The following is a 144,179-nucleotide window of genomic DNA, read 5'->3' as shown; positions in this document are numbered from 1 at the left end:
AGACCTATCACGACCTGATGTAAAGTTTCAATATAAACTTAACAAAAAAAAAAATCAATATAAAATACTGTGTTGTAGGACTTGCAAATTTGCGATTGTGACATCCCACATCGCCTGGGTATGGGAATGGAGATGTGCTTATATGTATATTCGTACCCTTCTTGACACAACGTGTTTTAAAGCCATGATGGTCATGAACCTATTAGAACTCCGCAGTTAAGTGTGCTTCTGCAAGAGTAGTACTAGGATGGGTGACCTCTTGGGAAGTCTTGTTTGGGGAACCAAAAATAGACAATATTGTGTCGTTGAGGGTGGGTCGTTACAAATGTTTGTCCGCTTTAGGCTCCCCAAACTAGACTTCCCAGGAGGTCACCCATCCCGGTACTACTTTAGCAGAAGCATGCTTAACTGCGGAGTTCTGATATGTTCATGGCCATCACGGCTTTTAAAACGCATTGTGTTAAGAAGCGTGTGAATATACATATAAGCACATCTCCATTCCCATACACATGCAATGTGGAACGTCACAATCACTCCTTCTTGGGACCCAGCGTCCCCGCTGGCGACCCTCATGGGATCAACCCATTCTTGGCATCCCAGCGAGTGCCCATTAGCGGCCCTCATAAGCTTGTGCACGCTCCCCCCATCTCAAGCTGGGCAATGACTTTGATAAAATTTGTAACGACTTACTCCCAACAACACAATATTGTCCACTTTTGGCTCCCCAAGCTAGACTTCTGAAGAGGTCACCCATCTTAGTACTACTCTTGCAGAAGTACGCTTAACTACGGAGTTTTAATAGGTTCATGGCCACCACGACTTTTAAAACACGTTGTATTAAGAATGGTGCATTTATACATATAAGTACATTCTCATTCTCATACTCAGGAGATGTGGGACGTCCAAACGATTCTAACGTTTCAATAAAAACCTGGACTTGCGAGTTGCTATATGACGAAGTTGTGAATTGCGATACTATGTTGCATACTTGAATTTCATATTTGATAAAGATTATTTCAACAAAATACCATGGTCCACGACGATTTGCGAATATTTTTCGAGTCAGACAAATCTTTCTTCTTCAAGTTGAACGGTTTAACAATATAGAGGTGTATAGTAAAAAAACTGCTTAAAATATAGCAAAAAGTCAACCATTTTTTTTGACAATTTCTATTTCTTGCAAAGTTTTAGTATGTAATCAAATTTTTACAATGATTAATATTAAAAATTTCTACATAAACTTTTATATTTAGATTGCTCTTTTAAATTAATTGTTTATGATTATATATTTTGATTGCTCTTTTCAGGAAGAAATATTGTTAAAACCATTTACGTAACCGAATGAGAAATTAATTGATGAATGATTGTCTTGTTACGTACATTGAAAATGATATATTTGAGACTATCAGCAATGAAGAAATCATGTAGCAATTTCAAAATATGAATACTCGTCAAGCACAACTGAATAAATAATTAACACTAGGTGTGACAAAATAAATTGTAAGTTACATTTCTATGTTTTAAACAATAATTAATTTTTGATGAATTTTTTATTTACTTCATTAGTAATATTTGTTAGCTTTTGTGTTGGCTGCATTTTGTTTGACAAAATCACTATTATGTAATGTTGCTGTTTTCACAGGGATGCCGTATATTTCAGAATCTTCACAGTAATTAGAGTTTATGTCTCTAATACAGAAATAACCTTATTATGACAAGTTGCAAGTGTCACAAGCTTCAAGAAGGTTATTTCAAGTGTTCAAGGAAGATTCTGTGCAAATTTCAACTCAAAGAAGTCGGATCCCATGTTTCCGTTCGAACGACGTGATATTCCGTTAGGACGCTCATCTGTCAAGCATCATCTGTCTGGACGACAAGAACTTTTCGTCCGGACTCCAATCTGCGTCTAGAAGCTTCAAACTACTCTCAGTTGTATCCATTTAGATGTCTCAACAACACATCCGGACGCCTTTTAGTGTTCGACAAGTAAAAGGATTTACTTCGCAAACACAGATATGGGAAGACAGCTGCAACTGTCCAGACGACATGGTATTCCGTCCGAACACTATCCTTCATAAGGCAACTCGTGCAGAAAACGTTCAACAGTTCGGGCGTTAGTCTTTATTGTCTGGACGCTCAATCCTTATTATGAAAATTGCGTGCAGTAGAAGTGCAACCGTCCGGACGATAGGGCAACACTGTCCGGACGTGGCTCTATTCAGGAAAGAATTTCAGCGGATTTGGAAAGCCGGTTGCACAGTTGACCGTCTAGATACTCTCAGCTACCGTCTGGACGCCACCTAGAGAAAATCGATTCAGACTCGATTTAGGTCTTCTATAGCCTATAAATAGAGGCCTCTAGGCATGTACAATTTACAGAATTCGGTATTTAATTCTCTATAGCTTAGAAATGGTGTTTAGGAAGATATTGAAGATCTGCTAGCTCTCTAACTGTTGCTAGTGTGTGATTTGATCAGCTGTGAAGTCTATCTTAGGGAGGAGCCCTAAGGTAAAGGATTCCATTGAAGACCCCTTCAAGTAGGAGACTTGGTTGGAAGTCGTTCGTGTTGGGTTACACGTCAGAGTTCAAGGTACAACCACTGCATCAGGGGTATGTGAGTGCTACTGTTTTGTAACTTTGTCTTCTGAATAGTGGATATCTTGGGTTTGGCTGCCCCGGAGTAATTTTTCTCTAAATTGAGTTTCCACTTCGTCAACAAAATCTTTGTCTCCTTTAAATTCCGCATTTAATATTTTGTTGCACACTGTTCACACACACACACACACATAGTTAATTAAAAGTCATCTTTATTTTTTTTCAATATTATTTCAAATCTTTAATCAATTTTTGTTCAAAATTATTTTTTAAAGGAACACACACACACACACACCTTCTCTCTCTCTCTCTACGGTTTGGTGGTTGAAGAGAGGCAAAATGGGGTTTATGGTTCTTCCTAGACCCTTGAATAGACCTCCTTCTATGAGCTCTTGTTGAAAGGCCTAATTTCATTCGTATGCATACTGTTACCGTTCAAACGTTTGGCTGAGCCATACTGTTGAAACTGTATAAAGAACATTCGATCAGTTGTCCTTTTTCACCAATACCAGCCGTTTGATCGATTTGTGCATAAATTACCTAAAGTGTCCAACTTATTACTATCATATATGTTATGGGGATTTAAGACTAACCCAACCCTACCAAACACACTTGATTTTGGACTTGTAGTATGCAGGAAATCATTTAGGTTTGTTTATAAACTCTATAAATACTCCCCTAAGTTCTCAAAAAAAAAAAAAAAAAAACACAAGCTTTGGGAGAGGAATCAGTGGCCAAATCAAGAAGGGTTTTGGTTTTTCTTTCTTCCTTTCTTTATTTTTTGTATGTATAAACTTTTAGTCCGAATTAGTTGTAGTTAATTACTCTAGTTGGGGCTCCATTGAAACTCTAATCATGTTACTTTAAGGTTTTGATTTGCTTTGCTACAACTATTTGTGATTCTTAATTGATTATTTTTTATTTTCTTGAATTCTTCACATGTTTGTGTTTGATCATCATATGCATATAGTATGGATTTGTTATTTATGTCAATTTGGATGGCCGAGTCTTGTGCATAATAAGAGTAACAAAAGAATCCCATAACAAGTTCTTGGATTAATCAATATGAAGACAACTGGAATAGATGCCATATTCTAACGAAAGAATCCCATAACAAGTTCTTGGATTAATCAACATGAAGACAATTGGAATAGATGCCATGTTCCAACCTGAGTGTGTTTGTCGATTTCCATAGTTTTATGCTTTCTTGAAGAACAACTTAGTAGATGCCATGCTAAATCCCTCTAGAAAGAAAAGAGTTAGAGTAGATGGCATGTCTAACTCGTTACTTAGGTAGATCAATAACTTTAGGAGTAGATACCATGCCCTTGTGGTTGGCAAACATTAAACATCGCAATGTGGTTTGTAGCATTGTGACTATCGTTTCCAAAAAAAAGTATGATTAGTGGTAAATATTGCAGCCCTACCCTTGTATTTATTGTTTTCAATTATGTTGTTTACTTTATTCCATTGTAATCATATTTTACTTCATTCAAAATATCTATCTTAGGAAATTATTTTTAAACACAATTTACTAATCCTCGTGGGAATAATCTTGTACTTGCTCTCTATACTATCTTTTGATCTTGTACACTTGCGGGTAAAACGTACATTTATTCGCCTATTATTTAGGTGGATATTTGCATAAAAGTACTACAACTCCATCCTCAATGCTACAAAAATTAAGGAAAAAGAATGAATGAAATTGCTCCACCCCAATTATGAGGGATTCCTTTTCCAATAGTCATGTAAGAGAATACCTTGCATTTCACCAAAAATACCCAAACTTGTTGCATAGGCAATCGCACTTTTGTGTGTGTGTGGATATATTAATAAACAAATAAATAATGACAAATCTCACATGTTAATAAAAGCAAGAGTTTAGGCAAAAATACATATGATATGCCCTATGCTTCATCTATAACATTCAATGTTTTAACCAAACCCAGCTACTCTCAATGAGGTTTCTGTTAGGGGTTTTCTCTATTGTTTGTTCCCAATAAATCAAGCAATTTTTTGGGAAGTAAATAACACTTGAAGCAATTTGGTTGTGAGTAGAGTAGATCATAATTTAAATCAGTGGAAATGATGTATAAGAAAGAGGAAACGGAGAAAAGGGCTCTCTTTGGTAACCACCCTCCCCTTCCCTGAGTGACGGATCTATTTAGTGGGGACCGTGGCCCCCACAACATTTTTAGAAAACAATATTTTGTAAGGCAATTTTTTTACTAATTGAAAGATGGCCCCCATTGTGCAATAAAAAAAAAAAAAAAAAAAAAAAAAAAAAAAAAAAAAAATTAATGCCCCCCACACTTGAAAGTCAAAAATTTCATAACAATCAACTGTCAAGGTGCGGTTACTTTTTTGTACTTATTTGTTTATATTTATATATATATATTTTTTGTTAGACACCTAGGCATTGGCCGCAGCAGGCTAGTATGTAGTGTTAGGGTTTTCTAAATTAATAGGCTGGTATGTAGAATGTAGCGGAGCTGATATACAAAATATCTCTAGACTCTAGCAGGCTACAACAAGACTCTTACTCTAGCCCAATTGGCAATTGCCAAGCTGCAACACACTAACCACACATCAGCCAAATATTGTATTTTGTAGGTAAAAGAGATTGCATCTTTGCCTTTTTCAAGCTTTTTGTCTATTATTGTTCTCATTCCATGGACCAAGGTTTTTGGTTTTTTTCTTTTTAATGGACTTATAGTTTTTTTTTTATATATATATAGTGTTTTGTGGACTGTGGCACCTTGGTTACTGGTTGTGGCATATAAAACATTGTTATGAATGATTTGTAATTTAAAAGTATTACCCATGATTCAAAACAGATCATGAAAAAACATTAAAAAATTCTAAAAAATTCTAAAATTATTTGAGTTACTAATGTGTTGCACCATAAATTAGTTAGTTTGTCCATTTTGAATATGTTTCTCGTAAAAAATTGAAAAATCAAAATATGTCTGGAGGTCTAATGGTTGTTTGTGCATAGATTGCCCTTTAGTTCATCTTCTTCTTGAGATTTGGACGGAGCTTCACACATAGGAAATACTAGGTGACGCTTTTACTAGTATTTTTTTTTTTTCTCTACTCTATAGTATTTAGTTATTCCTAATTTCTTTGTGAGCCTATATTTTCTAAGATAAACAATAAAGTGATCATAAATTAAGCAAAAAATTGAGTTTTCAGCCATTTTATGATTTATTGTATGATTATTTATGTTCAAACTATTATATATGTGCTTGCTTATTTTTTGTTTATCAATTTTGAAAGGTTCATGAATCATGTCAAAGTTTAAAACTATCGATTTATTCTTCAAAAGAAAAGAAGCTGACATTTCAAAAAGTAATGCGACAATGGATTTTAGTGCCGAAACTTCAAATCTCAAAGAGCATACTTTTAAATCTCCAAGAGTTGAAGATGAAGAACATCCTTCTGAATCTCTAGTTGTGGAGACCCAAGAGATTCCTTTTAAATCTTCCGCACTTAATGTTAATGAAGTTGATATTTCTTCTATAGAATGAGATCCAAGATTACATCCTCCGATTTGGGATTATCCAGTCAATCAACGTGATGAAATAAGACGAGCTTATTTGAAATATGATTCATATCAAATTCTTCTTAAAAAAGAAAAATCGACTTTCTGGACCAAAAAAGCATCCCCGTTGCTTTCAAGCCTATTGGTTCACACAATTTTCAACTTGGCTTAAGTATTTTGATTCTAAGGATGTTGCATATTGTCTACCATATTATCTTTTTACTATGAAAACAGTTGGACATCCTGGATGGGATGTGTTTACTACCAAGGGATTTACAAATTGGAGAAATGTTCATGATGGAAAGAATTATGCATTTTTGAATCATATTAGAGAGGATCCTTGTTCACCCCATAATAATGCTGTGAAATCTTGTGTGAATTTACGAAAACAATCTTGACATATCGATAAAGTATTGAATACACAAAGTACCGAACAAATTCTAAATAATCAACTATGTGTGAAAACTTCTATTGATGTTGTTCGGTGGCTTGCATTTTAAGGATGTGCTTTTAGAGGTCATGACAAGACTCTTGATTCAAAAAATCAAGGTAATTTTATTGAGATGACTCAAATTTTGGAATTATATAATGATAAGGTTGCAAAGGTTGTTTTGGAAAATGCTCATAAATATGCAAAGTATAATTCACATACAATTCAAAAGGAGATTTTGCAAGTCATTACAAGTAAAGTGCGAGAAAAATTCATGTAGATATTGGGGACTCTAAATTCTACATTATTGTTGATGAGATACGAGATGAATCTAAGAGAGAGAAAATGGCTATTGTTTTGAGACTTGTTGACAAAGATGGTTTTATACAAGAATGCCTCTTTGATATTGTTCATGTTAAAAATACATCGGCATTAACTCTTTCTCGTTATTGCCTTGATATTCAAAATATTCGTGGACAAGGTTATGATGGTGCTAGCAATATGCGTGGTGAATGGAAAGGTTGCAAGTATTATTTGTTAATGATTGTCCATGTGCATATTATATTCATTGTTTCGCTCATCAATTACAATTAGCATTAATTGTCGCATCCAGAGGGGTTGTTTCTGTTCATGAGTTCTTCACAAATTTGAATTTCATTATCAATGTAGTTGGTGCTTCATGTAAACGTCATGAGGAACCACAAGCCGCTCAAGCAACACAAATTGCATATATGAGAGCTATTGGTAAACTTGAATTTGGAAAAATGAGCTAACCAAATTGACACTTTGAAACGAGCTGGTGATTCTCGTTGGGGTTCTCATTTTAATTCTATTTGTAGCCTAATAAGGATGTTTGATCCTACTTGTTCAGTGCTTGAAAATATTATAAGAGAATGAGGCACTTATTCTTAACGTGGAGATGCTAATGTATAAAATGGTTAGATTATTCTAATTTATATTTATTTTACATTTAATGAAGGAAACCATGAGAATTTTTGGATGCAGGAAACCATGGGTATTACTGATGTTCTTTGTTAAGTTTTGTAACAAAAATCTCAAAACATTTTGAATGCTATTCATTCATTCAGTCTCTACTGAAAAGAACTTATCCAAAAGTTGAGAGATGATGATTGTGATAATTTGCTTAAGAATGTTGTCTCTTTCTCTAAGAAATTTGAAATTGACATTCCAGATTTGAGTGCTCGTTATATTGAAGGTCGAGATTGTAATCAACAGAATCACATTATAGTGGAGCATCATTAACATTTTGACATATTCAATGCTACTATAAACTTTCAATTGCAAGAGCTCGATAGTAGGTTTGGTGAAAGGGCAATTGAACTCTTGACACTTAGCTCAGCTTTGGATCCAAATGATGCTTATAAATCCTTTAAAATTGATGATACATGTAGCCTTGAAGAAAAATATTATCCTCTTGATTTTTCTGAGCAGGAGAAAATTAGTTTGAGATATTACTTGAAGCATTTTGAATTTGATGTGCTTAATGATCCGAAATTACAAAATTTGTCTTCCATTATAGAATTATGTCAAGGATTGGCAAAGACAAAAAAAAAAAAAAAAAAAATCAAAGACATGCTATCTTATTGATAGATTAATTCGTCTTGTTTTGACTCTTCTAGTGTTGCGACTACCGAACGAGCATTTTCAACTATGAAAGTTGTTAAAACAGGACTTCGCAACAAAATGGATGATGATTTTTTTTGCAAATAGTTTAGTACTATATATTGAAAGGGAAATTGCTGGAAGCTTTAATTTAAATTTGATATTTGAGGATTTTGTTTCTCTAAGACACTATAAATTGCAGTTTTAGACTCTTTTTGTTTTTGTCTTTTTGTACTAGTGTCATCATGTTATGTTGTTAATGTATCAATTTTGAAACATATTTATGAACTTTTATAGATATACTTAAATTGTGTTTATCAATTTTTATTTTAAATTGTGTTTATCATATTTTAAGTTAGGTCCCTGCGATAATGATTATCTGGCTCTGCCACTACCTCCCCTTATTTTTATTTCTCCTAAGAAAAGTCAACTTCAAAACATTCTAATTTTTATTTTTATTTTTTTACTTTTTATATTACATCAATAATTTTTATTACTATTTAAATTAAAAAAAAAACCCACTACTAAACAAAACTTTTTCATTTTTTCATACAATTTTTTTTTCTTTTATTTTTTATATCATATCAATTATTTTTTGTTATTATTCAAAAAAAAAAAAAAAAAAAAAAAAAAAAAAAAAAAACTCAACTAAAAAAACCTTTGCCAAACACACTTACAAGTTACATCTCCAAATATTCTTGTGGAGCGTACTACATGGGACAACATTAGGTAAGATCATAAATAATGCTACTTTTTGTTTCTGACAGACTTTAACAGCTCAGCCAGATCATCTATGCAGAGCGATAAATCTGACGAATGGTAAGACATATGAACAACAAAAGGATTTTTTTTTTTGTTTTTTTTGTTTTTGTTTTTTTTTTCATTTGATAACACGAGAGGGGAGAAGGTATGTGAAGGTAGTTTAAGAGGAGAAGTCGGCTCTAGACTTCATCCCTCAAAAAATAAATTTGAGAGGAGGAAGGAGCATATTTGCTTGTTCATACTCTCTATTTCCCTTTCTACTGATCGCTCGTTCCATCCCTCTCTCATTCTGGTTTTTTTTTCTTTTGCTTGTAGGTGTTTTTCGACCAGATCAACAATTTTAGCATCTCCGCTATGCATCCGTTCATCTACTTCTATGTTGTGTCGTTCATCTTCTCCTTGTCGCTGCTGCTGTTTGCTGGTTGGGTTTTTGCTTTGAATAAGAGTTTTCTTTTCTTTAGATCTGTCTTTATGGGCGATCTATGTGATGAAGGTTAGTTAGGTGTAAAAGGTTATTTCTCACAGCCGGTTTAAATAAATTTTTTTATGAAATTTGGCTACCATTGTCTTAGATCTAATCTGTTCAGAGCAGATCTGCTCTTTAACTATTTTTGTACATGGGTTAGCAGAAGATGAAAGTCATAAATAACACTTTATTATAAGAATTTTGTTTGTATCTATAGCGCGACAATTTTGTAGAACTTTATACTTTATAATGTAAGATCTTTGTACTCGTGATCTTTGAGTACAACAATAACAAAGTGACGTAACATGTGTCACAGACCAACACAACCAATAAGGAAATATATATATATATATATATATATATATATATATATAATAGATGGTATACATTAGAAAAAAAAAAAATATAAAAGCATCGTCGCCTGAGAGATTCGAACTCTCGCGGGGAAACCCCATGTACTTAGCAGGCACACGCCTTAACCACTCGGCCAAAGCGACCATTTGGTATGTGAGTGGAAGAAACGTAATAGGAATGAAGTGAAGCTTTGGTTAACGTACGTTTTGTTTTTCTTTGAATTGGAACGTACGTTTTGTTACTTTTGTATCACGATTTTCTTGGATTTTTATATTCAAGTTTGGTATATTAACTTTAGGAACGAACTTGGCTTTTAAGTTTGTTACGTAGTAGTATTTTTTTTTTCCCTCTCTCTTCGTCTTCCTGTGAGAGAAAAAAGAGAGAAAGAGTCTTGTAGTGTGAACTGTTTTGCTGGAGGAGGGAGGCTCCTCTCCTTCCTCCCGGCAATGTTTTTTGTTTTCCTCTCAGCCTTTGAGCTGTAGAGTTCTTTGGTTTCCCTCCGGTAAAACCGGTGGAGGCTGGTCTTCCCCTAGCTCTTTTGAGCTATGGTGGTTTTTTTGTTGTTTTTCTTGTTTTATTTCTTCTGGTTTCTGGCAGGGAGATCCAACTAAAGAAGTCCAGTGGGGGAGTGGTCGGCTTCCTGTGTCATCGACGGTGTGTTTTTGGCCGAATTTTAAGTGTTTTTTTTTTAGCTGATTTGAAGCCAGATCTACGCACATCCGTCGATTTCTGCTTGACACGCGCCACTTAACCGCGTTCCCCGTCGCTTTCCGCCCTTACCGCCAGAAGTATTGGTCGCGTGCTTCACCGGAGCTCAGCGCGTGGTCCTCACGCGCCAGGGAGTCTTTGCTCTCTGATTGCGCGTGAAGGCCACGCTCCGCCTTTTCAGGTCGTGCTTGGCGTCGCCTGGGGTCTTCGGCGTTGGAGCTGCTGCTTGGTGCTCCCGGTGTCGGCGCGTGTTCTACACGCGCCGCCACTCCGGCAAAGTCTGCCTTTTCTCCACTGTTTGGCGCCTTGTTTTTGGGTTTTTTCTGCCTTTGTGTTGTGCATTTCCTTTGTTTTCCCGGTACAGACTGTCTTTGTATTGCATAAATTTTATTGGAATTTGTGTTGGCTAATTTCTAGATTAGCCTTCTTTTATTTTTGAGAATGTGCGTTAATGTAAAGAGAGGCTCAAATGTAATTCTTGTAATGTTTATGTTTCTGCTTTGACAGCTGTTTTTAAGTTAGATCCTTCTGACTTAGAGTTGTAGGGGTCTTGGACCTCATTCTCATGTAAGCCTTCGGGCCTCTTCAGTTAATACACTGGCTATCATGTTCGAAATAAAAAAAAAAGTTTGTTATTGAGTTCTCTTAACTTGGTGCATAAACTTAGCTAAGTTTTAACTAAAAATACGGCTAGTTATAATTATTTTGTATAATGTTGATGTGGTAATTCTAATCAATTATTAGTTTAGTCTTTATTTTTTTAAAATAAAAATAATCAATTAATTGAGATTGTTATATCAACATTGTAAGATAATCGTAAAATAAAAAATATAATTTATCATTTCTCTTAACTAAATTTTTAGTTGCTCAGAAAGAAAACAGAGTTCACTTGCGCCACAGTAAAAAAACAATGTCACATTCTTAAGTAGCAAATTTGATAGGCCCAACTGTGTTATTTGGCATCAAATCTATTAAGATTTTTATTTTGAATAATGCCTTTCTTCAAACTTATTTATTATAAAAATTTCATATCCGCTTGTGTCCACGTATTTTAAATAGCTTATCTTATTAACCAAATTATTCATGTGGTCCCATTTTGTCTTAGGCTTAGTTTTGATTTTAGTATTAGGATATCCAACAATTTGAGTAGTAGATTATGAGATAGTTCATATATATAAAACTCTTACCTACCTATTTAAATAAATTTTGAATTGTTCAACTATTTATTCGGATAAAAAGGTTTCACATGGACTTTCTCACACGTGTTGCGTAAACTGCTTAATAATTTGGATAACAAATTGTTGGTAATCGTTATTCCCGATTCCAAACCTTGGCCTCCGCATAAGAACAATTTAAACAGTAAATTGCCGGTGATCCTTCTCTAGTGTCACCCTCCACAATTATAGGAATAGGATTTCTTCCGTGAAATGGGAAAGCCTGTCACCATCAATATTTTATTTTTTTTGATTCAATCAATATTTTATTTTATATAAATATGTTGTATTTTTTAAATGAGGTAGCCGTAACAAAATAAAATATTGGGAATAAAAAATGGATCATTATCCATGTCACAGCCAATAGGCATCGATTGCAGAGCCGACGTTAATAACGATAACGCCACTTGGTCAATCAAAATGACCGACACTATCCCACTTTTTACGAAACTGCCATTCCTTGCACCGTTTTCCGTCTGAATCACATGAAAAACAAAACCAGACTTTGAAACCCGTTGCACACTGTTAGTCTTCTCTAAGTCCTCTCTCTCTCTCTCTCTCTTGCTCTCCCTTTCTTTACCAAAATTTTCGTGCATTTTCCGGGAAAATTTGGGACCAGGTAAGCCTCTCATTCTCTTTCTTCTTACTTCCTTGTTCTCATTTACCAACTCCATGAAGATAAAGTTTGAATGTATTGTGAGTGTGCCCCCGTTTGGTTGCTAGGAAAATGTAGGAAAAGAAAAGGAAGTCATGCTCAAAATATTTAATTCTTCGTTGCTTGGAAGAACCGGGAACTTTTCGTAACTGTGTTTTATGAGTGGATTTGGGTAAAACCAAGTTGTTTTTTGAATTTCATGATAAGAAAAATCGACTTAGAGATTAGGATTGGGATTTTTTTTAATCTTTCTTTCTTTTCCTCCATTTTCTCTGCTGCCAAAAGGAGGGATAGGATTGGAAAGGATAAGGAAATAGGAAAACGGATTTCTGATGTTTCTGTTTTCGTGTTCTTGGAGGAAATATGAACTTACAATAGGACATAAAATCGCATATTGGTTTCAATTTATGACTTGTTGCATTTGCTTCTCGCTTTCTCTGCAGCCGAACCAAGATTGTGCTATTTCTTGGGTGGAACTTTTTTTTTTTTTTTTTTTTCTTGCGTGTGTGAGTGTGTTTTGAGATGATATATCTGGGAAAGAAGTTGAGGAGATGACTTAAGCTTGGCTTATTGATGTGCACACGCTCTATTAGGTTATTATTTTCAAAATTAGGATTTATTTGGATTCTTATCAAGTCTTCAAATAGTAGGTGATATCATATTAGACTCATAAGCGGCAATTTTATGAAACACTTAGTTAGGTTTTTGTTTCTTGTATATCTTAGATTTTTCACTTCGCAAAAAAATTGCATTGTAGTGTCTTTCAATATCTCTCATATGCATACAGTACGTATATTAGGCGAAACTTTGCTTATAAGGTCAATAGATCTAGAAAGTGAGACCTCCTTAAATGCCTTTGTGATGCTCAGCAGCGTGTAGGCAATTCTAATAAATATACTATCCATATTAAACTTAATTTTTATCTTGCAGTATACCAACTATAGTCACAGCAATAGTTGAATAATTGCCAACAGCTGCAAGGCAGCTTCTAAGCCTGTTGCAACCACCACTCTGTCTGAGCCCCAATGTTGGTTGGCACTGCTTTCCCCAGAAATGCAAAGTTAATTAGTGACATTTTGGCTAAAATAGAAATTTACTTAACCATTAATGTAATGATAAAAACAAAAATAATGAACTTAAGCTTCTTGCCTCCATGCTCTCTCCAACCTTAAGAATTAAGTCTTCCTCTTCAAACTTATCTGCGTACATGGCGATTTTGTTCTGTGGAAATAGAAAAGCGACCAAGAGATCGGTCAAATGAAAACAAAAAAGAAAGAAAAACATAGTAATCATTTGTATATGACAACTCAAGACTACATCAATCAATTATAAAAAAGAAAAAAAAAAAAAAAGCCACATAATATCTTTAACCACAATCATCTTGCATATCCTAAAAATATGTATATACATAAGCACAAACTTCTTAAAGTGAAAATTGCTTGACTTAAATTCCCAAAATATCTTTAATGAAGTAGAAGAAATCAGAATTTTAAGGAGGAATATTGTTGTTTTTTAACTGAAAAAGGGACCATCTAAAAGACAAAACAGAAAGGAGTTTGGTTTAATTTTAACTACAATTTCATACTAATGATTGAAAAATAATAAAAATAATAATAACTATAACTATCTAAAAGAACAAAAATAAAAGACTTTAAAAGAGTTGGCATTCATATCATCCTTTTTTTATTAGTCCATCAACTTTTTTTCTGCTTATTGGTAAGCAGAAAAAAGTTAATGAACTCATAAAAAGGATGACATCTACAAATTTTCTGCTTCATATATAGTATATTTTTGTACATATAAATTCTGTTATGGCCTGATGTTTATTGTTAATGTGATGGTGGTATAGTTTTTCTGTTGCTTTCTTGGTGGTCTTGTATTATAATTGGCAATGGAACTCAACCTAGCATTACTAGTTTATGCTGTTTTCATTTCTACTCTCTCTCTCTCTCTCTCTCTCTCTCTCTCACACACACACACACACACACACACACACACACACACACCCACCCATCCACCTAGGGCATATGTATTTTAAAAGGTTTTATGTTAAAGCAATAAGTGTATTACTAATCAAAAATAGAAAAGAAAGAAAGTGGTGTATTGAATTTAATGAAAGAGTAGCGACAAGATACCGCATTTACAACCGATCCACAAACTACAGAAACAAGCCACCAATTCTTTTGAGCTTCTTTGTCTTAAATATTTTTGCTCTTTATTTTCCCAAAACCCAGTATAAGGCTTAGAGACCGTACTTCAAAACTTTGATCCCCTAGAAGGCCAAACTTGTGCTTATAAGAAACTAGCTAATGTCTTGGTTATTTAGATAAGCACTGGATTATAATATGGTAAACCGGCTCTAGTTGACTATACTACTGAGGCACCCATTAGGGACCTCTTACCATGAAATTAGATGGGCTAGTCAGAATTTTGGCTGAGCCATCTTTCTAAATATCATGTTGATCAGGTAGGGTTAAGCATGCCTAACATGCAAGCTGAAATCATATTCTTGGATATTGGCAGCCATATGATGCATATTCTCAAGCTTCTTTGATGTTTGATTAAAAGCAAATGGATGGGACAACACTTAATCTTTATTGAGCTTGAATTTTGGCAAGCATGACAGTTCGGGCGTAATACTTGATCTACTATTGGGTAACATGGATCTCACAACAGGTTATGAAGAAGTGTATTGGTTGTGTCGAGTATAATTTGGTCTTCTCTCTCTCTCTCTCTCTCTCTCTCTCTCTCTCTTGTTTGTGTTTATGTGGGCATGGATTGTCCAGGTGATTACATAGCAACCATCAGGTTCAAAATCTTTGACCTCCTTATTCAAACACTTGACATGATTTAATGCATAGTTGGAAGTTGATGCTTAGGGGTCATTTATGAGAAAAATTTAGTAAAATCAAGAACAGGATGTGTTTTGTTAATGAAAAACAAAATAATCATTAGCAGCTGATATATTTGGTACCACCATTTTCCATTGGTTTTTAATTCTCTAGAGACACGATCCATCATTCTAAAATTTTCAATTTAAGGTCTCAATGGATTTGTAATAATGATTAGCATCATTGTGATATTTTGACTTGGTGCCCTTCTAAAATGTGTATAGAAGTGGAATTACCTTTTAGGCCAATTTGATAATTTTATTCGTGTAGAAATGGACATAGTCACATTTCCGAAAATGACATGCTCCTTTGGTCATTGACTACTGCTTCTATATATTTACATGTGCAAATCCTTTTTTTTTTTTTTGATAGGTAATAATATCAATCTCATTAAAAGCGTAAGGCGCCCCTAAGTATACAGGAAGTATTCAAAAGGAATAACCCAACCAGAAAGAGTAAAGCGAAAAATAAAATTGCACATGTGCAAATCCTGAGGTTATTTTAACTTGACTATCACATAAATTGATAAGGCTGTTAAATAACTATTATCACAACACATGTCTATAGGGGCAGTAGTTTAAATGAAGGAATGCATGAAGTATAAATGTGTGGGCATTAGAAAAAATAGAAGTTATTGTGAGACTTACAAGTAACACGGCATTGATTCTGATAATTCCTGATGTGTAACAGTTCAACCATGGGTTTTACTTGATTTTTTTTTTTTCCTTCTCCAATAAAGTTTGGCAAGAAGACAAATCTTACATTTTCTTAAATTAATGAGTCAATGATATTGACCCTTGTTCTTTCATGTTGACTCTTTGACTCCACAGGTTGATGGCAAATAAGACAAATGAGGATTTTTATTACAACCTCTCAAGGAAAGAACTTCAAAGTCTGTGCAAAAAGTATGGATTGCCTGCTAATAGATCACATTCCGTATTGGCAACATTGCTGATATCATACTTAGAGGTGCTTTTTTCAAGTTGCTTGTTTTTGTTTGACCACAATAAATCACATATGAAGGGAAGCCAGAACCTTTGTCCCCCTTTATCAGCTGCTACATGTTTATCTTTATTCCTGTTTTGTTATTTTCACCATATTCCATATTTGAGCTGATAGTTATAAACTATTAGTGTGCATGTGCTTTATACTACATGTTTATCCCACTTCCCTTCAGCATAAGCTTTTAGGATTGATTATATCCCCTAACATGTTATTAAAAGATGGTTGCTTATGATGTCTTCCGTTTAATTCTGGTGAACTCTTGTTTCTAGTATTCTTTTTCTTTTTGCATGTGCAAGGCCCACATTTGGTTCATGGTTATTGGGTGAGTTTGCATGTGAGGAGTTGGCGAGTTGACGTGTGATAGTGTTTGATTTTGTTGTTGACCCACTGCCTAATAGCTCAAGCTTTTGGTGTTGATAGATGTCCAACATAAATTTGCCTACTTTGTAATCATTTTGATTGTTATTTTAGGAGCTATGATTTGGAGATTCACTTGAGTTAGGAAGGGAAAAAAAAGATATGTTTTGGGCGAACTTTAGGGTTGGTTCTCTCATCTTTGCTTAGGTTTAATACTTCTTTCATATGCTTATGCTAGGTTAATTGTTGAGAGATATAACAAGAATGATGGGTTTGGGATGTTTGGCGCTTTTTGTCTTTAATGCAAAACTGATCATGCCAAAAAATTTGACCCGTACAAGTTTCTTGGTGTTAATTTTCACTCCCTAGAGCTGCACCTCTGGAATGTGATTGCAACAGTTGTGAAGCATTAGAGAAGAAAAAAGAAAGAATTGTTGTAGTTGTATAAGAAAGAGCTCCATATTTATACTTGAGAGAGAACAATGTTCTTCATTACCTTTTCCTCCTCTCCCTCCTTTAGGGCTTATATGACACCCCTTTGCATATGTCTGAACTATCTTAAGTATTGGGCCTTTATATTAAGGACTTTCAACCTATTAGCTTGGTGGGTGGAGTTCAAAATAGTTGCCAAAGTCCTAGCTAACAGATTAAAAATGGTAGCGGAGAAGATTATCTGCAAGCATCAAAATTTTCATTAGGGGTAAGCAAATTCTAGACTTTGTTCTTATTGCCAATGATTGCCTTGATAGTAGGATTTGATCCAGGGAGCCAAGCGTACTGCGCAAGCTGGGTATTGAAAAGGCTTATGATCATGTTAATTGAGAATTTTTGTTGTATATGCTAAGGAGATGCAGTTTTGGAAAGAAATGGTGTAAGTGGATAGTGCATTTCTTTGGTTCACTTTTCTAATTTGGTGAATGACACTCCAACGGGTTTCTTTAGTAGCTCCTATGGTTTGAGATTGGGAGATCCATTGTCCCCCTTACTATTCGTTAATGTTATGGAGGTGTTAAGTAGAATGATTTTTGCTTTAGTGAACAAGGGTTTATTCTCAGGTTTTTCTGTGGGTTCTAGGCATGATGGTGTTTTTGACATTTCCCACCTTTTCTTTGCGGATGATACTTCGATTTTTTGTGGGGCTAACCCAAATCACCTTTGTAACTTGTGGTGTTTGTTCTTATGCTTTGAAGCGGTTTCAAGTTGGAGGATTAATTTGGCTAAATAAGAGTTTGTCCCCATTGGCAATGTCATTAATGTGTAAGTCCTGGCCAACATCTTGGGTTGCAGGATTTCTTCTCTTTCTATGACGTACCTAGGCCTTGCGTTTGGAGCTCCGTTTAAAGCCAAATCTATAAGGGATGGCATTATTGAGAAGATAGAACGTTGTTTGGTTGGTTGGAAGAGGATGTATTTTTCTAAGGATGAGAGGGTTACCTTGATTAAAAGTACTTTATCTAATCTGCCTACTTCATGTCTCTTTTTCCCCTCCCGGTTGGTGTTTCCAACTGCATGGAGAAGTTGCAGCAAGAGCGAGACTTTTTGTGGGGTGGTATCGGTGAAGAGTTCAAATTCCATTTGGTTAGCTGGTCTAAAAAGAGGGTTGGGAGTCTGTAATTTACTTTTGTTCAACCTAGCTCTTTTGGAGAAGTTGCTTTGGCGTTATGTTCACGAGGGAGAAGCTTTGTGGAGGGTGGTAGTAGACTCTAAATTTTGTAGCACGTGGGGTGGGTGGTGTTCTAATGAGGTTCACGGGTTTTATGTGGTGGGGCTGAGAATATCAGGAGGGGCAAGGGGGAGTTCTCTATACACACTAGATTCGAGGTTGATGATGGCTCTAAAATTAGATTTTGGCATGATGTGTGATGTGAGGATCAGGCCCTTGCGGCAGTTTTTTTGAACTTGTTTAGTTTGGCTTGTTGCAAGGATGCCATTGTAGCTGACCATTTGGTGCTTTCGAGGGACTCATTAGTGGAATATTAACTTTCTCAGAGCGGCTCATGATTGGGAGGTGGATCTCTTTACCTTGTTCTTTAATTTGTTGTACTCCCCCAGGTCAAGATGGGACGACGAAGACTGGCTTTGTTGGGTACCTTCCAAGAGAAGGTTGTTCGATTTCAGATCTTACTACAATGTCATTCATCACAAAAAGATCTTACTACAATGTCCGTGTTCTCCATGATAGCACTCCTTTCTCTTGGAGGAGTATTTGGCAGAATAAAGCCTCTTTGAAAGTGATGTTCTTTGCTTGGACGGCTGCTTCAGTGAAGATTCTAATTATGGATAATCTTAGAAAGCGGCATCTTATTGTGGTTGATTGGTAATGTATGTGCAAGAAGAGTAGGGAGTCAGTGGACTACCTTTTACTCCATTGTGAGGCGGCTAGTGCCCTAGGGAATACAATTTTTAGCCTTGTAGGGTTGGCTTGGGTTATGCCTGCCTTATGTGGTGTCTTTGAAGGGAAAGAAATAATCAATGTTTTGAAGACCGTGAACAGATGATTGGTGATCTTAAGGATTTTTTCGTTTTAGACTCTTTACCTTTGGACATCTGCCTTTGACTCTAATATATCTAGTTTTCTTTAGCTTTTTTCTTCTTCTAGCTTTATGTATCTCTTGTATACATTATGTATATGTGGGTTGCGCCTTCTGACACTTTTTAATAAATTTCAATTTTTTTTTTTTTGATAAGTAAGTGCAATTTTATTAAAAAAATAGCGTAAGACGCCCCTAGTGCACACAGAGTATACAAGAGGCAATAGCCTCACCACCGACCCGACAAGGAAAAACCCCCAAAACAACCCATCCTTAAGCCCCTAGAACTCTCAATCCTCAAACTTATCCCACCGCCTATGTTCCTCATCAAGAGCAGAGAGGAAAGCAACAGTTTTATCCTCTTGCCCCTCATCTAGAGCATAATTTCAAAATATTATGCTCTGCATGTTCTTTAATTTTATTGATTTGACTTATATTTCTCATTTAACAAGGTTATTGACACAGATCTTATTGTTTCAAGTTCTATACAAACATATATATATATATATATATATATATATATATATATATATATATATATATAAAGAAAAAAAGAAGAAAAAGTTCTTTACAAACATTCTTTAATTATCGAGCCGTTATCCTAATTATTTTAAGGCAATAATGCAGTTAAAAAGAGGGCTTATGTTCTCACAAAATTGGATGGCAGGTTATCCCTGTACTACCTAGGTATCCTAATTCCCTACCCAGAAAATCCACCTCCTAGGTATGACTGATGATGTTGGTGTTTTCACTTATCTGTCATGACATCTGGTATTCACTTTTGTTGTAAAGAGGCCATCTTCTGGCTGCTTAAATTTGTTATTTATTGTAAAGAATACTAGAGGTTACTGTAAAGTTTTTATCTAGTTTGATCGGAATGCTTCTAGAAAAAGACCTGAGAGTACATTTCCTCTGCCACTATCTTGTTTTATTATAGACATCCTCTGGCCATTCCATTGTGGATAATCAAGCCAGCTTACTTTTTTGTTTTGTTTGGGTTGTTGACAGATTTCATCTTCAATTGCTTATATGCTTCACAATATTTTAACATAATCTTAAATATTTATCCTCTAGAAGTCCCTTTGCTGGAGTCATTGTATTATAATATATATTTGAGGTACTCTTTATTTACAGCAACATGATCAGTGTGGAAAAAGCATACATGCTCGAGGGTAAAAAGGAATCCATCTGAGCCATGATGTGGTCTCTGAGCTAAGCTCTATAGACATAAAAGCTTATTCCTGATTGGTTTGAGCTAGGGCCAAGTGGGGGCACTCAGGCCCAAGCTTTGGGTTATTAAAAGCTCTGGCCATCTGGGTTTGTCTTGTTTGATTGGCATATAGTCGTGGGTTCCAAAGAATGTAATGAGCATTTATAATGGGGGACTTCCAATCACCAGTTTTTTAGGGGCGTCACTCATGTTCAATGTTAGTAGTTGGCTTGTGTGTGTGCACGCTCTTTCAATAACATGCTTTGAGTTCACATTTGTTTAAGATGAAGTTGAAACTCTTTTATTTGAGTCAAATTATACACTCGTTATTAATAGCTGAGTAATTTGCAGAACAAGAATTTAAATTCAATATCATCAGTTGAAAGTTTAGGTGGGATCAATGAAACTTCGCCTCCTACTTCGTCAATACCACAACTGAAGCCTGGAGCAGAGTTAAACCCTGCAGTGGATGCTAAAAAAGGTTTCAGTTTTACTGATTGCCTAATTAGTTTGAGCTCCCAATTTGTAAAATTAACTAGTATTTTAAAATGGATGAAAAATAATTGGGTGCTTTTGTCACAGATGGCCATGGATTTATCTTGTGTCTTAGAGAGGAAGAGAAAAAGGGAAATTACTCTCAAACTACTAAATTCAATGATTGGGCTTGTTGCTTCGGAGCTAAATACCATGATAAGGTTTGGTTCTTTATGGTTGTATACCTTTGAGGTAGATTACACTTGGCATACTAAAGATATTCCTTTCCTTTCCATGTATTTCATCCCTTTTGGGCTTATTGTGTCGGTTTGTGTATGACTGTTTGGGAAAGATTTCTTGACTTAAATACAGCTCCTAGGCCCTAGATTACTTCTCTATTTCCATTTCTAGTCAATTGGAATGGGGTCTAAATAGCTGCTTGTGTTTCACAACCTCTCCTCATAAGCCATCTTTAATCCCAATGACCCTATACTGCACGAAAGGTGTTATAAAATTGTCAGACAAGAGAGAAGGCCAAGGAGAATAAGAGCCTAGTGTCTGGCTCCTCTGTAGATACATCATACTTAATACATGGAAGTTCCAATTATCCCTTACTAACACAAACTCTCCTGACACCCTCTGTCAAGTTGGAGCATAGGTGTCCATCATGGTCCATCGTGCCGTGCATGTTTAAGATATTTGAAAATGATTCTTACTCAACGCCTTTGTAAAAGCATCTCCCAATAGATCCTCAACATATATAATATGCATCCTTACAACCATGTCTTGCAAAAATTGGAATTAGACTTGCGTGTTTGGTTCACTCATGAAATACTAGGTTACTAGCTATATAAGTTACAATTTGATTTAGAGAGTCTTGTGTGGGCTTGTTTTTTGAAAAACTTCTATCCCAAGAAACATCTCACCATTACATCTTACATGTTGTACGAGGCATAGCCACTAACTCTGAACAGAATGTGACTCTTGCTCATGCAGAATAAAAGAATTTACCAGAAAAAAAAAGGGGGTTAGCAAGAACCAGAGTCAGGTACCATGTTATGAAATTCTCAGATAAGGGAGAAAGATAAAGAGAATAAGAGAGTCTGACACAGATAGTGCCTCCTCTTTATACTTGGCATTTGTTCAAATCCTGGGTACAAAATTAACCCCACGTTGGTGTCCTAACAAAAGGATTGCACCTTCTTGCCATTTTTCTTTAAAGGGAGAACCGAGTATCAGACATGGTGAAGTTTTGTTTGTCTGCAAGTTTTTACATAAGTGAGCAAGATAACGAAACAATTTTATGTCAATGAGCTCTAGCTCAAATGGAACCTCATCTCCCTGTAAGAACAAGGTGAAAGGTGAGGTTGTAGGTTCAAGACCCACTGGACGCATGTATAACTTATAGATAAAAAGGAAAAGGAAAAAAAAATGATGAAATGATTTACTGATTCAACTTTTCAAACAGGTGCAAGCAGATGTCAGCTCTTTCTTTTTATCTTTTTTCCCTTTTACAGGTGGTCTGAGAAAATGGAAATACCTTTTCTTGGGTCCTTGTTTCATGTTTGTAAAAGAGTTTGTTATCGAGTAGATTACTAATCTTACATTGCTAGTATCATTTGTATCTTCCTGTGCAGGATTGCTTAGGTGGTTCAATATGTAATCTTCCGGAGATGTCCCGTTCTAACATTGTTTTCCAATGTGACAAAAGTGGTTTAAAGCACAAAGAGCCCCTAAGAGAAAGCTCTGGTAACACTTATTTGAGTTTTGCAAGAGATGGCATAGAGGAAAATATGCCCCAAATAAAAGGTAGAAATATAGATGCCAGTGCATGTCCTGTAGAAAATGCCATTGCTTCCTCTATGAAAAGTTCTAGAGTCCCTTCCACTTCTTTTGAGTTTCATGTCATGTCAGAAGAGGGGATTAATCTTCATGTTGATTTGAATTCAAGCCCATCAGATTGGGCTAAAAGATTCAAGAATGAGGTTTATATATGCAAGGGTGTTCACGGGAACAAGTCGCATAGTTTCCATCAGGGCTTTGGGCACTTTGTAGAGACTGATAAACAAGTAAAAGATTCCTTTATATGGAATATGGATTCTTGCCAAATCAACAACGATCATGTACTGACAACATTTTCCCCTAGTTCTAAAATGACAGAAAATGATCATATGGGTTTTGAACAACCAGATAAAGGTGATGCTTCTTTACTATCCTGTGCAATAATGCCTTGCAGCATGGTCATAGATGTGTCTGAGAATTCGAATAAAGAGCAAGTGCTTATCCCATCTGAACCAAATTCTAATAAACCAGACCAAATAAATTCTGTTGCTGAATCCTGTGCTAAAGATCGGTGTACTGTAACCCTTGATTCAAATGCAACTGACACTCCACCGTTAAAGTCAGCATGTAATTCTGTTGTCAACTCAATGTCTGATGGTCCACTAAGTCCTCTCCAGTTGAAGGATCAAAATTCAAAGTGTGTTGATGATATTTTTGAGAACTCAACTCTGCAGAACAGTTGTAGTCTTGTAAATCCCGGTTTGGTATATCCTGGATACTCGGCTAGTGGCTCTATGGAGATGCCAACATCAGAAGTTGCAAGTTGCCATAAAGATGCATCATGTTCACCTAGTGGAAATGGTGAGTTCCTGGATTTGGTTGATCCAAAGCTTAATACAGACACAGAACAAGGAGGATTAGCCAATTCAAGCGAGCTTGATCATGACACTTGCAGGAATCTTTTGCCAACATGTGTTGAAGAGTGGGTATGGCTGATAGAACTGCTGCTATTCTATTTGTGTAATCTGATGTGTTTTTTTGTCTATAATATTATTGGAAAAATATTACATATTTTCTGAAGATCAAGATAAATTATGAGTTAATGCATAATACGTGGTGTACCACATACAATTCATCATATACTACCAGTTTGAGGTTTAATAAAATTGATAGTCAAGCTCTCTTAGAAATAAGATAAATATTAGATTACACAAATAGGTTTCATTCATTAACTTCATTTGTGTTGTAGGCAGTTGTTCTATTATTCTTTCTTTATATTATAGCAGAAGCAGTAGAAAGTCAATGTTTGAGAAGTATACGCGTATTATTTAGTTACTAACTGTAAATTTTTTTTGAAACTGTTCAAACCCAATCATATTTCTATCAGTTTAAATGATCATAAAATGCCTTCTCTCTGCCTCTTTCTAGCTTGTTTGCCAAGCATATGCTGGTTAGCGACTGATGGATTCTGTTATTGCATGCTTGGTTTAATATTATTGCTTTTAACTACTTATTTTGTCTATGCTTGTTGGTAATGGATATTTGAAATTTTTTATGTTTCATGTTGTAAACGTTCTTTAGTTCTTTCATTTAACCAAGGAAGATTCTCTTTGTTTCTTTATTTTTACTTAGAAAAGTGGCTTAAAAATATATGTTTTATTTATGAATTAGCAAATTTCAATCGAGATTCATTGTAAAACACATATATACACTAAGAGACTATCTAGGAATATGCTATTTCTGTTTCGGCCTTATTTTTTTTCCTTTTAATATCTCTCCCCTATTTTAGTTCCAACAAACACACTCACACTTATACACAGACATGCACAGTGGAAACATAGATATATGTTTCAAGACAATGAAATGAGATATTTTTAGATATTCATCACATTTTTTGCAAACATAGATATATGTTTTCTGCTTGGTAAATTCGATAACATTGAATTTTTTTTGGCAATTTCCTATTGTTTACAGGAGAGAAGCAACATCATCAACGGAAAGGAGAGTTCAGAGTAATCTCTCTTGTCGATCAAAGATCTTATTACAGTATTTCTAAGCTTACGTGGTAATTTAAGCATATATCTCTTTTGCTTCTTTCAGATGCTCACAAATCGATAACTCAGTTGGGAGGACTTGTTTAAGCTCTAATGATATGGAATCTAAGGAACTCCACAAAAAGAGGAAACATGTTGATGGAGAAGATAAAATCTCCTATTTTAAACCTGATGCCAAGATTTTAAGAAGCTCGAAGCATACTGCTCGGAAAGTACTTCCTAGAAGATCCATGCGGCTGATAACTAAGGTTTTTTTGACCTTTTACTCTTTAACTTCGCAACTGATATGGTTTTTGGTTACTGCAATAAATTAAATTACACATACTATTTCACATAAGTTTAAATGTGCCTAATTTGTTTTTCTTACCACTTCAATGTGTACTTTTGTTCCATGTATAGCTTTCCCCCCTCCCTTTTTTTTGAGTATAGAAGAAATAGTGCATTTGCTTTTTTTGTCATTGTTCTTTAGGCAGGAAATATTCCTTTTTTTTTTTTTTTTTTTTAATAAATGTGGTAGTAATTTTTTGTTTTTAAGTTTTTCCATGATGATTTATTATTATTATTATTATTTATTTATTTATTTATTCTAAAGGTTTACATGTCGTCTTCAAATATTTTGGCGACAAACTGCAATGAGCTCATCCCACCTGCTGTCATATGCTCAGTTCTTTTTTTTTTTTCTTTTTTTTTTTGTTAACTAGGTTACTGGACAACTGCTAGAAATAAATAAGAGCATAAAAAGTAAAATAACATTGAATGTGCAAAAAAACCTTGCATTATGTATGGTTCCATTTGCAAATATTTGCCTTATGGACATCATGTGATTATTATCCTTTGCATCTTGGAATCTGTTATATAATTCCTAAATGGAGCAAGGAAACTAGTCAGTTGTTCATACTGTGGACAAAATTACAAAACTTATATGTGCATAGAAGTATCAAGCTTTCCCTTCCCCGTGCCCTTTCTTCAAAAAAAAAAAAAAAAGTTATCATGCCTGAACATTTCTGTGAAAACCAGGAAATAATAGGCAAGTTGAGGACGTGCACATGGTTTTGTATGTCAGGTTTCTAGATTAAAGAGCTTAAAATGTGTTCTAGTGTGGTGTGCATATAATGACCTTCACAACTTTCCAAAAAACAAAAATATAATGACCTTCACATATTGCCTTGCATAAATAATTGGAAGTAGGCAACTCATATCCTGCTTTTCAATACCTCATCATAGCCGTGTCCATTTTCAACCTTTCCTTTTCCTTTTCAGAGGCTTCAGCTTTGCCAAGGTACTTCTAACTAGGTTCATCATCTTTGCCAACATTGCTATTTTACCCACACAATAGTGAAATTTTGCAAATAAAGAAACCCTTGGTTACAAAAATGAATCTATCCAGATCTATGGATCTCCCCCAGCATCATAGTGAGAGACTCCATTAAAATCTGCCACTCATTGGGTGACGCCTTCTTTTCTATGAATAGCCCACCACTAAATGATGAACTTTGCCAATCTTCTCCTCTGATCTGACCAGAAGAGAACTCAAGGTGAAGCCTATAGTTGTGTCCTAGCTCTTCTGAGAACTAGATTCACCTCAATTGCTTGTCTCTTGCCCTTCATTCATAGCTTCTCTTTGCTCCCTATCCATTATCAGTCTTTTCCTTCATTCTGAGTCAAGGGAACTGGGGGAAGCTTCCCTATTGGTTATACTCTTCTAGTTTTCTTTCTGGGCGGCTCCTAGAATAGATGATACAGATGCTCAGTTACCGGCTTAAGACCATGGATCTGTGTTTTTATTTTTCAGAGTTGGTGAGCCTGGAATTAGTAGCGAATTATTATTATTATTTTTTATGACGGGAAACCCTTCCAAGGTAAGGTCACTTTGTGTACTCACCCTTGTCGGGCAAATTCCGGACCTGTGCAAAGCACCCCTTCCATACAAATCGGGTAAGACTCTGGCTTCAGCGGCGGGCATGGTCCCAAGGAATTGCTTGCACCCAATGAGATTCGAATTTTAGACTTGATGGGGATGCCACCAAGACCAAGACCAAGACCCTTACCACTTGAGCCAACCCCTTGGAGTTTAAGTAGTGAATTATGATTTTGTTGTATTGCAATTGCTGCATTGGTCTTTGCAGCCTTAATGATTTTTGCTGGTGGGTTATGTTACCAAAAAGCTGCTCCAAAATTGGCTTGGTTCCAAGATGTAGAATCTATGTTTCAATCACCATTTAGCAGGGCTAGTTAGACTTGGTTATCTGTACTAATAACTATGTAGGTCTATGAAGGAATCTACATAGCTATTTGCATGTCTGCTAGTTTGCTTGCTTACCATTATCCATATCGTCTGATGGTTATATATGTAAAATATATCCATTCATTATGAAGGTATTCTACCTTAGGATTGGTGGTGGTGGTTATATAGGTTGTGAAACTCAATCATACAACTTCTCATCACTTTGAGTGGGTTCTTGCCATGCACTCTAGCCTTGAAGTCAAAATGACCATCCATCCTCTCCTTACGTGAACCTAGATTTCATCCATCCTCTCATAGACCACAGTTGTAGAAGCTGGTGAATCAGGCATATGCTACTGAACATTGCCTCTGAACTATGCCGTTATATATATTCTTTTTTTCTTTTTTCTAGCAACTCAATCTAAGTCAGTTATGACAAAAGTGATAACCATATCTCCAAATGAACTAAGTGGTACAAGATTTTGTTATTTCACATACAAACTCATACATGAAAATACGCACAAATGTTGCTTGCGTCTTTGCATTGCATCAATTTGTTTAGGCAACCCATGTCCTGCTTCATAAATTACAAAGAGAAATGCTTCACACGCTCTTACTCCCACTCTCATACTCTTAAATGCACACTCCCTGATTTGATAGTGAAAATCACCATTAGATCTAAAATCCAATAGTGTTCAATCCAAAATTTAATGGTGATTTTCACTGCCACGTTAGGGAGTGAGGGAGTAGGAGTGTGTATAGCATTTCTTAATTATAAAACATTTCTAAATCTATTCATGTCCTTTTTCCCTTCTGCCTTTTGGAGCCCAGCTTTTCCTAAGGCACTTGTGATGTGAACCCGCAGGATGAAATCCCCTTTGAACCCACAAACAAATTGAAATCTACCCAAGAAAGCCAAGAATCAAGTCCAAAGAATCTAGACCCGTTGAAATCTTGTTTCAAGAACCTAGATTTGGTGAGAACGCCACAAAGGGTTTTGCCTTTGATAAGTTCTTAGTTCAATCAAGAACAAGTAGAGAAAACTGAAAAAGTTTTCTATGAAGAACAAAACTTCATTCACAATCAACTTGTCTAGCATATGCGGCTACAAGTCTTTTTAAAATCTCTCCATAAAACCCTAACCCTACTAAGGCCTACATCAATTAAAAGACATGGGCTGAACATCTTCAAGCCCAAAATATCCTAAACTACACTTCTATAGCTAATAAAAGAAGTCCACTTAATAAAACAAATAGGCCTAAAGGCCTATAACCATAGAAATATAAAAATAGGCCCATATGCCTATACTTAGTGAAATAAAGAGTTTGCAAGAATCCACTAGGCTATGCCGCCCCCATCTGTTGCTTGTATCACATGAATTAAAGTTGGTTCTTCTTCTTTCAAGCCCATCTTGAATGTTGGAGTCTTGCTCGATAAATTTGCAAACTCGGCCCAAGTGGATTGCACCAATCCTTGCATTGCCTTCTTGATCTTCTTCGCCCTTGACTTTGTGATTGGCCCATTTGGAACTTGTAAGAGATCTTTAAGATTCGGCCTACCATGGGGCCCATCAACTTGTTACTGGGATCATTATTTTTATTTATTTTTTATCCAAGGAACAATATTGATAATAAGTGAAGTACTTAGAAGACATGCTTTAGTTTGTTTCCACCACTATTTAGAGACAGCCTTGTTGGAAAATCTGCATGTTCTTGTATAATATATATGTTAGCTTATTTACTTCATGGTTTTTCTTATATATTTGGTTTTCTTTTACAGTGAGTTCATGAAGTTCATGCGGGCCACAAAAGAATCATTGGCTTAAGTGAAAACATATTTCATTTTCCCTAATTGGAGTACAGTTTATAGTAAGTTTGAAATGTTCCTCCGCCTCTGTTTTGAAATCAATAGGTCGTGTTTTGATGTCAAATTCAATTGAACCTTGCCATTGTATTTTTTATAGCATATGAAACAACTGTATCATTCTCAGTGGATTCATTCTTTACCTTAGCAAAGCCTTAATCTCAATTTCATATGTTGGATATGTAGGAGAAGATTTTTGAGATAAAATATACTAAAAATAATTATTCTCATATCCACTTGTGTATGGAATATAGGACAATAATTAAAAATACTCTTAATGTCTTTTGTTGACCTGATTCTTGCTGAGTTTTTGTATATTTTGAGATGATGATCTCCTACTTTTGGACTAATAATGTTAATAATATGTTGCAGGTCTCTACATTCTTTGGGGAAACATTATACCGACTGAACAAACTACAAGGTAGTCTTTAAACTTATTTTCTTGTCTTCCCCTTACAGTTGTCACAAAGCCAATCATAACTCTTTTTTCCAATACAAAGCCAATCTGGTGTATCAGGTTTTTGAAACTTGGACTCTGTAATACTATATTCATCTGGGATTCGTAGTTGCTTCTATTCATTAATGTATTGACATGACACGCCTTTCTTCTACATGAATATAGAGAAACAAGTGAACTTGGGTTCAGTGTCTTGACCCTAGATTTATTTTGTGTTTGACAGAGGTGAGTGTCAAGTATTTCAGGTCAGCTGGAAGCATAGACTGACCAACCTTGACTGGTCTTTCTTATCTAAAAATTTCTCTCATGATATTCCTTTATATAAAACCATCTTACAAAAGACATGAGAGTATCTGAACTCTGAGCAATATAGAGGCGCAAAAAGTTTCATGTGTCACGAGGCCTATTGATTTGTTTTATTGTCTTTTTAGCATGTAGAGATTTGAGATAGGAAGCAAGTGAAGAGAAGATGGAGAAATAAAGAACACAAAAATTAAGGTGGTTCAGTCTTAAAGGCCTACGTCCACCATACACGGCCGGAGTGATTTACATTTTTAGAATGGAATTTTCACAATTTGAATTAGAAAGCTGACTATCAATTTGTGATATTAGGATATCATGTCAATCTAGTTGATTTTTATAATCTCATAATTTACTCTTTAACAACCACACTCTTGATTTTGGGCATATTCTGATATGATAAGTGAATCGTCATACTTCAAACACTCCCTCAAGTTTGAAGTTGTCTTTCAAAATAGCTTTTGGTTTGCAATAAAATACAGCTTAAGAAATCCAAAATTTGACTTACTACGAATCTAATTGGATGTGCTTAAAAGGCATACAAAAATGAGAGAAAATACAAGGATTTTAAATGGGAAGTGAGCGAGCCATCTCCCTTCTCACATATTATGATTTGAACTCAATGTCCCTCTATAATGATTGTCACTATTACCCTCCACTTTGAATGATAAAATAATCTAGAGAATAGAAATTTGGAACTGGCTTATTTGTAGTTAAATAAGACCCTATTAGAATAGGAACTACAATAAGAGAATTATGCTCAGTTTGTTTCGGCGTAAAATGATTTCTGGAAAATGATTTCGGCATTTTCCGGTGTTTGGTAGGGGCGAAAATAATAGTCAACCGGAAAATGATTTCTGTTTGACCAAAAATGCTTAGTAAATTTCGAAAAATGATTTACGCTTTTTAAAAGCGTAAATCATTTTCCGAAGACGCCAGACGCAGTCGATCTATTTTAAACGGCACAGTCGACCTTCACGTTCAAGCAACTGACCACCATCGAAATATTGCCGGTATCGGAATCCAACATCCGTTAATGTCGCCGGAATCTGGCGACGGAATCCGGTCAGCCAGATTCCGGCGACCAATCTGACCGGAATCCGGCCATCTGACCGGATCTGGCCAGAAAGGCCGGATTCCGGCCGGCCCTGGCCAGGGAGGCCGATTCCCGACCGGCTCTGGCCAGAACGGCCAGATCCGGCCAGCCCGCCGGGATCCGGCCTCTCTGGTCAGATCCGGCCAAATGGCCGGAATCCGGCCTCTCTGGCCAGATCCGGCCAGATGGCCGGAATCCGGCCTTTTGTGCCGGAATCCGGCCACTTTCGCCGAAATCCGGCTATCTCATATTTCGACGAAACTGTCCGGATTTCGGCCTTTATCTCGAATTCTAGTTATATTAGCCGGAATCAGGTGAAAATAGTCAGAATCTAGTCGGTCAGTGACGAAATCTCGTCATCGATGATTTTTATATTATTTTACATTAATATTTTTATGTTGTAAATAAAAATTGATTTTTATAACTTAATATGATTGAATAAAAATATAAAAAAATATTTGCGATTTTCCGTACGCGCCAAACACCGGAAAATGCTTTCGACGGAAAATGGTTTCCTGAAAAATGACTTCCCTGAAACCATTTTACGACGGAAACCATTTTACGTCGAAACAAACGGAGCATTAATGGAAAATATTATACAAGGAAATAGATCAGTATGTGAGATATCAGGCCAAATATTCAGAATAAAATTAGTGCCCCAATTTCCCAAACTTGTTCGAATAGAAGATAATATCTCATTTCTTAAATGGGTAAGCGATTAAGCGAAGATCTCTCGTGATTTATCATTAAAACCATGCACACGAGATATGTATGGTGATCGTGCAGTGTTCTTCTCAAACACACCCTATGTGAAAGAGGAGAAATGCTCTCCTTCTCGATTATTATTATTATTATTTTTCAAAAGTGGTTTGCAAATGACGTGTTACCATTTCATAAGATGGCAACACATTTTTTAAAATAGTAGATTTCATCTATGATTGACACGTCATTTGTGAATTAACTTTTGAGGAAAAAAATTGGTAGAGTATTCTCAACAGCTTCCCTAAAAGAGGTCTGTTTCCTAAATTTTAGGACAAATTTAAAAAAAGTCACAAAAACTCATTTACAGCAGTTTCCCTAAAATTTTATATTCCCAGGAAATGAACAGTGCTTCTCAATGCATTGGGAAGCACCGTTCCTTTCCCAACACATTTTTTTATTCACAAAATTCCTTCTCTCTCTTCCTTCATCGTCTCTCCCATCTTCCCTCTCGTTCTCAACTCTGAATGTCAAGCTCTGAAAATGTGTCTGCATCTTGTGATTCTTGTGGGAGAGGGGATGACTTGACCTAGACCTTCGACACGATGAGCCCACGCTCAACCCAGCATTCTCAACAACAGCCATTGATTCATTCACATAGTTCTTTGATCAGACCCAAAATACAAAATTACAAAAGTAACTCAGTAATGTGTTCGGAAAAAAATAAAAAAAATAAAATAAAATTCAAAGCTTAAATCCTTCAAAAGCTCAAATCTTACTCTGGGTTTTTTGTTTTTGTATATTTTGTTGAGGTTTTGTTTTGGGTTTCAGAGTGATTCTGTGAGGGAGAGAGAGGAAGAGGGCAGCACTACGCCTTTTTGTGAACTAGGTGTGTGTTGTTGTTGCAGAGAGTTTGGTGACGGAGAAGACGAGAGAGCGAGAGAGAAGAAAAGAAATGAATAAAAAACCAAAAGGATAAAGTAAAAATTAATATTTTAATGATATAGGAAAAAATGAAGGGAAGCTGCTGAGAATGCTCTAAATATACTTCTTTGTTCCTTTAGGCCCAAATGGTGTAGAGTCTTCTCAAGCATCCCCTACAAAACAATCTAGTTTTCTAAATTATGGGATCAAGAGGCAGGTTTCTTCGGGTCCAAATGCTACCGAGTCTTCACAAGCAGGATGAAAAATAAATAATTAGGCATTTTTATTTAATATAATGTTTTATTTATATTTTAGAATTCAATAATGTGCTTGACCCAAAATCAATCAAATTCTATTTAAGTGAATTATTGTTGTCCAATTCAGACTATTAGAATTGATGAAAAAATGTGTAGAATAATGCTTGAATTGTTTATTGGGGGCATTACAAAAGAAAATTGTCCTGAAGCTTATTAATCATTGCTAAGGATTTTGTCATCTACTTTGTTTTTTTTTTTTTTCTAGGAAATTAGAGAACAACACTGGCCAAAATAAAATAATAGTGCTCCCCAGTATTAAAAATTTAAACAAATTTTACATCACCTGATTTTTTATTCTTTCTCTTTCTTTTTTTCCGCCCTCAATTACGGACAGCATAGCACATCTTTGTCACTCAGTCACCCTTAGGGCACTTCATATCAAGATTTTTAAATTATTTTATTGATTTATATAGAGCAAAAGGAAAATGACTTAATAATAATAATAATAATAATAATAAAAAGCTTCAAAATGTTCACCCTTGTGGGAAACAAAATCCTTCAATTTTATTTTTCTTTGTTTGAATAAAATAGAAAATAAATAAATAAAGGTCAAAACTTCGAAATAATATGGAGCAAAATTGATTCTTGAAGAAATGAGTTAGAACAATCAAACTGGTTGAGATTAAATTTCCTGAAAATAATTTACTGCCTATGTTAGTGCACTACTTGCAAAGGGTAAATCTAGTAATACGTGTAAAACGAGGGTTGTTCGATATACCACATTTTAAGCGAATTAGTTATTGTTTGTTTTGCAGCCCACATCAAATGCACGTACGATCTCACGAACTAGAGCTCTTCTTCATTACCTAGGAGGCTACTAGACCACAGTTCAAATTCTAAGACTTTTGATGTTTACCCTAGAGATTATGGGTGTAGAGAGGGACACGATATTTTTTATTTTTTTCTCAATTTTCTGAGTTTATTCATGAAATGTATTGTGGTCAATTCTTTTTAAAATAGGAGAATTTAGGATAGAGAGAGATTTCTCAACTCATGATAGTGAATTTTATTCCAATTCAAATTGGTGGCCCACACACTCTTTGATCTCAATTAAGATTCTATAACTCATGCGGACTTTCCATGGATTTAATTAATTTCCAACTGTATGTAATTCGAAAAATTTGAAATTCAGTTTAATTTCACAAAAATATCCATAAAAGTTGGTGTCTTTATTTTTATTATTTTTTCAATTTTTAATTGTCCCACATGGAGGCACCCTCCCTCCTATAGTGCCCAAATTCATGACTTGGACAAAGTCTCTCTTTCAATAAGTGCCAAAAGTTCAAAATCAAAGACTTTGTATGGCCAAAAAAGGAACGATAAAGATGACAATGAAAACCAAGTTTGTGGCACCAAACATTTGGTTCATATGGTATTTTGTTACTCCTTTTTAAATCAAAACTTATAACCTCATGCCGTAATTCTCATTATCGTTGTGAAAAATTAACATTTCTCATTAATTATAGGAAATATGGTTAATTAAGGATAGAGTTTTCCTCTAAATTAGATTGAAAGAACTTCTTCCAACCTAATTTATAAAATTATAATGTGTCATTTAAGTATGTAAGAAGCACATAAAACATGTGTTTTTTTACATGTTAAAACACATACGATAATTTTATAAATTGAGTTGGAAGAACTTCTTCCGATCAAATTTTTTTTTTTTTTTTTTTTTTTTTTAAAAAAAAAAAAACTTTATCCCTTAATTAAATGAAAGTTAAAAAGTGAGTTAGTAGAAAGTTCCACCCTTTCTAGTGTTTCGTGATGAAAATGCAGTCTTTTTATCCTTTGAAATAGTTTTTAACAGAAAATTGACCATTTTACTTAACTTTCCTTCTTTTTTTTTCTTTTTTTTTTTTGTGGGGGGGGGGGGGGGGGGGGGGGTAATAAATTTCTTTATTTTATATAGCATCCTTCGAAGTTTATTTCAAACCCTCTCATTTAAAGACAACATTGCCCCTCTCCAATCTCAGATTATGGCCATGTTGTATAGGGTGATATGGGAATTTTCCAACCCCCAAGCTCACGGGCCGGGGAAGATCCATATTACCTACCGAAATCTACGCTGGTATCACCGACCCTTCACATTTATTAATTCATATCTTTGTTCTAAGAGCAGTGCTACGGAGAAGGAAAAATTCCGGATTTCATCCGGAATTTTGGCTGTGCAGTGGCATTTTTGTAATTATTAAATAATTACAAAAATGCCACTGCACAGCCAAAATTCCGGATGAAATCCGGAATTTTTCCTTCTCCTCAGTATTACCCTTGTTCTAATTCTTGTCTTGTTTTAGATGGTGTTATATATACGGACTCAATAATTTTGTATTCTCTAAGCATTCTTTCAGCATACTCAACTGTTTTGGCATACTCAATCCACCATTATTTTTTTTATTTAAAGATGGATTAAGCATGTCATAGTCAGATCAGAATGCTGCGAGAATGTAAAAAAAAAAAAAACATTTCTCATATTTTATAGTTTGAAGGCTTTTTTTTAGGGTTTTCAAAAAGGGATTTGATTCTTGTACAACACCAATACAACAACTGTACAACAACCCTTCACATGAGGGTGGGCCCCAGTATGTGGGACCCACCCTCATATGAGGAATTGTTGTACAGTTGTTGTATTGGTGTTGTAAATCTAACATTTTCCTTTCAAAAATGTATTCCCTCACAATGAAGACCTCTCTTTGAAAACGTTCTTCCCTCTCTCCTCTGAAGACATTTCCTTTGCTACCCCTGGTTGCTGAGGTGGAGGTAGTGAAATCCACTACCTCCTCATCCCCTTTCCCCTCCTCCTCCCTCCTCCTCCACTTCCTCCTCCTTCCTTTCTCGCCTCTTCTGAGGCTCAACCAACCTCCTCGGAGGTCTTATCCATCGCCTCAGGTGATTTATCTTGGTTCAACATCTCCTCTGACTTCTCCTCCACCATGAATGGTCCGATTGCAACCTCCACATGCCGCCTTCAACCCCAGATCCACCATCTTCTTGTAGTTCTTAGATTTGATTTTTTCAAAATTAGATCTGTCCACTTCAAGAAGCTCCACCACCACACGCGCCCCTCCATTATGATTTGGTCTTCCTTTGCTCCGCTTTACCTCCAACCGTTTCCCCGTTCGGCCAACACGCGCCAGGCCATGTTTAACACCGCCTGCGAGTAGATCTTACTTGCGGTTGCGTATCTCACACACGCTGACATGTGGACAACGCAAAGCCGCGAGTGATGGCTTGCTCTGCCTTCCATAGCCGTTGGACTCCAGTGGTGTCTTTGGTCGCCCCGCTAGCTGCCAATGTTTTGTTCCTTAATTTTGTTTTTCTTGTGTTTTTTTTGGGCTTTTTGTTTTATCAATGTTCTTAGTGTTCTTCTCAGTTTCCCATACACATCTTTAACCACCTTTATTGTGGCTTGGGTTCTTTGCATTCGTGCCAAAAATCAATAGGCTCGCGATATTTATTTGATGCATTGCCTCCGCGTAATTGCTTTCTTAGGTATTTATTGTTGGGTTACCCAATCCTAGTTTATTGTAATTTTCTTTTCTTTAACCCTAAAGCTTAGCTTTGGCCTTAAATTGTAGTTCATTTTCAAATATCTAAAAATAAATAAAAAAATGTATTCCCACTTAAGACCAACAAAAAGACAAAAATTACCATAATTTTTTTTTAATAAGACAAAAATGTCCTTATAAATTAAAAAAAATAACTAAAAAAAAATAACTTTTTTAAAAAACAAATTAAAAAAAATTAAGGAAAAAATGAACAAAAAAAAAAAGAAAATTAAAAAAAGAAAGAAGAACGAAAAAAAAAAACTGAAAATTAAAAAAACAAATGAAAAAAATAAAAACCCTTTTTTTTTGTATAACTTTTTGTTATTTTAGATTATTTTAAATAATTAATTTTAGTTTTTTTTTAAAAAAATTTAATAATTTTATGAATGATATTTTTGTCATTAGGGGGGACATTGACATTTTTCGGTAATTTAAGGGGGAAGATTAACACAATTGGTAGTTTTGGGGACCTTGACAATAAGGTGGTAGTTTAAGGGAGTTATGTGTACCTTTTTTTTTAAAAAAAATAAATAAATAAAAAAAAATTAATGATTGATTTTTACACCTACATCATCCCGGCAAATCAATGACAATCGCATAACAGTCTGGTAAATAACATTAGTGAATGGTTAATGATGATGATAATAATTAAAGTGCAAATGGTTCACATATTCTATGATCGTCTTCTCCAATTACATTCTCCCGTGGTCCAGTTTCAATTTTAATTGTTTTAGCCATTCAATATAGGAGACTAAATTCCCAACCAAGCCATTCAATATATTATTAAGAGACTAAATTCCCAACCAAATTTGGCTGAGGACCACACCCACCTATTTCTCAGTTATTACAGAGTTTTAGGAGCTATCTATGAATAACAACAATTTGCTAACACTAACCATATATTCTCCTTTTTTATTTATTTATTTTATTAATGTTATACCCAAGTTCATAGGCTGGGGATCCCTATATCCTCTCCCCCTCAATATTTGAACCTAATAATCCTACTACAAGGATGTTGGACTTGTCATTAATTAGATCAATGTCATTATAAATTTGCACAATTTTTTTACAACTTGCTAATACGTGTTAATATGTAATTAGAGATGGTTAAAATTGTTTTAGTAATTGTTCATAAAAAAAAAAAAAAAAAAAAATTGTTTTAGTAATTGGCGATCATATGCCGGCACATATTAATAAGTTGTAAGAGAATTATAAATCGGGTGTAGGTCTAGCATTAATCAACGAGGATAGTTCAGTCACATTTAAAACATAGCTACAACGATAAAATAAAATAAAATAAAATAAAAAAGAAAAAAAAAAAAAGAAAAAGAAAAAAAGAAAACATTGCTACACCAAGCATATCACTAATTATTATGCGTTGGGGATTTTTCCCATTGTTTGCCTAAATAGTAAGGCTAATAAATAGCATTGAGCCCCACAAACATAGAAAATAATAAAATAAAAAAACTGTAATTTTCCATACAAATCTCGAATGCATGCAAGAAGGCGTTGACAATGAACACTAGAATTACACACAAAACTAGAAGCAAAGGCATGGGAGAATTTGAATTTGCATGATGGAGTAGGAAAGAGCATTTTATGGAACAAAAATTGCACTAAACCAATTAACCAAACCAAAGAAAGAAAAAATAAAATTGAGATTGGTTCCCAAGTGAGCAGCGATCCTGGCATGAAAAGATCAAATGGCATTAACTTTTCATTTAATGCCTTCACCAACACTTTGCCCATATTCAGAAGTTGCAGTTTTATGGCATTTAATGCAGCCTCTCTCTCAGTCTCTCTCTACACATTCAGCAATACCCTTCAACCATCCATCCTTCTTCTTTTTCATGCAATTTACCTCTTCACTAACACTCCCAAAAGCAATAGCTATGCAATGCAATGGAGAGAGAATCACGAGGCTTTGTCATACATGGGTGTTGTTGATGAACCTGAGAGAATTTAAAAAACTCCATGGCTCCTAGCTAAGGTGCTCTGTGGAGTGTTTGTTGGGTCTAAAGTTGCTGGAATCTATCATGCATCTTGACTGGTAGTCTGGTAAGTATTTCTGTCAGCAGAAAGAGAAGAAAATTTGATATTTTTCTCTCATTGGTCTTGAAGAAGAACAGAAAAAGTAGCAGGGTTTCTCTTTATGTTGTTGCTTTCACGGTTGGTATTTGTCAATTTTCTGTCTGTAGAAAGTCCTGATCTAGGTGTTGGTAAATTTTGGCTGATCAGTAGCTTCTGAGTTCTGATGTGTGTTTTTTTGTCACATTCACTTCAAAATTACTGTTTTATTTGTGGAAACTCAACTTATATGCTGTTTCTTCTTCTCCTTAACTGTGGAGCAAGGAAGTAGGATGGTGTTTCAGTCCAGTAGATAAACGTCAGAAGGACTGATTTTCCTTATAGACGGCATTTTCTGCTAGTTTTCTATTAGGTGGGCAGCAGTCTGTTATCTTGGAAAACTTAGGTTGGCTTTTTGTGATGGGGTTTTTGATAGGAGTAGGAGATATCCTCATTCGGGTCACGAATATGAAGACTTGGAGAGCTGGGTTTCTCGTTGAGCTTATGGTTCTATCTGATTTATGGTGGTTAGTTTCAGGTCTAGGTTCCATGTCTTCCATTGCCATTTCTTATGGTGAGAAAGGTCCTGTTTTCTGTGGTTTAAAATCAGATGGGTCTCATCTTGTAACATGTTATGGATCAAACTCGGCTATAATATATGGAACACCAGCTCATTTCCCCTTTGTTGGTCTAACTGCTGGCGACGGCTTTGTTTGTGGGCTTCTAATGGATTCTAATCAACCTTATTGTTGGGGTAGCAGTGGTTATATTCAAATGGGTGTTCCTCAGCCCATGACAAAAGGAGCTGAATACTTAGAAATCAGTGCTGGCGATTATCACTTATGCGGTTTAAGGAAACCCTTAACAGGAAGACGCAGAAACACTTCTTTGGTTGATTGTTGGGGCTATAACATGACAAAAAACTATGATTTTGATGGTCAGCTTCAGTCAATATCAGCGGGTTCTGAATTCAATTGTGGTTTGTTTTCTCAGAATAGGACTGTTTTCTGCTGGGGCGATGAGACTAGTAGCCGAGTCATCAGCTTCATTCCTAAAGACCTGAGGTTTCAGAAGATTGCAGCTGGTGGATATCATGTTTGTGGGATTTTAGAGGGGATAAATTGTAGAGCCTTTTGTTGGGGAAGGAGCTTGGACATTGAGGAAGAAATTTCTGTGGACAAAGCGGATCAAGGAAATGTAGACTTAGCTCCAAATGTTCCAATGCTTTCTGTTGTTGGGGGAAAGTTTCATGCTTGCGGAATTAAGAGCTCTGACCGTGGGGTCGTTTGCTGGGGTTTTATCATCAAACCGAGCACCCCGGCTCCTAGTGGCATTAAGGTTTATGAAATTGCTGCTGGAAATTACTTCACTTGTGGAATTCTTGCTGAGAAATCTCTTTCACCCATTTGTTGGGGTCTTGGATTTCCTTCCTCTCTTCCTTTAGCTGTCTCCCCAGGAGTCTGCAAGTCTACTCCATGTAATCCCGGTTTCTATGAAGTCAGCCCTGAGAATGCCCCTTGCAAGTCTCCTGACTCTCGTGTTTGCATGCCCTGCAGCAATGGCTGCCCTGTCGAAATGTACCAAAGTTCTGAATGCACTTTGAAATTTGATAGGCAGTGTGCATATAATTGTTCAAGTTGTTTCTCAGCTGAATGCTACTCAAATTGTACTTCTTCATATTCCAATGCCATTAATGGAAAGAAGACTGAAAAGTTTTGGTCACTGCAATTGCCAGTCATCATTGCTGAGATTGCCTTTGCTGTTTTCTTGGTTAGTATTGTGTCTTTAACTGCAGTATTGTATGTACGCTACAAGTTACAGAACTGTCAGTGCTCAGCAAAGGAATCGAAGTCCAAGAAGATTAATAGGACTGGTTCTGCGTTCCAGAAAGATACTGGGAAGATCCGTCCTGACTTGGAGGAGCTGAAGATAAGGAGGGCTCAGATGTTCGCTTATGAGGAACTTGAAAGAGCCACTGGTGGGTTTAAAGAGGAATCCCTTGTGGGAAAGGGAAGTTTTTCCTGCGTTTTCAAAGGGGTTTTGAAGGATGGGACTGTAGTAGCGGTTAAAAGGGCGATAACATCTCCCAACAAGCAGAAGAATTCGAAAGAGTTTCATACGGAACTTGATCTACTCTCGAGATTGAACCATGCACATTTGCTCAATTTACTTGGATATTGTGAAGAAGGTGGAGAAAGGCTCCTTGTTTACGAGTTCATGGCTCATGGATCCTTGCATCAACATCTTCATGGGAAGAACAACGCCCTGCAAGAGCAACTGGATTGGGTTCGAAGGGTCACGATTGCAGTCCAAGCGGCACGAGGAATTGAATACTTGCATGGCTACGCTTGCCCGCCTGTAATTCACCGAGACATTAAGTCCTCAAACATCCTCATTGATGAAGAACACAATGCCCGAGTGGCTGATTTTGGTTTGTCATTATTGGGACCTGCAGATAGTGGCTCCCCACTGGCTGAGCTACCTGCGGGAACTCTTGGGTATCTTGATCCTGAGTACTACAGGCTTCACTACCTTACAACCAAATCTGATGTATATAGCTTCGGTGTTTTACTACTAGAGATTCTTAGTGGCAGGAAAGCCATTGACATGCAATATGAAGAAGGAAATATAGTTGAGTGGGCAGTTCCTTTGATTAAATCTGGGGACATAAATGCAATTCTGGATCCAGTTCTGAAACCTCCATCTGATCTTGATGCCCTGAAGAGGATTTCAAATGTAGCTTGTAAATGTGTGAGAATGAGAGGGAAGGAGAGGCCATCAATGGATAAAGTGACAACAGCTTTGGAGCGAGCGCTTGCGCAGTTAATGGGTAGCCCATGCAATGAGCAACCAATTTTGCCTACTGAGGTAGTTTTGGGAAGTAGTAGGTTGCACAAGAAATCCTCTCAAAGGTCTTCTAATCGGTCAGTCTCAGAAACTGATGTGGTAGAAGCTGAGGATCAAAGGTTTGAGTTCAGAGCACCTTCATGGATAACTTTTCCTAGTGTTACTTCTTCCCAGAGGAGGAAGTCGTCGGTCTCGGATGCAGATGTCGATGGGAAAAACTCAGAAGCAAAAAATCAGGGAAATGCAGCGAGTGTTGTTGGTGATGGGTTGAGGAGTTTGGAGGAAGAGATTGGTCCTGCTTCTCCTCAAGAGAAGTTGTTCTTGCAGCACAATTTCTGAAATGTTCCAAAAAGCTTCTGAAGCAGAATTTAGGTTTTAAATTTTTGATTGGTCTTGGTGGGTTTGGATTCAGTTTCTTGGAGGCTGAAATGTTAGAAAAGAAGAATTGGAGGTTGAAATTTCCTTGAATACTAGTGCCACGATAATTGACCACCACATGACTTTATTTAGTTTCTTATGTATTCATTTCTGACAATTTGGTAGTTTCCAAATATCCAGGAGACAAGATTTTAGCAGTTTGCATTCTTTTGTGTCTTGTAACTCCTTTCTGTTTCTTTGTTGGCTAATTGGTTGTATAGCTGAATTGCCTGTTTGTAGCTTCTACTTCTGACTAATTGGAAGTTGTTGGTTTTTCTTTTGTGATGGATATGATTGTGTAATGAAAAAGTTGTGGGAAAACTGTACCTTTTTATTGCTAGGTATTCCAATTTTTACAGTGGAATTGAAAACTTTGGAAGAATAATTTTGGCTTTGTTAGCATGGTTTAAAGCTGCTCCATTGGAATTGCGTTTGAAGTTTAAAAATTACTTTTTTAATCTAAAAAGTTGATTTGGTTAAAAAAAAAGGGGCTTAAAAGTGAAGCTATTTTTAAAAAGTCATATTTTTCAACGCAATCTCAAACATGCTCTTGATCAGTCCGGGTAGTACTCGTCCATATAATACTTTGAAATATGAGGTGCGCCACAATGTTTGAAAAACATGCTCTTGATCAGTCCGGGTAGTACTCGTCCATATAATACTTTGAAATATGAGGTGCGCCACAATGTTTGAAAAGCACTTAGATTGACGTATAACATTAGAATTTAGTAATAGAAATGAAATTAGGAGATAATATAATTAAAAGAGGTTGAAGTAGAGTTTTTTCGTTGTCAATGAAGAAAAATGAGATCCAATATGAAAAATGTACTGTAGATAGAGACATGCCCCCACGCAGGATCGAACTACGGACCTTCAGTTTACAAGACTGACGCTCTACCACTGAGCTATAGGGGCTCGCGGTAATAGACGTACCAAATTAATTTTATATAATTCTAATACGATTAATGCGTAATTAATATGACAAAAAAAGCGTTGATTAATTAATTAAATAGCTACATAATTTTCATTATATATAAAACACAAATCTAATTATCCCCAAGAACACCCATTCGGCCATAGCAATTTTTCTACTCCAAAGCAGTTTTTGCAAAAAGGAAACAGCTTAATCTTCTTTCTTGCATCAAATCCCTAGGCTAGTATCTCTTGATTCTTTTCTTTGTGTTCTAAGCTTTATGATTTCTTGTATTGATCGATGGGTATGTTTTAAAGTCATAGAAAATATGATTTCAAAAAGATATAACATGATGTTTTTCTTGGTTAGCCCATTTGATGAAGTAGTATTTTTCTTGACATGTTCATATGATCACATGATGTTTTTATGGCTTAACCAATTTTTAAACATCTTAATTAGAATATGAAAATGAGATCTGAATGATAAACATGATATTTTATAGGATGGCCGAATGCATACAAATCATGTTTTCTCTTTTCGATCACATGGTTTTAATATTTGAAGAGTTCTTCAAATAGGTTTTCACTTCGTTACTAAAATCTACGTGTTGATTAATTTATTGCTTTCTTAGATTTTGATTTTGATATGTGGTGGCTGAAATGACAATTGAATTGAGAATATTGTGTTTAAACAACTTGGGGTCTAAACTAGAAATTTTCAATTGCAAAGCATTTTTCTTTGATATGACTGAATCATATAGCATGAATATCCTGAACTCATTCAATATGATTTTTATGATTTGATTATGACTGAATGCCTCATTTGGATTTCATAAAATCATCAAAACATGTAGAAACTGAATTCATGTTACATGTAGAGTTGGTTGTGTTAAATGAGTTTTATGAAAGCATTGATTTTGATTTTATGTTTTAATTACAAAATTTATAAAAACATTATGTTTTAACAGCATATGAATCGGCCAAGGAAGAATAAACCCTAGCTGAATCATGGTAGCTTAATCTAAGTGCTAGTTTTATAAAATTAATCTACGGTTTTTAGTACAAAGCCTATAACTCATAAAATGCTATAAAAATTGTTTTTTCAAATGGATCATAAACATGCAATTAAGGTTACGTCAGAAATTTTCATGGCCTAAAACTTCATGTAAAACTGTTTAAATGTAATTCCAGTTGAATTACCATTATAACACCCGAGAAAAAAGAAAATTGGAATATTTTTTTTTTTATATATATAATATTCGGTATTATTAGAAGAGATTAAAAGAGATTTTTGTATAAAATTTTATAAATTCTGCACAATACTTTCTGTAAAATAAAACAAATAAAATTTAGGGCTCCTTAAACGGTGTCGTGGCATTAAGCTACTCTAGAACAAGAAATCTGAATTTTTTTTTTTTTTTAAAACAATAGATATGTCTCCCTTTCATCTTCCACGTTTCAGCCCTCCTCCTACACATTGTAGTTTCATTAGAACATGTTGAAGCCATGCATGAAACCATCGCCACTTTGCAAAACTCACGCCACATTGCAGTTCCCCTAGAACCACGTTGAAGACATGCAGCTATCCCTTCTACCTCCATCTTCCTATATAAAACCCAAACGATGGTCTTCTTCTCCTCACCTCATCTGAAACAAAAAAATTGTGAAGAATCAAGAGTCAAGAATCAAGCTCAGCAGGAATTTTCTAGACAGAAACTGTTTTCTTTTCTTTTTCAGATTTATTATTTTAAGTTCTTTAGAGAAAATATGACATTTTTTTTAACGCACGCCCATCTTCTTTTTTCTTCTTTTCTCTTTTCCCCTTTTTTCCTTTCCTTTTTCCTTCTTGTTCTTTTTCTTTCTTTTTCAATCACTGAGAAAGAAAGACCGAGAATGCAAAAGAAAGAAAAGAGAAGAAGAAAGGGGAGAGATCAAAAGGGAGAGAGACCTAGCCGGTGGGCTAGCTACCAGTTGGAGCGGGCGGTGACGCCTGGCCGGTAGGCCATGGCTTGGTGCCGACGAAGTCATAGGGAGCCTGAATTTCAGCTTTTTCTCGATACTCAAACAAAATCCTCGACCCTTTGCCTTTGAAACCCTATAGTGAGAAAGAGAGAAGAAGGAGAGAGAAAGAGATGACTTCTCTTGGAGGATTTTGTTCCTCAAAGCTTAGAGAGCTTCTACCTTAAGGTATTAATCTTAACTCAAATCTCTAATGCTTCGTTTTCATGCATTCATTACTATTGAACTTTGTAGCTAATTATGCTTAGACATATTTTTTTCAATGTTAATAGATAAGGTTGACATTTTTATTATAAGAAAGTAGATCCGTGCATGAGGACTATAAATCTTGAGATTTGATTTGATATATATATATAAAATTGAAAAATAAATGGACTTCTAATTTATACAAGTGTGTGTGAACAGTGTACAACAAAATATTAAATGCGGAATTTAAAGGAGACAAATATTTTGTTGACGAAGTGGAAACTCAATCAAGAGAAAAACCACTCTGGGGCAGCCAAACCCAGGAATTCCACTATTCAGAAGACAAAGCTAGATACAAGGTAGTAACACTCACATTAACCTGATGCAGTTGTCTTACCTTGCTCTCTGACGTGTAACCCAACACGAACGCTTCCCAACCAGGACTCCTACCTGAAGGGGTCTTCAATGAAATCCTTTACCTTAGGGCCAACCCCTAAGATAGACTTCAGATGTAGCGCAGCACACTTATAAGGCTTCATAGGGATCTTGAACTTCTCTGAGCTCTTGTGGAATTCAATACTGAATTCTTGTAGTTCTTAATGCCCAGGGCCTCTATTTATAGGCTGGGGTGCAGAATGGGTGACTGCTGTAATATGTATGGACGCCGTCCGGACGGTGAACCTGGGCCGTCCGGACGGACAACTGTGCGACAGGATTTTTCAAAAATTATGCTGAAAATCTTTCCTGTTTAAGAGACGTGTCCGGACGATGAGACACTGACGTCCAGACGGTCACACGTCCGCTGCAAGTAATTTCCATATAAGGCTTCGCGCGTCCGGACCAAGGGGGATGAAAGTCCGGACGGTAATTCTTCAACACAATTTCCATATCTGCTATGCGTGCGTCCGGACCATGAGATGCCAGACGTCCGGACGGTTGAAGTCGAATCGGCAATTTCCTTAACTGATGAGCGCGCGTCCGGACCAATGCTGACTGACGTCCGGACGGTGATATTTGAATTGAGATTCTTGCCTTATTTATGAGCGCGTCCGGACGGGAAACCACATCGTCCGGATGGTGTATCAATCTTCCCATATTCTGAACTTGGAAAGAATCTGAAGTTGATCGATCACTGATGGACGTCCGGACGGGCTGCTGAGATGTCCAGACAGATGGAACAGTGGACAGATGGGCGTCCGGACGGGATGACACTTCGTCCGGACGGCTGACAATGAATCTGAAATCTTCTATCTTCAGTGCAGAGTCTTCTGAAAATGCTCTGACAAGTGGAAACCATGTTTACAGCATCTTTACATATACAAGTGATTTTGTCCAAACACAGAATGAGGCCAAAATATTAACAAACTCCCCATTTGGCCATTCTGGGCGGAGCCGCTGGATATCATATTATTGAATCAAAACCAACCAGAAATACTTCCAAAAATACCATTAGATCCTGTTAGTTCCAAAAATAATGTGGTATTTAAGACGGCTTTCAAATGGATGCCAAAGAGAAATATAAGCAATGTAGCTACTCATAATGCATAAATAGATCAAGATCTGCCCAACACACAGACAAATAAGGATTTTCATGCACAATATCTCAGGAAAATATCTCAATCAACAAATATTCCAATATTCTAAAAGCACAAAAACTTAAAAGAATAACGGAAGACACAATGAAGATCATGGGATGAGAAGAGATGTGCAAAGAATGCCAAAATCTCGGGAGAAATCAACGAGAAAAACACACAACATGAAAAATCAATATAAAATGCAAAGATGTGTGTATGGCAGAGAAAGAGAAGCAAGTCTTAAACCTATAGAGATCCTGTCCGGATGTGCAACTGCTAGGTCAACATATGGCAAGACTGCTCTCGTCTGGATGAAGAATAGGTTTGTCCGAATGCTTCACACTTTAAAATCTGAAACTTGAGGAAAATATGCAGAAAAATATTTTTCCCAAAAGTTAGCTTCAGAACACGCATGTATAATCAACTGATAAAGCAGTCAAATAGCATTGCAAAAATATGCAAAGATATAAATGAGAGTTAAGTATTCAACAAGAACAAATTTCCCTGCAGATATAAATTTTAAATAGATTACTCAACTCATGCAATGCGCGCGTGTGTGTGAAGACTTTCTCAATAAGGTATGAAATTCACTGATATGACAAAAAACAACTAAATTTTCCAAACAAGAGAGAAAATCAATGAAAGATCAGCCAAAAGTCAAACCTTATCTTACTAGGGCCTAGCCACCCTCATCTGATACACTCCCCCTAAGATGCAGCACCTAATTGTTTTACTTGTACCACGAAGGACAAAGTAAAATTTTTACTTGCACGTAGAGGGCAAGGCATATAGCAAATTCAGCACATAAGCAATGAATATACAATTTAAAAGCGCATAATGCATATGATTTACTGCTTGATTCTTATGGTGCTGCAACTTAGAGAGTGCCAGAATTTTTAGGCTCTAGGTTCAACTAGCATGTGGTCAATTTGACCATCTTAATCAAAGACCTCTTCTCTTATCTAGAATTTTTAGAAGCAAAAAGTCAGAGAAGGAAAAGATGTACCTTAGGGGAGTCTTAGATAGTGGACATTTTCATCGCATGAGAAAAGTAACTATCTGTCATTAAGATGCAACACGAAAACTTAGCAGATATCATGCATAAACTCTCAATCATATATAAGCATATTTAATCAATGCATAATGAACTGAGATATCAGGCAAAAGCACATGCAATATCTGAAAAGCTATCAAAAGAAAGAAATAAAGTTCCACATCTTCTCCCCAATTTTTTTTTTTTTTTTTTTTTTTTTTTTTTTTTTTTTTTTTAAAAATGAGACAAAAAAAAAAACAACAAAGACATGCTTATGGAAAAGGAAATGACATCTAATCCCAGCATGTAAGGTAAAACCAAACCTGTCCTCATGGAGAGAGGTTTAGAAATACCAAGACAGAAAAGCAGCCTCCTGACGTGCTTTAACTGTCATCCCAAAAAAAAAATATCTGCAGATGTTTCTCAAGAAAACTAGAGAAAATATAGGGATAGAATAAAAGGTTCCTCAAATAGAATGCAAGGCATGAATAAGATATGACATGATAAACGATGCAATGCAAACATACCTGACATGCAATAGGATTTAGGAACCAAAATCCTAGGCATGGGAAGACTTCACATTTACTAGGTGAGTCCACTCCCCCTCAAGTGGTGAATGGTCTCATCCTTCTTGACCCATACCTGCTTGACTCGTGGCGGTAGCTTGCAGGTCTTGCCCATGTTGTCCATTCTCTTTAGCATACCTTGCATCAGGCTTAGAAACCCTTCATAGTCATGGTAGCTAATGGGCTTTTGCGGCTTTCTCTTGTAGCGCCTTGATTTATTCTTCTTTGATTTGCCACTCTGATAGGCAGGAACAAACTACTGCTGATGCCGTGGAGCCTGAAGCGCCGTAGGAGGTAGAGTGCTTGATGTAGCTCTGGTTGGCAGCTTCCTCTGAACCTTCAACTTCTGGAGTTGTGGGCATTTGGATCGGATGTGATCGGTGATGCCGTAGTGACGACAGGTAGGCAAGCTTATTTTGTTTGAATGCTTCTTTGTATTCTCTGCAAAATTATGATTATCATTCTTACAAATAACATTGCCTTTACCTTTTATATGTCTCCTATGCAGAGGGACATATTTTGCTGAGGAAGAATCATCAACTTTACTTTTCCTCATAGCATCCTGCTTAATCCAAGGCCTGTGGAATTTCAAAAAATAACAATTTGGCCTCATATGACCAATTTTCCCACAATTATGACAAGTATGAACAAACTTATCTCGTGTTCCTGATTCCTTGGGCTTGGGCATCACACAATTATTCAAGCAAGAATTATCCAAACAAGCAGTGTCTACTATCACAGGCTTAATAATAATGGAATCTAATTCAGAATCAGAAGCATGTGAAGTAGAAACACTCAAATCATTAACAATTAAACCAGGCTTGTTAGGAACATCTGAATGAATACAAAACATGCTCTTCAAATTATTACTAGAGAATTTTTTCAAGAGATCTTCAGATTCTTTTAATTTATTCTCAAGTTTATCAATAATGTCAAAGAGCATGGTATTCTCAGATTTCAAAGAGTCAATCAAAGAATGTGATTCAGACAACTGAACAATCAAAGACTCTTTTTCTTGCTTCACCTTTTTAAGCTCTTTATGTGAAATTTTAGAATGTTGAGCATTCTTCAATTTATTAAAAACCTTAAAGAGCTTAATATCAGAATCCTCATTAGATAACTGAGAAGAATTCATGATAAAAGGTGTAATTAAAAAAATAGAAGCCACAAAGAGGTGAGGATCACACTCAGGAAATATATCCTAAACAGAGTGTACTCGTTCTGATACCAATTGAAAAATAAATGGACTTCTAATTTATAACAGTGTGTGTGAACAGTGTGCAACAAAATATTAAATGCGGAATTTAAAGGAGATAAATATTTTGTTGACGAAGTGGAAACTCAATCAAGAAAAAAATCACTCTGGGCAGCCAAACCCAGGAATTCCACTATTCAGAAGACAAAGCTAGATACAAGGTAGTAACACTCACATTAACTTGATGCAGTGGTCGTACCTTGCTCTCTGACGTGTAACCCAACACGAACACTTCCCAACCAGGTCTCCTACCTGAAGGGGTCTTCAATGGAATCCTTTACCTTAGGGCCAACCCCTAAGATAGACTTCAGATGTAGCGCATCACACTTGTAACAGCTTCAGAGGGATCTTGAACTTCTTTGAGCTCTTGTGGAATTCAATACCGAATTCTTGCAGTTCTCAATGCCAGGGGCCTCTATTTATAGGCTGGGGTGCAGAATGGGCCACTGCTGTAATATGTACGAACACCGTCTGGACGGTGAACCTGGGCCGTCCGGACGGACAACTGTATGACAGGAATTTTCAAAAATTATGCTGAAAATCTTTCCTGTTTAAGAGGCGCGTCCGGACGGTGAGACACTGACGTCTGGTCGGTCGCACGTCCACTGCAAGTAATTTCCATATAAGGCTTCGCAGGTCCAGACCAAGGGGGATGAACGTCCGGACGACAATTATTCAACACGCAATTTCCATATCTGCTATGCGTGCATCCGGACCATGAGATGCAGACGTCCGGACGGTTGAAGTCGAATCGACAATTTCCTTAACTGATGAGCGCACGTCTGGACCAATGTTGACTGACGTCCGGACGGTGATATTTGAATTGCGATTTTTTCCTTATTTATGAGTGTGTCCGGATGGGAAACCACATCGTCCGGACGGTGTATCAATCTTCCCATATTCTGAACTTGGAAAGAATCTGAAGCTGATCGATCACTGATGGACGTCCGGATGGGCTGCTGAGATGTCCAGACGGATGCAAGCTGGAACAGAAGCTTCTCGACATTGGGTAGGGTCTTGACGGAAAAGATACGTCGTCCGGACGGATGATGCTGGTCGGTCTGGCGTCCGGACGGGATAACACGTCATCCGGACGGATGGAACAATGGACAGATGGACGTCCGGACGGGATGACACTTCATCCGGACGGCTGACAGGGAATCTAAAATCTTCTATCTTCAGTGCAGAGTCTTCTGAAAATGCTCTGACAAATGGAAACCCTGTTTACAACATCTTTACATATACAAATGATTTTGTCGAAACACAGAATGAGGCCAAAATACTAACACACACACACACACACACACACACACACACACACATATATATATATATATATAAAACACATATTAATCCACGTTTTAATGCCTCTATCTTGTATAAATAGCAAAAGAGTTTTCAACTATGATAATAATAATATCTTAATAATTTTGACTTATAAGTTGACGTATGAAGTTTGGGATATTGGTAATGATTGTGATTGGTGGATTTTGTGTATTGGGGCTTTTGTGACGATTAGAAGTTTTGTTATTGCATGAGATTAGGATTTCCGTAGTTAATCTTAAGTTTTAGTTGCTATTATAGAGGATTGAATGTTCGATCCTCGAGAACCAAACATTTAATGGTGATAGTAAGGCATAAACTAGGGTTTTAACCGCATGATTAGGGTTCCACGTGTAAGATTATGATTTTTAGGGTGGTATATGTCTAATATTAGAGTATGTATTGTAATGACGTGTGGATTAAGATGTTTGGATATGTGGATAAGTGACCGAGGTAAGTAAATGCTTACGGAATGGATAAACTCTTTAATATGCAACTGTGGTATTTTCCGTTATAAATGACTTGATGTTTCACACATGATGTTTACTTAAATGGTTTATGTTATGAGCCTAATATTTTGAGAATTGATTATATACTGTGAAATTTAGGGGTGTACAACCGGTTGCGGTTATTTCCTCATAACCGCAACCGCAACAACAACCGGGGTACTCGGTTATTCACTTTTAAATAACTGCAACTACAGTCGACGATTATCCAGTTATTAAAAACCGATTTTTAACCGATAACCGTTTTTTTAAATTGTTGATTTTTTTTTTCTTTTGAAATCTATACAAAATCTATAGTACGATACATGAGTGATAAAGTTGTGCCTAAAGTGATACTATGCTTGGTATTGGTAGCTTTCAGTCGATTTTAGGCTCCTTCATTAGGAAAATGTGGATTCGTTTCATGTCTTAGAGGAGTTGAATTAAGAAAAGATAATGCTGTATTGGTTGTTCACATACCAACGACTCACTAAAATAATCAAGGCATTTCTTATTTTGACGTCGTCCAGTGGAAAGAACTTGATTGTTGAGTTTTTTTTTAGATCTATGGTCAAAATCACTGGAAGTTTGGGAGAAATTATTATGATCACATGAACATCCAAAACAATGAATTCTCAACTTAAGGTTTTAAATAAACTTAAGAAGTGAAAATGAGGAGCAGTGTGAATTGCTTTATATATATATTAAAAACCGGTTACCCGGTTATTAACTGCTTTTCTAAATACCTATAACTGGTAACTGCAACCGGCCTAGGCAGTTGTCCGGTTATTCGGTTGTCATTATTTCCTGTTATTTGGTTATACAGTTATCTGATTAATGGTTGTTGTCAGTTATTAGTGGTTAGCGGTTAATAACCACCTCGCTTGTACACCCTTACTGTGGATCGTCATGTATGGATGGCAACACAGGTACAATATATAGACTTGACCCTATGGTCCATAGTTTATAGTTTACAGTTGTCTTGGCACTAATGGTTTATAGCGTGACCAGTGGATCCATATTTGACTGGTGTTAACTACAAACATACGTCATTAGCAGTGTAGGTCACCCGGGGTCGAACCCGGTAGGGCTACTAATGATGGACGGTATACGACAACATTTGGGGTACCGGTGTTATACTACAGGTCCCTAGAGACAGTGCCAACCCTACTAAGAAGTGGTTAATATCTCGGACATACCATATGGATAAAAGTTATTACTAATGTATAATTATGTATATGATTTCCCACCAGCATGATTTCTGCATTAAATGTTAATTATCCTTGAAAGAGGCTTACTATACCTTAAAGTTAAACCCATTTTCTTATTGGCGTAATAGCAAGGGAAACACCTATCAATTTTGTGAAACCCGTGATATTCTCGATTATCAAAGGTTTAAGGAAATTGTTTGGTACTTAATGCTCATCACATAACAAGTTCCATTATAATTTACTTACTAAGTTGTGGACTTATGCAGTTAATTTTTCATTTGTGAAATACCTTTGTGTTTTGCAGATTAGCAAGTTTGATGATCCGCAGGGTTGAGCATTTCGCTGGGATGAAGATGTTGAGCAAATGGCTCATATAGTTAGGTTTGCATAGAATAGTTAGAAGATGTTAATGTTGTAGTTATAATTATTTGGGAGCTTTGTGTTTGTATTGATGCTAGTCAAGGATATTATTAAAAATATTTAATTTTGCCTTAGATCATTCTTTTCTGCTATATTTTATTATGATAGTGTTTAGAATAGTAAATCCTAATAATTACAAGCTATTAGAGTGGAGGAATTACGAGTAACACTCTCCAAGTTAATTATTTTAATAAACTAATTTTAGGGCGTTACAACAATGAACTTAATTAGAAAACTAAAAAAATGACAAACAATTAAATAAGCTTAACTCATCACATTTGCAATATTATAAAGGGTTAAATACCCTTGACCTCCCTATGGTTTAAAGATTTTATTTTTTGCTCTTTGTGCTTCATTTCGTATCACAGATATTACATTGTTTATGGCTAAAGAAAAGCACAGGGGACAAAAAATAAAGTCTTTAAGTCACAGGTGGCAAAAATGTATCTAACCTTATTATAAATCGGATTTGACTTGGGGGAAATTTCAGTTGAAATTAAACTCAAACCAAACTCAAATTGGATTTGGTTTGGGTCCTGTTCCAGTTGAAACTGGATCCATTTGGATTGGAGCACATGTGCTTCATTTTGCCTTTGTTTTTCAATATGTGCTTAAATCCACCCTAGTAATTCATTGAAGAAAGTCAAAACAATTATGTTTATTAACCCACCCCAGGGGAAGGGGCAACCTAACAAGAAGAGGCCACACTTTTGTGAGGGGGTACCTCCACCCTCTCAAAGGGTAGGGATGGCCCCCGCTTCTTCCTTTTGGCCTTTTTGAAAAAAAATTCTTTGCTTTTTGTATTTTTTTTTTTTTTTTTCAAGAGTATAATAAAAATTTCACATGGAAAGCTCGTTGGCGGGTCTAAATTGTAAAATTGTACAGGTGGCAGAACTCACATTAACAGTAGGATAGAAATTTCAACAAAATGGCTCATTTGCCGTATAGTTTAACTCAAGGGTTAATTGATAAAATTAGATGTTCATGGAGTAAGCTGTCACATTGAAAAAACTCAAGGTAGAACTTGGTGATTTCTCTTACAATTTTATTAATCTTGAACCTAAAAAGTCCCAATATTTGATCTAATTTTAAGGGTTTTTAACACGTAATTAAGAGCTAATAGAAAAAGAAATAATTCATTATGTAGTGAATTTTATTCATTAATATAGGATTCGGAGAAGAAATCAATCTAATTAGGCTCGATTTGTTTAAGCATAATTTCTTCTTTTTTTTCTTTTTCTTATTTTCTTATTTTCTTATTTTATTTTTTTTGGTGTTTAGCGCAACTGAAAATGATGGTCAATGAAAATTAATTTTAGTTTGACAGAAAAAAACCTATTTAATTTTTAAAAAATGATTTGCGATTTTTAAAACATAAATCATTTTTTGAATTTAAACTTCTCGTTGTTACATGCACGTTTCTCTCCAAATTTTGGGATCCGGTAGCCGGAATCTGGCAGCACTGGCCGGATTCCGATCAGTGTCGCTAGACTAGATTTCGACGATACTAACTGAAATCTAACTACTATGCCAGATTCAAGCTAGTTGGCCGGATTCCGGCGACAGTTACCAGAATCTAGCACAGTGGCTAGATTTCAGCAACATAGGCCAGTGGCCGAAATTCGGCCACTGTGCTAGATTCCGACCACTGTTGCTGGAATCCAGCCGGCCATGCCAAAATATGGCTAGTTTGGCCAGAATGCCATCGCCGGTCGTTTTTCGCCATCGATATTTTTTTGTACAAGCCAAACACCGAAAAAAATAATTTCATCAAGGGAAAACTACATTTCATTCCCCCAATGTTTCACCCAAATTGCAATCTTACCTCCAAAGTGAAATAAACTTGCAATGCATTCCAACAAAGTTTTAAAAATTTGCAATGTAGTCAATTCTTCCGAAAATATCCCTAAAAAAAATAATTTATCCATAAAAAAAAATATCAATTTTTATTATTATTATTATTATTATTATTTAAAAAAACGACTTAAAAAATAAAATATAATAATAATAATAATAATTTTGAGGGCGGCTTCACATTTGGGGGTGGCTCCGGCCACCCTCATGGCCTCCAAATGCTCCATGGGTGGCTTCGACCACCCTTAGGAGCATAACGTAGCAAATCATATGAGTAAAGAGAAGAAAGAACCTGGAGATGCAAAAAGGTTAAATTCTGGTATAGTCATGATTACAACCAGTAGATTTAAATTTTCAATCAAAATAAGGGAGAATTTTGTTTATTGTGCTGTGCAAATTAATCATATACACATCTACTTACAAAAAACTAAGAATAAAAAAGAAAAAAAAAAGAAAAAAAGAAAAAGAAAAAAGAAATTGATGGCCCTATTCACTAGTTACTACTTATATCCCACTGAATGAGTTGGTTAACATTTCGTATATTTACATATTCACACCATTAAAATGTGGGAAAGATGTGGTGGGGTTAGACTATAAGGTGGAAGAAACCTCAATGGTATTCAGGGAAAAACAAAAAACACTAAACTTGCAAAACTTCTCGCATAGCCTTTCAGGAATGTGACCGATGATTTCTGGTGATAGTATAGCTCTCACTGAAATGAAAGGGGTTGCCGAAGAACATAATCTGTAAGGTATTATGAAAGAAGAAGACAAGCATCACGATTTATGAACCTGAAAAAGTATTGCCTTGAGGAAGACGCCTAATTCCAAATTGATGGGTTTCTAAATTGTGTTGTCATTGCATCGAACAAAAATCTGACCAGGTTTTCTCTCTCAACTTTCTTCTCCTTCTTGAGTTCAAGATGACGGACCTGGAGGGAGATGGAATTAAGCAGTATTACATCATCACAGGATTGATTGCATGCATGTGCGTGTGCATGGGTGTGTATGTGTTTACTTCAAGAAGCATATTTAAGTTAAGGTCAAGCAAATGTGAATTTTTTTTCTTCCAATAAACAGGGATATCTGGGGCTTCACCCTGCCTAGATCCCCGGGACCCCGTCCACATGCATCGGGTAAAGCTTGGGGCGTGGCCCCAAGAAATTGTTTGTACTCAAGGAGACTCGAACCTTACATATATGCTTCATGAGGCACCAAGGCCAAGTGACTTACCACTCGAGGCAATCCTTGGGGTTACAATTGTGATGAAAAGTTTGAAAGACCAACTCAACCAAAAACAGACTCAGGTCAAGAGCCAAACTCCATAATTGAAAAGTATGATTACTGAATAGGCCCGAAGGGGAACAATGAACATTTAGGGAGAAATGAGTCTCTAAAGAAACCCCAAGTTTCTGTATCAATATTTTTCTGCTATTTCCCTAAAAAATTAGTTAATGTTGCCTTGAAGTTTAGGCTTCACTTATCTCCAACTGGATCAAGTGAAATCTCTGAAAATTATTATTGCATATTTTCCTTGAAAAGGATATAGAGCTCAAAAGGCCATTTTAAAATTGATAAAAGTTTGGAAACATGGAGTTAATTGCCTAAGGACAACAAGGGTCCAAATTCATGACGTAGCGAGTCCTTCTGGATCTAGGGGTGAAAGTTGGTGTTTAGAGTGAAATGTAAGGGGTTTGGCACTTATTCAGGGGAATTGGATGAGTTGGTTCCTTGCAAGGTCCTTATGCGCACAAATTTCTTAATTTTGTGTTTATATATATATATATCCTCCTTCCCCACTCCCCCACTCCCCTCTTCCCATGGGCCTACCCCATATCGCACTCAAACAAGCCTCACCATCGCCACCATCATCCTCACCTTTTTTCAGCTCTTACAAGAGAACATGCAAACAATAGCATCACCTTATCATTTCCAGATTTGAATTGATCATGAGATGACGAGATTTCTTTCTATTTGGTTGTGAGATCTCTGATGATATGATGTTAGCTTGAGTGGTTTGGAAGTGACTCAATTGTAATGTGATTGATGGACATTTGAGCCGTGGGGATCTGAAATAGATGGGATCCATGGGTCAGAGGCATGTCACCATGACATCACACGGCCACTTCCTTGGGATAATGATCTCCTCTCAGATTTAGGTAGGGCGCTGGCTTTTCGGGAGGGTATGGAGTTGCAGAGGGCTTGGGCTGGGGTGTTGGGCTTTTGTGGAGGGTTGAGAGTTGTAGAGGAAGGGCTTGCATGGATTGGGGTTGGGGTTTGAAAGGGGGGGGGGGGGGGGGGGGGGGGGTGAGAGGGATTTTGTTTTTGTTATTATTTAATTAATAAACAAAAATTTTCAAAAATCTTCTAGTTGACATGCTCTATGCCACATAGACAATTATCCAACTGGCATATGCCTATCAACTAGAAGTGTTCTATCAGCAATTACATCTGATTACAAAAAGACTAAATTTTTGCAACTTTTTAAGTTCTAATAACTGAATTGGAATCTAATACAAAAACCAAAGACCAAAATGGATTTTTCCTTATATTTTTCCAATAGAACGAGTTCGTAACACCATCCCAATTGAACCGGCTACCACCCTAACACTCACCTTCACTGCAGCCCCTAGCACCCATGGGAAAAAATAAAATAAAATAAAAGGAGCCATCAGATGGAATGGTAACACTGAAGGACTCTACGTATCTTTATGGCCCCTTGAGTAACATGAAGGTCAGTAGGTTTGCAGTCTAGCCATCTAGGTACTTTTTAGTAAGCCATACATTTTGATGTTCATCTATGTGATTTAAGTTACAAGATTCACTCCTGAACTAAATTGACATGCTACCTTGTTACATTCCTTTCAGGAGATATCAATAGCAGAAAAGTAGTAGATTCAGAAATGGACTTTCAGACAGTAGAAGTGTTACCTTGACCGAACCAGTTTGAGTCACACCTGTCTCTGTTAGGATGATCAAAGTTTTTATGTCATGCTCATTTGCATATTCATACTGCTCTGTAAGGCTTGGATCAGGTGTGGGGACAAACTCAGCCTGATGGACGTCAGCAACCAGTAAGCAGAGAGCAACAGTTAAGCAACTTAGTAAAGCAGCCTATTTGCATACAATTTTATGCTCAAACCTTGATGTTCTCCTCCCATAATTCAGCAACAAGTTCCATGCGCTCTACCAACAGACCACCTCCTCCTCTCGAACAAACAAGAATAATGGTGCTCGCTTCATTTCTGTGAATGTAAATATATCTAGTGTGAGAAAAACTTAAATGGAAAGATGATGATCCAAGGTTTAAGGGTTAGAAGAAAGTTAATAGAGTCAAAAAAAAAGGAAAAAAGAGGTAAAGGACATAGCACCTAGTTGGTTTAAAGTCGATCGAAGAGTGCTGAATTATCGTCTCTAATGCAAGGCTAGTCCCAACAGCTCCTGGAGGACTTGTTTTCTGGAACATAAAAAAAAAAAAAAAAAAGTAACTAATGGTACAAAGTTTATAACTTTATATGGATCACGTCTAAAAATAATAATTATCTATATAATAGGTATAACTGTAACGATATCCAAAAGAAAAATATACAAACACATTTTTATTGTCCATGTCCATTCACGTTATGTGAAGCCATGTGCTTACACATGCATACAAGTCATAGAAAAAATACAAAGTAGGCAAAATATACTAGTGGCAACAACTTACATACTCATGACCCCACATTCGGTGAAGCAGATAGTCATAGCGGCCACCAGTAGCAAGCAATGCACCTTCGATAAGTGATCCAGGATTGTTCTCCTTTATTAAATATACCTTGGGAAGAAAAGTGCAACATGGTTGAACCCGTATAAACAAAAACATATTCAAATTTTTATCAACACATGGTAAGCAATTTTCGAGGGACAAAATGTAAATGTTTCATTTGTAAGCATGAAACAGAATATAATCGAGTATATGATGAAGAAATTCATAATGAAATGGAGAGATGAAAGAAAAGAGAGAAATACACAATAATTACATAATTCGGTCTATGACCTACATCCACAAGTTAAAAAGCCTTGGAGGCTACATCTTTGCTCTTATTTTTTATGATCTTTACAATACCAATGCTGTTTATAAGGAAAATGTGATAGGTGAATACAATACACAATACAAATAAGGTGATCAAATCACAAGGATTTGATTACATTCACAATCATATGGAGAATAAGCTAATAAGAAATATATAAACCCAATATAGGAAATATATTCTAACATTTCCCCTCAAACACAAGGTAGAAAATTCTGGAAGCTTGAATTTGAAAAAAAAGGGGTTTTTTTAATTTTTTTAATTTTTAATTTTTAATTTTTTGCAACGATGGCCGGAGATGGTGGTGGTTGTTGATGGGCCTTTAACGACAATAGGCCAAATATGACGGCCAACTTAGGCCGAAAATAGGCCTAGGTCATCAAACAAGACTAACAAATGCCAAATGATTAGGCCAACAAAGAGCCAAAAGATGGGCCACATGGGCCAAATATAGGCAACTTGGCCCCCCCTTTTTTTTTTTTTTTTTTTCATTTAAAAAAAAAAAAAAACGAAGATCATTATTACATAGCAGACTAGAGATGATAGAAAACCCTAACACCCATTGAACGACACTAGATAGTTAGACATCCCACATATGACAGTAATGAAAAAGGACAAACAACTTCAAAAAAACTTCCAACTGAGAACGTTTATACTTCACCCCAGTGGTTAGGCCCGACACAAGGGGGACTGCGCACATCAGATAGTAAAAGCAATAAAAGAGAGAATCCATCAGATGAGAAATCACCAAAAAGCATGCTAGATCAAGGCACATCAAATAGGGTAACATGATCTTTACAATACCAATGATCCCTATTTATAGGGAAACTGTAGTAGGTGAATACAATACAAATAAGGCAATCAAATCACAAGGATTTAATTACAATCACAATTATATGGAGAATAATCTAATAAGGAATATATAAACCCAATATAGTAAATATATTCTAACATATGTTAATGTGCAAATAGCCCTAAACGAGAAGTGAAACTTGGAAGGTGAGAAGTTGGAGTGACACTGCTCTATGAATGATCAGTAATCATAAAGGAAAAACATTTCCAAACTTGTGATCAAAATCATGTGTTCTGCCACTGCATATTATGTACTGCAGGAAAGAAATGCTAGAATTCACATGGTTTGAGTTCTTGGGGAGGTGATTTAGTGGACTTTCGAAAAGGATGATCCTCTTATTAGAATTATCAAAGATATATATGCGAGAGTCACAACTATTATAAGAGCTATTGAAAGAATGTAAAGTGAATTTCCTATCACAATAGGGTTACATAAAGGATTGGCTTTGAGAAATTATTTATTCACTTTGGTTATGGATGAGCTTAACAAACATTTTACGATGATGTTTCTTGGTGTATGTTATTTTCAGATGATATTGTATTGATCCATGAAAGTAGAGCAAGGGTTAATTATAAGATACAAATATGGGGGATCCACATTAAAGTCAAAGGGGTTTAGGTTAAACAGGAAAAGTTGAATGCAAAGTTAGCAAAACCAGGTGAAGAAATAAAGGGATGGTATTAGGTGATCGGAAGAATCTGAATAGTGACTATTTTGGTATCTTAGTTCATCTATGCATAAAGATTGAGAGATTGTAAAGGATGTTTTCATAGAATTAGGGTAAGGTGGATAAAGTGGAGAGGTGTATTTGGGGAATTTTGTAATTGGAGGATAGCTATAAAATGGAATATTTTATATAATTGTTGTAAGACCAACCATGCTTTATGAAGATGTTAAAATGGGCAATCAATAAACTTGTCCACAAAATGAGTGTAGTAGATATGAAGATGTTAAAATGAATGGTAATGCTAGGAAAGATATGATAAGAAATAAAGCTATTCATAAGGTGGGGGTGATACTAAGTGAAGACAAAATAAGGTAGAATTGTTTGAGATGGTTTTGATATTTCCAGTGTAGGCCTATGAATGCACTGGTTTGAAAGCATGATTCACATTAGAGTGGAAGAAGCAAAAAGAGCAAAAAAGAGGCAAAAATTCATGTGAGTATAAGTTACAAGGAAAAAAAAATGACGGCTAGAAAAGGAAATATAGGGCCAAGTGACATCAAGAATAGATACTATATGTTGTCACCGACTAGTATTAAAAAAAGAAGAGGTAAAGGAAGGATGAAGGCAGCTTTTCAAGATTAAAGAAGATGAATAAGTGAAGAGAAAGACCAAGTATGACCTGGGGGGTTACAACAAGAGTTCTGCAGCATCACAGCTAAGGTTCATATGCATCAGACCTTGAAGAGGATCACAATCAATAACTAATAGCAATATGGTTCCCTGACTTCTTCCACCATTCAAAATATACCAGTATGCTACAAAGAGACCAGCATACTTGACAAAGAAAAGCAAACAAAGTGAGCAAATAAACTTAGCCAAGTGAACCTGGGAAACAAGCAAATCTACCTCCCCCCAGCGCGAAGAAAAGAAAAGAAAAGAAAAGAAAAAAAAAACAAACAACCAAAGAGAGAAAGAGGTGGGGAAAAACCATAAAACTAGGCCAATCTAATAACCAAGTTCAGAGAAGAAAAGCCAGCACATGGCTGATCCCAACTAACTTTTGCAAGTGGTGTGGGCTGGGCATTAGTGTCATTTGGAATAGTGAAATGTCACTGGACTAGAAATACTGGCATATCGATTCCCAGGGTTGTAGTGCTTAAGCAACTGATCTGATTAATTCCTAAAGAAAAAATTACCATAGATATGATACCTGAAAGAACAAATCTCTATGATAGCTCTCAGTTGGCGGCATTAATGCATCTATATAAACATGTTTTTCAATCCTCCATACTCTCAAGTAGCTAAAGAGGTCTGACAACTCATCAAGTGCTTTGCGTGTAGGTGTATCTGCATTAGTATTGTAGTGGATGATAAGTATACGTTCCATCATAGAATTTATGTAACAATATAAACAATAAAATTCTACCAGCTGACAAGGCTCCCCTCAATCTTGGAAGTGCCTGATCGGCAGCTCCACAGAACCTTAAACTAACAGTTTGCAACCTATTTACAACAGCTTCTGCTAGATTGAGCTCCTGCAAAAGAATTAAAATTAAGAAGAATGAATAGATCCATCTGAAACACAATATATTAGCCAGAAAAAATTCATGCATCCACTTCGCAAGATTTACTGCCATTTTCTTTTCAAGCCAACCAATTCATTTAAGATAGGGTAAACGGCAACGAAGATCTTTTAGGGCTGAGAAAATAATACATGAAAGAATTTTGGTGGTTCAAGGGAATACCAAGAATATTTAGGAAAGACTTATTAGGCATGGTATATGCCATGACAGCAGATAAAATGAACAAGGTATTAAAAATTCACGATCATATAGAAAAAAAAAAAAAAAAAAAAATAGAAGAAATGATAATTATAAATTACAGAGAGAGAAGACTATGAGTGTTAAGCTAGATAAATAAAGCACATTTGGACTGATGGGCCTTGATAAAAAACCTTCCTAAGCCCAGTGGTTGATAGTATCCAAGTCCTAGTTGCATCATAAGATGACCAGCACATATATCCACTTATAGGTTTATAATATAAGGGGCATCCGTAACTCTACCGGTTAGCTACATGACATCAAACTCATGGAGCCAGATACATAATGGCAGCAATTTGCACATGATTTCCATAGCTTCTAAAGTGACTAATGTATAAAACTGACTTCCATTCACAGAAAAGAGAAGCGCATTTGCTAATACAATGATTAAATAAAAGATCAAGCCAACTACAAATTCTACTTGTTTTAAAAATGTAAGACAAAATAATAATCACCAGGCAATAAAATGTTGACAGTTATATTAGTGTATAATTCCAAGAAAATAACTGTTACAGGAAAACTATATGTATAATTCTTTTTTCAAATAATTTTCCTCAAACCTGCAAAAGCTGACGCCTTATGACTCCCCATTTTGATTTCCGTTCAGCAGATTGAGGACGCAGAGAACCCATCATAGAAAGAAGCTTCATTCAGAAATGGAAGCATCTGTCAGGTCATACTTCAATACTAAATGGTGCTAATCTCATAAGTACATTGATGATATACCTCTGCTACTTTCTGTCTATGCTCTGCCTTCACTCCTATCCAAGACCAAATTGCATCCAGAAGGTCCCCATGATTTAGATGAATATCACATGAATCCGGATTGAAAAAATGAGCAACAATGTCCATTGTCACCTGTAAAATGAGCCGCAAGTATGATGAATTATACCAATACAGCCTATAGACAGATCCGCCACAGGCACAGAGCTAAGAGGTATTAAGAGGAAATGCCATAAGTCATATGTCAATAATCTCTAGTTGTTAGTTACCATCGCCGTCAAAATCTCAAACTGTTAGAAAGTGGACCAACAACATATATCTAGGAGTGGGCAGAATGCCCGACCAGCAACCGACTTCCGGCAGCCGGTAGGTAGAATAAAAATACTATCTCGACGTCGGTTCGGTTCGATAGGCGGTAGAAATTTTTTTTAGGCGGTTAACCGAACTGTGTTTTTTTTTTCTTATCTTATTTGAAATTAAATGAAACGACATTGTTTTGAACGTTAGAGCACTTGTTTAGCCCAAAAAACAACCATGTAGGCCCAAAAACCAACCCCTTTTGGCCCAATATAAAAAGCTCGAGATTAACCGATTAACTAACCGACATGTAACTGACTTAACTGAAATAGTCGAAAATTGTTACAGTCAATATGAAGTTGGTTAATTAACTGACTGTGGCAGTTTGGTGGGCGAAAATGCCCTTACCATCCCCGATTTAACCAATACCCAGCCCTACATATATCAAACATATGATGTGTAAATGCATAAACTGGTCCTGCTTAAAGCTTGTGATTTCTCAAATTTGGCAAACAAATTGGGATAGAGGAAATATTTCTTTTTCAAATCTTTTATACATACTTACATGCGTATGTATATATGTACATCCAGACATACATCAGAGCATAGTCACCTACGTACTCATACACAGTCAGATGTACGTACATATACACATTCATTACATATATACATGAATACATGCTTGCACATTTGATGAACCACGGGGTTGTCATTCCGTCTTGTAACCAGACAAACGGAGACTGTCATTTTAAAAGTGTGTGTGTGTATATATATACTCATATTATCTTCTTCCTTTCTTTTCCTTTTTTTTTTTTTTTTTTGTGCTTAGTTTGCCCGAGAGTTTCTAAACTGTAAGGAGTACCAATTCTTTTAAAAACCTCTCAAAAACTTTATTTCAATGGGTGCAATTGTAAAACTTATCAAATATCTCACATACTTGATACAGGGTCCAGAAATTTTACAAATTCCAGGAGGGGTGATTTGCCCCACTCACCATAACATGTCTCTGTCACTGGCTGGCTCTATAAAGCCTGATTTCCTACATTCGGTCTAGGGCCAGAAAGACCCATATCGTTACAGGTCTTAGTTACCAGTCCTTTCCATTCTTCCCCATGCCAAATCATTTTCATCATTATTCAATCATCTTGTATGTATAGGTCCTATCAATGACCGAAACTTCCTGAAGATATATTCATTTAGAATGTTCCGTCCTCGTCTGCAACTCACCATCTCAAAACCAACATTTGACAGGTAATTTCATTCCGAAGGCTTTAATAATTAGGCAGATTCTTCTCCAACCTCTATTTTCCGAGATATAATTGAAATGGAAACTGTAGTGTTTCTCTTTGGTATATTTGGCTCATCTACCTTCTTGCTCATTTATAATTCTACATTACTGAGACCACAACAAATATCGTAAATCTCAATTAATATATGCAAATGTGCATTCATAGACATGCACAATCTTAACTGTATTTATCTTAGACCCCTTTGATTTTATAGCATCTCTCCTCTAAATGAGCATTTAACCATTTTTCAGGACCAAAAATACTTATTAACCCCCCCCCCCCCCTCCCCCCTAAAAAAAGTGGGAGAGGGAGTTAAATGCTAAATTAAACGTGGGAAATTCATAATGGCAAATTTACCATTAAATCCTACCATAAGAATCAATTAAGCAAATATAATCAATAGCAAGCATCAAGGGACCACCTTTTGTACTTGTTTAGCCAATTTATATATGCCTATGTTTGGAGGGTAGAGGAAACGAAAGAGAAGGAAGAAAGAACAAAGGAGAGGTTGGAGCCTCTTTTGATCTTTTCTATATGATTGGGTCAAATCAAGGGGAGGGAAAGATAACAGAGGGATCACCTTTCTTGCATCGTTTCGCTTACTCCTAATTCGGAAGGAAGCAAAAGGGGAAAAAAATGATGTGAAAGCTTAAAAAGGGACCACTATTGGATCATACCCATCTGAAAGCAAACTTTTTTATTCAAATGGGGCTACTATTTGGATTATTCCCACCCCTTTCTTCCTTGAGATAACCAGACACAAGGAATAGTAAGTTTCCCTTCCCCTCTTACATTCCTTTATCTTCCCAGCCTAATAAGGTGAATTAGGTGAATGGAGGATTAAGGCTAGGAAGTGAAAACAAATTAAAGGACGAAAGTCAAAACCAAGACTTCGAAGTCAAAGGCTTACACTTTTTCTCACTACCTCTCCCTCGCTCACTATATCTCTTTGATATTACATGTCCTCAAAGTATAACAAACTAAATTTAGTTTTCTAACCTTTTTTATTCATTTTTATTCTATTAAAACAAAATCCACCATTCTAAATAAAATTAAAATTCCCTTCTTACAAATTACAATAATTTAAAATTAGTTATTATATAGTATTAGCTATAAAAATCAATACCAAATTAAAAAATACATGGAATAACCAGACCTTAAAAGCAAGCGTGTCACAAATCTCTAATAAGTAAAGTTATCAGAGCCAACTTAATACATTAAATTAGAAACATCATAACAAGAGTTCAATGAAAACTTGGATAATTGAACCAAAATAAGTTGTTCCATCCCAACCCCCCTAAAAAAACATTAATTATGCCTTCTTCTGGGATTTTTGAAAAGTGGTTGTCAGATTGAAGCATCAAGAAAATAATGATGTCTTTACCATGTGTCGAAGTGACTACTCATTAAGACTTCAAGTAATGCATGGTAAAACTTAAAATCAAGAATCACAATGTTATTTTGAAGAAATAATTTTATGGAAGAAAAAAAAATTATATCAAAAGAAAAAGGACAAGAAATTTAACTACTTAATAATTGAAATTACAGGACACTTCCATTATTTTGATTTTCAGAGGAGGGGAGGGGAGGGGGGAGGGAGAAAGAGAGACAGAGTGAGAGCATGGTATGAACAGAAGAATTCAGCACCTTGATAACCTCTGCCTCTGTCAATGCTGATGCACCTCCAATAATGTCAAAATCACCCTGTTGACAACACATTCTGTATAAAGAGGCTTCAACTTATATCAAATTCCCCCGAAAGTTAACATGGAGGCACCATTAGGAACATTGCATATGATTCACTTACAAAAATAAAAACAGAATAGGAGACAATCCCCATAACAATTTCAATGTTTGTAACACACCTGAAGGTAGCGATTCGGTGGTGAATGGCCAATTGCTCTTCTATAGACACAAGATATTTCATATCGCTTGAACGAAAATTTCTAGAGCATAGAAATTAGCATCACACGTTACTTTTATAGACGTTTTTCATGTTTATCAATAAATAGAGAAGCATGTGTGTTAAAGCAGTTGGCAATGTAAAAATCAACAATTTGAACTTGAAAGGCAGTTCATCACTGACAGAGGGCTCTAAATCTCATTCAAAAGACAATTAGAAATCAAAGGAAGAACTTGGATTGAAAGAATCTCTTTTGCTTTATGACTTTTTATCTTACATTTTCAACCCCCCCCCACTTTTCTTTGCTTTTTTGTAAGCAACTTAAGTATAGGCAGTTGACTTAAAATCCCAATTATTGCAGGTAAGTTTGTAAAAATCAATGACAAATAGAAGAAAATCTAGCACAGCTCCCTGTAGGAGAGTAAAATACCTGGTGAGAAATCACCCAACTAACAAAAGGCAAACGCAGCTCATGACAAAGTTCAATCATATCTCCTCCATGAGTCAACAGTTTGACAGTGTTCCTTCCCATAAATATAGGAAATAGTTAGCAAACTACAGCCTTTAGGAACAAATTGTGCACTATGATAAATACTATTGTAAACAAGATAGCAAGGAGTTTGATTAAGAGAGGAACCTATTGAGCTGTGGAAAATCTTCCAACAAATGCATGGGTATTATCTCCAGATGCTTTGCACAGTGTTGTCTGAACACTTCCCTTGATATCTCAACAACATAATCACGAACCTCAGTGTCTAAATCTGTGTACTGAACAGAGGCCTCGTCTCCAGTCAACCTCAATCTACCAGCATGATGGTGGTGGTCTTTCATGCTTAACATCTCCTCATCAAAGATAGCATTGACAACTTTATCATATATACTTCGGTCCTCTGAAGTTTGCATTGTTCGTAGAATATCTGAACATATGGGCAGAAAGCACTTAGTTAAACTATTATGTAACAAGGGATATTTGTAGCTTTAAATTTTTCATCTGTGCCATATACTAAATGTATCAAACATTTAAAGTATCTTTTGAGAAGTCATACGCTAGCAGTTACAACAATGCAACTAACACTAGTTACGCTCAGTAGAACAGACAAAATTAATAACCAATCAAAATGAGATAAGTAAGCAAAAGAAGAAAAGATGTTAAAATTATTGCCGGATCCTGTGACATATGATTGGATAAGGCAACATCAATTATATACTAACAAGATTTCCGGGGCCAGGCTTATATGATTTAGAATTATCTATCAAACACCAGCATCAGCTGAGGAGAATAAAACAAACATTGTTAGGGTGTACTAATATTTGTATATATGAAAATGTGCTCTTGCATACAAGAACCATTAAGAAGCTTTATGACTTCAAGCATCAAAACCATTGTTTGTAGGCATATGAATAGCAAATCTGTTACATGACAAGATTTAACTCCACTCTTAAGATAAATAAGGCTTACCAAAAAAAATTTATTTTTAATTTATTTTTACCAAGTTACACATGCACCCAAAGGGTCTTGAATCCACCACACTCTCCATTCTCTTCTCATAGAGGGAGGTGTCATTTGAGCAAGAGTTTAGATGCAAGAATTCACATAGGATTGAACATTAAAAGGACCTAGAACCCACAACCACACTCTCCATCCTCTTCTCATAGAGGGAGGTGGCATTTGAGCAAGAATTAACATAAAATTGAACAATAAAAGGACGTATAATGGTACAAGTGTCTCTAGATGAAATCTTTATGTATCTATCTGAACGGTGGGGGCAAAGCGAAACCTATGGGCTAAATGTGAAAAATGGACATATTAAAAGAAAATTATGTGAATCATATGAAGATCTGTGTTTTTTTTAGCAAATAGCCTTCCCCTCCCCCAAATATAAATTTATCTATTCCTTAATTCACAATAATTATTACGGAAAACGAAAGAGGATAGAGGGGGGCATAAGACATTGAGTCCTGACAAATTGGATATGGTTCTGCGATTCTAAAGAATTTGTTCTTTTTCTTCTTTTTTTTCATTCAAATAAGTATTATTCTAGAGTAAAGATTTTTATCTGAGCAAGCTAAATGCAATTATTGAGTTTGATTTTGGTTTATTGGTTGAAGGAGCTACTATGGACAAATTTCAACATCAATAGCAAATACAGCATGCAAACAATTCAGGTATCAGTCAATCCTAAAGATCTAATTATAATCTTTTAATTGTGTATGGTGGCTACAGAATTGTGGAGGACGATTCTGCAAATGTTTGGGGTGGAGTGGGTAATGCCGCGATCGGTGAAAGATATGTTGGGGAGTTGGAGGGGGCAAAAGGGTAATCAAACACTGATACCGATTTGGCGCATGGCTCCATTGTGTTTGATGTGGTGTGTTTGGAGGGAACGAAATGCACGCTGTTTTGAAGATTGTGAGATTGATTTGATGAACTTGAAGAGAATGATGTTACAAACGATGTTTATGTGGAGAGAAAATTTTCAGTTTATGCATGAGTGTTCTTTTTTTGAATTTATAGATAGATGCTCTCTTTTTTCTTTGAATTAAGGGCTTTTTGTATACATCCCGTGTACTATGGGTTGCGCCCCTTTGCGCCTCTTGAATATACTTTACTTATCAAAAAAAAAAAAATTGTGTAATAATTGATTAATTAATAGTTCACTTGAAATTTAATCACAATTTTTCCACCTCCCTCCATTGATTTTGTCCTTGTTTCTAATTTTATCAATGTTGACTTAGTGAGAAGCTCCAAGGGTCCTTCTTAGGCGGAAAAGTAAGAAATAGAGAGTGGCAGCACAACTATTGAAGCTGAGTATAGAGTAATGCCCCATACTGCTAATGAGCTAACATTTAAGAAATGGTCTTCCAAATCCTACTTCTATTCCATTATTTTGTGATAATCAAGCAGGCAGCTCTACATATTACCAAACATATTGAGGTTGATTGTCATTTTATTCAAGATAAGATACTGACTGAAGATATATCTATACAGTTTGTGAAGTCTAGAGACTAACTTGCTGATATGTTTACAAAGTCAATGTCATAACTGTTAATCACCACTTATCCCAAAAGCTTAAACTAATAGGAAGAGGTAAATTTAATCATTTAATTAATACTTTAACAATAACCGTTTAGAGTTTATTTGTTTCAGTATGCTCCAGTTTGAGGCAAAATGTTTAAAATTTGTTATTGTAATAAAGCGTAAAAGAGGTATTTCTGTCATTATTGTACTTTTCTCTAATATATATACTAAACTAGTCTGAGAGTCATAGTAAACTGTGAGCCTCTCCTTTGTGCAAACCCTAATTTTAAAAGGATATGTCAAGGAGGTGACGTTGAGTATAATCTTAGGCAAGATAAAATAATATACGTGGCCAATACCAATCAGTTGAAAAAAACTGATCCATGACACCAATCCCAATACGATTGACATTAAGACTTACTAGAGCTAAGATGAATTGGTCTTCAGCTAATAGACTCTAGCTCAAAAGGCATCTTCCCCCGACCCAAAAAAAAGAAAAAAAGAAAAAGAAAAAGAGAAGAATGGTGGATGATATTTGGGTGCATGTCTAACTTATGTTCATTGAATGCTTCCTCAACTATCAAAGGGATCTTAGAGATCTGGCCTGGGTTTACAGAAAAACAAAGAAGAATAAGTTGGAGTTTTGCAATATTTGTGTTTAAACTGGAGTACTTGATAGGAACACAATATGCAAGCTTTTAATGCGAAAGAACCATCCACACACATATAGTCAAATCTAGTGTCCTGATAATTTTTGTAATCACCTACAGGAGTGATGTTTCTGCACTCCATTTGATTTCTTTAATTTGAGTTTCTTTACTATATGCATTAGTTCTTGCTAACTCTTTACTATAAGCATCAGTTTTGCATCCCTTTGCTTCCAATAAAATCTCCTACTTATCAACCGGAGGAAAAAAAAAAAAGGCATTTACATGTGCTCTGTCTGTTTTGTTAATGGATAAATAGCTATCAAAATCTTCAAAAATCACAAATTCACAACATGGATATATTAAGTAAATACAATATCTTACTATCTAACAATTCAGATTCCATCCGTGGAGGAAATGCGTGCTGCAAAAGTTCCGTGGCAGAGGGACGATCAGATGGACTTGGAGACATTAAGCGCCGCAACAAGGATGCCTGTTCAGGAAATTCAGCAACCCAAGCAGGAGGAAGTTCTCCATTTTGTTTCAAATCGATGAGAACAATGTGTCTCTCCATTTCTGTCCCAAATGGGTGCCAAAGCTCAAAAAACACAACGCCTAAGCTATACATATCAGCCTGTAATCCAAGATGACCCAACAATTTGCATGATATAATTTTGAGAAAACGAGCTATATGACAGGAAAGCTAGAGCACAACAATAAAGCAAAAAAAAAAAAAAAAAAAACTGGTAACAGTCAAACATTCACCTTTTCATCAATCTTCGGCCATCCTTGCTCAATTTCAGGTGCAGTGTAAAAATAGGTACCAACTTGACCGGTACCATCAGCTGGAAGTCCAGCTGCATCTGAAGGATAACCTGGATCCTGATCCAACTGCTCCAACTTCAAGAACTTGGCTGAAACAAAGAAATAAGAATAATGTACTTTAGTATGCCCTTTCATATTCGTTAGTAGAGGTGATTCACAGGAGCAGCTCCTTATTAAATGCCATCCGTGAGTTCATGGTGGTACATTTTAAATACATAACAATAATAACAAAGCTTCTAGTTTACTCTTGTATAGTATAACTGCTAGACCGTAAGTAACAAATTTGGATACGCTAAGGGTGCGTTTGGGATTGCAATTTTGTAGACAAAAAGTGTGATTTTAACTCAAATCGCAAAAAATGAATCGTTTATTGCGATTTGAAAACGCAGAAAACTGTTATTTCAAATCGTAGACAAGAAGGTGCTTTTTTAAAAACGTAGAATTTTAAAGGCTAACATGGGATTTTGCCAAACGCTTAACTAGGTTTTTTAAAAATCACTTTTTCTAATCGCACATTTTAAAATCACTATTTTTAAATCGCACTTTTGAAATCACAAACCTAAACAGACCCTAAATGATTTTGGAAGGCTCTGAACCTCAGGCTTAAAGTCCAAAATCTAAATACATCAATAATTTATAAGATCTAAGAACTTGAATCTTCAAAAAGATGAATTGGAATGGAAAGCCAAGAGAGAGGCTAGAATAAGTAAACTAAATCTTTAGGCAATCACCAAAAGAGTAGATGCACTCGAACATTGCACCTTATATTGATGGCTTTAAAGAATTTGTTCATTCTTCCATAATCTGCCAATAAATAGTACGTCTTGCCAGCCATATACTTTGAGACAAGTAATTTGTACAAAATTCAACATTCTGAGTCAAATCTATGAAATCACCGACCTACTCAAGGCATCAATAAAGCCAACTGCTTAGCCTTGGCAATTTGGCGTAATCAATATGAACCAGGGGGATTAACCAGAGGAAGAATGAATAAGGATCTCCAGAAGCATGCTTGAAATGCATTTGTGGAGAATTGACATAAAGACCTCAATGATAAACCCCCAAGCTTTAATGGCTACACCAAATGATGATTTCATGTGATGTATCATCCTTTTCAATGTCACACCTTTCTTTCTTTTCTTTTCTTAGTAAAATGTCACACCTTTCCTTACTCAATTAATGTTATATTTGTATTCTATTCCAACAGTTTTACCACTCAGACAAATAAGAGCCTGAGTTTCTCATTTTTACATTTAAATGCCTACGTTTTCATCTTGTGACAAATATATCCAGTTGTCAAATTTTTCCATCAATCTCTTAAGGAAAGACTACCAGCTGTCATTTTGTTCATGTCAAACCAATAAAACCATTCCACCTATATTCAAATCCATCGCACCATGCCACATAGGCAATTACATAAAAAATAATAATAAATAAATAAAATAAAAATAAAAAGAGAGAAAGAGGGGTGAATCTCCACCCTCCACCCATGTAAAGGGAGGCGGTGGAGCAGGGGTGGAGATCTCCACCCCCGCACATCTTTGCGAGGTGGCTCCACCACTACAGAGGGGGCAGTGGGGTGAAGATTCACTCCCACAAAGGATGGGGTTGGAAAGCTCCACCCCTGCACGCCTCTGCTAGGGTGAAGGAGCCTCATTTGTTTAGAATATGATCCAATGTACTCCGTGCAGAGGGTGGTTGCGCCACCTCGCCAAGCGCTCGGGAGTGGTTGGTGGGGGTGGAGATCCACATCCACAAAGGGTGGGGTTAGAGAGTTCCATCCCGTACACCTCAGTCAAGGTGGGCACTCTATTGAGGTAGAGCCAACCCCGTTGATGTAGATCAAATAGCCAACAGTTTTATGCAGAAATTTGAAAAAGAGAGAATCTCATTCGAACGCAAGCAACACTCGTTCAATGAGATTGCAGGGTGCTCTTCAGTATGAGTTCTAGTGAGCCTCAATTCGTATGTCAACCGAATCGCATTCGATCAAGGGTGTTCCAAGGAGCCTCGATAGTAGTAGTGATCGCAGTGACGTTCGAACTATAGGGTGACTTGTAGTCTCATTCGACCTATAGTATGATTTTTAGTCTCATTCGAACGCAACTTAATCATGTTCGAATGAGATCGCAACATGGTAGTTTTGTAATATGTTTTTTAGGGCTGCGACCTTACTTCTATTTAAGCCTAAAAAGGACAGCTTGGCCGCCAGATCTCAGTATTATTCTTAGATAGTCAATAAGAAATACTCTAGGGGTCACTTTTCTTCTGTTTCCTTGCAATTCCTTGAATTTTCTTGGTTTTGTGGAAGAGTTGTGAGTTGTATGCTTATAGATTCAGCAATCCACTACACCACGTTGTATCAGTTGGTATCGGCGCCATGTTTTCTTTCCTACCATGGCACACAGAGGAGCACGTGGAGGAAAAAGATATGCAAGAGTATGGTCGCGATGAGACAACACATGAGGAGCAACTAACGACACTCTTCGCAATGATTGGAGGAGCAGGTTGATCGGATTGGTGAATAGTTTGAGCGGTTTGGGGATCATTTGGTGCACTAACTGAGCAATTTCCACCATTGGGGGTGCTAACAGGTGTTGCCGTCAACTAAATCCGCGTTTTGTGGAGGATGACATGTTTAGCGTTGAGGATGAACCTATTAATCCATTTACAAAGTGTAGAGCGAGGGAGCATTCTTTGGTGCCAAATAACGCTAGCAGATGGAAGGCAGGGTTCAAACTTGACATACCATAGTTCTAAGGTTGCTTACAGCCAAAAGAATTTCTGGATTGGATAGCAGCTGTAGAGGACATTTTGGATTTCCTGAAGATAGAAGAGTTCCTTTGGTGACAACCAAAATTAGGGGGGAAACCGTTGCATGGTCGAAACAATTGAAGCAGATGTAGAGTGTGGCAAGGGAAGACCAAGATCAATAGTTGGGAGAAACTATTGAAGCACATGAGAGTCGCGTTCTTACCCTACGATTATGTGAACAATTATGTGAGGACTATGTACCAACAATGTCAGAATTTCAGGCAAGGGACACAGTCTGTGGATGATTACATCGCCAAATTTTACAATTTAGTGGCACATGTTGATCTTGGAGTAATGAGACAACAATTTCAAGATGCTTTGAATTTCTTAGATCCTATCAATGTATCTGAAGCCCATCAATTGGCCTTGCACTTGGAGAAAACATTGTCTAGACGATCATTGGGAATTGTAGGAGGGAGTATTGGAGATAATAGTAGCCCAAATCCTACAACCCTGCACGTAATTTTGTTCCACCACCTACACAGAAAAAGGAGCAGCTGAATGCGCAACCGAACATGGTGGCTTCCACTAGTGCCCCACCATTTTGTTTCAAATGTGGTGAACCTGGACATAGGATGGCAGATTGTCTAAAGGATGACAATTATGGTAAGGGGTTGTTCATAGAATCTGGGCAGTGAACGGATGATGCATTCGTTGATGTTGATCAAGGCCAGAATATGATGTTGACGTAGATGGCGAGGAAGAACTTGTCTAGGGCGATGAGGGTCCATGTTGGTTGTTCGGAGAGTGTGTTTTACACCCCATCAGTTGAAAGGAGATGATTGGCACCGCAACATCTTTCACTCTACTTGTACCATGGGAGGTAAAGTGTGCAGGTCTGTGATTGACTTGGGAAGTTGTAAGAATGTAGTGTCAGAAAAAGCCGTGCCAAAATTAAGATTGGAAACATAAAAAACATCATAGTACCTACCATTTGGCGTGGCTCAAGAATGTGAACAAGATAACAATCTCTAAACATTTCTTACTATCCTTTTCTATTGGTTCCAAGTATAGGGATAAGGTATTGTCTAATGTAGTGGCTATAGATGCTTGTCACCTTTTATTGGGTAGAACATGGCAATATGACAAGACAGCTATACATGATGGAAAAAATAATACTTATAGCTTTATGTTTGATAATACCAAAATTGTACTCGCACCGAGCAAGGAGGTTGAGCCCAAACCCTCAAAGGGGGACGGTAAAAATATCTTGGCTAGGAAAGAGTTTGTGGATGAGATAGTGGGCTTTAGGAGTTGTATTAGTATTATTGGGCAAGGAGAATAGTAAGGGAGTAGTACTGGAGCAGGTAAGGGGTTTGTTGGAAGAGTTTGCTTATGTGTTTCCTGAGGAGACTAATCGGATAGATTATCGCCTTTGAGAGTGAAGAGATAGAGATAGGAAGACATTGTAATCTAACTCAAACTCAATGTGTAGATGAGGAAGAGTTATACTTCAATATGAAGACATAGAGGAGGTAGAGTTGTAGTTAATCTTATATATTGTAAATGCTATATATATATATATATATAAATCAAAGCTCACTGAGATGAGCACGGTGAATATATTATACAACGAGGGTTATTAGGTTCTTTTAAAGAAACATACAACATCAAATTGATTTGGTGCCTTGTTCTAATCTTCCTAACTGCCCACATTACCACATGAGTCCCAGGAGCATGAGGAGCTAAGGCATCAGGTGGAGACCTTGCTATCTAAGGCCACATCAGGGAAAGTCCTAACCCTTCTGTAATGCAAGCTACGCTTACGCCCAAGAAAGATGGTTCTTTTAAAGATTCATCACTGTTTATTTACCGCAACAACTCTGTCACCATGTATCTCCTCATCTATGTCGATGACATAATTATCACAGCCTTTGCCCCTGTTGCAATTACTGAACTGCTTCAACTCCTCAGTGTTGATTTTACAGTTAAAGATTTGGGTGCCTTCACTATTTTCTTGGGGTTGAAGTTCTCTCAGTCAAGTCGGGCCTCCTTCTCTCCCGACGCAGGTATATTTTGGACTTATTGAAGAAAACCAACATGTTGGAGGCCAAGCCTATCACGTCCCCCATGGCAGCCTCCTCTGTTCTGTTAGCTTTCACCGATGATCCAATGGAAGATTCTTCTCTCTATCGCAGCACCATTGAATCCTTACAATACCTCGCACTGACACACCCAGACTTGGGTTTTGCTATTAACCGTGTGTTCCAGTTCATGCATAGACCAACTAAACTACACCAGTAAGCTATAAAAAAGATTCTTCGCTACCTAAAGCACATTGTGTCTCACGGGCTGCTCCTTTATCGAATGCAATCCACTAGCCTCCAAGCTTACTCAGATGCAGATTGGGCAGGCTGCCCAGATGGTAAACGCTCCACAGGAGCCTATTGTGTCTTCCTTGGCTCGAACCTGATTTCATGGAGCTCAATTGTACTTTTGAGAAGTCTATCGTCTTTATGGGTTACCTTTATCCATTGTTACTGATTGGGATACTTGTGGGATGTTTGGCAACACTGTTTTTCAAAAACAAATTCTATTAGTATTCGCTTTTTTTCAAAAACAAATAAGATTTTATCCAACTTTTTCTAATTTTGTTTCAGGAAGTCAAACCTCGGAATTCGCGCAGTAAATTATAGTTGAATTAGTTTTTAAAAAAATCGAACACCCAAACGTTCCATTGGTTTCTTAGCCACGTCTGAAGGTGTTTGTGGCGTTTGTTCAATAACAAGCTTGACTTTAGTAGTTCTTATCATCCTCAAACTGACAGACAAATAGAGGTTGTCAATCGTTCTTCAGGAGACTTGCTTCGAAGTTTGGTGGGTGACCATCTCAAGTCTTGGGATCATAAATTGTTTCAGGCTGAGTTTGCTTATAGCCATTCTAAAATCGAAGCACTGGATTTAGCTAGTTTAGCTAGTTCTTTATTGTCTGGGAATAATCCTCGTGCACCGTTAGATTTGGTTCATGTTCTTGATTTGAAGAAGATTAGTACTAAGGCAGAAGATTGGATTGCTCAAATCAAGGAGGTTCACAAAGCTCTTGTTCAGCACTTGCAATATTCTACTGCTTAGTATAAGGCGAATGTGGATAAGAGGCGACATTCTGTGGAATTTGAGGGTGATTTTGTGTGGGCCGTGCTAATTAAAGATAGGTTTCCTGTGGAAGAGTAAAAAAAACTTGTTGCTAGGAAGATTGGACTGTTAGAGATAATTGAGACTTTCAATCCTAATGCTTATCAGTTGAAGCTTCCAAGTCACATCAAAACGTTCGATGTGTTTAATGCCAAGCATCTAGTTCCATACATTGGTGATTCTTCTGATGACAATGCAAATTCTCTCCAACCCAGGGAGGATGATGTAGATCGATAGTCAACAGTTTTATGCAGAAATTTGAAAGAGAGAATCTCGTTCGAACGCTAGGCAACACCCATTCAAATGAGATCGCAGGGTGTTCTTCAATACGAGTTCTAATGAGCCTCGATCGCTATGTCAATCAAAGTGCATTTGATCAAGGGTTTTCCAAGGAGCCTCAATCGTAGTAGTGATCATAGTGTCATTCGAACTATAGTGAGAATTATAGTCAACGCAACTTAATCGCATTCAAACGGGATCGTGACAAGGTAGTTTTGTAATATGTTTTTCATAACTGCGACCCTACTTCTACTTAAGCCTAATAAGGACGGCTTGCCCACCAGATCTTAGCATTATTCTCATTTTTTCAACAAGAAACACTCTAGGAGTGGGTTTTCTTTTGTTTCTCTGCAATTCCTTGAATTTTCTTGGTTTTGTCGAAGAGTTGTGAGTTGTATGCTTGTAGATTCAAAAACCCACTACGCCACACTATATCACCCATAGAGGCATGCGAGGTTGGAATTCTCCACCCTGACCCTCTGTGGACATGCAGTGTGACGTCCCACATCGCCTGGAAATGAGAATGTGCTCATATGTATAAACCCACCATTCTTGACACAACGCATTTTAAAGCCGTAATAGCCATAAACCTATCAGAACTCCGCAGTTAAGCGTGCTTCTGCGAAAGTAGTACCAAGATGGGTGACCTCCTCGGAAGTCTTGTTTGGGAGAGTCAAAAGCGGACAACATAATATCGTTGGGGTGGGTCGTTACATGGAGTCTCCAACCCTGCAAAGGTGGGCGGGGGTGGCTCGAGTGGGAGGTGGAGCCACCCCCACCACCCCCTTTGTAAGGATGGAGCCACCCTCCATCGCCTCCCTCTACAGGGGTGGAGAGTGGCAGTGAAAAGTGGATCTTCAGCCTTCTTTTTCTTTTCTTTCTTTTTCCTCTTTTTTTCATAATTACCTATGTGGCATGATAACGTGGATCCAGATACACATAGCACGCTTTTATTAGTCTAACGTGGACAAAATGACAGCTAGCAAGTCCTCCGTTAAAAGATCGATGATAAATTTGATGGCTGGACTCATTTGTCAAAAGGAAAAAACTCAGGTCTTTAATTGTCAAATTAGAAACTCAAATCCTTATTTGTCACATGGGTAAAACTTATGCCCTTATGGGACAATTTCCCTATTATAAATAATCTAACCATGTGACCTAGGTCCTTGGTACTAGACAAATCATTGTCAAGTCCCATTCTACTAAGTCTGACCACAAAAGTAGAACTATACTGCATAAAAAATTTGGCAAAATATGATTTTTTTTTTATTTATTTTTAATTTTTAATGACGTGCACTATATAGTTGCCTCCAAAATTATTAATTAGCTATTTTGAGGTTCCTAACGAGAAAAGCCTTCTCTCATCTATTAAGCTTCAAAACTTTTCCAAGGCTATTAAGTAAGGAAAATCCATAAGATATGTGTATCCATTTTTCTGGTCTTTTATGAACATGTTGCACATGAACATTTGATTCCTTTTATTCCTCTCCACTCTCTCACCTCTCTTCCTCTCTCTCCACCCTAGTGGTGGCGCGTCACACTAAGGCTTTGTTTCTTGTAACGGTGCTTTCATTGGAGTTTTCATTGGTGCTTTTCTGGGTTCAGCTTTCTTCGTTTTCATTATCGAGCTAGAGTTTTCATCGGAGCTTTTTCGTCTTCTCTGACAGGCTGTCTTGTGAGTATGTCGTCGTGGTGCTCCTTTTTTAGGTTTCTCAGTTAAAGTAGAAATGGAGCGTCACTTCTCTGTGGAAGCCAAAGCTTTCTCTTTTCAATGAAGGTAGATGTGTCTGAGATTCGTAGGAGGAAAAGAGAAAAGGGGTTTTGTGGTTTTATTTTTCTGGGTCTCCAGTGTTCTGCGTGGTTGTTAGCCACAATAGAGGAGGCGCTAAAGGAACCAATGAAGAAGGATTTTGTCATGTACTACCACGAAGAAATGAAAGCCTTGACGGTTCATGGGGGTGGTAATAAGGCCGGTCATTACCTTGAGGTGGCTGCCTACGCTGAGGGTGGTTGTAAAGGGGTTATTTGGCTCTCTAAAGGCCGTGGAGGATGGGACTGGGCTCGGCTTACTTTTCTAGGATCAAGGCTTGGTTGCTGGTTTCTGAGACACCTACATCGGAGGGGATACAGAAGGGGGGTGTTTCATCCAATCGTCTGCGTGGGGCTTCTCCATCCTTTGCGTAAGTGGTTCGTGGGGAAGTTTTTCTTGTCAAGCATCCTGGGTTGCGGGTTTCGGAGTTAGAGCTGCGTGGGTTGGATCTACTTCCGAAGGCGTGGTGTAGGGTTGCCGAAGATGGGAGACTGGCGGTAAATTGCTATGCTTTGGAGGAGCAGCCGCCCAGGTCGACGAAGAAGAAGAGGAATCAAGTCTACTTCCATGGTAGCGGAAAGGCTAAGAAGAAGCTAGCGCTTTCTCGTTCATGGAAGAAAGCTTCTAGAGTGGCTTTGGACCCGGTTTCAGCTTCCGGGGTTCAAGTGTGCTGGGTTGGGTCTGAAGCCCAAATGTGGCAGCCGAGCTGGGCCTAAGCCCATGGTGAAGAAAAATTCTGCAGGCTTTCGGTCTTCTTCAGTGGACTTTGATCCTGGTCTTCTGGGTCTAGCTTCTACCAGGTCCGAGGGAACTTCTCCGGCACCGGTAAGTAAAGTTGTTGGGTCTTTTTCTTTGGGTGCCTCTTTTTCGGGTGTTGCTTGTTCGGCTCTTCAGTCCATCTCCGACATGCTGCCTTTGCAAGTATTTTCAGGGGCGGATGAGTTGGGAAAGAGGCTTCCTTCCTCTTCTCCTGTGTTGTCGGACTCCAAGTCTTTCCAGAAGTATTACCGAAAGGCTAGGGAAGCCAGAAAAGTGCATTTGGACAAGAATGTTTTTGCAGATTCTATGAAAGCCTTGAGGTCAGTTGCTCAAGTGTCGGGGTTTCTTTCTCTGCTTCTGCCTATCAGTGACCCAACCGAGAAAGTAGTTGTTGTGCTTCTAGTGCAGGATTCCGCTAGTTAAGTCTCCTTCTCCAGTGAGGGTTTTTCTTCGGCAGGGTTTCTCAATCCGAGCCCGGATGTGCAAGTTAATCTCTCACATAAAGTGTTGGTTGTGTCTGTATCGACTCCGGTTGTTAAGGAAGGTGCATCGACTCCGGTTTCTTCTACCGCCATTAAGGAAGAGGATTTCAGGGTGAATGGTTTGACCCAATCTCAAAAGTGGCCAGTGGGTTTTGGTCCATCTGGGGAGGTGGTTACGTGGGAGCAGGGCGACGAGGTATGGGATGGGGAGGATGGCGACTCCCCTTACCTGGCACACATGGTGTAGCGTTGGAGCCTCCCAAAGGTTTTGGGTTTGAAGGCTTGAATTTTTAAGGGTTGTTGGGTTTTCTTTTCTTGTTGTAGGCTGTTTTAGTTGTTCCGGTGTATTTAGGGATGCCTTACGCTTTTCTTATAAAATCTTTATTACTTATCAAAATAGAATCCATAAGATATGATACAACATGATACAGGTACATCAATATAGCAAATTCCATGATAATTGGATATGTAAGAATTGTATGTACTACACAATAAAGTCCCTATTCAATATAACCAGTAATAACTCAACAAAAGCTTTCTACTATTTACTATAAGTTACAAACATAAAATGCAAAATAAACTCATTAACAAACTTCAAGTTTTTAAGCCATTACATATGTTTATCGATCCTCTTACCTTATCAATCAGGAGAACCACCAATATGTATAAAGAAGTTTCCTTTTATTTTGATGAGTAAAGAAATTCATTGATATAAAAAAGGAGAACACCAAAGCGCACAAGAAGCTTACAAAAGAATCTCATAGAATTAAAATATAAAATTCAATAGATCAAGAAAAAAAAAAAAAAAAAAAAAAAAAAAAAAAAAAAGATTTTTAAGACCTATGTAATTTTAGACCTTAGCTTTTTTCCTTTTCCTTATGTTCTTCGTACCTCATATATAATTATGTGTACTATGGCTTCACAATTTTTGTTTTTTTATTAAATTTAGAAAAAAAAAAAACAAAAAACAAAACAAAACAAAATGAAATCCCAAACAAAACAGACGAAGGAACACATCCTAATGCTACCATCCAATAATCCTAAAAACAAAGATTTTGGCATAGTCCAAGTGGTATCAACTCCATTAGACTATTCAATTCTTCCTTTGTCTCCATAGCATTTAAGTACTATGAGTATTATTTGACCAAACTTTCTTTCCAGCATGCTAATAACTCAACAACCTTCCTAGGCATCATCTACAGCACCCTAAGAAGGGAAATCACTGACCACGGTTCTCTAGCCACATAGCAACGAAGTAGAAGATGATCAATTAACTCATCACTATTTCGGCACATGCAACACCAATCCCAATCCACAATAATTATTTTCCTCTTATATTAGGATCTTGCCCCATCTGGCAGTCAATGAAAGAAAGAAATATAACAAATTTCCCTGGAACCTTCATACCCAGTTTACTCTTCCAAGGGAAACAATACTTTCTTTTTTTTTGATAAATAATGTCAATTCATTAATAAAGTGCAAAGAGGCGCAATCCTAATACACAAGAAGTATACAAAAATGCCCCTAAAAGGAATGAACAGAAAATAAGTTTAAAAAATCTGCATAAGTAAAAACATTCAACTATGATGAGACGCTATCCACAATACTAGTAGACCACATGTCAAAGACTCATACAAAGAGTGAACCTCAAACTTCGTATTGTGTGACAATCTCAAAAACATATTGTCCTCTCCCTCCTCCAAAGGCAAAGTGGAGTAAAATAAAACAAAAGAACCAGCAATTCATTTCAAAGAGTGGTTTCAGGCATTAAGTAGCCCTGAACACAATTGTTGCCCATTCCCATTACAGTAGTAATATCAGCCAGATTACGATAAGCTACTAAAGACTAGCTTTGGAATCATATACTTGAGAATGATCAAGAATCCTTAAAAAAAAAATAAACAAATATATGAAAGAGAAGGAATTTAAAAAGAAAAACAATATATATCAATTATAAAATCCAGATCTTACCAAGACCAAAATCTCCAATTTTGATATCGTTGCGGGCATCAAAGAATATGTTATTCGGGGTTAAGTCCCTATGGATGATTCCTTGTCCATGTATGTGGGCCAAACCTTCCACAATTTGACGAAACAAATGCCATGCCAATTCTTTGTCAAAATGACCATATGATTGAAAAACCTGGCGGAGCGTCCTTAAACCATAACAAAGAAAGAGAATAAAAGAATAAAATATGGGCAACAGAGCATGTTTTAAAGCTCTATATATATAATTTTGAAGATTTAGGAGGTTCATTTGAAGAACAATAATAAAACTCTTTCAAGTGCTCAAAACTCAAGAGGTCAAATACATCAAATAAAAATTTTCTAGTAATGCAAAATGATAAAAGCTACAAAAATAAAAATAATATGCACATCAGTAATGATGATTGATGAAGAGTAGTAGAATAATCAAACAAGTAATACACGTCATGAAGTGCGAGAAATCTGGAGATAAAAAATGCACAAAAATTAAATGAATTACCTGGGGCAGTATTCCATTTGAATATATAGATATGTCGATTCAAGCTTGTTCTCATGTCCAAAGGCATCAATTGAGCTAGTGGCTAAGTGGCTAAAAGAGGAGCTTGCTGCAGTCAATGAAACCCCAGTAGTGTCACCATAAGAACTAGCCACTCCTGTTTCAAACCATGCCTGGAAGTTTTTATGATTATTACAACCATCATATAAGCACAAAAAGTTGTGAGTAACAGAATCTTTCTATTTTAAGCTTCCTGTCAAATTGTACAAATCATCGCATTTTTAAGACAACTTCATGGTAACAAAATAACAAAAACTAATTTAAGAAAAAATTCCAAAATAAGGAGCATAGATGAGAAATTATATAGAAAGAAGTCTAGAACAAAGAAAGCACTTACCTGATAGTACCGGACAACATGTTGATGCTGCAAACGAGAAAGAGTAGCCACTTCCCTAAGTACCTCGCCAAAATTGATGCGCAAACAAATTTTAATGATATTGCAGGAAAAATATTTAACAAAGAACTTTTACAAACAAAACAGTGATAAAAACAAAATAAAACGAAAAACTCTACTCTTTCCTTCTCCTTGTATTGCTCAAGAACAAAAAAACAAACAAACAAACAAAAATGTATATGCATAAGTATCTACAATGTTAGATCTCGGTTTGGGTTAAGATTTGAATATGTTTCCGTTTAGTTACTTTCGCATCTCGGCTTCCACCTCTCAGACTCTGCTGCCTAAAACTCAAGTTGATCTCAAGCTCGAAACGAGTCAAAATCAATCTGAGTTCAATCACGCTGTTGGAACTCAGGTTCGAGTTGAGCTCAAATTCTATCTGAGCAAAAAGTTAAGAGTCAACAGTCGGATTTAGAAATCAAGAAAATAAATTGAAATCGCACTATTACAAGGCTATGTTTAAAGTTAAAGTTGTATTAAAAAAATTAAAACCCCACTTTTAATCTGGGTTTACATTAAGATTTGAATATGTTTCTGTTTGGTTCGAGTTGAGCTGAGTGGTGTAAACCGTAAGATTGAGAAAACAGCTCAGTTGGACAAATTCAAATTAAGCTATTCTAATATCATCTGAGAGGTGGATGTATGTAATAAAGATTTTGATTTTGAAAAAATAAAAAGTTTTCTTCAAATTACTAAGAAAATCATAACTTTCCTAATGCAACTTCAGAAGAAAAATCAAAAGAATTTGTTTGTAGGAGAAGGCAAAGACATATTGCTTCCTGCAAAGATCTTTCAAAATAATTCAATAGCACGTTGAATGCTATAATTAGCAAAAGATCAGAGTGATCCTGTTGCAAAAATTCATAAAAATAAATAAGTAAGATATAGCTAGTAGCTATGTTTGTAGATGACTTTAGAAGCCTAACACGAAGCACTCACAGCCAGGTATTAATTTATTGGTTTGATGTGACATATTATTAATTAAGGAAAACTTCACTTATAACCCCTGATCTTTTATCACTTTTGCAATTAAGTATTCAAACTTTAAAAAGTGTCAATTTAAGGTATCCATCTTTCAATTTTTATCAATTTCAACCCTCCATTAGAATTTTCCATTAAATCCTATCAAAATTTCCAAAATACCCGTGTTTTTTTTAAAAAAAAAATTATAGAATTTTCAAATATTCAAGCATGGGTATTTTTGCAAATTCCATTAAATTTTGACCAACACCTAAATCCTTGAAATTTTTCTTTTTTTTCCTTTAAAAAAAAAATGAAAATTTTGATAGAATTTAATGGAAAATTCTAACAAATTGTTGAAATTGAAAAAAATTGAAATATGTGTTAGTTTTTGTGTTGGCTGCATTCTGTTGGACAAAATCACTTCTATGTAATGTTGCTGCTTTCACAGGGATGCTGCTTTATCTAGAGTCTACTCTTCAGCTATGTTCTTCGAGAAGATTCTGTGAAGTTTTCAAGGATTTATTTCGGTTCCCTGTCAGCCGTCCGAACGACGTGGTATTCCGTCCGGACGCTCATCAGTCAGCAACATCCGTCTGGACGATGAGATCTTTCCGTCCGGACGCCCATTAGTGTCTAAAAGCTTCGAACAGTTCAAGATTGCATCTGTCCGGACGTAATGGCAAATCGTCCGGACACTCTTCAGAGTTCGAGAAAATCCCAGTGTTTCAGTGCATCCGTCCGGACGACGTGGTTATACCGTCTGGACGTCATTCAGTGTTTGACAAGAATTAAGGTTTCTGCCTCAAGACACGGTTATGGGAAGGCGGTTGCTACCGTTCGGACGATGTGTGATACCGTCCGAACGATGTCCTCTATAAGGCAAGAATGTTCATACCATGTTCAACCGTCCGGACGCCAGCCTTCATGGTCCGGACGATCAAGCTTCATATATGAAAATTGCGTGCACCAGTTTAACCGTCCGGACGTTAGCCTTCAAGGTCCAGACACTCCAAGCCTTATTATGGTAATTTCGTGCAGCCAAAGTGCAACCGTCCGGACGCTTGGGCAACACCGTCCGGACGTGGCCTTGTATGGAAGCTTTCAGTGCTACTTTGGAAAGGCGGTTGCAGTTGACCATCCGGACGCTCGGTCAAGCTGTCCGGACACCCTCGTGTATTTTGGTCATAACGTTTTACTCAAATATCGGATTGGGACGAAATCAGCTTCATTGGAAACCTAAGAAAAAGTTCTGTAATTTGAGCGTCCAGACGACCATTAATAGCGTCCGGACGGCCCTTCAGAAAATTCCAGAATTACTTTCCGGACAAGAAAAACTTGACCCGTCGGGATGACCCTGGCTCCCGTCCGAACGCGCGTGCCACATAATCCGTTTTTGACTCAAAATAGGGTTTCCTAGGCCTATAAATAAGAGGCTCTAGGCATGCTTTCAACACAGAATTCGATGGTGAATTCTCTACAGCTTAGAGACGTGATATTTCCTCTAAAGCCTTGCCAAGTGTGTGATTTGATCAGCTGTGAAGTCTATCTTAGGGGTTGGCCCTAAGGTAAAGGATTCTATTGAAGACCCCTTCAGGTAGGAGATCTAGTTGGGAAGCGTTCGTGTTGGGTTACACATTAGAGAGCAAGGTACGACCACTGCATCAGGAGTATGTGAGCGTTACTGCTTTGTATCTAGTTTTGTCTTCTGAATAGTGGATATCTTGGGTTTGGCTGCCCCGGAATGGTTTTTCTCTTAATTGAGTTTCTACTTCGTCAACAAAATATTTGTCTCCTTTAAATTCCGCATTTAATATTTTGTTGCACACTGTTCACACACTGTTAAATTTAGAAGTCCATTTATTTTCCAATATGGATACTCTAAATTGACACTTTTTAAAGTTTGAGTACTTAATTACAAAAGTGATAAAAGATCAGGAGTCATAAGTGAAGTTTTCCCTATTAATTAATTGGATGGTAAGTAGATAGAGTGACCTAACACCAAGAAACCGATGGATTAAAAATAAAAGATAAATCCAGCTTAATCCTTCACATTGAGATCAAGGAAAAAATGTTGGCACAAACAAATAGTTAAACGTTGAAGAATGTGCTCGGAATCTTGGGGAACTAGCAGAATGAAAACAATAGGCAGAGAGGCAAGATAGGATAGAAGAAGGAAAATTATTATATAATATAAGGAAAAATAAATTTAACTAGATAGATAAAATTATAGCTATACATCAGGGTTATATAAACACTTCAAAATACCCATGTTGAATCCATTAACTCCAGCACTCCACAGATTCATGCAGCAAAATAGCCAATTCATAGACACACAAACCCTTAGAAATAAAAATTTTAATAAATAAATAAATAAATCAATGAGTTGATAATAGGTTTTTAGTAGACCAAGCACTAATGGTTGAATTTACTCATATGCAGCTGGCTACAAAAAAATGCACATTTCACAGGGCCTGCAATTAATATATGTTCCTCAAAATATTGGGCCCACAATGAATCCTTAAGAAATTTGACTCCTAGACACAGGATTACACCAACCAATGAAGTACTCTACAGGTTCAAAATAGCAGTTACTTAAACAGGCGAACATTATCCATGCAATGGATAAATAACGCTTATCCAGAAAAAGATAAATTTTACAAACTTGAAACTTTACTCACTACAACAGTAACAATAGACTGCAACATTTGCCACATAACTTCTTTAGAAAACTCTTTTTTTTTTAATGAAAAACTTCTTTAGAAAACTCCTAATGCAATTCTGATTTCTTTTACTTTACCATTAATTGTTAAGAGTTTTCTAACTCTAGAATTGCATTAATGTTATACAAAAAACTAAAAGGCCGAATATCATAGAGTACATCTTTCTGAGGTAAATGACTATTAATTCTATATCTACATATAGTTACCTCAATATTCGATCATTAACAGGCAGGCTTTTGTCCTTGAGGCGAATTTTCTTCACAGCATACTGTCTTCCATCTAGTTTATTTTGGCACAACACAACATGGCCAAAACCGCCATGACCTGTTTTTGCAAAGTTAAGACTCTTTAAGTGTTGCATAAATTACAGAAAAAAGACCTAGCCAACCAACAAAATGGGCGTATCTAAAATTATCCAAAGCAACCTCCCCGAAACGAAAGATAAAATCAATGAGGTTTCACTGGAACTGATCCAATAAACAAGGAATTTAGAAAGAAATAATGAGCATCCAAAAAAAAAAAAAACAACAACAAATCAAAGATGAGGAACCACTAAAGTTTTCAAAAATCTCATTTTCCCTTAAAGCAAATTAATTCAGTATGGTCCCATATATTGTTCCTGTGATTATAGATAATCTCTAAGCAGCATCGAGCAAATATACAATCTCTTCTCTTTTTTTTTTTTTTCGATAAGTAAGAGAATTTTATTAAAAAATGCAAAGCGCAATCAAGTATACAGGAGTATACAAGAGAGACAATTAAGAAGAAGAAGAAGAAAGCAATACAAGGGAATCGTTATAACTAATCCCTAGAGGTGCGAGATACGCAGCCGTCCAGGAGTACAAAGAATGAATAAAAAAGGAAATGAGCTCCTCTATGGTTCTTTCTTTGTCCTCAAACTGTCTATCGTTGCGTTCCATCCACAAGCACCACATAAGACAACAAGGAACCATTTTCCACACGACCGCGCTTCGGGAGCGTCCCCCCGGCCACCAACAGGCAAATAAGTCTACCACCCGAAAAGGCATCACCCAAGACAGACCGAAGCGACTGAGAATGACATACCAAAGAGCGCGTCCAACCTCGCAATGAAGAAAAAGGTGATCCACAGTCTCCCCGGTCATTTTACACATGCAACATCTATCAATCACAATGACACACTTCTTTCTCAGATTGTCCAAGGTGAGGATTTTCCTTAGCGCTGCCGTCCAAGCGAAGAAGGCCACTTTCAATGGAGCCTTGGTCCTCCAAATGCTTTTCCAGGGAAATAAAATAGTCTCTTTGCAAGCAAGAGCCTTATAGAAAGAACTAACATCAAAAGACCCTTTGTGAGAAAGGGACCACCAAAGCCGATCTCCCCCATCTTGAGCAACCTTGGAGGAATACAGTAAGGAGAAAAAGGAAGCCATAACATCCACCTCCCAGTCGTGTACGTCTCGAAAAAATCTGACATCCCACTGATAGGATCCACTTACCACTACCAAGTGGTCTGCCACCAGAGTATCCTTGACACAAGCTATTTCATACAGAACTGGATAAGCTTCCTTGAGGGGCATCTCCCCACACCATACATCATCCCAAAAACGGATCCTGAACCCATTACCCAAGATAAGTCTGGTAAAGCTACAAAACAAGCTCCACCCCTTCCTAATGTTCTTCCAGATCCCCACACCGTGAGACCCAGGGGGGTCTAAGGAACACCAACCAGCCCTAGTAGAACCATACTTTGCATCCACCACAGATTTCCACAAAGCCTCTCTCTCGTAAGCATAACGCCACAACCACTTCCCTAGAAGAGCCTTATTGAAAATTCTCAAGTTCCGGATGCCCAAACCACCTTCGGAGATAGGATAACAAACCTTGGACCAACTGACCAAGTGATATTTGAATTCATCGCCCATGCCACCCCACAAGAAGTCTCGATGCAACTTCTCAATACGACTAGCAACACTGGATGGCATAGGGAAAAGAGAGAGGAAATACGTAGGAAGGTTGGAGAGAGTACTCTTTATAAGGGTAACCCTACCCCCTTTCGACAGATACAACCGCTTCCAGCTAGCCAACCTCCTCTCAATCTTACCTACAACTTCATCCCAACAAGACTTAGCCTTGAAAGGAGCTCCCAACGGAAGACCAAGATACTTTATAGGAAGAGCGGAAACTCCACAACCCAATATGCTAGCCAAACCGTCCATATTATCCACCTCACCCACAGGAACCATAACAGATTTAGCCAAATTGATCTTCAATCCTGAAACAGCTTCAAAAGACATAAGTAGCATACGCAGATAATGAAGATGATCTGAATTAGCCCCGCAAAAGACTAAAGTATCGTCTGCGAACAATAGATGAGAAATGTTAATCGCTTCACTGTTGCCAGATCCCACAGAAAACCCTGATAGGTAGCCCTTTTGGGCAGTAGCGTAGAATAACTTACTAAGAGCCTCCATCACAATAACAAACAAGAGGGGTGACAGTGGATCACCCTGTCTAAGGCCACGAGAGCTGCTGAAAAAACCAGTTGGGGAGCCATTCACCAACACAGAGAACCGCACCGTAGAAATACAATGCGCTATCCAGGAACACCATATCTCCCCAAAGCCACATCTTCTCAACATATACAATAAGAAATCCCAGTTGACATGATCATAGGCCTTCTCAACATCCAACTTACAAAGTAACCCTGGTTTGCCGGATTTGATACGGCTATCCAAGCACTCATTGGCTATAAGAACTGAATCAAGAATTTGCCTACCTTTCACAAAAGCATTTTGAGGGGACGAGATAATCTTATCCACAACCTTTTTAAGTCTATTTGCAAGGACTTTTGCAATGATCTTGTACACGTCACTTACAAGACTGATAGGACGAAAGTCCTTTAGATCCACAGCCCTAGACTTCTTCGGAATTAAGGCAATAAAAGTGGCGTTAACACTTTTGACAAACTTGCTTTGAGAGTGAAAGTCCCAGAATACCCTCATAAGATCTGTCTTGATCACATCCCAGCAGTCTTGGAAAAACGCAAGAGAAAACCCATCAGGACCAGGTGCCTTGTCTCGATTCATGCATTTCACCACTTCTAATACCTCCAATTCCTCGAAAGGGAGCTCTAAGGAAGAGGCCTCAGCTGCATCCAAAGTGTCAAAAGCAATATTATCCATTCTAGGTCTCCATGGGAGAGGTTCTGTAAAGAGAGACTCATAGAATTGAGCAACATGTTCCCTGATAACCTGCTAGTCGGAAGAAATAGAGCCATTGATAGAGAGCGACTCTATGAAATTAGACCTCCTGTTCGAGTTAGCAATTTGATGAAAGAATTTGGTGCATTTATCACCCTCTTTCAGCCAAAGAACCCTAGACTTCTGTCTCCAACTAATCTCTTCCTGTAAGATAGAGTTCTCCAAGTCTCTGATGACCACACATTTCCTCTCCTTTTCTTCGGAAGATAAACCTTGTTGTTCCTCCAACCTATTAAGAGTACATAATTCTTCCATGTGCATTTTTTTGCGAAACTCCACATTACCAAACTCCTGATCGTTCCATCTCTTGAGATCAACCTTTAAGGCCTTAAGCTTTTGAGTGAAGATAAAGCTAGGAGAACCCTGAAAGTGGTAAGACGCCCACGAAAGCCGAACCCTATCCACAAACCCTTCAGCCTTCAACCACATATTCTCAAACTTGAACGGTCTGGACCCCCATTGAATGCCACCACAATCCAGGAGGATAGGAAAATGATCAGAACACAATCTAGGAAGCCTTTTCTGAATAGACCCTGGAAACTTGACCTCCCAGTCTGGAGAAACAAGAAATCTGTCAAGACGAGACCAAGAAGGATTCTCCTGATTATTGGACCACGTGAAAGTCCCTCCAGCAAGAGGAAAGTCCATGAGGCCCTGCTCAAAAATAAAGTCTGAGAACTCCATCATAGCAGCGTTAAGACGAACTTCCCTAGACCTTTCAGCAGGAAAGCGCGTGACATTGAAATCACCCCCAATACACCAAGGCAACTCCCACCAAGAAGCAAGGCCAGCCAGCTCGTCCCAGAGCGAGCTTCTTAAAGAGTCAAAGTTCGGACCGTATACCCCAGCAAAGGCCCAAGTAAAGTCATCGGCAACGGTCCTGAAAGAACAAGCAACAACAAACTCCCCCACATACACATCTAACTTCTCCACAACCCTTCTATCCCACATGATTAGGATACCACCAGAGGCCCCGCAAGAGGGTAAGTAGCACCAATCAACAAAGTGACATCCCCACAGGCTCCTCACTAAGCTGTTGGAGATAAACTCCAATTTGGTTTCTTGCAAGCAAATAATGTCTGCCTTCCATTGCCTAATTAAGTTTCTGACTTTCAACCGCTTGCCACCCTCGTTTAAACCTCTGACATTCCATGTAAGAATTTTTGGCTTCATAAAAAACCTCCGTACGCCCTCCCTTTGCACCTACTCTGAGAGGTACTTCCGCTTCGTGCATCATAATTAATGGAACATGATAATCTGTTTAGTTCCCTATTGAACTTGTTGCCCACTTTCAAACAAGAACCCGACTCCTTCTTGTCATTTTCAGCAAGGATAGCCTCAAACACGGCTGAAAGCTTACCTTCAAAGCCATCACACGTAACCCCCACCGACAGGCTGTACTCCAGAATCGCCTTCAAAAAGTCCTTTGAAGATTTTTTACCGGCAAAACCCCTGAGATTATCACTAGGACAGCAACACAAAGGAGACGGCTCTTCCTCCGGGAACACAACAAGCTCCAATCCATTCGTGGGCCCCGAACCGGATGGGGGAAAGAGAGTAATAGGGGCATTCTCAAAAATAGAAACAGAGGGAGAAATGCCCGAAAGAACCGTAGAATCCGACGAACTCCGACCAGCCCAGACAACCAGCGCATTTTCTGAATCCTTCCGGTCTCTGGCAGGACACGGGACTTGGGGTAATACCTCCAAAACAGAGACGGATAGCTCATACCCATCCCTAGAATCCGGTTGGGAAGTTACTCTTTCCGGGTCATGGACTACAGGCGATCCTCCAGCGAAAAGGAGAGGTGAGCTAAGGACTGTGTCCACAGCGTTGATGACTGACCCAGTACCTAATTCCAAAATAGTGGTGTTGCTTACCGGTACTTGGATTTCGAGAGGAGAATATACACCACCGTCAACCTCTGTGCTTCCCACCATCGGACCCATTCTCCTGGCTAAACCCATTTCTTCCCTTACTTCCGTCACAGCCACCGTTGTGATTTCTGGTCGAGACCCCCACTCGGTTCTGGAAACAGACTCATCGAGCAATTTCTCCGAAAATGCGGTCGTCGAAGGTGGGTAGCCAGTCCCGTCGGAACTCACAGCTCTATCCAGAACTTTCTCTTGTCCACCGGAACCCAACGCCGATGTCGATCCTTCTGCTGGGAGCGATACCAGATCGGCCGTTGGACCACTTGGATTGGGCTTAGGAGTTTTCGGAACCCATCGGGTCCTCCGATTTTTCTTCTTCCTATTCTTCTTTCTCTTTCGCCTATCACCATTGGGCTTGAAGCCCGGCCCAACCAAAAGTATCCCTTCACAAACACTTCTCAGTGCTCGGTCCACATCAATTTTCAGCTTCTCCAGCTGGCTTTGCCAGAGCAGCAGGGAGGGTAACGTGTCTTTCCCTCCAATCAGCTGAAAACCAACTTTAGTTTCACCAAAAGAGCATTCTGACTTGCCTCGAAAATCAGCATGGAACTGTGCTTCCGATGTAGTCAATCTTCTGACACCCTTCACATTCTCAGAAACGCAACGGTCAAGCTGGTCTTTACCCAGCGGGAGCACCGGCTGGTTCTGCTTCAAACTTTCCTTCTCCGGTCGGCGGGAGCCTATGCACAGGACTTCTGCATAAGAAGGTGCACTGTCTGAGCCGTTTGAATCATTAGCAGTATCTGTGATGGCTCCATCTCCATCTACCCGCTCCTTCGCAGGCAAAGGACCAAGCCGAACCATATCTTTCCCAGCTGACTCTATGAGGAAAACCCTTACCTTACCCAACTCTGCTAGGAACCTACTCCAACCCCACCCATTCCGACCTTCAGGAATGTAGATAATCCCTCTCAGACCCCCCAAGGCATAGGCTGCTACTTCAATGAATCTTCTAGCTACGTTACCTCCTCGCCTAACGATGATAACCTTGGACCCCTCCCTGAAAGACCTTACAAAATCCTTCCCTGAAATCCGCAGCACACTCTCCAGGGTCGAAAACAGCCACCCAATGCTTTGAGCACCAAGCAGTACTAGCCCTGAGAATTTCCTCCTCCTTTCCTCCACTCTCACCACCGAAGCACCTTCTACCACCGAAAACACGAACGTCTTTGATTCCACAACACCACCTCTCCATACCTCACTCAATCATCAAATCTCGGTCTTCACTGTCAAGGTCTTAAGCTTTTGGACCCCCAAACCTCTAGTCTAGATAGAAGAATGAACCACTTTCTTATGGTGATAGGCTTCCTCTTCTCTTACCATGTAGCCATTGTCCACGGATAACTTTCGACCCTTCACCAGGGAGCTTTCCATGGAATGAGATTGATGTTTCCAGGATCTCTAAAATCTTTTTACTTGGACTGCCACACCTCAGAATATTTTGACTATTTATAATCTTTTAAGAGGAAGCATATCATGCTAACCTGGTATGTGAAAAGAGAAGGAAATTGTTCATGTTGCATGGCCCAATTGCTTAGCGTTTTTACACTATATTTGGTAACACTTTTCAACAAGTGTTTTTCACTATTTAAGCGCTGAAAACACTTTTCAGACATAGTTATCCAATCAAGGTTTCAGATTACGCCCCACAAAAAAAACTTTTCAGTTTTCATTCCAAAAATACCTCTCAAAACACAACATTTTTTAGAAAACAAAACACAGAACACTTCCCCCAAAAAAAAACAAAGAGAGTGGAGTCTAGCCTCTTCACGGTGAAGGCAACCCCTTCAACAGAGGTGGGGGAGGTCGATCTCCCCCCTCCCCACCCTCACTAACAAGGAGCCACCCCCACTCACAAAGGGGTGGCTCACAAGCCACTGCCACTAAAAATCACTAACGCAAAAGTAGCTCGTGGCCACCCTACTAACGAGGGGTGTCTTGCGGCCACCTCCTCACCCATAAATTTTTTTATATATATATATATAAAGGTATAATTGTAATTTTTTATGGGCCCCGTAAAAATAATTGATAGAATCTGTACAGAATTGAATGGAAGGATTTATTTAATAATGAAATCAAACTGAAGAAACTAAAAGATAAAAATATGAAGTCATTGAGCGACTTGATAAAGACTCAAAACTCAGGGAGTAGTTTAGTGATTTTCCCCTCTTTTTTTCTTTTGTTTCTTTATGTTTTGAAAAATTATATTCAATATTACATCCAAACACTTTTAAGTTTTTTTCTTTCATAAACACTTTTCAAACATGGTCATCCAAATAAGTTTTCAGATGTGGACCCCACATAACATTTTTCAGTCTTCAAACATTGAAAACACTTTTCGAAACACAAAACAAAAAAACACTTTCCAAAACACAAAATAAAACACGCTTCTCAAAAACTCATCCAAACTCATTCTTAGTGTTTGTTGTTTTCTTTGTTAATAGTAACTTGGGAGAACCATAGTTTGTCTTTGACTCGCTCTCTAGTTGGCATGGAAGTTTTGGCAAGCGAAGTGATCAATTATCTTGGGAGGCTGTTTATTTGTTCTTGTTCCAAAGAATATACCCTAAAACTTGAAGATTTGAAACTTTCTAGAGTCATGGCTTCTTTAGTTTTCTTTTCTCCCTGAGGAGGTCTATTTCGCATACTACTTGTTAAAATATTGATTAAATGATTAAATTTACTTCTTCCTATCAGCTTAAGCTTTTGGGATAAGTAGTGATTTAACATGGTATCAGAACTTCAGGGCCTTGAACAATGTTGAGACTTCCCTCCCGTTGTACACGTGTTTGGACAATAATGCCACAGTTGAAGGGGCGTGTTAAGAGTTTCACATTGCCAAGGTATGCCTGGGTTGTGGGCTTTATAAGCCTTGAGCAAACCTCTTCCCTTAAGTGCCTTTTGTGGAAGAGTAAGGCTCAATGAACTTTATCATGATGTCAGAGCCAAAGGTTCTGAATTCAAACCTTGACTCCATTTTCCTTCAATTTCAATTAAATATTTCACGTGTTGAGCATCACCTATTAAAAGAAAGTCTGAGCCCACACATGAGAGGAAGTGTTAAAGTATTGATTAAATGATTAAATTTACCTCTTCCTATCAGCTTAAGGTTTTGGGATAAGTGGTGATTTAACACTACTAGTCTCCATTTTGATTTTGTAAACCTAGTTGCATTTTGTTTCTTCATTCCTGTTTAAAAGGAGGCCTCTCGCATATTTTTTGTGCTATGACTGTACTTGCTTAGTGTCTTTTTTTTTTGGAGGGGGGGGGGGGGGGGGGGGGGGGGGACTTAATTGTTCTAGTGAGATCTGCCCCGCCAATACAACTCTTTGTGAGTAGTGCAATATTGAAGAGGCCAACTTTTTTCATTCACCATCACCATTTAAGAAACAGAGAGAGAATCAACATAAGGATCAACAAAAAATATTCCAACAGAACTTTTAAGGGTTGCAGCTAAAAGTGTTCACAGGAAAGTTCCAAGATGCAAAAGTAAGAGAAAAAAACAGAAGGCACTACTCCAAGAAGTGTTTCTTGACCACAATAATCATACTGCTCCTTTCATTACAACCCAAATACTAGTGGATATTCACTAAAGCTTGTTGTCACTTATAATCTATGCCCGTGAACTCAAAAGACACTGAAGGGGGGCACTCTAACCCCTAAACAATTAGATGACTAATCTCATATCACACTCATCATGGAATACTGGATAAACAGGTAACTGACACTTTAAATTAAACATTCAGGAAATCAAGGATCATAAAATAGATGCTTTTTATGTGGTCCAAGATCACAGCCAACAACCATGACAAGAACTAGGATTCTGTTTCAAAAGAAGAAGAAAAAAATGTATTAGGTATAAATGAACAAAAAAAACCATTTAAAAGTTTCGTGTGAATTATTTTTGGCCCCAAGGGTGGCACACGCCACCCCAGAGCCACGGCCGGCTCATGGGGCGCCACCCCCGGCTTCCTCTGGGGTGGTCCGAAGGCCACCCCAGGGTTAGAGGGGGGTGGGGCTGGGGGTGGCAGCTAGCCACCCCAGCCAAGGGGGTGCTCTTTTCTTTTTCTTTTTCTTTTTTTTTCTTTTTTAAAAAAATAATAATAATAATATTTCTTAAAGTTTTTTATTTCTTTAGGCTTTTTGTTATATATATTTTATATTTATATTTTTTTTATTAGGAGTGACACGTTTCGTCATTTTATTGGCGCTGACGTGGCACACTAACGGAATCCGTTAAGTTTTTTATGGAATTTGACTATAGGGAGTAATTTGTTTTTTTGGCATACCCCATGAAACCTCTGAGTTCATTTTGATACCACATGGAGCTAATTGTAAATCAGGTAAACCACAAGGACTGATTTTGCATTTTTCCTTTAAAAAAACGCAGAGAAGCACAAACCTAGTACACAAGAAGTATACAAGTGAAATCCCCTATTTAGGGAGAAAAAGAACAAAAGTCCAAAAGATCAGAGAAACTAGAAAAGGCAAACTATTAAGCGTTGTTATCCATGTGTAAAGGACTCTACCACCAAAGTCTCTCAATCTTCAAAACTCACTGCATTCCACTCTCTCCAAATACACCACATTAAATACAAAAAAGTCAACCTACAAACTTCCAAAATGTTACGGCGTCCCACCTAACCTCTCTAACTCACCAACAACTCTCTCACCCTTCTAGGCATAATACAATCAACACCAAACAAATTGAAAAGAGAACTCCATAATTCCCTTGCTACTTCACAATGAAGAAGAAGGTGATCAATGAACTCCCTACTCTTCTTACACATACAACACAAATTCACCACTATGGCATTCCTCTTTCTCAGGTTATCCAAAGTTAGGATTTTCCCTAATGTCGTCGTCCACACAAAGAACCCCACTCTCGAAAGAGCCTTAACTATCCGAATACTCTTCCAAGAAAAATAGGAACTAACAGGAATGGATAACACATGATAATAGGACCTCTCTTCAAACTTTCTCATTTTGGAAGGGATCCAACATATTCTATCCTCACTTCCCATGCCTTACTCGGAGAAAATATAACAGCTCAAGAAAGAAGAGACCAAATCCACCTCCCAATCATATATTCCATTGAAGATTTCCATTTCGGAACTGCATATAATCCACTACAATCAACTGCAACCTCGACAAATTACCACCATGTCTTTATATCCCTACTCCCAATAGCACCACTCGACTTGCTCAGGATCACCACTTGGTATATTCCTATGCTCTTGGCAAAACAAATACTTATGTTCCCCTCATTGGACAGAAGCTCAAAAGATTTCGTTTCGATATACATATGATACGTTCAGATTTTCCTAGGGCTAGGTGGCACTACCGTAGCCACGAAGCAACCCCAAGCCGGCTGGAATAAGGAGTTTAATTCTCCATATTTTATTTCCTTAAATATTTAGTTTAATAAAGAATGTATTTTCCGTTAGTTATTTCCTCCTTAGTTTATTTTCCTACGTTGTGTTATGACAGCTAGACCTAATGGTTATGTCTTATGACCTAGCCGTCATCTATTTAAGTGTAATCTTACTCATTGAATAAACATGCTGAATATTATGAAACCCTAAACCTTTTGGTTGTTTTGGAGATCAAGGCTCTCTCAAAGTAGCCATTGGAGATCACGGCTCTCTCGAAGTAGCCCATATCCTTTTCTTTTGTTTTTTTTATTATTTGATTGCATCAAGTGGTATCAGAGCGAAGGTTGATTGTTTTCTACAACAATCTCCGATCCACATCATCACCATGTCTTTTTGGAATGAAGAAGAACGAGCGAGGCTAGACAAGATGCGGTCAGAATTCCTTGCGTACAAAGAAGAAGCGAGCAAACGGATGGAGGAGATCAGGAAAAGAATTGAAAGTTTTTCTCCACCACGCACCTCTCTGGCAACAAAAACTGACCGGTTGATGCCAAAGCCCCAAGTGGTGTTAGAGATGCGAACAAGAAACAAGAAAGCTGAGGATTCTACAAAACCTCCGGTTGCCACAACACTTTTCTTTGGGGCTAAGGATGCAGCTCTTTTGGGGAGAACCAGTGAACGACAACACGGACAACATGTTCCTGTTGAAGAGTACAAGCAAAATGCGTCTATTCTTGACCCTGGTGATATAATTAGTGTTTAAGGCCCTGGTGATAGTGTTTATTCAGGTTCGACATGCAAACAGGGAGAAATAGAAGCCGTGGTCATTGCTATTGGAATTCATCATTTTTTGGCAAGGCTGCTCACTATGCTGGACAAGACCTGGTGCCGAAATTCAGAGCTGGTGAGCCATGGAAGAAGGTTTTTGGCCCAGTATTTATCTATCATAATTCTGCACCTATCGGAGATGATCCATTTTGGCTATGGGAGGATGCTAAAATACAGATGATGAATGAAGTCCAAAGCTGGCCTTATAGTTTTCCAGCTTTTGAGGATTTTCAAAAGGTTGTTCTTTGCGATGTTCTTGACAAGGAGATGCTGGAGCAGAATGTGAAGGAGGAAGAAGAGATGAAGCCAAGGTTGGAAGGGCAGGGACTGATTTTTGCAAAACCAGAATTCTTCCTTGGGGACAAGGAAGATGTTAGGGGAGAGGGATGATACGTTCAGATTTTCCTAGGGCTAGGTGGCACTACCGTAGCCACCAAGCAACCCCAAGCCGGCTGGAATAAGAAGTTTAATTCTCCATATTTTATTTCCTTAAGTATTTAGTTTAATAAGGAATGTATTTTCCGTTAGTTATTTCCTCCTTAGTTTATTTTCCTACATTGTGTTATGACAGCTAGACCTAATGGTTATGTCTTATGACCTAGTCGTCATCTATTTAAGTGTAATCCTACTCATTGAATAAACATGCTGAATATTATGAAACCCTAAACGTTTTGGTTGTTTTGGAGATCAAGGCTCTCTTGAAGTAGCCATTGGAGATCACGGCTCTCTCGAAGTAGCCCATATCCTTTTCTTTTGTTTTTTTTATTATTTGATTGCATCAACATATAACCCAAATAACCCATCACTAACAAAACTACAAAAAAAAAAAAAAAAAAAATCAGGTGAATTTCTCGTCGGAATGCGCCCTCACACCGTATTCCGATAATTAACCAACTTCATGTGTGCAACATAGTTACCCCACCCTCTTCCTTCTTGGCCCTATGAAATGACAGTGAAGCTTCTCTACCCTCCTACATCATATTCCGATAACTCCAAGAACCTTCCATGACTATTCGCACGCCTCTGCACAACTTATATTATACTACCAGACCTAAAAGTGCAATAGAATTCTCTCAACTTGTCTCCTCTAGTCAACTCCTCCACGATCAACCGCAACCGCATCACGCTTGGCTTGCCCAAGATCACCACTCGATATATTCCTATGCTCCTCTCGGCAAAACGAATGCGTATGTCTCTTCGGACAGAAGCTTAATAGATTTTGCTTCGATGTAGAAATAAACCCAAATAACCTATCGCTAACAAAACAACAAAACTGCAACAACAACAACAACAAAACCCATGAATTTCTCATCAAAATGTACCCTCGCACGCTGCCTACCATCTCATGACCACTCTTGTTACCAACTCATCTCTCCTAAAGTAACAATATTTTTCTTTTTTGATACGTAAAGTATATTTCAAAAAAACGCGCATAAGGGCGCAACCCAAGTACGCAAGATGTATACATGATACCCCTAATTCAAAGAGAAAGAAGAACACATATCTAAAAAATTAGAATAAGAACTCTTAGACATAAACTGTATCATCTCTCCACATAAACAATATTTGTATCACCAACTTCTTCAACTTAATCAAACCAGTCTCACAATCTTCAAAACTGCGTCCATTTCATTCCTTCCATAGACACCACATCAAACACAACGAAGCCATTCTCCAAATCGGCATCAACAACCGGTTGCCCCTTTGCTGCCTCCAGCTCCCCAACATCTCTTTCACCGATCGTGGCATTACCCACACAACACCAAGCAGCTACAAGATTGTACTCCACAATTCTGTAGCAACCATACAATGCAGGAACAAATGATCAATGGATTCCCCACCAATCTTACACATATAGCACAACTCCATCACAATAATATTCCTCGGGTAAATTATCCAAAGTTAGAATTTTTCCTAAAGTCACCGTTCACACAAAGGAAGCCACTCTCGGAAAAACCTTAACTTTCCAAATACTGTTCCACAAAAAAGAAGACTATATAGGACTAGATAATACCTTATAGTAAGACTTCACTTCAAAAGATTTCCTTCACGCTTGAATCCAACAAATTTTATCCTCTCCTTCACACCTTACTTTAAGAGAATACAACATCTCAAAAAATATAGAAATCATTTCCGCCTCCCAATCATGCACAGGTCGAGAAAACAAAATATTCCACAGAATGTTACCATTTTGTCTCTGCATATTCTCCTCCACCCATGTATCCTTACCACACGCAATAGTATACAATTCTTGAAAAAGAAGCTTTAAAGGTAGATCCCCACACCACACATCATGCCAAAACAAGATTGAAGAACCATCTTCGACCTCATATCTCACATGAGCTGCAAAAGCATCCCAGCCCCTTGTAATACATTTCCAAACTCCCACTCCAAAAGAACCCCCAACCTCCTTAAAACACCAACCAACCCTCATACTCCCATCTTTAATATCCACCACCTTTCTCCAAAGAGCATCCATTTTTATTGCAAACCGTCATAGCCACTTACCCAGAAAGCTCTATTAAAATGAATCATATTTCTCACTCCTAACCCCCCCCCCCCCCCCCCCCACCCACCCCTCGCCCGAAACTTTCGATGAACAAATCGTAGACCAATTAACCAAGTGGAATTTAAACTCATCTCCAATACCTCCCCAAAGGAGATCCCTCAAAGTTTTTCTAAACGATTAGTCATGCCCATTGGAATAGGGGAGAGAGACAAAAATATTTTGGTAAATTCGAAAGAGTACTATTAGTCAATGTTAACTTAGCACCCAAGGGAAGACCCAAATACTTTATAGGAAGCGAAGCCACACCGCACCCAAGAATGCTAGCCAACTCCTCCACATCCCCTACATCACCTACAGGAACCATCTCGAATTTAGACAAATTGATTTTCAGCCCCGAAACTGCTTCAAAACATAGCAGCAAACATCTCAGATCTCGGAATTGTTCGACATTAGAGTCACAAAAGATCAAGGTATCATCAGCAAATAATAAATGAGACACAATCATAGCCTTCTGATATCTCAATCCCACGGAGAACCCAGAGAGGCGCCCGCGTTCCACCGTTGCAGATAGCATCCGACTTAAAGCCTCCATCACCAACACAAACAGTAATGGAGACAAAGGATTCCCTTCTCGTAGACCTCGAGAACTATTAAAAAACCCTAAAAGCGACCCATTGATAATGATAGAGAAAGATACAGTTGAAATACAATTAGCGATCCAACCTCACCATCTCTCTCCAATAAATGAAGCAAAAACTCCCAATTTACATGATCATAAGCCTTCTTCTCCAAATCCAATTTGCAAATAATACCCGGTGTTCCAGAGCGAAGCCGGCTATCCACACATTCATTGGCCACCAACATAGAGTCCGGGATTTGTCTCCCCTTGATAAATGCAGTCCGAGAATGAGAAACAATCCTCCCCAGCACTGACTTCAACACGTTTGCCAAAACCTTTGAAATTATTTTGTACATTCCACCTATTAAACTTATAGGTCGAAAATCCTTGATTTCAACCACTCCGGCTTTCTTTGGAATCAGCGAAACAAAAGTAGCATTAAGACTCTTCTCAAATTTTCCATTGTTATGAAATTCCTTTAGCACCACGATAATATCATCATTTAAGACCTCCCAACACTTTTGAAAAAATGCCATAGTAAATCCATCAGAACCTGTGGCCTTATCGCCTTTGAAATTCCGTACTACCTCCCAAATTTCATCTTTCTCGAACTCTTGTTCCATCCATATTTTTTCCCCATCATCAATGGAAAGAAAAAATAAATCATCTGCCCTTGGTCTCCATTGATATTACTCATAGTATAGCTTTTTATAGAAATCCACAATGCGATTCTGAATAACTATTTTCTCATCAATCAAATGTCCATCCACCACTAGAGTCTCAATTGCATTATGTCTCCTGTGTGAATTTGCCAACCAATGGAAGAACTTCGCATTATTGTCACCCTCCTTTAACCACAATGCCCTTGATTTTTGTCCTCAACTAACTTCTTCAAGATAAATACTCCGCTCTAAGCTTCTTGAATAGTCTTCTCTCTTTATATTTTCTTCTTCAGAGAATAGTCTCTCCTCAGTAACCATATCCAATTCACTCAGAGACCCTTCTCCATTTCCTACCTTCATAAATGTAGGATCCCCACCATAACTAGATTACCATATTTCCTTTTCAGTCCATCAAGTATAACAATTTTAATGAAATCTTTTGAGGTTTCAAAATAAATTTCAAATTAAAGCCTGATTATGATTGCCACATTCAAGAGGAACGGATTGCACCACCTCAAGAGATTGTAAAACTATTGTGATAACTAAATGCAAAACCAAAGGAAAGACAAGTACCAAGGGATTTTAGCTCCTCAAAGTCATTGAGAAAGCGAGAGCTTGGAAGTGATGTACTCGGCTCTCCAAAATCAGCAGTGGGCTTCCAAAATTGAGACATTCTGGATGAAACCTAGACAAAATCATTAAAACAAAGAACATGAATCAGATTTAGAAGCCATATTCTTGTTGCAAGAAAGAAATAAAGAGAAAGGATGGCCAACCATTTGTTTTTGGAAAACATGATCAAAGGTTTTGTTAAATATCGAAGATGGTTTAGAAGCTAAATCGCGGGCACATTCTGAAATGATCTGAAAACCAAATTAACAGAGATCAGAATCTGAAACAGACGTGACTTATCAAAATTAATCATAATGAATTCAATTACACACCCCTTGATTGTACAGCTCTGTGGTTATTTGTGGCAAAGCATCAGCCAATGGTCCTCCAGAAGCACAAGCGAGACGAAGTAGATGAACCTAATGTAAAAAACATACCCATCCAAATTAGGACTAAATTCTACATGTGACAAAACGATTAGAGAAAGGTCAAAATTTACCACTATTAGATCCCGTTCAACCATAGATTCTTGGTCATGACCCAAAGAAGCATACGGAAGCAACCCAGAAGTATCACTTCCAAATTCACCATCATCATCTTCTGTTGTCCGCCCCTCAAGGATAGACTGCTGTGAAAGCTTCAAAGATTTGTGTTATGGTCAAAAATAAATTAATTAATTAAAAAAATAAAATAAAAGAAGAAGAAGAAAGATAGATAGATATCTACCATACAGCAAGAGGCCATAAACCAGAATGACAGTAAAAGAACAAGAATATATAAATTTCTTATATAGTGTAAATTGTATCATTCTATCTTGTGGAATGATTGCACTCCACTTTTGATCGGTGGGAAAGTTTTACTAAAAACAACAAGGACAAACCCAAGTATACAGGATTTGCTGCAAGAAGCCCCTACTAACATCATTACTCACCAGGTCCAAACATGCATCTTAACATGACATTGTTACAAAATCATGCATCCAATCATCAAATACAGACACTCAGTTAGGTCCGACATTACTTACATCTTTCTCATCATCTGTATCATTTCTGACCAAATCCTCTTCTAGAGACCTACTTGAATCAGTAGAAGATATGCTCTTATTGCTATCTTCAGTCTCTTCTTCAAGGGTATCTAATATGGCAGTAGAGGAAGGTAATAAACCTTGCTTTGTATCCTGCATTTTTAATTGCTTGGTTCTCTTATCAGGCTCCTTTTGCTGAACTTCATATCCAAGTTTAGCACCCTCTACTGGATGGGGTTGTACTGAAGAATTCATCACACTTTTTTCATCCATTACGAAACCCCAATTCCATGACTCTCCAGAGCCACTGTAGAGGTCTATAAAACCATAAACAAAAGGTCCCCTCTTGTTAGTTGAAGCTGCAATTTCCTTCTGAAATAATTCATCGCTGCCATCCGTGCTTGAGCAGACAACCTTCCAGAAGAAAAAGATAAAACAAAACAAGCAGAAGGGTTAAACAAAAACAGTAGCATTTAACACAAGCAATTGTTAAAAAAAAATCAGAAAGCTATTGACTACATCGTGCATATAACAAGCCTCTACATGTCTCATCTGTGTCTATGCATGTGTATGCGCTCTTTTCTTGAAGCACTTCCCCCCGCACCCCACCCCCCCCCCCCCCCCTAAAAAAAATGGTAAGCAATTTTTGAAAAGAATGTGAGAAGTTTCACATTCAGACCTTCAATATTAGTTACCCACACATCAAGAAACATTTAAACCCTTGAAAACAGTTAAAATAGATATGAAAAAAATTTCCATCTGAATCCGGAAAGAAATGTTCCACCTGGGAAATGAGAGGTGTTGCATCCTTCTATAGTAAGAATAAATGATACAACAAATAGATACAGGACAACAACAATGAAAACCAAGCAAGAGAAGGCAGTTAAGGTTCTGTATATTCTTCAGTTTCAAGCTTCAATCGTGTAAGAGTTCTTCTGTTTAGGCCTACATAGCAAACACCAATTACAAGGCCAACAGTTTTGGAGGGTCATAAGGCACTGGGGTAGGGGAAGGAGAATGAGGGGTAGAAAGGTGAAAGGGTGCTCAAGCAAGGAGAAAAGAGGGTACTATCTCTTAAGGTTGAAGATCTGGAAACTTTTGAGGCACACATCTAAAGAAGAAAAGTCCAATGACACTGAACTTCCTCTTTAGGAGCTTCAATCTTCCTTTACCTCAAGAGCATGTTTCTCCACCTCTATTCCAATTTAATTATTTTTATTGTTGTATATATTCATTACCATATGCTACAATTTTTTTTCATAAGTAATAAAAGATTACTGATTGTGTACAAAAGTTCTCCCTAAGATTACAAACAAATACAGCTGCTGAACAGAATCTGGAAAAGAAGAAATGCGGATGGAACCTAAAGCAAAAATTCGTTCATACAATGATTTAAGTAACATATTTATATCAATCCAAGAGAGATTTGCGCTGATAAAAGTCTGATTATTCCACCCCTACGGAATGGTCCGCATAAGGTAAGAAGAAGTACCATATCAAACCTTTTTTTTTTTATAAGTAAGAATTCAATAAAAAGCGCAGAGAGGCGCAACCCTAGTACACAAGAATTATACAAAAGTGCTCCTAATCATAGGAAAGAAACGAACAAAAAAGTAAAAAATCAGCGAACGACATACTACCAGAACTATGCGCCCACACTCAAAGATATAACATATTAAGCACATTTGTACAAAGAGCCACAACCGGTACCTCCACATCTTCAAGAAGCCTAGAATTTCTCTCACGCCACAAGCCACACAAAACACACAACGGAACCTGCTTCCAAATACGGTTAACAGGACCAGAACCCAGCAAAGTGCTCCAACCACTCAATAAATCCAGGACACTACTAGGCATAAGCCACTCCACCCCGAACAAGCTATAAAAAAAAACTCCAAACAACCCGTGCCACGTCACAATGAAGTAGAAGGTGATCAACGGATTCCCCATGCTTCTTACACATACAACACCACTCTACCACCACAATACGACACTACGCAAATTGACGTGTCAATCTTTCCTAAAGCCGCTGTCCAAACAAAGAACGCCACCCGCTTCGGAACTTTAACACACTAAATACCCTTCCAAGGAAAAGAAGCCGCCTAGTGACAAACTAAGGCTTTATAGAAAGTCTTCACTTCAAAACTCTTCCTCTTAGAAAGATTCCACACCACCCTATCAACCTCCCCATGCCGAATCCAAATAGAGTATAACTGTTCATAAAAGGACATAACCATCTCCACCTCCCAATCCTGAGCATAGCGCGTAAAGAGAACATTCCAATGAGCAACGCCTCCTACCACAGACAAATTATCCACCACCCAAGCATCAAGAGTACGAGCAATAGTGTACAAAGCTGGATAACAGAGCTTGAGAGGCCTATCCCCACACTATAAATCATGCCAAAAGAGAATATGAGACCCATCACCCACCTCAAAACGCAAATACTTGGCAACAGTATCCCACCCCCTTCGAATAAACTTCCAAACACTCACACCATAAGACCCCGCCCCTGGTAATGAACACCAACCTCCCCTCACATTCCTATACTTCACATCAATCACCGATCTACACAAAGTATCGCGCTCCTGAGAAAACCTCCACATCCACTTCCCCAATAAGGCTTGATTAAAATTAATAACATTACGAACTCCCAATCCACCAGCCTTGATTGAAATACAAAGTCGATGCCAATTGACTAAATGAAATTTAGTCTCATCGCCCATACCACTCCACAGAAACTCCCTTTGAAGCCGCTCCAGTTTCTTAGCTACACTCATGGGAATAGGGAACAGAGATTAATAATAAGTAGGAATGCTACAAAGAGTGCTATGAATCAATGTTACCCTACCACCCTTGGATAAATAAAGTTTCTTCCAACTAGCCAACCTTCGTTCCACCTTCTCAATAAATCCATTCCAAATAGAAATAGATTTAAACGACGCCCCCAACGGTAAACCCAAATAAGTCATCGGCAAAGACCCAATTCTACAACCCAGAATATGTGCCAAAGACTCCACATCTTCCACCTCGCCAATGGGGACCAATTCGGATTTGCCTAAGTTGATCCTCAACCCTGAAACCGCTTCCAAACATAAGAAGGAACAACTCAAATTTCGAACATGCTCGGCCTGTGCACCACAAAAAATTAAAGTATCATCTGCAAACAGCAAATGATTCACTACTAAAGCTTCATTATCCCTGATGTCCACCAAGAAACCTGACAACAAGCCTTGGAGCATAGACGCATTCAACATCCTACTAAGCGCTTCCATAACCACCACAAACAGCAAAGGAGAAAGAGGATCACCTTGCCTAATCCCCCGCAAGCTCTGAAAGAAACCTGTTGGGGCGTCATTCACCAATATAGAAAATTTTACTGTAGACACGCAAAATTTTATCCAAGCCCTCCACCTCTCCCCAAACCCACACCTCTGAAGCATGCAAGTAGGAAATCCCAATTAACGTGATCATACGCTTTTTCCAAATCCAGCTTGCACAATAACCCAGCCTCCCCCGACCACATTCGACTATCCAGGCATTCATTAGCTATAAGAACTGAATCCAAGATTTTCCGTCCACCAATGAAAGCATTCTGAGAGCTCGAAATAATTTTCCCCAACACTAATTTGAGCCTGTTAGCAACGACCTTAGAAATAATTTTAACCCCTCCCACCAAACTGATAGGCCTGAAGTCCTTAACCTCCACCGCATCTGCCTTCTTAGGAATTAGAGAAACAAAAGTTGCATTCAAACTCCTCTCAAACTAGCAACTATTATGAAATTCTGAAAATACCGCCATAATATCTTATTTAAGAACCCCCCAACATTTTTGAAAGAAAGCCGTTGAAAAACCATCTGGACTTGGTGCCTTGTCCCCATTCATCTCCCGCACCACCTCCCACACCTCTTGCTTCTCAAAGACACGTTTTAACCAGAGACACTCATCAGCATCAATGGAAGAGAAAGAAATCCCATCCACCCTAAGCCGCCATGAACTCTGCTCGATGTATAGTTTGTCCTAATAATTCACAATATGATCCTTAATTTCCACCGGATTAGTAGACATAGCCCAATTTATCCTCAAAACTCCCACATGATTGAACCTACGATGCAAATTAGCCACCCTGTGAAAGAATTTAGTGTTATTATCCCCTTCCTTCAGCCACAGAGCCCAAGATTTCTGCCTCCAATTAACCTCCTCAAACAGGAGTATTTTTTCCAGCTCCCTGATCATGTCTGACTTTCATACCCGCTCCTCCTCCACTAACCCCTAAGCTTCTTTAAAACACTCCAATTCTCGAATACCTTCCAATAATTCCTTCTTCTTCCCCACATCACCGAAGACCTCCGCATTCTATTTCTTCAAGTCCACCTTTAAAGCTTTCAACTTATTAGCCAGCACATAACTCAGCAGACCTTGAAAGTTATAAGTCTCCCACCAACGTTGCACTTGTTCCACAAAACCATCGGATTTGAGCTACATGTTTTCAAATTGAAAATGCCTTTTCCCTTCTCTTTGCGTTCCACAATCCAACAGCAAAGGGAAATGGTCCGAAAAAATTCTAGGCAATCGTCATTGTGACACATCAGGGTAATGTTCTTCCTACTCCGGAGATAACAAAAACCTATCTATTTTAGGCCATACCTGGTTATTGGACCAAGTGAACTGCCCTTCTTGGAGAGAAATATCCACCAAACTCTGCCCATATATGAACTCCGAAAAATCTTCCATTGCTGCAGAAAAACCACCTGCTTTCAATCGCTTACTCAGAAACCGACCACATTAAATCTCCCCCAAAACACCACAGCCTATCCCACCAACTTATCAATCCAGCCATCTCATCCCACAAAACCCTCCTCTCCCCAGCATCATTAGGCCCATACACACCCCCAAACGCCCACATAAAATTGTCATCAGCGTTACGCAACGAAACAGCTAAAGTATATCGTCTCACACATTCATCCACCTTCTCCACAGCCCTCCTATCCCACTTAATCAGAATCCCACCTGACGCCCCACTAGCCCCCATATAACACCAATCCACATATTGGCAGCCCCATAAACTTCGAACCACCGCTCTATTAATGACTTCCATTTTTGTCTCCATCAAACACACCAAATCGACCTTCCAATCTCTAATGAGCCCTTAATATGCAATCTTTTATCCAACTCATTAATCCCCCTTACATTCCAAGATAGCATTTTAAGCTTCATTAACACACGACACACCCCTACCCTTCTCTCTCCTTCTATTAGATTGCTCCCCCTTCTTTTCTTAGTTAATGGAGCAATCTAGCTGCTTAATCTCCCTCTGGCCTTTCACTCCTGAAGCTGTGGTAACCATAACCAAAGAATCAGCCAAGGATTGATCTTGCCTGGCTTCAATTTCTTCAAACATTGCCAACAATTTATCTTCATATTGGTCACATGACACTCCTACTAATTTGTAGTGTAACCCTTCACCCTCTCCACCACCCATCTAGGAGACACACTCGAACTTGAATTCTTGTCCATCTGAACTGCCAAAGGCATAAACGATAATGGGCCAAAACCCTCCAACTCATCGCCTACTCCACCCTCCACAACTTCAGAACAGGGTTCAGTTTGGACAACAAAAGAGGACAACTCCTTTGAGCCCTCCAACTCTCTAGGAGTGCCCTCAGAAGAAAATCCCTCCCCCCCAATACATCCAACTCCCTTCCTTCTTCCAAACTAAAACTCAACACTCTGACAGGGCTCTAGCTGGATCACCGGGTCAGATACCTTTGAAAAAATTTCTTCCTTCTCCTCCTCGGGTTCTTTTGTAACGCCTCCAATATTCCCCAGCTCTCCTAAAACATTTTCCATAACAAACCGGCTATGTTCCTCCCCTGTGCCTACACTGAGCATTCCCGGCCCACCGTTTTCAACCTCCATACCAGTCGACAAATCCCCCTCACTTCTAGGTTCCGCCATTTCGAGCTCCTCCACCACAAAAACATCCTCATTCCTCTCGTTGGCCTGCTCTGTCCTTGTTTCAGTGCAAATTTTCGACATACTCGAGGAACACGACCCTGCCAGTAACACCCTGCCAGCAAGCCTGACCTTCCCACTGCCAGGTGAAAGAACACCCTGCTCTGGCAACACCGCCCTATCCGGTTGAAGAGTTGGCGCCAAAGGTTGCCGGATCACTTGCTGCCACTATGTCGTCGCCTTACAGGGAGAGCGCCGAGAATAGACATACGTGGGCTCACCTTCACGATTGTCGGTGATCCTAGGGGCCTTGAGCTTCAATCGATCAACGTCGGCCTTACTCCCCTTTCCCCCATCATGTAGCCCACCTGACTCAATATTTTTATTAACACAGCCCAACTCCAAAAAGCCCAACCACCATTCAGCTTCTGTCTTCAAATGACGAAGGATTCAACTCCATATTTTTCGCCTCCTCTAGATTGTGCTTCATAACGTTTCCCAGAATGGAAACGGCTGACCGGTTTGAATTCGAAACTCCCCCTTCTTCAACGTGATCGCCAGCCGTAATTAATGGGACTTCCTTTTCTGGCTCCGTCCGAGTGTCCATTTTGCCCCTGCCCTCAACAGGAACCCCTACGCCGGAAGTTGTCTTTCCTCCTAGCACCACCGCATATGACTACCCTTCCCGAGGTAGACCTGTAGATTTCAGTGTTGCATCATATTTCCTCCCAGCAACAATCCCTCCGACCTGTTGCTTTGCATGATAAGCAGTCAATTTTTGTAGTTGCACCCAAACATCCACCCAACCCTTCCCATCGCTCCCTTCCGGAATCACCACTTCACTACGCTGTCCTCCTCCACCATATTCTGACAATTCAATGAACTGTCCATGCTTATTCTTCCTATGCAGCACCAAATAGACAATGCTGCCAAGCCGGAAAGTTCTCCACTTCTCGTTATCTTCTTCTCCTTTGGACAGCCTCTCCCCTGCTTGCATCAACCAAACCAGACTGGACCACCCTAAGATAACCGCCCAGAAAAGATGTCTACTCCTTTCGGCCAGTCGAACCTAGTCACTAATCTCAGACCTGAATTCAAAGGACTTCGAGTCCACATAACAATAGCCTAGATAGCCCATACCGTCCCCGAGATGCTGCCCATAAAAACTCACTCCTAGTTGAAACATAATTCTGGTTCTTCTCCTCCGCAATGACCCTCACGCGCTACCCCTCATTATGATCTAGATTATTAACGCACACCATACCAAACTAAAATACTATTTTGTCATTCTATCCTTCAAAACAGTTTCCAATGCCTTTAAAAACAATAGTAAATTGTATATAGTGTACACCCCCTTTATACTTGTTTTTGATGTCATAATAAGATTTGAACTATTAGAAACAAGGACAACACAAATTGCTTGTTATAAAAGAAACGAAATATACCAACTGAAAGATGCCTTTAAAAATAAAAATATAAGATTTTCACATGAACATTTAATAAGACTCAAGATTAGTGCCTCAAATCTCTAATTTCAAATATGACAAATATAAAAAATAAACAAAGAGACATCAAATAGCCAAAAGAGATTCACAAAGATGACAGAGATGATGAGATAGGTATTGGAATTAATCAACAATTAATAATGACAAGTAGTTCCTATCAGGCCTAAAACAAGTAAGCTAATAAATTGCTCAGTATACAAACCAAAGACAAAAGATTTGCATCAATAATGTGTTATTAAAAATAACAATAATAAACAATCCAAACATGTTAGAGAAAATATGCAATGCTAAATAGATAAATAGTTAAAACACTAACTATGACTGAATGGCAAAGCTTACAGATTCATGTGATTGATCCACTGGCACAATTTCAGATAGGAACTCTTGAGTGGCCTCCACCAAATTGAAAATCATTACCCGTCCTTCTCGGGCATTAGAATTTGCCTGAGAGAAAACAATGTTTATAATAAAAGAAATCTTTTAGTTGGTAAACACAATTGAAGCATTCACAAAGGATTTCTCCTGACCACACCCTCCACTTCTTTTAAGGGGAAGGAAATGCTATTTGGTCCAAACACCATCGGCCACAATAAAAGAAACTATATCGCTCCATAAAAAATAAGATGTCAGAAGCAAGACCAATTGTATTATAAATAATCATAACCTAATGACACACGCACACGCCTTACATGTGCAGAACATAAAACAGTAACCTAAGCAAAATTTCAGGCTTCATTTTCAATTTTAGGGAATATTATGTTTATACATGTGGAATTATCTGGCTGCTAGTGTGGCAGCTCATAAACCACAGCCTGAAAGGTATATCTGCCCACAACTCCATGCATCAGGACCATGTCTCAAGTAATTGACTTAAAAAATTAGTAAACTGAAAATAACTTCACTTAGAACGGAAAACATAAGTATTATATCCCCAATTATTTCTACTGCAACAGAATTCTTGACAGAGCATACAAAAGTGCAGGGGGGAGGGGAAGTCAATTCAAACCTGATCACTGAGTAAAGCTAGAAGCTTATCGGCATCGCTCTTTGATAAACCATTTTCTGGAGTTATCTGCAACTTTGGACACTTGTAAGGATACCCTGGTAAGCACCTAATACATAAGAAAAGAAAAAGAACCATTACAAGGAATAAGATTTTATAAAGAATGAAAACAAAACAGGGCACAACCTGACTAACCTAACTAAAAGAAGAGCAGAAACATTTAGATCCTCATAACCCATATCCTTTGAGTAAGGCCTGTTCAGATTTCAGGAAAAAACTGAATGAAAGAAAGATTACAGCTCATTATTGAGATTGAAGCGACATCAAAATAATACAAACCTGACTTTAATAATTATTTGAGGAGAGGATGGAGATGACCCAGAAATAACTTTGCAGTCTTCTTGAAATATTGCACACCTAAACATCAGAATAAGATGGCGAGAACACAATAATATACAGAAGTAGACATGAATGCTTCCATTGAATTTCATGAAGCTAACCAAAATGGTTGGGTAAGGCTAGTTAAATTTGCTTATGGTTCTATTTTCAGTTATAGCATCATGCTTTCATGTAAGCTAATATATACTTTAAGGGTAATCTCAATTGAGCCCAATTCAAGATCACTAAACCATACTAGGACTAAAGTTAAAACAGAAACTGCCAAGCAACAGATCATCCCAACTACAGATAAATCTAGTTTGTAATCCACACATAAAATTTCGTCAATTAAAGTAATTTAATTCAAAAGATTGCCATATTATTGTTGGATTCAATTTGTAACACTTCAACGATTGTTATGGGCCTGCCATAGTCACCTTCTAGCTACAACCAGGGAGTACGTGGAGAGTGATGGCAGTGATTACAGTGATCCAGAATGTGACTCAGCAGTGGGGTGATTCTTAGAAGTTCTAGAAGCTATTATGGTTATATATTATTTTACCTTTCTATCCCTAGATTCCATTTTATTGTTGTCGCCGTTTAGTAGAGAGAGAAAGGGCTGATTTCTGATTGGACCATTTCCAACAGAATTGCCTATATATGGAAGGTTGTATTGAGAGTGAGAGCAGAATTGATAATTGAATTGTATCCCTTACCTGGAGAGTTTGGGCCTCTCTAAGAGCTCTTCCTTTATTTTCAGTAAAGTTCCTGCAGATTATCTTCCTTTTCCTTCTCCTTTCCATCATATTTCCCCATCTAGAAATATCCCTTACATTTGGTATAAGAGCCATCGATCTTCACCCATTGCTTCCACCGGAACCAATTTACCCAGAATTTTTTTTTTCCCCTTCATTGTCTTCCATGGCTGACGGTACCAGACTCTTCCAACTTTCCGAATCTATCAAAGAATGCCAAGAGGCAATTCGCCAGCAGCAATCCACCGCCTCTATTTTCCAGCAGCAACAGCACACCCCTAATACCTCGTTCCAACAGCAGCTCACCGAGATGTCAGAAATGCTCCAGACCTTGGTGGCTACTCAGTCTTGTCCTCCACCAAAGCGACCTCCCTTACCCGAAGCACCCCCTTACCAACTTCCGGTTGTTCATGGCCGTGACGATCACCGTTACCAGGAACATGATGGCCGCCATTTTCTGCGACATGACAGAGATGATCGCCGTGAGGACACCCGCAACTAGGACCGTGATGGCCTACTTTTTGACAATCCTGGCTGGAACTATCAGGATGATCGTCGTGCCCACTTTGAGGATGACCACCATGATCCTCTGCCCGGGGACAGATTGCTCCAGCATCGGCCATTGCGGCTCGATTTCCCTCGGTTCGACGGTGAAAATCCTGCAGGCTGGACTTATAAGGTAAATCAATTATTTGATTATTACCAAACTCCTCTTTATCAACGCACCCGCATAGCATTTTTCCACATGGAAGGAGAGGCTCTCATTTAGTTCCAAGACATTGAAGAGTCCGGCCAATTTCCGACATGGGATGCCTTTGTTCAGGCTCTCCTTGTCCGTTTTGGTCCGGCATATGACGATCCCATGGAGGCTTTGATGCAGTTACGACAGTCTTCTTCTGTCGCAGGAACATGATGGCCGCCATTTTCTGCGACATGACAGAGATGATCGCCGTGAGGACACCCGCAACTAGGACCGTGATGGCCTACTTTTTGACAATCCTGGCTGGAACTATCAGGATGATCGTCGTGCCCACTTTGAGGATGACCACTATGATCCTCTGCCCAGGGACAGATTGCTCCAGCATCGGCCATTGCGGCTCGATTTCCCTCGGTTCGACGGTGAAAATCCTGCAGGCTAGACTTACAAGGTAAATCAATTATTTGATTATTACCAAACTCCTCTTTATCAACGCACCCGCATAGCATTTTTCCACATGGAAGGAGAGGCTCTCATTTAGTTCCAAGACATTGAAGAGTCCGGCCAATTTCCGACATGGGATGCCTTTGTTCAGGCTCTCCTTGTCCGTTTTGGTCCGGCATATGACGATCCCATGGAGGCTTTGATGCAGTTACGACAGTCTTCTTCTGTCGCCGAATATACGTCCCAATTTGCATCTCTCTCCAATCGGCTACATGGTGTGTCCGAGAAGAACCGGTTGAGCTATTTTCTCAGCGGGTTGCGGGACGACATTCGCCTCCCTGTGCGGATGTTAAATCCAGAAGGCTTAGTCACTGCTTTTGGTCATGCTAAACTCCAAGAGGAGTACCTTCACAGCTCAAAACGCCCCCTGCGTACTTCTTCTACTTCCTTTTCTTTTGCTCGGCAGCAGAGTTGGAGTTCTCCTACCAATCCTTCGAGCCTGCAACTTCCCCCTTCCTCATCACAGTTGGCTCTTCCTGCCAAACCAGGGGCAAAGAACCGAAGATTTCTTTTTTTTTTTTGATAAGTAAGAGAAATATCATTAAAAAGTGCAAAACGCAATCAAGTACACAGGAAGTATACAAGAAAGGCATCTAAGAGGAAGAAGAAAACAATACAAGGAAATCATTAAAACCAAACGATAAAGGTGCGAGGAACGCAGCCGACCAAGAGTACAAAGAATGAAAGAAAAAGGAAATGAGTTCCTCAGTGGTTCTTTCTTTGTCCTCAACCTGCCTATCATTGCGTTCCTTCCACAAGCACCACAAAAGGCAACAAGGGACCATCTTCCACACGGCTGCACTCCGAGAACGACCACCCGTCCACCAGCAAGCAAATAAATCTACCACCCGAAGAGGCATAACCCAAGACAGACTGAAAGCGACTAAAGATGGCGTTCCATAGAGCGCGTGCAACCTCGCAATGGAGAAGAAGGTGATCCACCGGTTCCCCATTCATTTTGCACATGCAACATCTGTCAATCACAATGACATGCTTCTTTTTGAGGTTGTCCAAGGTGAGAATCTTCCCTTGCGTTGCCGTCCAAGCAAAGAAAGCCACTTTCAATGGAACCTTGGTCCGCCAAATACTTTTCCAGGGAAAATGAATAGCCTCTTTGCAAGCAAGAGCCTTATAGAAAGATCTAACATCAAATTTCCCTTTATGAGAAGGAAACCACCAGAGCTGATCTTTCCCCTCACAATTCACTCTGGTTGAGTACAACAAAGAGAAAAAAGAAGCCAAAACATCCACCTCCCAGTCGTGGGCCGCTCGGAAGAAGCTAACATCCCACTGATAGGACCCACTCACCACAACCAAATGGTCTGCAACATGTGCATCCTTATCACACGCAATGTCATACAAAACTGGGAAAGCTTCCTTAAGAGGCACCTCACTACACCACACATCATCCCAAAAACGGATCCTAGATCCATTTCCCAGCATAAGACTGGTATGGCTGCAAAGCAAACTCCACCCCTTCCTAATATTCTTCCATAACCCCACTCTGTGTGACCCAGGGGGGTCTATAGAACACCAACCATCCCAAGTAGTTCCGTACTTTACATCCACAACAGATTTCCACCAAGCATCTCTCTCACGGGCATAGCGCCACAGTCACTTCCCTAACAAAGCCTTATTGAAAATCCTCAAATTTCTGATGCCCAGACCACCACTTGAAATAGGAGAACAAACCTTGGCCCAACTAACTAGATGAAATTTAAATTCTTCGCCTATGCCACCCCACAAGAAATCTCGATGCAGCTTCTCTATACGACTAGCAACACTAGAAGGAATAGGGAAAAGAGAAAGAAAGTACGTAGGGAGATTAGAGAGAGTGCTTTTTATAAGGGTTACTCTGCCACCCTTCGACAAATACAACCGCTTCCAGCTAGCCAGCCGCCTCTCAACCTTAGCAACTACCTCATCCCAGCTAGACTTAGTCTTAAAAGGGGCCCCCAACGGAAGACCAAGGTACTTTAAAGGAAGAGAGGAAACTCCACAGCCCAAAATGCCTGCAAGATCATCCATGTTATCCACAAGACCCACAGGAACCAAAACTGACTTATCCAAATTAATCTTCAAACCTGAAACAGCTTCAAAGGACGGTAATAACATACGAAGATAGAGAAGATGATCAGGACTAGCCCCGCAAAAAACTAAAGTATCGTCTGCGAATAACAGATGAGAAATATTAATCACTCCATTGCTGCTAGAGCCCACAGAGAAGCAAGAGAGAAAGCCCCTTTGAACAGTAATAGAGAACAACTTGCTGAAGGCCTCCATCACAATGACAAACAAAAGAGGCGACAGAGGATCACCCTGTCTGAGACCACGAGAGCTGCTAAAAAACCCAGAAGGGGTGCCATTCACCAAAACCGAGAAACACACCGAAGAAATACAATGCGCTATCCAAGAACACCATCTCTCCCCGAAGCCACATCTTCTCAATATATACAATAAGAAATCTCAGTTAACATGATCATAAGCCTTCTCAATATCCAATTTACAAAGTAACCCTGGTTCACCTGATTTGATGCGACTATCCAGACACTCATTAGCTATAAGAACAGAATCAAGAATTTGCCTTCCTTTCACAAAAGCATTTTGGGGATTCGAAATAATCTTCTCCACAACCCTTCTGAGCCTATTAGCAAGAACTTTAGCAATGATCTTGTAAACACCACTTACAAGACTAATAGGCCGAAAATCTTTAAGATCCACAACCCTAAACTTCTTCGGAATTAAGGCTAAAAAAGTGGCATTAATGCTTTTGACAAACTTGCTATGAGTGTGGAAGTCCTGGAAAACCCCCATGAGATCAATCTTGATCACATCCCAACAATCTTGGAAGAACGCAAGAGTGAACCCATCAGGGCCTAGAGCCTTATCACGATTCAAACCTTTAACCACCTCTAAGACCTCCCTTTCCTCAAAAGGAAGTTCTAAGGAAGAGGCTTCACCTGCATCCAAATTGTCAAAAACAAGGTTATCCATCCTAGGCCTCCAACTGAAAGGTTCTGCAAAAAGAGATTTATAAAATTGAGCAACATGATCCCTAATAACCTGCTGATCAGAAGAGATAGAGCCATTGACAGAGAGAGACTCAATGGAATTGGATCTCCTATTCTAGTTGGCTATTCGATGAAAGAATTTAGTGCATTTATCACCTTCTTTAAGCCAAAGAGCCCTAGACTTCTGTCTCCAGCTAATATCCTCCTGTAAAATAGAATTCTCCAGATCTCTGATGACCCCACATTTCCTCGCCTTTTATTCAGGAGTTAAACCCCGTTATTCCTCCAATCTATCAAGAGCACACAAATCTTCCATATGAATTTTCTTGCGGAACTCCACATTACCAAACTCCTGATCATTCCATCTTTTGAGATCAATCTTCAAAGCCTTAAGCTTTTGAGAGAAGATGAAGCTGGGCGAGCCTTGGAAGCTATAAGACTCCCACTAAAGACGCATCCTATCCACAAACCCTTCAGCCTTTAACCACATATTCTCGAACTTGAACGGTCTGGGACCCCAATGAACACCACCACAATCAAGAAGAATAGGAAAATGATCAGAACATAGTCTTGGAAGCCTTTTCTGAAGTGAACCTAGAAACTTGACTTCCCAATCTGGAGAAACAAGAAATCTATCGAGGCGAGACCAAGAGGGAATCTCCTGATTATTCGACCACGAAAATGGCCCTCCTGTAAGAGGGAGATCCAGAAGATCCTGCTCAAAAATAAAATCCGAAAACTCAATCATAGCCGCATTAAGACGAACGTCTCTAGATCTTTCAGTAGGAAAGCGTGTGACATTGAAGTCACCCCCGATGCACCAAGGCAGCTCCCACCAAGAAGAAAGGCCAGCCAACTCATCCCAGAGAGAACTTCTAAGAGAGTCCAAGTTAGGACCGTAGACCCCAGCAAAAGCCCAAGAGAAATTATCAGCAGCACTTCTGAAAGAACAGGCAACAACGAACTCGCCCACATACACATCAATCTTCTCTACAATCCTTCTATCCCACATAATCAAAATACCACCAGAAGCTCCGCGAGAAGCTAAATAGCACCAATCAACAAAGTGACAACCCCACAGACTTCTCACTAAACTATTGGAAACAAAATCCAGTTTAGTTTCTTGCAAGCAAATAATATCAGCCTTCCATTGCCTTAATAAGTTTCTGACTTTCAACCGCTTATCACCCTTGTTTAACCCTCTAACATTCCAAGAGAGGATTTTGGGCTTCATAAAAAACCACCAAAATCCCTGCCTTTGCACCTACCACGAGAGGTGCTACCACTATGTGCGTCATAATTAACAGAACAAGCTAATCTGTTTAATTCCCTTGTACCTTTCAAGCTCAAGCTCGAGCAAGGACCCGCTACCTTCTTAACATTACTGTCGATTATAGCCTTAAACACAGCCGAAAGCTGACCTTCATAGCCATCGCAGGTAATCCCCACCCAGTGGCTATATGCTAGAACTGCTTTCAAAAAGCCCTCTGGGGTCTTCTTACCAGAAAATCCCCTGTCCTTGTCAATAAAAGACAAAGGTTCAGGCTTTTCCTCTGGGAATAAAGCAAGTTCCAGCCCATTCCTGACTCCCGAACCAGAACTGTGGGTCAACATAGGAACAGATGAAGGAAGACCCGGAGGAACCAAAGAGTCCAGAGGACCCGAATCTGCCCACACAGTCAACACATCAACTGATTCCCTAGGAGCTTTGGCAAAAACAACCGGGTCTTTGGGAAAAACCTCCGAAACAGGGATGGGTAAAACTGGCCCAGGACTCATGACCGAAGGAGGAGAAGCACTTATTGGTACAAGGACTTCCAGGGCGAAAGGTGGACCTCCGGCGACCTCTGGCAGCTTAGGAGACAGACCCATCTTCTCAAACGTACCCATTTCTCCCTTCAAAGAATCTTCGTCATATTCTAGCCGAGAACCCCGCTCAGAACTAAAGGAACACCCGACAAGCTGGTTCCCCGGAGCAAGGGTGCTGGACGACAGAAAACCTAACCCACCGGAGTTCTCTGGAATTGCCGGAGACTTATCTGAACCCGCTATGTCCTTCACCGGCGACAAACCCTCCACAGGACACACAACACGATCATTCAAGACTAAAGCAGAACCCCGCTCAGGACTAGAGGAACACCAGACAAGCTGGTTCCCCGAAGCAAGGGTGCCGGATGACAGAAAACCCAACCCACCGGAGTTCTCTGGAGTTGCCGGAGACTTATCTGAACCCGCTATGCCCTTCACCGGCGACAGACCCTCCACAGGACACAACACGATCATTCAGGACTAAAGCGTTGGGCTCCGGATCTTTCCGAACCCAACGGAGCCTCCTCTTCTTCTTGAGTTTATTCTTTCTCTTCCGCCCATTAACCTTGGGCTTTAAGCCAGGCCCAAACTCAAGAAGCCCTTCACAAACCCTGCTAAAAGCTTGGTCCACCTCAGCCTTCAACTTCTCCAGCTGTCTTTTCCAATTCAAAAGAGAGGAAAACGTGTTCAACTCTCCTGACAGCTGATTTCCTGCTGAAGCATCACCATGGACGCAACCTGTCTTGTCACGAACAGTAGGAACCATCTTGGCCTTCGCAAGTTCAGAACCACACCGGTAACAATGGTCCATACCCAAAGGATTCACTTGAACATTCGTGTTTACTGAACCACTCGATATCACAACCGGTAGCTTCTGCTCCTCCGGGCGATCACCACAATCCTTAGCCAAAGGAATCGTTGGTAGAGACAGCGTCCTCTCCACCTCCATGCAACCGGGACCTGAACGCAGAACATCTGCGAAGGAGGGCACACCATCTTTGCTGAGAGCTCTATTAGTATCAACCAGGTCATATCCTCCAATGGCGCCGTCACCATTTCTCCTTGTCTTCTCTAGAACTGTAGCATGACGAGCCACTCCAAGCCTAAACGGTGCTTTTAGGAATGCACTGATCTTATCCAATTCAAGAACAAAACTCCTCCAGCCCCTCCCATCCCGACCTTCTGGAATGAAGATAATTCCTCTCCGACCACGCACACCATAGACTGCCACTTCAAGAAACCTTCCTGCTACGTTACCACCTCGTCTGACCATGAGTACCTTAGACCCCTCCCTGAAGGACCTGATAAAGTCCTTCTCCCCCGGACACCACTGCAAGTTCTCCATTGTCGACGCCAACCACCCTAAGCTTTGAGAACTGAGAATAACCAACCCGAAGAAAGACTTCCTCCTTTCTACCAATCTCACCACCGAAGCTCCTTCTACTACCGTGAAAACAAAAGTCTTGACCTCCACGCAACACCAACGCTCCATAGATTAATACCTCAATTTCTTAAAACTTTTTCTTACCAGTAGATAGCATTCTCTTAGACCCATTTTTCCTCTGAGTTTGGCATGCCTCGAAACTTTGAAACCCTTAAAGCGCCAAATATTCAAAGAGATCTGAAAGGGACTATTTAGAAGAGGCAAGGAAAACCTAACCCTAGCTCTTCGGTTTCTCGCTGTTTTGTAATCGAACTCTCTAAGAACCGAAGATTTCTCTCAATGCTATTTCTAGCTCTGTTGGTGCTAAGTCCATGTGGTTATTGTGTCTCCTGCATAATCACCAAGTCAGCATACGTGTGGACTCAGGAAGTACCCATAACTTCCTGGATTCGACCTTGTTAACTCAAGTCCAATTACACATCACGTCTACCCCCTTACTCCAGGTTAAAATTGCTGATGGGACAACTATCCAAATCTGTGGGAAGGTTGCTTTCGTCACTCTTAAGGTCCAGAATCATTCCATTTCCACCAGTTTTATCTCATTGCTTTGGGTGGGTGTGACATTGTCTTAGGGGTGGAGCGGCTGAGCACGTTGGGGCCCATCTTATGGGATTTCACTCTTATGACCATGCAGTTTACTCATTTGGGTACCCCTACTCTTCTCACTGGGTTGTCTTTTGAGGGTATTTTTATGGAAGAAGGTTTCCATTTTCTTAAGCCCTCTCCCTCTGCCAACAAGGGATTTTTCTTGAAACTTTTATCTCTGGAGGCCGATTCAACTCCAACTCCCTTGCCTACCTCGATTCAGTCTCTTGTCAATTCTTTTGCTCATGTTTTTGCAGAACCCACGGGTCTTCCCCCTTCCCATGGACATGACAATCAAATTAATCTCAAAGGCTCTCAACCCATCAGTGTGCGCCCCTACAGGTACCCTTATTTCCAGAAGACTGAGATTGAAAAAATCATAAGGGACCTCTTGCATTCAGGGGAGATCCGGCCAAGCCAGAGTCCTTTCTCTGCTCCCGTTCTTTTTGTGCGCAAAGCCAATGGAAGTTGGCGCTTATGTGTCAACTATCGTGCCCTTAATCAGGAAATGGTTAAGGACAAGTACCCCATTCCCATTATCGATGAGCTATTGGATGAGCTCAATGGAGCAGTCATTTTCTCTAAGTTAGACCTGGGTTCTGGCTATTACCAGATTCGAATGTGGCTTTGAGATGTTTCCAAGACAGCCTTCCGCACTCACGAGGGTCATTACGAATTTCTCGTGATGCCCTTTGGGCTTACTAACGCCCCCTCAACATTTCAAGCTCTCATGAACGATGTCTTCAAACCGTTCCTTCGACGTTTTGTCTTGGTATTTTTTTACGACAGCCTCATTTACAGCAATTCCCTTGCTGATAACTTGCTTCATTTGAAGGCTGTTATGGAGCTTTTGGTGCGCCATAAGCTTTTTGCTAAGCTTTCCAAATGCTGCTTTGTTGTGGAAGAAATTGACTACTTGGGTCACCTCATCTCTCAACATGGGGTACGTGCAGATCCTGCCAAGTTAGAGGCAATGGTCAATTGGCCTCTTCCCTTGAATGTGAAATCCTTAAGGGGTTTTTTTGGGCCTTACCGGTTACTACCGGCAATTCATCCGGCATTATGAAACTTTGGCAGCACCCCTAACTGCCCTTCTGAAGAAGAATGCCTTTCACTGGTCCCCTTCGGCCACTGAAGCTTTTAACAAGCTCAAGCTTGCTATGACTACGCCCCCGATGCTCCGCCTACCTGATTTTACCAAGACTTTTGTGATCAAATGCGATGCTAGTGGCTCCGGCCTCGATGCGGTCTTGATGCAAACCGGGCAACCCATTGCTTTCCTTAGCAAGGCCTTGAATGGATGTGCTCTTCTCCTTTCTACTTACGAAAAGGAGCTCCTCTCTTTGGTGACCGCAATCCAACATTGGCAACCTTACTTGTTTGGCCAAACTTTCACTGTACGGACAGATCATCAAGCATTGAAATTTTTGTTGGAGCAAAAAGTGGGCACCATTGCCCAGCAACGTTGGTTGTCCAAGCTCCTTGGTTACAACTATGTCATCGAATATAAACATAGCAGCGACAATAAGGTCGCGGATGCTTTATCCCGATTGTCGGATCCCACTTTCTTCCATGAAGAGGCCTCCATTTCCCTAATCTCCTTTCCATCTCCAACTTGGGTCTCTAACTTGAAGGCTTCATATCTAACAGACCCCCTAACAGTTGCCTTGCTTCAAAATCTTCAACAGGTTGCACCTAGTCCTAAGGGTCTTTCCTTGCAGCAGGGTTTGCTCTTTCGCAAGGATCGCTTATGGATTGTGAAGCATTCTCCGTTCCAGCACCAGGTTCTGGAATTTATTCATTCCAATCCTTCTGTTGGCCACTCCGGCTACCACAAAACGATTCAACAAGCCAAGGCTAACTTCTATTGGCCGGGCATGCGCAAAGATATCAAGAAGTTCGTTAGGGAATGTTCTGTGTGCCAGGAAAACAAACATGAGACGGTTCTTTCTCCGGGTTTGCTGCAACCCTTGTCAATCCCTAACCGTGTGTGGTCCGACATCTCCATGGACTTCATCGAAGGCCTCCCTCTTTCTCACGGGTTTTTAGTCATCTTCGTGGTGGTGGACAGGCTCACGAAGTATGGCCATTTCATTCCATTGGCTCACCCGTTTTCTGCCTCTAAGGTTGCCCGGGCTTTTATGACCAATGTTCTGAAACTACACGACATGCCTTCCACTATAGTCTCTAACAGGGATCCCATCTTTATAAGTTCTTTTTGGAAGGAACTCTTCCAACTACAGGGAATTTCCCTTGCCTTTAGTTCAGCGTACCACCCGCAATCGGATGGTCAAACTAAGGCCCTCGACAAATGCCTTGAGACCTATTTACGGTGCTATGTGAGAATTAAACCTAAGGCCTGGAGTTTGTGGTTGCCCTTGGCAGAATGGTGGTACAATACCAACCATGTTCAAAACCCTTGAAGAAGAGTTCCGTAAGCTCCGCAAAGCTGGACTGTGATTCTATATTCATCTTCTGCATTACTTCTTTCAGCTCCTGAATTTCTAATTCCAATTTCTCAATGCGATCGTTGTTGGTAGCCATGCTCTAAATGGTGGAACGGCTCTGATACCAAGTTGATAGGAACCCACGACTAATTGAATAGAAATAGATAGATAATGACTCATTTCAAGTAGGAGAGACTACAAATGAATCCAATTAGGGCTGGATATAAACCACAATGACAAATGTAAATACAATATTCAATAATCTCTTCTCCACATTCTAGAACCCATCTTATACTAGAGCTACATTACTGAGAATAAAACTACCCACTAACATATTAAACTACCCATGCACTAAATAACTACCCATGAATAACTGCATCACACCACTACTCATGTCTAGATAGTCCTTCACGTGGCCATGAACTGCAGCTGTCCAACTACCCACGTCTAGAGTCCTCCACGTTTCCATGATCTTCACTTGTGTCATCAACCTCCACGGTGGGTTAGCTTGGTGTGGACGTGAAGCCCTATGTGGGACTCCATCAATTGAATTGTATCCCTTACCTGGAGAGTTTGGGCCTCTCTAAGAGCTCTTCCTTTATTTTCAGTAAAGTTCCTGCAGATTATCTTCCTTTTCCTTCTCCTTTCCATCATATTTCCCCATCTAGAAATATCCCTTACAACGATTTTGTGACAATCCTAGGCCTAGAAATTTAATTTTGGCTTCTGTTCTTGATACTTTGATCATGATCCATATTTCAAAAAATTCATATTTTACAGCCCGAATCACCCCTACTCCCATGTGTGAGTTTGTCCAAATTGCAGAATTACTGGCCATCAACATCTATTAAATTTTTTCATACCTTAAATCAAATTCCCAAAGTATATCCAACTTTTCAGCCCAACAAATAAGAAATTACATCAAGGTACTATGATTCCATTCCACAAATCCAGCCAAATCATCCTCATCTAAGTTTAAAAATAAATGGCCTGTTTGTTAAAGTTTTAGAAAGCTTTTTTCACTTCTCCCAAAAACTCTTTTCAAAGACCAATTAACCAAATGAAATTTGGCCCACCACTAACACACTTTTCAAAACAAATTATTAAAACTAAAAAAAGTTAGATGGTGTTGTGGCCGCTGGCCCCGTCTGGCGGCCTCACGGTGGCCACAACAAATATGGCAGCCCGGCAGCCTGGCAGCCATTCCCAGGGCTGCCAGATCACCCCCACGGCGGCGGCAGCAGCAGGTGCAACACTTTCTTTTTATTTTTTATTTGTTTTATTTCAATAGTCAAAACCCAAAACATTCTCAAAACTTTGTCAACAACCAAAGCTACTGATATGGAACATGAACCCAAGTAGCAAGTACCAAAAACACCAAGCAAGAAAACCACTTGGAGACCAAGAATCACTTACAAGGCAGTGATTTCCTCAGAGAGAAGCTCATTATCCTCAGCACCAACATGAGACGCATGATCTTTCAATTGAGTCCTGCCCTTGCTCCTCTTCCCACTCCCTCCTCCTCCTCCTCGCTTCTTCTTCTTCGAGCTATGCCCCATTCTCACCCAAACCACCACTCCAAACGACCCCTTTTGCTCTTTCTTCAAATAGAAACCAACCCAATTCACCTCTTCACCTAAAACCTAGTACCAAGGCCTCAATTTAGTCGCAGAGTTCAAAGGCTCAAGGTGATATCAAGGCCAAGATCATATGAAAAATATTTGAAAATCACAGATATTAATAGGAACGGATGGATTTTGAAAAATCACAAATGTTTGAATACCGAAAGGGTTTTGGGAATGGAAGCAGGTTCTGAGACCTCTGAGGATCTGTGCCGTTTGAGAGGTATCTGGATGAATAGACGAATAGCAATTGGTATTAAGAGATTGCGTGAAAATGTATTCTTGGAGGGTGAATTGAAAGTCTAAAACATGGTGGCGCTGAACGCGGAATTCAAACAGAATGATGCTTACTGTCTATTATATTATCACTACATGTGTATGGATATATATATATTATATACTATACACCACTAGCTTCTACTCGATGCCCCTGAGTGGCTATTTTTGTCAGCTGGAAATGACCACCAAAAAAGTTCTTATAATTTTCTTTTTTAAAGTAAAAGTTTTTATAATTTTATTTTTAAATAAATCCATGTTTTAAATTTCACTTAGGCTCATATTTTCTAAGAGAAAAATCATTTGTTTATGTTAATTCACAAAAGGATATCGAATTATATATCGTTTTGAGATAAGGGTACTAAACTAGCAAACGTCTCAAACTGGGATATCCACGTTTCTAAACGTCTCACTTAAGGGTACTTCGTTAGGATATGCTATTAAATCCTGCCAAAATTTTCAAAATACCATTGTATTTTTAAAAAAAATAATAAAAAATTTCAAAGATTCAAGTATGAGTATTTTTGCAAATTCCTTTAAATTCTGACCAACACCTAAATTCTAGCATTTGTTTTTATTTTTTTCCTTAAAAAGAAAATTGGTATTTTGGATACTCCATTAGGATTTAACAGCAAATCCTAATGTTAAGTGAGACGTTTAGAAACGTGAATACCCCAATTTGAGACGTTTGCTAATTCAGTACCCTTATTTCAAAACGGCGTATAATTCGATACCATTTTATGAAGTTATCCTCATTTGTTTTCTATTGTATTTGGGAATGTGGAAAATGATATAAACAAACATTTTTCTAAAAAAGAAAATATATAAAAACCCGTTACCAATAAGAGCATTCCTAGTGAACTCCTCAAAGTTTAGTCAAATTTTTGCTAAAAAATATATTTTTGTTAGTTTAGCTATCAACTTTTTAAAAGCATCAAATATCAAACTCTCTAAATATTATCTACTTTAAATAAATACTATTTTTTATTGTTTTTAAAGCAACCACTTTCAACTGTCATGAAACCAAAATTGAATATCAAACATCAACCACTTCAACATCTCAAACATCTTAAAAATCTACTTTGCTTGAATGTCGTGTATCTTGAGAATCAATGACAATGTTCCAACGCCATCTAGAGAATTAATGAGAATAGCTCCAATTAGGGTTGTAAACAAGCCGGTCCGAGTCGAGCTTTGGCAATCCCGGACCGGATCATTTTAAGGAAAATTTAAACGAGTCGATCCCGAGCTCGAGCCGGGCTTAAGGACCTTTGTCCGGGATCGACTCGTTGGGGTAAGACCTTAACTCGGGACTGAGCTCGGGACTATTAAGGCAGTCCTCACGAGTCGATCCGAGTGCTCGACTCGACTCGAGCTCGAATCAAACCCAAAAAGTTTTCTAGGTTCGATCCGAGCTCGAGCTCGAGCTTCAGGTTCAGGGCTCGGCCTGTCGAGCCCTAATTGGGTGGCTCGGCCCAATTAGGGCTTGTTTAGATCAATAATAATTGGAGAAAAAAAAATTGAAATTTGAAGTCTGCAATTTACAAACTTGAATAAAGATTCATCTAAAGGCTAAAGTTAATAAGCTATGAATCAAAAAATGAAACAAGTTGTATCTACCTACAACTTAAAGTACAAGTTTACAAATTACAACATACAAACTACAAAAAGATTAAATTTACATAGTCTGAGACTCTGAAAGATATCAAATTTTACCCAAATACAAAGAGATTAAAATTAAAAAGATTACAAGTCTACAACTCTGCAAGACAACTGAAATTACAGCACAACTGCAGCCTGCAAAATGTTGAAACCAATCTGAGTTGCCACTTGCCAAATGTCACAGGATCACACAGAAGTAAGACAAAAAAAAATTGTTAAACTATTTTTACTCCCTTGCATATTTAATCAAAGTTTTGTTTACCTTGATAAACATGTCAAGGGAGATTTATCATTTAAGATTTGTCTAGACGGACTATACATACCAACTGCAACTTCTCCAACATAAAGGGTACAAAATACAAAGAGATCAGGTTTACATGAAAGATGAGTGAAAGACTAAAAGACAACTTAAATTAAGACATATTAACAATTAAAAAATGAAAAGTTAAAAACAATCTGAATTGCCACTGCCAAATGCCACAAAACCACACTGCACTAAGACATTCTTGGGATAAAATAAATTGCATAACAGATTTCAGATTCCCACATTTCAATCTTATCATTAGTGCATATCTTTGGACACTTGGTAATGTGACTTGGATACAAAAGATTCCCACTTGCCTCCTATGTTTGTGATTCTCTTGAATACGCGCATAAGAGGCAAATGGGAATCTCTTGGCATACAAATCCCATCACCAAAGGTCTATGGCTCAAGTATTTAGGTTTTTAAGGTTTTAGGGCTTTAGAATTATAAGTAACAGTTCAAGATTATAGGAAAATGAGAATCTGTTAGGGTTTAGTGTTTAAGAATTAAGATATAGATTCATAGAATCTGGAATAATACTATCAAAGAGAATTCCAGATTCTAGGGTTGTTAACTAAACAATCTAACCTCAAGCAAAGCATCATAGATTACAGATTTTTAACTAAGCAAAGCATAACAAAGAACATGGCAGATTGTGTTTTATTAACTAAAAAATAAACATGGCAGAATATGGAGCATTATAGATTACAGATTTCTAACTAAGCAAAGCATCACAAAGAACATGGCAGATTGTTCTATTAACTAAAAAATAAACATGGCAGAATATGGAGCATCATAGATTACAGATTTCTAACTAAGCAAAGCATAACAAATAACATGGCAGATTGTGTTTTATTAACTAAAAAATAAACATGGCAGAATAAGGGATATGACAGATGAAAGAAAACTTTAGAAACCAAAGAAAAGCTTAATTAAAAACCAAAGAAAAGCATATCATAATTTTTTAAAGAACTCAATTACTCAAACAAAGAGTGATGTTCACCACTTCACCCAAATGGCCAAAATACAAAGAGATCAAATTCACAATGCCACGTGTGACTTGCCAAATGCTACTGCTTACAAGACCACACTGCACTAAGACAAAAAGAATTGTTAACAATTTTTACTCCCTTGCATATTTAACTAAAGTTTTGTTTACCTTGATAAACATGTCAAGGGAGATTTATCATTTAAGATTTGTCTAGACAGACTATACATATCATTATATCAATTAAGAGTTAAGACATACCTCATGACTTGAGTCATGCCAACTTTTCCAGCAAAAAGGGACAAAGGGTATATTAGCTTAGGTTAAACAGATTGTCCAACAGGAAGTAGTTCAAGTTTCCAACAATTCAAGTTTAAACAGATATATGGCCAACAATTCATATTACATACTTAACAAAAAATAAACATATATAAAGTTAATAACCTCCGAATATCTGAATCAAATCCAAGAAGATGGTGGCAATTCAACTTCAATCAGTTTCTACAAAAAGAAGCACAAAGACGGGTAATAAAGTTAGTTCATACCTAAACAATAATCAGTGATAAACACATGTAATTTCATGCAAATTATGTGCTTAAAATGCCACTTACAGTTTCAGAAGTTTTTTTCTTGAGACCATGGAGTGCTCTCACCCAATCGGATCCACACAATAGCATTTGAACGGTTTCAATTTTCAAGGATGCTCGGTGTGGATCAATTACCCTACCACCTGCACTGAATGAAGATTCAGAAGCAACTATGGTGATGGGTATGGCTAGAATGTCCTTTGCCATCTTAGACAAAATTCGTTACTTCAAGGCATTGAGCTTCCACCATCCCAAAGCATCGAATTCGTTATCAATATCTTCACCATTGTCATCCTTATCGCCTACGTACACATCCTCTTCAAGATAGATATCTAAATCTGATTTAAGAGGCCGAATGACATCAGTAGTTCTAACATGATCCCGATACATTGATCGAGCTGTGGAAACTCTACTGACACATGGTATAGAAACACTTTGTGAAACAACTGCAGCCTGCTCAGCAGCACTGTGTTTCAAAACAGCAGAATTATAGGCAGTGACGTACACTTCAAACAACTCATGCAGAACGACCAGCACATTCTGTATATGCTGGGGATACTCAAAATCAGGGTAAATAAGAGGAAAACAGAAATTGATCAACTTCATCCTGTATCTCGGATCCAAGACAGCGACTATGGACATCAACAAATTGCATTCCTCCCAATACTTCTCAAATTTCTGAGTCATTTTTCCTGCCATTGATCTAATGTAGTCATGCCTATCAACACATTTCAACTACAGAATTTCCTTCATTCTCCATACCTCAAGTAGAAACAGATTTGAGGTAGGATAATCACTTCCCGATACCATGTTTGTAACTTCATTAAAAACCGACAAAACCTGGTTTACATTCTCCACCTTCTCCCACTGTTCCGAACTCAAAACCCACTGAAATGCTTGATCAACCTGGTGATATCTTGGGAACACTTCTTTGAACTCTACTGCAGTGGCCAGCATCAAGTAGGTGCTGTTCCAACATGTGGGTACGTCTAAAACCAGTTTCTTAGATGGCAAATGCAAACGTTGAGCTATTCCACTAGACTCTTTCAACCTTCCCTCCGAAGCAACCACATACTTTATTCCCTGTCTAACAGAATCAACAATGTCTCCAATTTCAGAAAGCCCTGCTTGCACCAACAAATTTGTCACATGCGCACAACATCGCACATGGAATAGCCGACCCCCAACAACCAACTCATTCCTCAACTCAAAATCATCTTTAATGATTCTGATGGCAGAATAATTTGCTCTTGCATTATCAACTGTTATTGTTGATACCTTATCTTCAATGCCCCATTCTATAAAACACTTCCTAAAGGCATCAGCAATGACAACACCACTATGAGGAGGAGGTACGTTAAAAAAGTTTAAAATTCTCTTTTGGAGGAACCAATCCGAATCTACATAATGGCAAGTAACAACCATATATGACACCCTTTGCGAAGATGTCCACATATCAGTTGTTATGTTTACCTTCTCAACCCCACCAAGCATTGCTTTAATCTTTTTCTTCTCACTAAGGTATGTAGACATGCAATCACTTTTCACAGTTGCACGACTAATCTTTTTCCAATGGGGCGTGCATGCCTTCATAAACTTGTTAAAAAGATCATGTTCCATCATGTTAAAAGGGTACTCATGGAACAACACCATGTGGGATGCAAGTTCCCTAATTTTCTTCTCACTCCAAGAAAAATTTGTCAACGTAGCCCCCCCCACCTAGCTGACTGTGATCATAGGTCAGAATCTTTTGCTTACTATTGGACGCCACATACTTCACACATGCTGCCAAATGCCTACCAAGTGTTGAGGTAGAACTAGATTTGGAAACAGCAAACAACCTTTTACACCAATTACACAAATTTTTTTACACCTAACACTTCAATTTGGGAGAAGTCATCCCAAACTTTAGAAGTCTTTTGCCTCTGTTTCCTTTCATTTGCACTACTACTAGTACCGGTACTAATCTCAACAGGAGTAGGAGCACTACCCATAGGCTGAGAATTAGTAGGACTAGGAATACATATAGTTTGGGGATCCAATTGAGGAGTATCAATAGTTACTGGTTGGTCTGGTGCATTTCCACTGTCACCAACTCCAGTGGTAATGGAATGAGTAGTTGTATCATCACTTAAGTCTACTTCATTTACTAATACAACTTCATTGACTTCCATAGGCTGCCTTCTGTCCTCTATGTGTTGTTTTAAAACAAAACTAGGGCTATTAACTAAAGGTTATTTCAGATTTCTAACATAGATTACAGATTTAGGGTTTTAAAGTTTTAAGGATTGGGGATTTAGCCATTTAGGGTTTTAGAGTTCTAGGGATCAGGGATTTATGGTTTTAGAGTTTTAGGGATTAAGTTTTAGGGATTAGGGGATTTATGGTTTTAGAGTTTTAGGGATTAAGTTTTAGAGATTAAGGATTTATGGTTTCAGAGTTTTAGGGATTAAGTTTTAGAGATTAGGGATTTAGGGTTTCAAGAGTTTTAGGGATTAAGTTTTAGAGATTATGGATTTAGGGTTTCAGAGTTTTAGGGATTAAATTTTAGAGATTAGGGATTTAGGGTTTCAGAGTTTTAGGGATTAAGTTTTAGAGATTATGAATTTAGGGTTTCAGAATTTTAGGGATTAAGTTTTAGAGATTAGGGATTTAGGGTTTCAGAGTTTTAGGGATTAAGTTTTAGAGATTATGGATTTAGGGTTTCAGAGTTTTAGGGATTAAGTTTTAGAGATAATCATCTTATGCTTGTGATTTAGGGTTTAGTGTTTAAGATTATGAAGTATGAGAGTTCTATGGTTTAAGTATTTAGTGTTTTAAGGTTATAACAGAGCAAAGCATAGCATATTGTTTTTAACAGAGCAAAGCATATTGTTTTACAAATTACAGATTTCTAACAAAGCAAAGCATATTGTTTTAAACAACTCAGTTATACGAATCCCAGCAATCCATCATAATAGATTATAGATTTCTAACAAAGCAGAGCATAACAGATTATAGAGCATAATTTTTAAAACAACTTAGTTACTCAAACAAAGGCCAGCATAACAGATTACAGATTATAGAATGTGGACTATCAAAGAGAATTGCAGATTCTAGGGCTGTTAACTAACTAGTCTAACCTCAAATGGCATGGAAGATTATATAATACAACAAAGCAAAGCATAATAGATAAAAGAAAGAACATGGCAGATTATGTTTTGTTAACTAACAACTAAACATGGCACGACTATAACAAGCCTACAAAAACAAACCCTAACACGGCTACAAAACACAATAATAAACAAGCCAAAGATATGTGAAACAAATCCAAACATTAACTAATGTTTTGATAAGTAAATAAAACTAAAAAATAAAATGTAAAAAAGAAACTCCATTGAAACCAGGATTACATACCCAAGAGGGCCAAGATATATACTTGTAAACGTAGATGTAGTCGGATTTAGCCTTCAAGTACTCGAAAGAGTCCAAACTCAAAACACAAACCCAGGGTGCAAGAAGGAACAACCAAATGAAGACACAAAAAACAGATATATCAAATGGGTGGATTAGAGAAATAAAAAACAACAAAAAATAAAATAAAACACACAAAGGCAGAGAGTCTAGTAGTGGTAGCACATCCATAAGATCAATTAGGGATTCTGGCTGCGAGAGGTGAGGCTTGTTAGCCTTTGGAGTGATCGGGATCGAGAGGATGGGATGGGATGGCAGATGGACCATCGCCTTGTACCCTTTTCTAGTTTGAACTCGAGGATATTGAAGAACAAAAATGAAATGGAACGAAATGGAAAACTGGAACGGCAGATTTGCCATTGGATTTTCTCCTTGATCGTTCATCAACGGCGGATAGAGAAACATAATGAAAGGGTCGTTGAGAAAATTGAATGAGAGCATTCAATTTTCTTCTGATCTGCCATTAATGCTTGCCGATTGAATCGAGTGACGGTAGGGTTTTTTGATACCCATTTAAGGCGTTTTCTCCATTTTTCACCGTTGGATTGATTTTTGGGTAAAACCAATTCATTTGAACGGCTTAGATCAAGCCTTGGTGATCTAAATTGAGCAGAAAATTTAATGGGGCTGTCAGCAAGAGGCTTTTCAGAGACGAACCCTAGGTTAAAAAAAAAAATGATCCCCTGCGTACGCAACGGTGCGGTATGGCTAGAACCGATGCCATCTCTTCATCGAAAATCATTATGACCGTTGATTACGATTATTATTTTTTTGAATCTCAAATATGGTCGGTTAAGAACCCAGCTCATGTGGACATGCGAAACACTGAATTAGGACCACCTCAGTCATGCGCACTAGCTGTCATCCATCTTCAAATCCAACGGTTATAATTTATTCCACTTTTAATCGGACGGCTACGAACATTGCATTTTGAATTCTCGAGAAACATGCTGGCCGACTCGATTTTGGGGAAAAAAAAAATTTCCCTCTCCATTTTTTGGGGTTCTAGACTCTTCCTCTCCTCGTTTTTTTTTTTTTAAAAAAAAAAAAAAAAATTCTCTTCGATTTTGTAACTAAGTCTTCCAAAATTAATTTTTTTTTTTTTTTTTTAAAAAAAACTTAAAAAAGACTAGTCTAAATTTCTAATAAATTAATAATATTAAAAAAAAAATTCATTTTCATGAGATAAGTTATAACTTATAAGTGTATTTTTTTTGTTAATAAATTTTGTTAAAATACCATGTTATGTACATTACTACGTACAAGTCTACATATGATGTAGTATTAATATATAAGTTAATTTAAGGAGACTAGTCTAATTTGTCTAAGATATATATATATATATATATTGTCTAAATGTCTAATAAATTATTTGTTATTAAAATTAATAAAAGTAAAAACAAAAGAAGAAACAACTTAAGTGCTTAACAAAGGCTAGTCTAATGAGTTAATAATATTAAAAAAATAAAATTCATTTTCATAAGATAAGTTATAATTTATGAGTTATACGTGTATTTTTTTTGTTAACTAATTTTTTTAAATACCGATATACCATATTATCTACATTATACATTTATACAATTGTACATTTATTTAAATCTATGATGTAGTTTTTTTTTTTGGTATAGACCATATAGACCATATAGTTATTACTTTTTACTTATTCCTTGTTAATTAAATACTAAAATCTATAGGATTAGGGTTTTAATGTAGATGTAGTTATACCTATTGGCTACTACCTAATGTTAGTAACTTAGTATAATAGTATTAATGTATTAGTATATAAGTTAATTTAATTATGAATCTATGATATTATTTAATTTGTAATTATAAACAAACACATTACACATTGTTAATTATAATTTATAATACTATTAAGTCTATTATACATTTATACTATTAACTTAAATTGGAATCACATAAATTTATCTAGTAATAATATGTATATAATTATATTGAACGGATCATATGCTTATATAGTTATATAATTATAAACTTATAGTTGTATTCATATGAATCTAATAATGATCAAAGGATATGATCTATATAAGATATATCATATAATTAATAAATTTTTATATCCAAATTGTTGATTCGAATTTTTGAAATTTCGAGCCCTAAACGAGTCGGGCAAGCGATACTCAAGTCGAAAATTTCAAGCCATAAACGAGCCAAGCGGGCGAGTCAGTCCGATCGGGTCTAAAACGAGCCGAGCTCTCGAGGCCTCATACAAGCCGGGCGGTTCGGTCTCTGAACGGGTCGAGCTCACTAGCCCCCGTCGAGTTATGTCGGGCGAGTCGGGTAGGTATCACTAATTAATCAAGCGGGTTTCAACAGTGCCGAGCTCGAGCTCGGATCGGGCTAAACCAGACGGGTACCGAGCGGGACCTCGAGCCTAGTCGGCTCGCTTACAGCCCTAGCTCCAATGCCATCTTCAGAATTAATGACAATGTTCCAATGCCCACGTTCCAACGCCATCTGCAACTTACAGATTTGAAAAGCCTCCAATGCTATCTTGAGAATTAATGACAATGTTCCAGTGCCCATGTTCCAATGCCATCTGCAACTTACAGATTTGAAAAGTATTCAATTGAAGTCAATCGAATGTTTTTTCCTGGTTTGTTCAACAACGAGAAAGAGATAATTAATTCTGCATTCAATTGAAGTCATTTTAGAGCACGTCATGGTTTGTTCAACAACGGGCAAAAGATAATTAATTCATTTGAATGCTTTATTTATGGTGCACAAATGTCTGTTCAATAACATATTCGGAAATTATACATCTTTCACTTTCGATCTTTGTTTTCTTTCTATGGCTCACTCTCTTTTCAAAAAATGCTTCTTATCGAATCAGACTCCGATGAAGAGCTAGAGATAATTGCATAACTTGCTATGGAAGAAGAAATATCAACATTACATGGTCCTTCTAAACGACGTTGCACATTCATCAGGCGTGATCGCTTGCAAGCCGAGAAAGATCTTTTTCGTGACTGTTTTGCTGAATGACCACTATATCCTCACAAATATTTTCGAAGGAGGTTTCGGATGAGTCGTCTTCTTTTTTACCGTATTCAAAATGCGGTTGAAGCTCACGATATTTATTTTGTCCAACGAAGAGATGGTTCCAAAAGACTTGGTTTTTCCTCCCTTCAGAAGATTACTATGACACTTAGGATGTTTGCATACGGTGTTAGCATTGATTTTTTGGACGAATACTTCAAAATTGGAGAACCCACCACAATAGAGAGTCTAAAAAGATTTGTTAAGGCAATGATTTCAATTTTTTTAGAAGAATATTTAAGGTCACCCAACAATTAAGACACCGCTAGATTGTTAGCAGAAGGTGAAAAGCGTGGATTTCCAGACATGTTGGGGAGCATTGATTCTATGGATTGGGAATGGAAAAAGTGTCAAGTTGTGTGGCAAGGTATACATTCTGGTCATACCACAACATAAGACTAGCATGTAAGGCAAGATCAAACCTGTGAAGGATCAAAATTGCCAATACAGAAAAACAGCCACCCGACATGCTTTTTCTGTCTTCCCCAAATAGTACCTGCAAAGTTCTCTTAAGAGCAATAAGAGAAATAAGGGGCAAATAACAGTGGTTCCAAAATTGCAAGGCAAACAGAGATATAACAAGTAGAAACTCATGCAATGCACTCAAACCTGATGCTCTAGGATTAGGAACCAAATCCTAGGCATGTGTACTTTCACCAACTAGGTAAGTCCATACCCCCTTAAGGGGTGAATGTCTTCCTCCTTTCTGACCCAAGCCTGCCTTCCTTTAGGTGGTTGTTGACAAGACTTCATATGATAATCCATCCACTGTATCAAGCTCTGCATCCAAATAGGCAGCTCCCTATAGAATTGATCATCCTCCATCTTTTGCGATTTTTTCATGAAGTGCTTTGATTTATTAGCCTTGGGTTTGCCATTCTAATTGGCCAGAACAAATCTTTGCTGAGGCTGCTGATGCTGGGGAGCTTGGCACCGTGGGGCCTGATGCCTTGGAGCCTTCTGCTGGGCCAGAGGTCTTGTGCTGAAATTTGCTTGTCTAGGCACATCTTTTTTTTACCTTCGATCTTTGAGCCTTGAAAAGGGAACACTGGGGTCGGACATGCCCGCTTAGGCCGCAGTGATGGCATATGGGAGGTCGTCTAACAGTGGGAAGTTTCTGAGTGACCGGAATATCTCCACTGATTATGTCCTTCCCTTTGTCCACGACTGTGAGTGGAGGCTCAGGGACTGTGGGCTTGACAAAGACAGTCCTAGAAGTAGAGAGGATGTCAGAGGGAGGAGCTATATGCCCGAGTCCGGTCTTGTCTGTTGGGCTCTTAGATTGACAACATATGGGTCATGATGAGTGCCAAATATTGTGTATTTGGACCCCTTGATTTGCACTAGTTAAACCTTTAGCCTTGTTATTTTCTAATGTTTTGGTTAGTTTTTGTGTTTTCTGTTTCTGTAGGACAATAAGAGAGGAATGGCAAATTTCATAAGGAAATGACTGGAAATTCGGAGGTCCTGAAAAGTCGATCGATCGAACTTAAAATTCGATCGATCGAAACTTTGACCGAAGTCGATCGATCTAAATAAAAGTCGATCGATCGAAATTTCCCAGAAACTGCCTTTGCAGAGCGCCAGAACACCCAATCAGAAGCCAAAAAGCAGTCCTCCCTCTGATTTTCGCAGCAGAACACGTTGGTTTCGTGTTCTTGGTTGTCTCTAGCAGCAGAAGAACCCTAGAGGAGGGTAGATGAGTCATTGTACATGGATTTCTAGCCCTAGCTTTCTTGTATAAAAGCCATAGCCATACCTCCTTGTTAGAGAGTAGAATAGAGCAGAAAAACAGTAGATAGGTTTAATTTCGTGCATCTTGTAGTGTATTTCAGTAGTTTTATTTTCAGACACTTTCTCTTTGTAAAGCTTTTCTTTCATTTCCATGGTTGTTCATCATTTTTTTGTGGTGTTCTTAGTCATGGAAGGCTAGTAACCTCAACTAGGGTTGAGGATGAAACCTTTCCATTGATGACACTCACAATCTTGCTGTACCACTTGCACATTTAATGATATATATCATATTAGTTGTTCAAGTTCCATTCATTTAAAGCTTTATCTTTTGCAATGAATGTGGTTAGTGGTGAAAAGAGGACATTTTATGTGTTTCAACCGATGAATACATTGTTTTATCGGTTTGAATGATGATATCCATTGTGATTGAATGATACATTGGATGTTTTGATTTCAATTGGTACTCTTTGTGATTTGTCTATGTGTTGGATTCATTTAATGGTTCTCGGGTTTATGACACCCTATGCTTAATGTTCTTTGGGTGTTCAAGTGGAAACCAAAAGTGTGAGTTGTTGGATTTGGTTTGGTGGATTCCTTAGCCTTAGTTCCTTTTAATTTGCATACTTCATTCCATCTCTTTTATTTAGTCTTTTGTTCTTGAATCAATTCTCAAACCTTTGGAACTAAGTTAAAATTAGGTTGATTAAACAAGACACCAATATTTGACCATTTCCCTGTGGATTCGACCTCGCACTTGCACACACTATATTGCAAACGATTCGTGCGCTTGCGAGTACTATTTAAAAAACACATCAAGTTTTTGGCGCCGTTGCCGGGGAAATCGGTTCAAAAATTGGTTTTTGTTTGATTGATTTTGTTTTTCTACTAGATTAGATAGATTTTTGTTTCATTTTACTGTTGTTTAGTTTCTGTTCTGCATTCTAAGTTCTGTCTCTATTTTTCCCGGATCTGTTTTGCAGCTTCTGCAACTTACTGGGTGCCCTGAAGAATCGATCGATCGAAAATAAATTCGATCGATCGATCGAAAATAAATTCGATCGATCGACTTTTGATCGGTCGAATTAGCATCTGCACTATATAAAGACGATCGATCGACAATATATTCGATCGATCGAAATATACTTCGATTGAGTGAACTTTCTGCACAGCAGCAGCTCGGAACTAGGTGAGTATCTCTGTTCCAGTACTTCTTTTAGTCCATTTTGTTCATTTTTTGTTCTTAATTTGTTTCTGTTTAATAGTATTTTGCTGTTTGTTTAATTTCCTTTTAGTTCATTATAACTTAGTTTAAATTCTGTTTAGTTTGTGTTTTATATTATCCTCAATTTGCTTTATTTTGTTCTAACAAAAAAAAAAAGGGAGAGATTTTCTGTTCTATTTCTGTTTCTATTCCTGGCCCTGCAAATTTCGAATATTCGATCGATCGAATAAAATTTCGATCGATCGAAAGTCGATCGATCGACCATTACATTCGATCGATCGACCTCAACTCAGAAGGCAGCTCCTAGATAAGATCAGTAGCAGAAATTTTTACCAAAAATTCTTTTTGGTCCCAACTTGTAAGTATTCTTATTTTTACTTTTGCTGATATCTTTGTGTAAATTATATGCATTTGTGTTAGTCTTTACATTTTATCTTAGTTGTGTTATTTTTCTTTGATAAAAAAAAAAAAAAAAAAAAAAAAAAAAACAAAAAAAAAAAACAAAACAAAAAAAAAGAGAGAATATTTTGCTTGTAAGGGTCTACTTGGCGATCTAAGGGCAATGACAAGGTGAATTCTGGCAAGGATTGGTCATGGGATTTAAGTGTGTCCGTTGTGACCCCCCTCACCTACCTGGGAATTAGCCTAGATTGTACTTTGGAAAACTTTGTTCCCCATTAGCAAATTGTTTTCTTTATTTTTGTTTGTTTGTCTTTTGGTTAAACATTTTGTGTATTCCTGGTAGAAGATCATTGAACCTAGACTTGACATCTTTAGATCCCGAAATTGAAAGAACTCTTAGGAGAAATCTTAGAAATTCTATTGAGATGGGAGATAACTTGCATGCAAATGAGAATGAGAGGAATCGGGGAGAAAACGTTGATCATACTAGGACACTTAGGGATTTGTTTGCACCTGTTGCAACAAATTCTCCTTCATGTATCGTGTTACCCCCAACCAATGCCACTCACTTTGACCTCAAGCCTCATGTCATCCAACTCCTACCCGCATTCCATGGCTTGGACCTCGAAAATCCTTGTAGCCATGTGAAGAAATTCAAGGACATCTGTGCCACCTTCAAATTTCAAAATTTTTCTGAAGAGTCTGTGCATCTTAGGCTATTTCCTTTCTCACTCCATGATAGGGCCAAAGCATGGTTGGATTCAAACATGCCTGGTTCCATCACTTCTTGGGAGAACTTGTTAAATAAGTTTTACAACAAATTCTTCCTCATGTCCAAAGTCAATGAGTGTAGGAAGGAGATAAGCTCATTTACTCAAGAGGAAGATGAGAAATTTTCTGAGAGTTGGGAGAGATTTCAAGATATGCTGATTAAGTGCCCTCCACATGGATACGAGAAATGGAGACTGGTGCAATTTTTCAATCAAGGATTAACTCAATCCAATCGTAGCATGATCGAGTTGATGAATGGAGGCGCATTTCTGAGTTTGACGGGAGAGGAGGCGTATAGGACCTTAGATCAGTTATCCGACAATTCCCAACAGTGGGATTTTTCAAGCTGTCGAGATAAAGCTGCTCGCATTCAGAAGAAGGGAGGCATCTATGAGGTTAAGGAGGATATATAATTAAAAATGAAGATAGATGCCCATACCAAAAAGGTCGAAGCCCTAGTTGTTAGCAAATCCATGAATGCTGCCAACCCATTCCATGTTGACTGCTGTTCCATCTGTTCTAGTCCCTTGCACTTGGCACAGACTTGCCCATCATTGACGGCTTTTGTCGAGTCACCAATGGAGCAAGTGAACGCTTTCAACGATTATCGAAAGCAAGCCAGTGGACCTTTCTCCGAATCATACAATCCAGGGTGGCAGAACCACCCTAACTTTTCTTGGAAGCAGAACCAGCCTATGGCTCAAGGGGGAGTTCCTCACCAACCCCATACTCAATACCCCCTGGATTTCATCAGCCGGTTCACCATCAAAGCCGTCCATCCCAGCCAGCACCAGCATACCAAGCCCCTACTCAAGCCCCTGCCTCTTCTTCACAATCTTCTTTGGTAGACACTCTTAAGGCTTTCATCCAGATTACAGGCCAATCCATCAATGACGTGAAGAATGCTACCATGGTGAACACTCAAGCTATTGCCAAGATGGAGACCCAGATCGGGCAAATTGCTAGTCACCTGGGGGAGAGAGAGAAGGGAAAGCTCCCTAGTCAGTCTGTGCCGAATCCAAAATTGCAGTTCCATGAGGGAAGTTCATCTAATGCAGTGCATGAGCAGGAGCATGTGCAAGCCGTTGTCACACTTAGATCAGGGAAACAAGTGGACAACCAAGTGGTTCACTCAGAGGAGAACCCTGCTGCACAAGAAGAACAAGGAAGCAGGAGCGTAGAGAAGAGAGATGCCGAGCCATCTACATTAGCTCCGACCATAGAGACTCCTCCTAGGTCGTTTATACCTAAGGCGCCTTACCCTGATAGACTTCTCGCGCCCAAGAAAGGAGGAACATTCAAGGACATTCGGGAGGTGTTCAAACAAGTGCAAATCAACATTCCGTTCTTGGATGCCATCCAGCAAGTGCCGTCTTACGCCAAGTTCTTGAAGGACTTAATCACCATCAAGCGGAGAAACAATGTCCCGAGAAAAGTTTGTTTGACCGAGCAAGTCAGCTCAATCCTCCAATGTAGGCTGCCTATCAAATATAAGGACCCCGGATGTCCTACTATCTCCTGCACGATAGGCATCAGCCAAATTGAGAAGGCACTGCTAAATCTTGGAGCCAGTGTCAATCTCCTGCCCTATTCAGTTTACCTGCAATTGGGGTTAGGAGAATTGAAGCCAACCTCCATGACACTGCAATTGGCTGACCGGTCAGTTAAGGTACCACGGGGAATAGTGGAAGATGTTTTGATTAAGGTGGATAAGTTTTATTTCTCTGTGGACTTCATAGTGCTTGAAACCGAGCCGGTACAGAACGTTGGAGTTCAGATAACGGTAATCCTAGTGCAACCATTCTTAGCTACGGCTAACACCCTGATCAACTGTAGGACGGGGGTCATGAAGATCTCATTCGGCAACATGACGGTAGAGGTGAACATTTTCACCATCAGCAAACAGCCGAGGGAGTGTGGTGAGATCAACAATGTTTGCTTGATAGAGGAAATCCTGGAGGAAAGCATTGAAGAATCAAGCATACAAGACCCCCTGGAAGCATGCCTTGCTCAATTTGGAGAGGATCTGGACTTGGATGTATTGCTCGAGCAAGCAAATGCTGTTTTGGAGTTTGCTCCTCTGGAGAGCAAGAAGGAAGAGGAGGCAGCAGTACCTGAGCCTCCAAAGAAGGAACTTAAGCCCCTACTAGACAATTTCAAGTATAAGTTCCTCGGTCCAGCAGAGACCTTGCCTGTCATCATAGCTTCGGATCTTCACACTGCTCAGGAGGAGAGGTTGTTAGATGTCTTGAGGAAGCATAAGGAAGCTATAGGCTGGACCATTGAAGATATTAAGGGAATCAACCCCTCGGTGGTGATGCATAGGATACACTTGGAGGAAGACACCAAACCATCGAGGGAGCCACAGAGAAGACTCAACCCAACTATGCAAGAAGTCGTCAGAGGAGAAGTAATCAAGTTGTTGGATGCTGGCATCATCTACCCCATCTCTGACAGCAAATGGGTGAGCCCCATTCATGTCGTGCCCAAGCGAGCTGGAGTTACAGTCGTGCAGAACAAGGAAGGCGAGTTGGTTCCAACTCGAGTACAGTCTGGATGGAGAGTCTGCATCGACTACCGCAAGCTGAACACCGCCACCAGGAAAGATCACTTTCCTCTTCCGTTCATTGATCAAATGGTAGAGCGGTTGGCCGGGCACGAGTACTACTATTTTTTGGATGGTTATTCTGGATATAACCAGGTCCCTGTGGACCCTGAAGACCAAGAGAAGACGACTTTCACTTGTCCATTCGGGACGTTCGCCTATCGACGCATGCCCTTTGGCTTATGCAATGCACCCGCTACTTTTCAGCGGTGCATGATCAGCATCTTTTCTGATATGGTGGAGCGTTTCTTGGAGGTGTTTATGGACGACTTCTCAGTTTTCGGGTCATCTTTTGAGGATTGTTTGCACCACCTCACATTAGTTTTGGAGAGGTGTAAAGAGAAGAACCTGGTACTCAATTGGGAGAAGTGCCATTTTATGGTACAACAAGGAATTGTGCTCGGGCACGTCATCTCTCTTCAGGGGATTGAAGTAGACAAGGCGAAGGTAGATCTGATAGCCAATCTTCCTCCCCCACGGACGGTGAAAGAGGTTCGCTCTTTTTTGGGCCATGCAGGATTTTATCGGCTATTCATCCAGGATTTCATTAAGATCGCCCGGCCCTTGTGCAAACTGTTGGTGACGGAGGCCCCTTTTATTTTTGATGAAGATTGCAAGAAGGCATTTGGGGCCTTGAAGGCAATTCTGACGTCCACACCCATCATTCGGCCCCCGACCTGGGTTCACCTTTCGAGATCATTTGTGACGCGTCCGATTACGCCGTTGGAGATGTGTTGGGGCAACGCATTGACAAACTTCCCCACGTCATTTATTATGCAAGTCGGACTCTGAACGACGCCCAGCTGAATTATTCGACCACTGAGAAGGAGCTGCTGGCAGTCGTGTTTGCTCTGGATAAGTTTCGATCCTACCTACTAGGATCGAAAGTCATCATCTACTCGGATCACGCGGCATTGAAGTATCTTTTTTCCAAAAAGGATGCTAAATCTCGCCTCATCCGGTGGATTTTGCTCTTACAAGAGTTCGACATTGAAATTCGGGACAAGAAGGGCTCCGAAAACGTGGTGGCTGATCATCTCTCGAGGATTACCGTAGACTTCACGGAAGAAGTTGCCCCCATTTCTGAGACCTTCCCTGATGAGTAGTTGATGCATATTGCTCATGCTCACTCACCATGGTTTGCTGACATAGTGAACTATCTTGTCACCGGTCAAATGCCTTTGCATTGGGGACGGCAAGATAAGTCCAAATTTATGTCCATGGTGAAGAATTTTTTTTGGGACGATCCTTACTTGTTCAAGTATTGTCCCGATCAGATCATTAGGAGATGCATTCCCGAGCCTGACCAATCCAGTGTCATCTCCTTCTGTCATGATCATGCCTGTGGAGGCCACTTCAGTGCAAAGAAGACCGCTGCAAAGATTTTACAGTGCGGTTTTTACTGGCCCACCATCTTTCAAGACGCTCACACTTATTGTGTTTCATGTGAGCGCTGTCAGAAGCTAGGGAGTATTTCACGTCGAAATATGATGCCCCTCAACCCGATTCTTATTGTTGAGATTTTCGATGTATGGGGCATTGATTTCATGGGACCTTTCCCAAACTCCTTCGGCTATCTGTACATTCTAGTTGCAGTGGACTACGTGTCCAAATGGGTAGAGGCGGTTGCCTGCAAGACCAACGACCACAGATTTGTGGTCTAGTTTTTAAAGGACACTATATTTGCTCGTTTTGGTACTCCTCGAGCAATTGTTAGTGATGGTGGAAAGCACTTCTACAACCTGGTCTTCGAGCAGCTGATGAAGAAATATTGCATCACGCACAAGGTTGCCACTCCCTATCACCCTTAGACGAGTGGACAAGTGGAGGTTTCAAACAGAGAGATCAAGAGGATTTTGGAGAAGACGGTGAACCCGTCAAGGAAAGATTGGTCTCTTCGGTTGAACGATGCATTATGGGCATACCGGACAGCGTTCAAGACACCGATTGGCATGTCACCTTACCGTATCGTGTACGGGAAAGCATGCCATCTGCCTGTGGAGTTGGAGCACAGAGCCTACTGGGCCATTAAGCAGCTGAATTTCGATCTCACAAAGGCTGGCTCACAGAGGAAGCTCCAACTCAATGAATTGGAAGAGCTGAGGAACGATGCCTATGACTGTGCTAGGATGTACAAAGCACGGATGAAGAAGGCTCACGACCAGAACATATTGAGACGATCTTTTGAGCCCGGTCAGAAAGTCTTTCTTTACAATTCACGTCTGCATCTGTTCCCAGGGAAACTCCGATCTCGATGGAAAGGCCCGTTCATAGTTCGATCAATGTTTTTTTATGGGGCTATTGAGATTGAGGATCCAAAAAATGGCAGCACGTTCA

The 144,179-nt window shown here is 38.4% G+C and overlaps 3 protein-coding genes and 2 non-coding genes across 15 annotated transcripts; 2 read left to right on the top strand and 3 right to left on the bottom strand.

Annotated features, from left to right (window-relative positions):
- Positions 1 to 9,836: 9,836 nt before the first annotated feature.
- Positions 9,837 to 9,918, bottom strand: TRNAS-GCU (transfer RNA serine (anticodon GCU)). The gene has a single exon. It is a non-coding gene; the product is annotated as a tRNA-Ser (tRNA).
- Positions 9,919 to 12,196: 2,278 nt separating this feature from the next.
- On the top strand, positions 12,197 to 29,925 carry LOC133878796 (uncharacterized). Of its 4 annotated transcripts, XM_062317343.1 has the most exons (10): positions 12,205 to 12,316; positions 14,876 to 15,028; positions 16,074 to 16,212; positions 20,698 to 20,827; positions 20,929 to 21,041; positions 22,458 to 23,588; positions 24,577 to 24,614; positions 24,703 to 24,904; positions 28,660 to 28,748; positions 29,116 to 29,388. In XM_062317343.1, exons 3-9 carry the CDS (start codon positions 16,078 to 16,080, stop codon positions 28,660 to 28,662), a joined length of 1,752 nt encoding a protein of 583 aa, XP_062173327.1. In that variant the 5' UTR covers positions 12,205 to 12,316; positions 14,876 to 15,028; positions 16,074 to 16,077; the 3' UTR covers positions 28,663 to 28,748; positions 29,116 to 29,388. The 4 variants fall into 4 exon arrangements, with proteins under 4 accessions (XP_062173335.1, XP_062173327.1, XP_062173318.1 ...); XM_062317351.1 differs by lacking the exon at positions 14,876 to 15,028 and having other exon boundaries at positions 12,197 to 12,316; XM_062317334.1 differs by lacking the exons at positions 12,205 to 12,316; positions 14,876 to 15,028 and adding an exon at positions 29,632 to 29,925 and having other exon boundaries at positions 29,116 to 29,164.
- A 7,958-nt stretch (positions 29,926 to 37,883) lies between these two features.
- LOC133858782 (serine/threonine-protein kinase-like protein ACR4) lies at positions 37,884 to 41,721 on the top strand. The gene has a single exon (XM_062294244.1). It carries the CDS (start codon positions 38,569 to 38,571, stop codon positions 41,332 to 41,334), a length of 2,766 nt encoding a protein of 921 aa, XP_062150228.1. The 5' UTR covers positions 37,884 to 38,568; the 3' UTR covers positions 41,335 to 41,721.
- A 534-nt stretch (positions 41,722 to 42,255) lies between these two features.
- Positions 42,256 to 42,327, bottom strand: TRNAT-UGU (transfer RNA threonine (anticodon UGU)). Its single transcript has one exon. It is a non-coding gene; the product is annotated as a tRNA-Thr (tRNA).
- A 12,251-nt stretch (positions 42,328 to 54,578) lies between these two features.
- LOC133878729 (eIF-2-alpha kinase GCN2) lies at positions 54,579 to 125,119 on the bottom strand. Of its 8 annotated transcripts, none has more exons than XM_062317296.1 (30): positions 124,940 to 125,119; positions 124,573 to 124,799; positions 111,866 to 111,943; positions 111,722 to 111,781; positions 111,530 to 111,635; positions 110,863 to 110,967; positions 103,063 to 103,476; positions 102,538 to 102,675; positions 102,371 to 102,457; positions 102,203 to 102,289; positions 102,000 to 102,111; positions 86,467 to 86,584; positions 82,518 to 82,572; positions 82,124 to 82,293; positions 81,610 to 81,794; positions 70,304 to 70,452; positions 69,923 to 70,172; positions 66,510 to 66,789; positions 66,303 to 66,396; positions 65,835 to 65,915; positions 65,617 to 65,673; positions 62,387 to 62,518; positions 62,221 to 62,304; positions 61,267 to 61,375; positions 61,051 to 61,187; positions 57,957 to 58,064; positions 57,622 to 57,707; positions 57,393 to 57,495; positions 57,182 to 57,304; positions 54,579 to 55,182 (listed from the first exon to the last, which is right to left on the bottom strand). In XM_062317296.1, exons 2-30 carry the CDS (start codon positions 124,713 to 124,715, stop codon positions 55,072 to 55,074), a joined length of 3,762 nt encoding a protein of 1,253 aa, XP_062173280.1. In that variant the 5' UTR covers positions 124,716 to 124,799; positions 124,940 to 125,119; the 3' UTR covers positions 54,579 to 55,071. The 8 variants fall into 8 exon arrangements, with proteins under 8 accessions (XP_062173280.1, XP_062173281.1, XP_062173282.1 ...); XM_062317297.1 differs by having other exon boundaries at positions 124,573 to 124,792; XM_062317298.1 differs by having other exon boundaries at positions 102,538 to 102,666; positions 124,573 to 125,119.
- Between the last annotated feature and the right edge of the window lie 19,060 nt (positions 125,120 to 144,179).

This window comes from Alnus glutinosa, chromosome 1, assembly GCF_958979055.1.
Source record: "Alnus glutinosa chromosome 1, dhAlnGlut1.1, whole genome shotgun sequence".
Classification (NCBI taxonomy): Eukaryota; Viridiplantae; Streptophyta; class Magnoliopsida; order Fagales; family Betulaceae; genus Alnus; species Alnus glutinosa.
The sequence above is the reverse complement of the archived record's forward strand: the minus strand, read 5'-3'. Positions and strand labels throughout refer to the sequence as shown.

What these genes read in the sequence shown, in the direction of transcription:
- LOC133878796 (XM_062317334.1), top strand. Translation starts at nt 16,078, where the DNA reads ATGGCAAATAAGACAAATGAGGATTTTTATTACAACCTCTCAAGGAAA. An exon ending in TGCTGATATCATACTTAGAG is followed by an intron (nt 16,213 to 20,697) that starts GTGCTTTTTTCA and finishes AGTAATTTGCAG; the next exon opens with AACAAGAATTTAAATTCAAT. An exon ending in GAGCTAAATACCATGATAAG is followed by an intron (nt 21,042 to 22,457) that starts GTTTGGTTCTTT and finishes CTTCCTGTGCAG; the next exon opens with GATTGCTTAGGTGGTTCAAT.
- LOC133858782 (XM_062294244.1), top strand. Translation starts at nt 38,569, where the DNA reads ATGGGGTTTTTGATAGGAGTAGGAGATATCCTCATTCGGGTCACGAAT.
- LOC133878729 (XM_062317296.1), bottom strand. Translation starts at nt 124,715, where the DNA reads ATGGGGCATAGCTCGAAGAAGAAGAAGCGAGGAGGAGGAGGAGGGAGT. An exon ending in GGAATCTGAATTGTTAGATA is followed by an intron (nt 66,790 to 69,922) that starts GTAAGATATTGT and finishes CCATATGTTCAG; the next exon opens with ATATTCTACGAACAATGCAA. An exon ending in GATTTTCCACAGCTCAATAG is followed by an intron (nt 66,397 to 66,509) that starts GTTCCTCTCTTA and finishes ATTTATGGGAAG; the next exon opens with GAACACTGTCAAACTGTTGA.